This window comes from Zeus faber (genome assembly GCF_960531495.2).
Source record: "Zeus faber genome assembly, chromosome: 19".
Lineage (NCBI taxonomy): Eukaryota > Metazoa > Chordata > Actinopteri > Zeiformes > Zeidae > Zeus > Zeus faber.
The window spans coordinates 5,006,816-5,150,994 of NC_137206.1; the positions used below are offsets into that span (position 1 = coordinate 5,006,816).

At 44.6% G+C, this 144,179-nt stretch overlaps 3 protein-coding genes across 4 annotated transcripts; 1 reads left to right on the plus strand and 2 right to left on the minus strand.

Moving 5' to 3' along the window:
• The first annotated feature begins 8,324 nt into the window (after positions 1 to 8,324).
• zbtb14 (zinc finger and BTB domain containing 14) lies at positions 8,325 to 20,673 on the plus strand. Of its 2 annotated transcripts, none has more exons than XM_080020104.1 (10): positions 8,325 to 8,452; positions 10,743 to 10,931; positions 11,415 to 11,585; positions 13,047 to 13,142; positions 13,621 to 13,773; positions 14,315 to 14,559; positions 14,949 to 15,034; positions 15,140 to 15,279; positions 15,950 to 16,045; positions 19,946 to 20,673. In XM_080020104.1, the coding sequence occupies exons 2-10, from the start codon at positions 10,743 to 10,745 to the stop codon at positions 20,081 to 20,083; spliced, it is 1,314 nt and encodes a 437-aa protein (XP_079876230.1). In that variant the 5' UTR covers positions 8,325 to 8,452; the 3' UTR covers positions 20,084 to 20,673. The 2 variants fall into 2 exon arrangements, with proteins under 2 accessions (XP_079876230.1, XP_079876231.1); XM_080020105.1 differs by lacking the exon at positions 8,325 to 8,452 and adding an exon at positions 8,715 to 8,767.
• A 10,626-nt stretch (positions 20,674 to 31,299) lies between these two features.
• Positions 31,300 to 91,383, minus strand: LOC307244768 (piezo-type mechanosensitive ion channel component 2-like). Its single transcript, XM_080020072.1, has 57 exons — positions 91,262 to 91,383; positions 90,087 to 90,253; positions 89,506 to 89,601; positions 86,748 to 86,855; positions 86,619 to 86,661; positions 86,035 to 86,143; positions 85,145 to 85,361; positions 80,008 to 80,221; positions 79,549 to 79,696; positions 79,219 to 79,338; positions 76,098 to 76,191; positions 75,518 to 75,611; positions 75,095 to 75,251; positions 71,479 to 71,581; positions 71,150 to 71,376; positions 69,895 to 70,043; positions 69,526 to 69,604; positions 68,792 to 68,886; positions 68,289 to 68,470; positions 66,859 to 67,019; positions 61,319 to 61,489; positions 60,830 to 60,943; positions 60,396 to 60,596; positions 60,110 to 60,314; positions 59,849 to 59,944; positions 59,245 to 59,395; positions 59,051 to 59,137; positions 58,767 to 58,923; positions 57,972 to 58,068; positions 57,136 to 57,298; positions 55,733 to 55,822; positions 54,203 to 54,270; positions 53,890 to 53,955; positions 53,615 to 53,745; positions 52,609 to 52,720; positions 51,716 to 51,775; positions 51,193 to 51,359; positions 48,136 to 48,830; positions 46,401 to 46,592; positions 45,914 to 46,015; positions 42,796 to 42,952; positions 41,809 to 41,997; positions 41,518 to 41,680; positions 40,763 to 40,856; positions 40,423 to 40,570; positions 39,696 to 39,783; positions 39,489 to 39,615; positions 38,696 to 38,854; positions 37,754 to 37,901; positions 37,476 to 37,664; positions 36,886 to 36,978; positions 36,634 to 36,803; positions 36,422 to 36,538; positions 35,570 to 35,649; positions 34,512 to 34,821; positions 34,278 to 34,419; positions 31,300 to 31,920 (listed from the first exon to the last, which is right to left on the minus strand). The coding sequence occupies exons 2-57, from the start codon at positions 90,148 to 90,150 to the stop codon at positions 31,816 to 31,818; spliced, it is 8,064 nt and encodes a 2,687-aa protein (XP_079876198.1). The 5' UTR covers positions 90,151 to 90,253; positions 91,262 to 91,383; the 3' UTR covers positions 31,300 to 31,815.
• A 25,030-nt stretch (positions 91,384 to 116,413) lies between these two features.
• On the minus strand, positions 116,414 to 126,114 carry gcm2 (glial cells missing transcription factor 2; the record flags this gene model as incomplete). Its single annotated transcript, XM_080020107.1, has 8 exons — positions 116,414 to 116,992; positions 117,784 to 117,988; positions 118,082 to 118,359; positions 119,896 to 120,003; positions 120,281 to 120,393; positions 120,595 to 120,783; positions 122,195 to 122,258; positions 126,028 to 126,114. The coding sequence occupies 8 exons, from the start codon at positions 126,112 to 126,114 to the stop codon at positions 116,696 to 116,698; spliced, it is 1,341 nt and encodes a 446-aa protein (XP_079876233.1). The 3' UTR covers positions 116,414 to 116,695.
• Between the last annotated feature and the right edge of the window lie 18,065 nt (positions 126,115 to 144,179).

The following is a 144,179-nucleotide window of genomic DNA, read 5'->3' on the forward strand; positions in this document are numbered from 1 at the left end:
ACTTCCACACTGAGTGATTTCCTTCCAAAGAGACACTGTGAGGCAGGAGTCTGTGGACTACAGGAAGTAGACAGGGACCTGACAGGAAGTAGACAGGGACCTGACAGGAAGTAGACAGGGACATGACCGGAAGTAGACAGGGACATGACCGGAAGTAGACAGGGACATGACCGGAAGTAGACAGGGACATGACCGGAAGTAGACAGGGACCTGACAGGAAGTAGACAGGGACATGACCGGAAGTAGACAGGGACCTGACAGGAAGTAGACAGGGACCTTCTCATTTTTAGGATAAAGTCACAACACAAGTGGATCCATGTATTAGTAATTCTACGTGTCACCAGGACTCACCGTGTCACTACGTCAGCCGATGCTGCGTTCAATGGAAACTCGGAAAATGTGTGATGGTGAATTGGTGATGATAATGGGCCCCTGTGTTGCTGCCTGCAGTTATATTTTTAGGGTGTCAAGCACCGATGGTGCAAACAGCCCATTGTTTTTCTACATTTTCTTATTATTATTCCACCACTTTTTGGTCTCAACCATCGAAATCTAAAATTGCGGCCCAATCAGACCATCCGTCACCAGCAGGTCAATGTTGCACTTTTCAAATGGCCATATGTCCCACTCTGTCCATCCCACCATCACAGTCTTGCTGTCATATCATGATCTACAACTTTTACGCTTACACCACTGACTTCCACCAAATACGATTTTCCGCCACTTCCAATTTTGTCCAATCCGCCATTTGTCCAATTTCTTCCAAACCAGCTTTGATTGATTCTTCTCATAGACTCATGAGAGGTTTTGGCGCCGCAGGAACATTTTCATAGTTCTGGGAACTTTTGGAGGAACCATCCCGTTTTTTGTGTACGCGCTGCAAGAACTAGGAGCCATTGTAGTTCTTTTAACTCCGTTTTGGGGAACTTTTTTAGCTCCTACTCCACGGCAGGGACTAGCTTGTCATGACTAACCTTCAGTGCTGTAAGTGCACTGTGATTGTTCTTGATGTAAGTGCACTGTGATTCAAGATTCAAGATTCAAGATGTTTATTTATCACATACTTATACATACGATCATAAATATATGTAGAGAAATGTCATTCCAACGCACCCGGAGATCATGCAAAATAAGTCCTAAGTGACACAATAGAGAACTTATTAACTAACTACCTAAACTAACTGATTCCTAAAATGCATTCCAGTTGGTAAATAGAATAAAATAAGAGTAAAAAGTAAATATACTGAATAGGATTACAAAATAGAAATAAGAGGAAGAGGCTGTTATGTATTAACAGATATGTGCAGTAAAGTAACATGTGAATAAAGAGAGGTAGTGTGTATTGAGATATACAGTGCAGTATACAACAGTATGGCACAGCAAGAAAGTAACAGTATGCAATACAGTATGCTATAACTCTACAGTGATACAGTTGACAATACAGTATACAGCGTACAGTTCAGTAAGGCAGTGGGACCTGTGTGTGTGTCTCAGTGAGGACCCCTGGTGAGGTCAGCGTTGACAGTCCTTATGTCTTGTGGGAAGAAACTCCGTCTCAGTCTCTCTCTTGTCGCCGTGGCTGCGGAGGCTGTTGCCTGTCAGGATGCTCTGCACCGCTCCACCGTAGAAGGACGTGAGGATCCTCACCGAGACCCTGAATTTCTTCAGCTGCCTGAGGTGGTAAAGACGCTGCCTCGCCTTCCTCACCAGAGAGTCAGTTTGTAGAGTCCATGTGAAATGCTCCGTGACGTGGACTCCCAGGTACTTGAAGCCGCTCACCCTGTCGACAGAAGTCCCATTAATCACCAATGTTGCGTGCGTCCTGGGTTGTAATCCCCTCCTAAAAGTCCACAATCAGCTCCTTAGTTTTGCTGACGTTCAGGAGGAGTCGTTGATCAGACCCACCACCACCACCACCACCACCACCACCACGGTGCCGTCAGCAAGCTCGATGATGGTGTCGGAGCTGGAGCTGAATACACAGTCGTGTGCGTACAAGGAGCACAGTAGGGGGCTGAGGACGCAGCCCTGGGGGGATCCTGTGTTCAGGGTGAGGGAGCTGGACGTGTGCCCCCCCCCAGCCTGACCACCTGGGGCCGGGCTGTGAGGAAGTCCGGGATCCAGGCACACAGGTGTACTGCACACACCTGAGCGTGGTGTGCAGTACCTGGAAGACCGCGTCATCCGTGGATCTGTTCTGCCGGTATGAAGTAAAGTCTAGAAGAAGAAGAAGAAGAATCTTTTGATTGACATTTTAATAACATTTATTGATTATTTGACATGTGATCTTTATAAATACTGCGATATTCCTTTAAAAAAAATTTCCAGCTGTTTTGGACAACTGTTTAATAAAACAATTATCTGACTTGTTTGGTCATTTATTGTGCTAATTTACTAATTAATCTACTTTGAACTTACAAACAATATCAAAACTATAAACTCAGCTATTTGGAACAATTATTTATAACTGACCTTTATCGTACACTTTTGTCAAATTCATAAATTAAAATCAATGTTTGAGGTCTGGTTGAAATGGAACTTGTTTCATACGTTACATTTAGATTGATGAATTTAAATGGATGTAACTATATTATGTTTACATGTCCGGGTCAGACTGAAGGTCAGTTACAATATTCCAATACAATATTCCACGTGTGTAACTACACGACGTAAATCCACAATGTTTGATGTTTGTACGTTAAGTAAATTGTGATGTATTTCACATAAAACAAAGAAAACTGATCCTGTGTATTGCTGCCTGCAGCTAAATGTATTATTACTATTATTATTATTATTATTATTATTATTACTGTTATTATTATTATATTTATTATTATTATTATTACTATTATTATTATTATTATTATTGTAATTAATATTATCATTACTGTTATTATTATTATTACTGTTATTATTAGTAGTATTATTATTGTTACTGTTATTATTATTATTATTGCTGTTATTATTATTATTATTTTATAATTATGACTATTATTACTATGAAAGTAATTTCCCCCTGGGATTTTTAAAGTATTTCTGATTCTGATTCTGATTATTATTACTATTATCTTAACTAGAACTAACTATTCTACTTGTTGATATTGACTCAATTGTCTCAGTTGTTACAGTATTGAATATATCAGTATTGATCATATTGTACTAACAACGTATCAGTATTGATCATATTGTACTACCAACATATCAGTATTGATCATATTGTACTAACATCGCATCAGTATTGATCATATTGTACTAACATCACATCAGTATTGATCATATTGTACTAACAACATATCAGTATTGATCATATTGTACTACCAACATATCAGTATTGATCATATTGTACTAACAACATATCAGTACTGATCATATTGTACCAACAACATATCAGTACTGATCATATTGTACTACCAACATATCAGTATTGATCATATTGTACTAACAACATATCAGTACTGATCATATTGTACTAACATCGCATCAGTATTGATCATATTGTACTAACATCGCATCAGTATTGATCATATTGTACTAACATCGCATCAGTATTGATCATATTGTACTAACATCGCATCAGTACTGATCATATTGTACTACCATCGCATCAGTATTGATCATATTGTACTAACATCGCATCAGTATTGATCATATTGTACTACCATCACATCAGTACTGATCATATTGTACTAACATCGCATCAGTATTGATCATATTGTACTAACATCGCATCAGTATTGATCATATTGTACTAACATCGCATCAGTACTGATCATATTGTACTACCATCGCATCAGTATTGATCATGTTGTACTAACATCGCATCAGTATTGATCATATTGTACTACCATCACATCAGTACTGATCATATTGTACTAACATCACATCAGTATTGATCATATTGTACTAACAACACATCAGTATTGATCATATTGTACTAACATCACATCAGTACTGATCATATTGTACTAACATCACATCAGTATTGATCATATTGTACTAACATCACATCAGTATTGATCATATTGTACTAACATCACATCAGTATTGATCATATTGTACTAACATCACATCAGTACTGATCATATTGTACTAACAACATATCAGTACTGATCATATTGTACTAACATCACATCAGTATTGATCATATTGTACTAACAACATATCAGTACTGATCATATTGTACTAACATCACATCAGTATTGATCATATTGTACTAACAACATATCAGTACTGATCATATTGTACTAACAACATATCAGTATTGATCATATTGTACTAACATCACATCAGTACTGATCATATTGTACTAACATCACATCAGTATTGATCATATTGTACTAACATCACATCAGTATTGATCATATTGTACTAACATCACATCAGTACTGATCATATTGTACTAACATCACATCAGTATTGATCATATTGTACTAACATCACATCAGTACTGATCATATTGTACTACCATCACATCAGTATTGATCATATTGTACTAACATCACATCAGTACTGATCATATTGTACTAACAACATATCAGTATTGATCATATTGTACTAACATCGCATCAGTATTGATCATATTGTACTAACATCACATCAGTACTGATCATATTGTACTACCATCACATCAGTATTGATCATATTGTACTAACATCACATCAGTACTGATCATATTGTACTAACATCACATCAGTACTGATCATATTGTACTAACAACACATCAGTATTGATCATATTGTACTAACATCACATCAGTACTGATCATATTGTACTAACATCACATCAGTATTGATCATATTGTACTAACATCACATCAGTACTGATCATATTGTACTACCATCACATCAGTATTGATCATATTGTACTAACATCACATCAGTACTGATCATATTGTACTAACAACATATCAGTATTGATCATATTGTACTAACATCGCATCAGTATTGATCATATTGTACTAACATCACATCAGTACTGATCATATTGTACTACCATCACATCAGTATTGATCATATTGTACTAACATCACATCAGTACTGATCATATTGTACTAACAACATATCAGTATTGATCATATTGTACTAACATCGCATCAGTATTGATCATATTGTACTAACATCACATCAGTATTGATCATATTGTACTAACATCACATCAGTACTGATCATATTGTACTACCATCACATCAGTATTGATCATATTGTACTAACATCACATCAGTACTGATCATATTGTACTAACATCACATCAGTATTGATCATATTGTACTAACATCACATCAGTATTGATCATATTGTACTAACATCACATCAGTACTGATCATATTGTACTAACATCACATCAGTATTGATCATATTGTACTAACATCACATCAGTACTGATCATATTGTACTACCATCACATCAGTATTGATCATATTGTACTAACATCACATCAGTACTGATCATATTGTACTAACAACATATCAGTATTGATCATATTGTACTAACATCGCATCAGTATTGATCATATTGTACTAACATCACATCAGTACTGATCATATTGTACTACCATCACATCAGTATTGATCATATTGTACTAACATCACATCAGTACTGATCATATTGTACTAACATCACATCAGTACTGATCATATTGTACTAACAACACATCAGTATTGATCATATTGTACTAACATCACATCAGTACTGATCATATTGTACTAACAACACATCAGTATTGATCATATTGTACTAACATCACATCAGTATTGATCATATTGTACTAACATCACATCAGTACTGATCATATTGTACTAACATCACATCAGTATTGATCATATTGTACTAACATCACATCAGTACTGATCATATTGTACTACCATCACATCAGTATTGATCATATTGTACTAACATCACATCAGTACTGATCATATTGTACTAACAACACATCAGTATTGATCATATTGTACTAACATCACATCAGTATTGATCATATTGTACTAACATCACATCAGTACTGATCATATTGTACTAACATCACATCAGTATTGATCATATTGTACTAACATCACATCAGTACTGATCATATTGTACTACCATCACATCAGTATTGATCATATTGTACTAACATCACATCAGTACTGATCATATTGTACTAACAACATATCAGTATTGATCATATTGTACTAACATCGCATCAGTATTGATCATATTGTACTAACATCACATCAGTACTGATCATATTGTACTACCATCACATCAGTATTGATCATATTGTACTAACATCACATCAGTACTGATCATATTGTACTAACATCACATCAGTACTGATCATATTGTACTAACAACACATCAGTATTGATCATATTGTACTAACATCACATCAGTACTGATCATATTGTACTAACAACACATCAGTATTGATCATATTGTACTAACATCACATCAGTATTGATCATATTGTACTAACATCACATCAGTACTGATCATATTGTACTAACATCACATCAGTATTGATCATATTGTACTAACATCACATCAGTACTGATCATATTGTACTACCATCACATCAGTATTGATCATATTGTACTAACATCACATCAGTACTGATCATATTGTACTAACAACATATCAGTATTGATCATATTGTACTAACATCGCATCAGTATTGATCATATTGTACTAACATCACATCAGTACTGATCATATTGTACTAACATCACATCAGTATTGATCATATTGTACTAACAACATATCAGTATTGATCATATTGTACTAACATCGCATCAGTATTGATCATATTGTACTAACATCACATCAGTACTGATCATATTGTACTAACAACACATCAGTATTGATCATATTGTACTAACATCACATCAGTACTGATCATATTGTACTAACAACACATCAGTATTGATCATATTGTACTAACATCACATCAGTATTGATCATATTGTACTAACATCACATCAGTACTGATCATATTGTACTAACATCACATCAGTATTGATCATATTGTACTAACATCACATCAGTACTGATCATATTGTACTACCATCACATCAGTATTGATCATATTGTACTAACATCACATCAGTACTGATCATATTGTACTAACAACATATCAGTATTGATCATATTGTACTAACATCACATCAGTATTGATCTTAATACACGGTGCGCGTGAGTGTATGTATGCGCGTGCAGCTGAGGACCTGCTTTGCGCGCACTCGTCTGTGCTCGTGCCAGTCAGGTGCGCGCTGTGCACGTGCTGTCGCTGAGCTCCGTGACCTGCTGCCGCTACGTAAACAGCGTAGCGGGATCTGCTACGTAAAGAGCGTAACGTCCCCGTTACGTCGGGCGACGTACGCGCATGGCTGCTCTGCGCCCCTATGAGAGAGACGTACACACCGCCGCCATCTTGGAACGGTGTTTATTTTATGTTAAGATAGTGTTATTGTTTATCGCAGATCCTACCTTTTCTTCAACGGAGTTTTTGTTTGTTTGTATGTTTGTTTTTAATTTACTGTTTTACTGAAAGAACTGAAGCAAAGTCCCCGTTTGTGTAAAACCCGGTGGTGGTTCTGGTACTTGCTGCACCATAGGCAGCGGCAGAAGGAACTGAATAATATTCGGATATTTCTGAGAAATAATAATGGAATATTTATAGGAAGTGACACAGTTTTGAGGTTGGCTAAAGTGGAATAGAAAACGGCGAATGAAAAATGCACCAGTAAAAAGCAGTCATTTAAGATGTGTATGCGACTCCAAAACAAACGAAATAAGCCGCTGAGAGGCGATGATAAGGGACCTATTGTCCGACGCGCTTCTAAACAAACAAATGTTGATGCGCTGAATCCAACGAATGCGTTTAAGGGTGTTTATTAAATCAACATAAGGAAACTTAAATAAACGGTGCCTCTAAGTCATAATACAGCGATCAAAACAAATAAACGAAATCAAACTAAAGCGGTCAACGAAAGTGTGGGTTCCCCAAACACCCCCCCCCACTCTGATTCTCAGCAGGAGATCAGCTGGTGCCTTTTAAGGTGACGCCCATATGCCTGTCAATCATTCATCCCACACCCGCGATAGTAAATTCATTCGTTGACCAAATATAACCCAAAACATAATCATAATAAATTCATATACAACAAACCTGATAATAATAAATCAATGAATAGCAAACCAACTCCTGGCTCCTACAAGATTGTGACCTATGATTCCTAAGTTGTGTAACAGCGACGTGGACCCTCGAGACCGCGCCAAGATGGCGGCCGGGCCGACGCACCGCGCCAGGCGGGTTCTCAGAGCGCGTGCGTGCCGTGCGGGATACTGGCTTCCGCTCAGCGCTCGTCCCCGCGTCACAACAACACTCGGTGTATTTATCTTTTTCCCGCCGCGGACCCCGAGCTGAGCCCCGCACGGCCCCGCACGGCCCGCCCGCCCCGCACGGCCCCGGTCTGACGGTAAGAGGCTCCGCTCCCGCACCGCGCGCCGCTCCGCGCGCGGTGCGGGGATGCTGCGCGCGCTCGAGCCCTGGTCGTTCATGGGGCTCGAGCCGAGGCCGCGGCGCGAGCCGCCCGCGTGGCCGAGAGCCGGGCTCGAGGCTCGGAACGCCGAGCGCGAGCCGCTAGCTGCTAGCATGTAGCACTGGCACGCTAGCAGCTGGACATGCTAGCAGCTGGACACGCTAGCAGCTGGACACGCTAGCAGCTGGACATGCTAGCAGCTGGTTAGTAGGCCGCTCGCTGGGAGCAGCGGCCTCGGGTTGGTTAGTGCGGGTGAGTGATGGTTAGTGAGGTCAACCCGCTGACGGGTTACAACACTAACTGACTGTAACCCCCCTGAGGAGCCGCCATGTTGGAGCCGGCAGAAGCGGCGGAGGCGGCGGCGGCGGCGGTGGCAGCGGCGGCGCCGCCATCTTAGAGGCAGCGCGGAGCTCCGATCTTTGCACCCAACACACAGTTTACTGATGATAACAACAGTACAATTACCAGAGTATTCATCTCAATATTACCGTCAGAGTAGTCATATCAGGATCAACACCAGCGTGTTCATATCCGAGTATTGATATCAGTGCTAATTTAATGCCAGAGTATTCGTATCATTTTAATACCAGAGTATTTACATCAGAGTATTTTTTATCAGTATTAACATCAGAGTATTGACATCAGGGTATTGGTATCAGTAATAACACCAGAGTATTAATATCAGTATTGACATGTATTAATGTCCGACTATTAATGTCAGAGCATATGAGTATTAATACCATAATATCAATGTTGATATTAATTCGAGAGTATAAATGTCGGTTCTAATACCAGAGTATTAAGAACAGCACTAATACCATATTATTAGTATCAGAGTACTAATATCAGAGGATTAGGCCCTGGCCTGTCAGGTAGCTGCTGCTTGATGTGTTGATAATAATATGAATAATAATACTATTATTAATAATAACCTATTGTTATCATTGGGGTTTTTATTATTTTATTTTATATATTTATTATTATTATAATAATGGGACGACTTGTCATAACTAGTTGTGACTCCACTGGTTGGAACCCCAATCAACCTAAAGCCAGTGCAGAGAGCGAGGCTGACTGTTAACCCAGTCTGTCTAGTAGCACCCACGCCCTCTAGTAACAGACTTGACCACTGACCTGAGCCCCAGAGCAAGGCACCATATCCCCTCAGACTGGCTCGTGTTGTGAAGCAAATGATCAGAATCGGTTTATTTACATGAACCAGGAATTTATTCTTGTGAGGTTTGGTGCAAAAGAACAAAAATGAAACAACTATTTGTTTGGTGAAAACATATTTTCGAAGTGACTGAATGCGAATGCATCCTGCAGCTAATCAAGTCAGGGCAACGTTCTTCTACTTCTGGTAAAATGACCGTTTTTCACTGATTTCTGCACCAAATGTAGATCGATATTGATCAAACTTGAACTACAAGACGTCTGAAAAGTCCTGGTTCTCACGAGACCCTAACCATCATCTGTGCGTACTGCCGTTGTCGTGTTTCAGATACTTTTAGCCCGAAAAACACGGAGAAGATACAAAATAAAAATCTGAGCAATGACAATAGGCAGGGATCGGGGGTTTTAAGAGTGGAGCGAAGCGAAGTAAAACCAACTACGAGTTCTGTTCAGATTTCAAAGTAATTTGTACTTTTCAATGGGTTTATAACAGCCTCAGTAGCAGCCTCCATCTTGTCGGTCGCCGTTGTTGTTGTTGTTACTCCTCCCTGGCTCCGGGCTGCACACAGCCTAACAACGGCATTAGTCGCGCCCCCGCCACTGGTTGGCTAATTGTTTTCCAACCGAGAAATATGCCAGACCAGAAGAATCAGTCGACTCGGTGGAGTGGGCGGAGTCAAAGGTAAAAATAAATCATTTAGACAGAATGAAAGGATTCCTGGGAGCCGTTCCTGAGCCATGGCACTGAATGAAACAGACTCGCTCGTCTCCGAAAAACAGGCCAACTTTTCTGCCACTAATGAGCAGCAGCTTCCTTAACGTGGGAGACGAAGCAGCGCGGCATTCTGGGAAACCCCGAACGCCGCGGTGAGCTCATGGTTTAGCATCGCTGAACACCCAGAGAAATCACATTCTCAACACTGAAATATGGATTTTATGTTTGTGTAGGATCGTCGTCGCCAAGCAATTGCCGATGCGTGGTTGCCATGGTCACCAGTTCTACAAGTCGCGCGTCAGGCACTCACTGCGTGTGTACTGTGTGTGTACCGTGTAGATGTGTGAGGTGGTGAAGTACGTGGACGAGCAGCACCACAGCGTCTTCCTGAAGCTGCTGAACGAGCAGCGCCTGCAGGGGGAGCACTGCGACATCGCCGTGGTGGTGGAGGACGTCAAGTTCAGGGCGCACCGCTGCGTCCTGGCCGCCTGCTCGCTGTACTTCAAGAAGCTGTTCAAGAAGCACGAGGTAACCACGGCGACACTGCGACAACAACACCATGACAACACCATGGCAACAAAACACAGCACCATGACATCATTACGTCCCGCTCGCTGTGCTTCAACAAGCTGTTCAAGAAGCGGATGGTAACAATGACAACACCGCTGTGACATCACCATGACCACACCTGCTCGCTGTACTTCCAAGAAGCTGCTCGAGCAGCACAGGGTGGTGGTGATCTCACAATGTTGTTGTGATGATGATGAGACGTCATCACAAAGTTATCACATCATCGTGACATCAGCACCACTGATCATCATTTTAGACGGTCATGACAGTGCTAGTGATGACATCATCATGACATAATCAGTGGAATGGAGAAGAACTGTGTGTGTGTGTGTGTGTGTGTGTGTGTGTGTGTGTGTGTGTGTGTGTGTGTGTGTGTGTGTGTGTGTGTGTGTGTGTGTGTGTGTGTGTGTGTGTGTGTGTGTGTGTGTGTGTGTGTGTCAGGTGGACAGCTCGTCGGTGATAGAGATTGACTTCATCCGCTCGGACATCTTCGAGGAGGTGCTGAACTACATGTACACGTCCAGGATCAGCATCAGGACCAGGGACGTCAACCTGATGATGTCATCAGGACAGATCCTGGGCGTCCGCTTCCTAGACACGCTGTGCACGCAGGTACGTGCACTTGCACACACCAGATCCTGGGGGTCTGCTTCCTTGGCACGCCGTGCGCTCCTCTGGAAGGTCCTGGGGGTCCGCTCCCTGGGGGTCCCAGTAGTTGGAACCAGAAACAGAAAGTTGCTTCTGTACAGTGGTTGCTGCCTTGAGGCACAAGGTCCTGGACCAGTGACGGGCTGAAGAGGTGGGTGATGACATCTGCCAGCTGCACCGCCCACGTCCTGAGCGCATGGGGGGGGTGCCCCCGATGCCGTAGATCTGCGAGCATCCACCCTCCTAGTGGGGCGCGTGGAGCCAAGCATGGAAAGCAAATTCCTTGCTCTGCCGGACGCAGCGACAAACAAGTCGCTCAGCTCGTCAGGGAGCGTGCGTGGCCCGGGGGCTGGGGCCCTGCCACAAAGCACTCCTCCATCTGCAGCTTGGGCCCCTGTTTGGTCCTGTTGGTGTAGGCCACGTGATGATGTATTGTTTTCTGTTAATCCCTCCAGGGGAAACTAGTCCATCCCAGTGTATCAGTTATGAGGAGCAAGACACCTTGCTGAGGAGCATTGCCAGGAACTTGGACATGCATGTGTTAAAGGTGGGGGAAACCAGAGCACCTGGAGGACACCATCCTGAACATGGGGAGAATATGCACTCCACACAGAAAGGCTCCAGTCAGAGTCAATGTTCGGTGTGGTCTCTAGGAGGTGGATGTGTTCACTAGATAGTGGATGTGGTCTCAAGGAGGTGGATGTAGTGTCTAGATAGTGGATGTGGTCTCTAGGAGGTGGATGTTGTCTCTAGGAGGTGGATGTGGTCTCTAGCCAATGGACCACACCATCACCAGGTTTAGTCCAGACTGGCAGTCTGTCTCTGTGGTGGTGTTGAACTTTGTTTCAGTAAAGGTTCATGAGACACAGCTTGTTGTTGGTCACCAGCAAAGAAGACGCTAGCTAATGTTAGCCTGTTAGTAGGACAGTAGCGTGTCAGCAGTACAGTAGCGTGTCATGAGGACTTGTCAGTAGTACAGTAGTGTGTCAGTAGTACAGTAGCACTTCAATAGTACTGGAGTGTGTGAGTAGTACAGTAGCATGTCAGTAGTACAGTAGTGTGTCAATAGTACAGTAGCATGTCAGTATTACTGCAGTGTGTGAGTAGTACAGTCGCGTGTCAGTAGTTCAGTAGCACTTCAATAGTACTGGAGTGTGTCAGTACTACAGTAGCATGTCAGTAGTACAGTAGTGTGTCAATAGTACAGTAGCATGTCAGTATTACTGCAGTGTGTGAGTAGTACAGTCACGTGTCAGTAGTTCAGTAGCATGTCAGTAGTACAGAAGCGTGTCAGTAGTACAGAAGCGTGTCAGAAGTGTGTGTGTGTGTGTCAGTAGTACAGTAATGTGTCAGTAGTACAGAAGCATGTCAGTAGTACAGTACGGTGTCAGTACGGTGTCAGTAGTTGTCCTGTGTGTCCCTCAGAAACGAGATGTGTCCTCAGAAGAGAAGGAGAAGTTTCCCTACGACATTGTCAAGATGGCGCTGCCTCCTGAAGCCCAGCTGGCGGCAGCTGCAGAGGTACCACTACTACACTACTACTACACACACTATATACACAGCACTACACACGATCTATGCACACTATGCTGGGCGATATGGCCAAACTGTTGGATCCCGATATAGCGCTCTATTCTATATCTCCATAACGATATGTATATCACATGACAGCACGTTTTCTGTACATTGGGTGAACATATGGTTGATATGAAAGCACACATTCACAGGAGGCTAAATAAGCTAAAACAATGAGCCGTCATGGTTAAAATGCTTGTAACAGGTCATCCTCACCTTGTCTAACAATCCATGAGCGGCTGGATAAACTCAGACACAAGTTGGACGCGCTTGTTTTTCGTCACCTCACTTTTAAAAGTTGTACTGTGTGTAGTACTGTGACCTTGTTACTTGGTTCATGCGCAGGTTTATTTGATGCAAAACGTGTGTGTGTGTGTGTGTGTGTGTGTGTGTGTGTGTGTGTGTGTGTGTGTGTGTGCACTAGGTGCACGTGCTGGGTGAGCAGGACGACCCCTCCCCTGAGGACCTGGTGGAGGCCTCGTCCAATCAGGAGGCTCTGGAGAAGTCACCTGACTCTGCCCTGAGGGTGCAGGAGGCACTGCTCCTCAAGGAGCTGAGCAGCGAGGAGGTGCACAAGGTGCACACACACACACACACACACACACACACACACACACACTGTATACACACACACACACACAGTACACAACATGTGAAGTCCAAAGTATACATATGGATACATTGATCGGGGTGAGCCTACCAGTCTAAGAGGAAGTGCTACGTCTACCTCACCCGAACCCCAACCCGTCCCCTGTTACCACAGGAAGTCCCGCCCCCAAACACCTCTTTAATCCTTGACATATTCTTCATGGCTCAATGAGAAGATTGTTCCTCTTCCACTCAGCAGAACCAGCCCTTAGTGGCCGACAGTGAAACTGTGGCTGAAAGCTGTGATCACAGGATCTATTTCTGATCAAACTGAGCAGCTTCAAGTCAAGCATCAACCAGATGTAATGTTGTCATGACGACAGAACTTTATATGACAATAAGTTATTATATTATAATTACAATATGTATATATTACAGATAGTAGTATAACTCAGTTATGCAACTATAATGCCGATCCATCTGTGACTGAATCTGTAAACAACATGGCCGCCTCCCGTCGCCCCCTGCAGGTTAGCTGCTACGACCAGGACGTGGTGTCGGAGATGGAGGCGGAGCCTAAAGACCTGGGGGCGGGGCATCACACCACCCAGACGCTGTCATTCGCCGACAACATGGGGGAGGTGAAGGACGAGCAGCCGCCCGGGTGGTCCACAGCCACGCCCGACATCAAGTTTGAATACCTGCTGTACGGCCACCGGGAGGCGCTGTCCTGCCAGGTGTGCGGGAAGAACTTCCTGGACGAAAATAGGCTCAGGTACCACGACTAGTACTCCAAAAAAGTACTAGTACTAGGAAAAGGGTCTAACGAAAACAAAGTCAAACACTGGTTAGTCGCTGAACTACTCTGCTGGTTAGTTTAACTAGTCTCTGCTTGGTAGTTTAACTAGTGTGTTTGGTGGTTTAACTAGTCTTGGCTGGTTAGTTAAACAAGTCGATGTGTGTTAGATTAACTAATCTCTGTTGGTTTAACTAGTCTCTGCTTGGTAGCTTAACTAGTCTTGGCTGGTTAGTTAAACAAGTCCATGTGTGACACTTTACCTAGTCTCCGCTGGGTGGCGTAACTAGTCTGCTGGTTAGTTTAACGAGTCTCCGCTGGGTAGTTAAACTAGTCTGGCAGTTAGTGTAACTAGTCTCTCTCCACAGGAAACATGAAAAGCTTCATTCTGCTGATCGACCATTTGCCTGTGAAATCTGCAGCAAAGCTTTTACTACACATGCACATCTAAAAGGTACGTGCACACACAAGTAGTACTACTTGTTAGTACTATGGGTACTATGGTAGCATAGTAGTAGTACTGCAGCAGTACTGTAGTAGTGCTGTGTGTACTCCACAGAGCACCTGAAGATCCACACGGGCTTCAAGCCGTATCGCTGTGAGATGTGCGGGAAGTCGTTCATTCGAGCTCCAGATCTGAAGAAACACGAGAGAGTTCACAGCAACGAGAGGCCGTTCAGCTGCCAGATGTGCGACAAGGTACCTGTCTGACTGACTGACTGACTGCCTGCCTGACTGACTGACCGTCTGTTTGTCTGTCTGACTGACTGCCTGTCTGACCATCTGTCTGACTGACTGACTGTCTGTCTGACTGTCGGACTGCCTACCTGTCTGTCTGTCTGACTGACTGTCTGTCTGACTGACTGCCAGTCTGATCGTCTGTCTGTCTGACTGACTGCCTGTCTGACATCTTTCTGTCTCTCCAACTGACTGCCTGTCTGACCATCTGTCTTACTGACCGCCTCTCTGACTGCCTGTCTGACCATCTGTCTGTCTGACTGACTGCCAGTCTAACCATCTGTCTGTCTGACTGACTGACTGTCTGTCCGACTGCCTGTCTGTCTAACTGACTGACTGCCTGTCTGTCTGACCATCTGTCTGTCTGACTGACTGCCAGTCTGACCATCTGTCTGTCTGACTGCTTGTCTGACTGACTACCTGTCTGCTTATCAACCTGCGAGAAAATCACTGATGTATTAAAATTCCTCACTTTCTCTCTCCACCTCCCCTCCTCATCCACTCCCCTCCTCTACCTCCACCCCTCCTCCTCCACTTCCTTCTCTTCCTCCCCTCCTCTACTTCCTCCACCTCCACACCTCCTCTATCTCCTCTCTCCTCCACCTTCCCTCCACCTCCTCTCCCTTCTCAGGCCTTTAAACACAAGTCTCACCTGAAGGATCACGAGCGTCGCCATCGAGGAGAAAAACCTTTCGTTTGCTCCTCCTGCACCAAGGCCTTCGCCAAGGTACTAGTGCTACTCCAGTGCTACTCCAGTGATACTCCAGTGCTACTACAGTGATACTACAGTACTACTATGGTACTACTACAGTACTACTACAGTGTTACTACAGTGATACTACAGTGATGCTATGATACTACAGTACTACTACAGTACTACGCCAGTGCTACTACAGTACTACTACAGTGATACTACAGTGATACTACAGTGCTAATACAGTGATACTACAGTGCTAATACAGTGATACTACAGTACTACTACAGTGACACTACAGTGCTACTACAGTACTACTACTACAGTGCTACTACAGTGATGCCACAGTGATACTAGAGTGCTACTACTAGAGTGCTACTACAGTACTACTACAGTAAAGGTTACATTGTAAGGTTACTGAGCCTTACTCACGTCCTTAACTGTGTTTCTCTGTCCTCCCTGGGAGGAGCCTGGAGCGTCCCCCTAAACCAATGGCAGAGGGCCTCTCTTGTGCACATACGCATGATGAAGCAGTGCATTCATGATGCCTGGTCCCTTTTTGCCCCCAGGGCCTGGTCATAACCCAAGCATGAAATACTCCTCCTCCTCCTCCTCCTCCTCCTCAACATCTTGCATTGGTAACTTAATACCACGGCCCTGAGCACTTGCCATGCCAGCTGGCAGCATGCACAGGTATGGTGGAGCTCTTGTTAGAAGCAGGACGTTTCAAGATTCAAGATGTTTATTTATCACATACATATATGCAGTGAAATGTCATTGCAACGCACCCGGAGATTATGCAAAATAAGTACTAACTGACACAATAGATAACAAGTTACTTATTAAATAACTGAACTAACTGAAACCTCAAACGTCATTCAGTAAGTAAATAGAATAAAATAAGAGTAAAAAGGTAATATACTGAGTGGGATTACAAATATAAATAAGAGGAATAGACTTATGTATATACAGGTATGTGCAGTAAAGTGGCATGTGAATAAAGAGAGGTAGTGTGTGTTGAGATATACAGTACAGTATACAACAGCATGGCACAGCAATGCAGTAACAGTATAGTATGCATTATAAGAATCAGCTTTATTCGTCAAGTACTGTATTGTACTGTAGTAAGTAGGATTTTCTCTCCGGTCCGTATAGTCCGTTGTAGTCTGTTCCTGTCCTGATCGGTGGCCGAACCAAACCAGACAGTGATGGAGGTGCGGAGGACAGTGTTGGAGGTGCAGAGGACAGTGATGGAGGTGCAGAGGACAGTGATGGAGGTGCAGAGGACAGACTGGATGATTGCAGAGTAGATATGCCATGTGGGCCCCGCAGCTTTCCTGGTGTTCACACGCATCAGAGATCAGAGCCCTCCTGACGTCATGCTCAGACACTGAGCGTGCGCGCTCATCCCCAGCGGTGTAACCCCAGTTAGCTGGCCAGCTAGCGGTGTTGTTGCTAGCCTCAAACCGTGCATAAAAGAAGCTCAGTTCGTTGGCTAGGGAGGCGTCCACACTCGTGCCTAGGGAGGGTCTGCTCATGTAGTTAGAAATGGTCTCCAGCCCCTGCTACAAGAGTCTGGCGTCCCGTTGCCCCACCTGTAGCTCCACTGTCTCTCTGTATATCAGTTTAGCATCCTTCACCGCCCTCCGCAGTTTGTATGGCGCCGCTTTGTAGTTGTCCATGTTGGCCTTCGTCGCGCATTCGTTCGCTGTGTCCGTGCGAGCGTTCAGGGCGCCGCGGATGGATTTATCGACCCACGGGTTTCTGGTTCAGGAATATCCGAACTTTCCCGGTGGGAATGATGCCGTCCGCTAACGTAGCTATGAAGCCCGTAGCTTCTTCTGTAAAGTCACTTGAACATGTCCCAGTTTGACGTCAGTCAGAGCCACCTGAAGCACGGCCTCTGATTTACGTCCCTTGTAAACGAGCAGCAACGAGATGGTGACGTGGTCCGATTTCCTGGACGCAGGGAACGAGACGGTCCTGCATCTGTTCTTTCTCCCCTGGCGGAACACGTGATGTGTTGGTGGAAATGGGGCATCACTTTTTTGAGGTTCACCCTGTTTTAAAGCCACCAAGTCCGCACAACACGTCATACAGGTCTGATAGTGCTGTGTCAGCGTCGGCTTGCGGTGGAACATAAACAGCTGTGGTGATGACTGTGCTAAATTCCCGGGGGGAGGTGGAAAGGACGGCATGAGATGGTCAGCTGTTCCAGGTTGAGCGAGCGGGAGCGGGCGAGCCCTCCAACGTGGCGGCGCCGGGCACAGAGAAGGCCTCGGCTGGACCAATGTCTTGATCCGGCGCCAGCGGGTTCAGCCGTGTCTCCGTCAGGCAGAGGGCGCGACAGTTCCTCGTAGCCCTTTGGAGTGCAATCCTTGCCCGGAGGTCATCCATCTTGTTCTCCAGGTGCTGGACATTGGCGAGGAGGATGCTGGGCGGAGGTGGACGGTAAGGTTGCGTCCTCGTTCTGATCCGAACGCCGCCTCGCTTACCGCCGTCTGTCCTCCATCGGCCCCCCCGTGGAACGGCGGCTGCATTGTTGTTGTTGTCGTCCTTGTTGATGGTGTTGGAGCGTAGAATCTCCGCCAGCGCTCTGGATCAGCGGATAAAATGTCCCAAAGTATTTCTTTAAGGGAATTCTTTATATGCACGAGTGCATCGCGGCCGTGGGAGATCACTGCCGATGAGTTTTTGACGGACATAGTGATGATGAAAAAAAAAACAACTTAAATGTGCGTAATCACACGGAGCGTTCGCGCAGGCAGCTGCAAGGGGCGGGGCCAAGCAGCATTATGGCGTCTTGTTAGACGTCTTGTCGATGGAGTTTGTTCGATATCGATCTACATTTGGAGCAGAATTTAGTGAAAAACGGTTGTTTTCATTCGTTTGAGGAGCTCCAGTCGTCCCCGCATATAATCACAGAGCTCTGATTCAGGAAACCTGTAATACATGACTAAACTAAGCTGTGTATTTCTGCCTGCAGCTATATTTATTCTTATCATTATAATTATGAACAGCTCTCCGAAATCCTTGTCTCTTCGGAAGCTTTTGGCAGTTAATACCCGTTCCAGCCACCAAGGGCTGCACGTGCTACTGTGCGTTTACGCTTGTAGGCGGCGAGCTGCTAACGCTTAGCACCTGCTCGCACTGCTCTGCACAGCCTGCCATCGTGGGTCTGTGTTTGGACTTCCAGGTGATAACAGGCTGCCTGTCCACCTGCCAGCAGCGCTCCTCAGGTGAATTGCAGGACAGTTTTCCCTTCGGTGGATCCTGAATCCGTGATCAGCATTGATGCTTTATTGTTGACATCTGCTCGGTGCTTGTTGTTGTCATCGTTGTGCTTCGTACATTCACAGGTGTTGTCTGCTTCACTCTCAGGTGTGTGAATTGACCTGGACATGAAGCGTCCATCGCGCTAAATAACATAACGTTAGTTTCTTAAGAGATAAGACGGAGCCCTTCCTTCCCTCCTCGTCCCTCTCCCCCCCTTGACTCCTCTGCTCCTCCCCTCGTCCTCCCGTCCAATCTCTCTCTCTCTCTCTCTCTCTCTCTCTCTCTCTCTCTCTCGCCCTCATGTGACGCCATCAGCTCAGCGTGTTGCAAACAGTCTCCAGGTGGAGATTTGTCTCCTCATGATGTTCATCAGTCTTTGCACGTGGGATACAGCGTGTTCTCCGTACGACTGCCTGCTGCATTAGCATTCGTTTCGAATAAAACTATTTACTTTATAAAAATACGATTTGGTCTTCAAGTCTCTTTCCAGAAATGAGTCTCTTAAAAAGGGGTAAAAGTCATATAATCAGGGTCATTTCTGTGTGTGTGTGTGTGTGTGTGTGTGTGTGTGTGTGTGTGTGTGTGTGTGTGTGTGTGTGTGTGTGTGTGTGTGTGTGTGTGTGTGTGTGTGTGTGTGTGTGTGTGTGTGTGTGTCAGGCGTCGGATCTGAAGCGCCATGAGAACAACATGCACGGAGACAGGAAGTCGCTGCCGTCGCTGCAGAGCGAGACGGAGACACTGCAGGCGGCCGCCATGGCTGCTGAGGAGACCCAGCTGGACCTGGGCTGCTCCTAGACCTGGACGACTCCTGGAGCTGGGCTGCTCCTGGACCTGGACGTGGACCTGGGCTACTGCTAGAGCTGGAGCTGGGCTGCTCCTGGACCTGGGCTACTCCTAGACCTGGACCTGGAGCTGGGCTGCTCCTGGACCTGGACCTGCGCTACTCCTAGACCTGGGCCTGGACCTGGACCGCTCCTGGACCTGGACATGGGCTGCTCCTGGACCCGGACCCGGACCCGGGCTGCTCCTGGACCTGGACGGGCCGGGACGTGGGGGACTAGGATCTGGACTTCTGTTGTTGCTAGGAGACCTCTGACCGGCCCCAATCAGGCGCAGCAGAGAACTGTCACAATGTGTTACCATGGCCACCCAGCTGAAGCAGAGGATTGTGGGTGTCGGAGAACAGGAAGTGGTCCACGCAGTCCAGACTGAAGCTTCCTCTCTGCGGCGGGTGGCGGCCATGTTGGCCTCAGAGCGGCGTGCACGTCAGACTCGCTTTGTTTTACTTTAAAAACAGTTTATTGAAAACTACAAATGTTTTTTATTACCGCTGCTGCACGGCGCCCCCAGTGGCTGAGTGTGGAACCTCAGCTCGATCACAAGAAAGGACGATCAATAAAACACTGTTCCAATCAATATGATCAATAAAGATTGAAATCAGTTTTATTATGGTTTAAAAAGCTGATCAGACCAGTAGAAACAATCTGACAAACAGATTGTACAGATGTATGTACAGTAGAACATAACACAGTACATACTACAGTAGAACATAAAAGTACATACTACAGTAGAACATAAGACTGTACATACTACAGTCAAACATAACACAGTACATACTACAGTAGAACACAGTACAGACTACAGTAGAACAAAGTATGTACTACAGTAAAACATAAAGTACAGACTACAGTAGAACATAAAAGTACATACTACACTAGAACATAAGACTGTACATACTACAGTCAAACATAACACAGTACATACTACAGTGGAACACAGTACAGACTACAGTAGAACAAAGTACGTACTACAGTAGAACATAAAGTACAGACTACAGTAGAACATAAAGTACACACTACAGCAGAACATAAGACTACATACTATAGTCGAACATAACACAGTACATACTACAGTAGAACAAAGTACAGACTACAGTAGAACAAAGTACGTAACTACAGTAGAACATAAAGTACAGACTACAGTAGAACATAAAGTACATACTACAGTAGAACATTACAGTACATAGTACGGTAGAATAAAGTACAGACTACAGTAGAACATAACAGTACAAACTACAGTAGAAAGTAAAGTACAGAATAACAAAGTACATACTATAGTAGACCATAAAGTACATACTACAGTAGAACATTACAATACATAGTACGGTAGAACATAAAGTATACTACAGTAGAACATAACACAGTACATAGTACAGTAGAACATAACACAGTACATACTACAGTAGAAAATAAAGTACAGACTACAGAATAACAAAGTACATACTATAGTAGACCATAAAGTACATACTATAGTAGAACATAAGGTACAGACTACAGTAGAACATAAAAAAGTACATACTACAGTAGAACATCACACAATACATACTATAGTAGAACATAAAGTACATACTACAGTAGAACATAACACAGTACATACTACAGACGAACATAACAAAGTACATACTACAGTAGAACATAACACAGTACATACTATAGTAGAACATAAAGTACATACTACAGTAGAACATAACACAGTACATACTACAGAAGAACATAACAAAGTACATACTACAGAAGAACATAACAAAGAACATACTACAGTAGAACAGAACACAGTACATACAGTACTACAGAAGAACATAAAGTACAGACTATAGTCGAACAAAGTACAGACTATAGAACAACACAGTACATACTACAGTAGAACATAAAGTACAGACTATATTTTAACATAACACAGTACATACTACAGTAGAACATAACACAGTACATACTACAGTAGAACATAAAGTACAGACTAGTCAGAACACAACACAGTACATACTACAGTAGAACATAACACAGTACATACTGCAGTATAACAAAGTGCATACTACAGTAGAACATAAGGTACAGACTATAGTAGAACATAACACAGTACATACTACAGTAGAACATAAAGTACATACTACAGTAGAACATAACAAAGTACAGACTATTGTAGAACATAACAAAGTACATACTACAGAAGAACATAACAAAGTACATACTACAGTAGAACAGAACACAGTACATACAGTACTACAGAAGAACATAAAGTACAGACTATAGGAGAACAAAGTACAGACTATAGAACATAACACAGTACATACTACAGTAGAACATAAAGTACAGACTATATTAGAACATAACACAGTAAATACTACAGTAGAAAATAACACAGTACATACTACAGTAGAACATAAAGTACAGACTATATTAGAACATAACACAGTAAATACTACAGTAGAAAATAACACAGTACATACTACAGTAGAACATAAAGTACAGACTACAGTAGAACATAACACAGTACATACTACTGCTGCTACCTGCTACCCCTTCTGGGGCATAGGCCGTCACAAGCGATCTCCAGGCATCTCTATCTTGGGCTGTCTTCTCCAGTTGGGTCCAGGTCATCTTCATGTTCATGGTCTTGGTGTCTGCCTCCAGGTCTCTGCGCCAGGTGTTTCTTGGGCGACCCCTTTTCCGCTTTCCCTGTGGGTTCCATTTAAGGGCTTGTCTTATGATGGAATTTGTGGGCTTTCGCAGGGTGTGGCCTATCCAGCGCCATCGGCGCTTCTTTATTTCTTCTTCCGCGGGCAGCTGGTTTGTTCTTCCCCAGAGTTCAGTGTTACTGATGGTGTCTGGCCATCGAATGTGGAGGATCTTCCGTGGGCAGTACATACTACAGTAGAACATAAAGTACAGACTATAGTAGAACATAACACAGTACATACTACAGTAGAACATAAAGAACAGACTATAGTAGAACATAACACAGTACATACTACAGTAGAACATAAAGTACAGACTATAGTAGAACATAACACAGTACATACTACAGTAGAACATAAAGTACAGACTATATTAGAACATAAAGTAAATACTACAGTAGAACATAAAGTACAGAGTATAGTCGAACATAAGACAGTACATACTACAGTAGAACCTAAAGTACATAGTACAGCAGAACATAACACAGTACATACTACTGTAGAACATAACACAGTACATAGTACAGTAGAACATAAAAAGTAGATACTACAGTAGAACATAGCAAAGTGTATACTACAGTAGAATATAACAGTACATACTACAGTAGAAGATAAAAAGTACATACTTCAGTAGAACATAACCCAGTACAGACTATAGTAGAACATAACAAAGTATATACTACAGTAGAACATAACACAGTACATACTACAGTAGAACATAACCCAGTACAGACTATAGTAGAACATAACAAAGTATATACTACAGTAGAACATAACACAATACATACTACAGTAGAACATACATATCAATACAGATCCAGACAGATCAATACTGATCAATACATATATATATATATATATATATATATGTAATACAGATCCAGACAGATCAATAAAGGTCCATACATATTAATATTGATCAATACAGATAAATGCAGATCAATACAGATCATTACGGCTCAATACAGATCTAGATAGATCGATACCAATCAACACAGATCAATACAGATCCTGACATATCAAAACAGATCAATACAGATCAATACAGATGAATACAGATCCAGACAGATCAATAGAGATCATATAAAATAAATAAATCCATAACATCAATTAATACATAAAGTAAATAAATCCATAAAGTAAATAAATACATTACATAAACCCATACAATAAATAAATCCATAAAGTAAATACATCCATAAAAAAAATAAATCCATAAATAGACAAATCCATAAAGTAAGTAAATACATAACATAAATAAAGTCAAAAAAACTAAAACAGATAAATCCATAAAATAAACAAATCCATGACATAAATAAATCCCTTAAGTAAATAAATCCATAAAGTAAATAAATCCATAAAGTAAATAAATCCACAAAGTAAATAAATCCATAAAATAGAAACATGGGCTAGGGTCAGGTAAACCCTTCTGTTTAATGTTTCATATCTGATGTTTAAAGTTGAATTGTTTTTACTTCTCATCGACACCAAACATTTGTGGTGACGGCCATTTTGTTTTCTCCTTTTCTACCTTTTTGCCCGATGAAAGGGACACGTCCCCATTTCCCTCATTGGACCATTTCATGTTATAGTCTCATATATTTAAATGAATTTGGACATAAATCTAACATGTTATATCATCTCTATTAACTCGCTGTTTTTTCTTCCTCCCTCAAACTGCAAATGAACGGAAGAGAAGAAGGGACGACTTCCTCTGCTTTTTCTCTCCTTTCTATCGCTCTGGTTTCTTTGCGTCGCCACCGTGGATAACGTGCAGTTCCCCTCCGGAGCCGAGGGGGCGATCATACAAAAACATTTATCAACCGAGTCTGATCAGCGACACTCACCCGATTCTACTTCCTGTTTCCCTGGGAGGAGGAGGAGGAGCTGATCATTAAAAACACCCAAATTGTATCAATGACAATAATAATACAGCATCCATCACATGAATGTAACAGTGATTTTTATTGATTGATATTGATCGGTTCTCTCGTTGGTGCTTCATGCATCAAACTTTTGGTCCAAATCAAATGTTCAACCCTGGAATTCAAGGCAAAGCAGGTATTTATTCATGAACTATTCAATAATTATGTAAATGACGTCCATGTGACGATCTACAGTGTTGTGCTTCTCATGTTCTGATCGGTCGGTCTGAACAGCCAATCACTGAGCCGCTTCTGACGCTGGGCTGGTCATGTGACTGAGGACATCACATTTCCTCTTCCTGTCCACGTGCCGCCTGGGAAGTCATCCTCAGCTTCCCCTTGCTGGAATGTTGTCTCGGTGATGTCACTTCCTGTCCGCTAACCGACCTCTGACCCCGCAGGTCTACAGTGACCTGGCAGGAAGTGTTCCTCATGGCCACCGCCTCCAACAGTCCAGATGACTCCGCCTCCCCGTGGGTCAGGGCGCCGAAGTCCACCGCGTGAGACGGCGGGAAGCTCCGCCTCCGGGAACCTCGTGCCGAATGACATGCCAGGAAGCTCCGCCTCCTGCTGCGTGGGGGCGAAGCGTCCCGCTCTTCACTTTTAGAGCTTTGAGAAATTGGCACCTTCACCCCAGCAGAGTCTGTCCCACAATGCACCTGGCTAGGAGCCGCAGGGAGGAGCTTGGTTGCACCTTCCTCCTCTCCTCTCTCACTCCCTGTGTTCCCTCCTCCTCCTCCTCCTCCTCCTCCTCCTCCTCCTCTCTTGGAGCCCCGCCCCTCTGGGCCGTGCAGCTCGATGGCCGTGCAGTACAGGTCCCGCAGGTTGATCACCTTGGTCTTCCTGTCGCGGCTCTCGTGGAGGACGGCGTTCGCACAGATAAACAGGAAGAGGCCGACGCCCATAATGAGAGGACCAATCACCTTCAGCCTGTCTGAGTAGAGGTACCTGGATGAAGGAGGGAGGGGGAGGGGAGGGATTTGATTGCAGTTCCTTTATTTACAGTGTGTGTGTGTGTCTGTTAATGTGTGTGTGTGTGTGTGTGTGTGTGTGTGTGTGTGTGTGTGTGTGTGTGTGTGTGTGTGTGTGTGTGTGTGTGTGTGTGTGTGTGTGTGTACCTGTTGAGGAAATCCTCCAGGAATCCAGTTGTTTTGTTTTCTGTTCTGTTTCCCAGGAAACTGCTTCCTTGTCCTTTTCCCCCTCGTTCTTCTCTTCTTCCGTGCTGGATGGAAACACAACTTTACTGTTTCTGTTCATGAGCAATTATTTCCTTTTATTTATTTATTACATCTGATATTAATTTATCAAAGAAAGTTTCCAGTAGAGATACAACAGAAAGTTTTTGAAACATCCGTCCATCTTCTAACCTGATAAATCTCATCTGATCGGATCCCTCTCTATAGTAACAAAAGCTAATTCACCTCGATGGCAGCAGAGGATGGAGGTCCTGCAGAAGGAGAAGGTCCTGCAAAGGGAGGAGGTCCTGCAGAGGATGTAGGTCCTACAGAAGGAGGAGGTCCTGCAATGGATGGAGGCCCCGCAGAGGATGGAGGTCCTGCAAAGGGAGAAGGTCCTGTAGAAGATGGAGATCCTGCAGAGGATGGATGTCCTGCATAGGGAGGAGGTCCTGCAGAAGGAAGAGTTCCTGCAGAACATGGAGGTCCTACAGAGGGAGGAGGTCCTGCAGAAGGAGGAGGTCCTGCAATGGATGGAGGCCCGGCAGAGGATGGAGGTCCTGCAGAAGGAGGAGGTCCTGCAAAGGGAGGAGGTCCTGCAGAGGATGGATGTCCTGCATAGGGAGGAGGTCCTGCAGAAGGAAGAGTTCCTGCAGAACATGGAGGTCCTACAGAGGGAGGAGGTCCGGCAGAAGGAAGAGGTCCTGCAATGGATGGAGGCCCCGCAGAGGATGGAGGTCCTGCAGAAGGAGGAGGTCCTGCAAAGGGAGGAGGTCCTGCAGAGGATGGAGGTCCAGCAGAAGATGGAGGTCCTGCAGAAGGAAGAGGTCCTGCAGAGGATGGAGGTCCTACAGAGGGAGGACTTCCTGCAAACGGAGGAGGTCCTGCAGAGGATGGAGGTCCTGCATAGGGAGGAGGTCCTGCAGAAGGAAGAGTTCCTGCAGAACATGGAGGTCCTACAGAGGGAGGTGGTCCTGCAGAAGGAGGAGGTCCTGCAGAACATGGAGGCCCTGCAGAAAGGGAAGTTGCTGGAGAAGGAGGAGGTCCTGCAGAGATTGGAGGTCCTGCAGAGGATGGAGGTCCTGCAGAGGATGGAGGTCCTGCAGAGGATGGAGGTCCTGCAGAGGATGGAGGTCCTGCAGAGGAGTCCAGTCCAGTGCCCTCAGCACCCAGTGGCTGGGAGCGGAACAGCAGGGCACCTCGTGGCCAGTAGCCCAGGACGGCCATGATGGCTCCGAGCAGCAGGACCAGGATGCCGAGCACCGCCACCAGGCCAGAGGCGGAGCAGATGTGGAGCTTCCCTTTAACCACGACCACCTCATCCAACCTGCACAGAAAGAGTGAAACTACACCAGTACTACACCGGCACTACACCAGAACTACACCGGCACTACACCAGAACTACACCAGTACTACACCAACACTACACCAGAACTACACCAGTACTGCACCAGAACTACACCAGTGCTACACCAAACGAAACTCTATATATCTGTTCAGTTAAACACTTTACTACATACAATAATACAGCATAACTACGACCAGTACCGTAAAAGCCTCCCAAAAACTACACACAAACTACCACAAACGACCACTAACTACCACTAACTGCCACAAACTAACACCAACTAACACTAACTTACACTAACTACTATCAACAAACACTAACTAACACTGATTACCACTTTCTACCACTAACTAACACTAATTACCACAAAATTACACTAACTACCACTAACTACCTCATCTTATCTTACTGAACTACATCTGATGCTTCAGTGTCATGGAGGTCTCCATGATCCGTGTGTGTGTGTGTGTGTGTGCGCACACACACCTCTTCTTCTTCTTCTCCTTCTTCTTCCTCTGTGGTTTCTTGTGCAGTGAGTCCTGGCGGAGTGCGTTGATCCTCAGTAAACCTCCTGTAGCGATCATCACAGCGACCAATCAGAGAGCAGCACAGGCTAAGCCCCACCCCATGGCAGAGAGAGAGGAGGAAGGGGGAGATCACAGTTACAGTCTGAATCTTTATCAGTTACAGTCTGAATCGTTATCACAGTTACAGTCTGAATCTTTATCAGTTACAGTCTGAATCGTTATCACAGTTACAGTCTGAATCTTTATCAGTTACAGTCTGAATCGTTATCACAGTTACAGTCTGAATCTTTATCACAGATAGAGTCTGAATCGTTATCACAGTTACAGTCTGAATCTTTATCACAGATACAGTCTGAATCTTTATCACAGTTACAGTCTGAATCTTTATCACAGATACAGTCTGAATCGTTATCACAGTTACAGTCGGAATCTTTATCAGTTACAGTCTGAATCGTTAACACTTACAGTCTGAATCTTTATCACAGTTACAGTCTGCATCTTTATCACAGATACAGTCTGAATCTTTATCACAGTTACAGTCTGAATCTTTATCACAGATACAGTCTGAATCGTTATCACAGTTACAGTCTGAATCTTTATCAGTTACAGTCTGAATCGTTAACACTTACAGTCTGAATCTTTATCAGTTACAGTCTGAATCTTTATCACAGTTACAGTCTGAATCTTTATCACAGTTACAGTCTGAATCTTTATCAGTTACAGGCTGAATCTATATCACAGTTACAGTCTGAATCTATATCACAGTTAGTCTGAATCTATATCACAGTTGCTGAATCTTTATCACAGTTACAGTCTGAATCTTTATCACAGTTACAGTCTGAATCTTTATCAGTTACAGTCTGAATCTTTATCACAGTTACAGTCTGAATCTTTATCACAGTTACAGTCTGAATCTTTATCACAGATACAGTCTGAATCTTTATCACAGTTACAGTCTGAATCTTTATCACAGTTACAGTCTGAATCTATATCACAGTTACAGTCTGAATCTATATCACAGTTACAGTCTGAATCTTTATCAGTTACAGTCTGAATCTTTATCACAGTTACAGTCTGAATCTATATCACAGTTAGTCTGAATCTATATCACAGTCGCTGAATCTTTATCACAGTGACAGTCTGAATCTTTATCACAGTTACTGTCTGAATCTTTATCACAGTTACAGTCTGAATCGTTATCACAGTTACAGTCTGAATCTATAACACAGTCGCTGAATCTTTATGAGTTACAGTATGAATCTATATCACAGTTAGTCTGAATCTTTATCAGTTACAGTCTGAATTGTTATCACAGTTACAGTCTGAATCTATATCACAGTTACAGTCTGAATCTATATCACAGTTAGTCTGAATCTATATCACAGTCGCTGAATCTTTATCACAGTGACAGTCTGAATCGTTATCACAGTTACAGTCTGAATCTATAACACAGTCGCTGAATCTTTATCACAGTTACAATCTGAATCTTTATCACAGTGACAGTCTAAATCTTTATTGCAGTTACTTTGATACACAGATACTGTAAGGATAGTAAATACTGTGATAGTACTGTGATCGATAGTAAATACTGTTATAGTACTGTGATCGGTAGTAAATACTGTGATAGTACTGTGATCGGTAATACATACTGTGATGGTCCTGTGATTGGTAGTAAATACTGTGATGGTACTGTGATCGGTAGTAAATACTGTGATTGTACTGTGATCGGTAGTAAATACTGTGATGGTACTGTGCTACGAAGCGCTCGGTACTCACCTCACTTAACAACAGGATCCTCCATCACAGTCTGCCGCTCACAAGCTACTCCTCCTCCTCCGCCACCTCTTCCCCGCTCCTCCTTTTCCTCTCCTCCTCCTCTCCTTCGCTCCTCCTCCTCCACCTCCTCTCGCCTCCTCTTCCTCGCTCCTCCTATCTCCTCCTCCTCCTCTTCTCTGAGCTGCTTCAGCCTCTGCCACTCACAGCATGCTGTCTGACTGACTGTCTGTCTTTATGTCTGCCAACTCAGCTGTCTCTCTGCCAGCCTGTCTCTGCAGGGGGACTGTGAGCTGATGCTGATTCCAGATTCTGGGATGTTGTTGCTAAGATACAGAGCTCTGCTGCAGGATTTGAATAATTTCTCTCTTAAAACTGATTTAGAGAGGTAGAGGGAGAGAAAGAGGGGTGCAAGAGAGGGAGGGCGAGAGAGAGAGAGAGACAGAACGAGAGAGAGACAGAGAGAGAAAGAGAGCGACAGAGAGAAAGAAAGAGAGCGACAGAGAGAAAGAAAGAGAGACAGAGAGAAAGAGAGACAGAGAGAAAGAAAGAGAGACAGAGAGAAAGAGAGACAGAGAGAAAGAAAGAGAGACAGAGAGAAAGAGCGACAGAGTGACAGAAAGAGACAGAGAAAGAGAGCGAGAGAGCGACAGAAAGAGAGTGACAGAGAGACAGAGAGAGACAGACAGAGAGACAGAGAGAAAGACAGCGAGACAGAGCGACAGAGAGAAAGACACTCCACTCGGTTCCAGATATGCTAACCCTATCCCTCCTTACTACTATTACTACTACTATTACTCCTTACTATTATTACTACTACTACTATTACTCCTTACAATTACTACTACTACTACTCCTTAAAATTACTCCTTACTATTACACATTACTACTATTACTCATTACAATTGCTAATACTCCTTACTATTACTCCTAGTAATGCTTACTACTATTACCAATGTCACTCCTTACTAGTACTATTACTCCTCACTACCATTACTCCTCCCTACTACTACTATTACACCTTATAACTACTACTATGATTACTCCTTACTACTACTACTACTTACTGTTGCAATGACTCCTTACTACTACTATTGCTCATTACAACTACTACCATGATAACTATTACTCCTTACGACTTCTACTGTTACTCTTTACTACTACTATTACTCATTATTGCTATAACTATTACTCCCTCCTACAACTTTTACTATTACTCCTTATTACTACTATTATTACTACTTACTATTACTCCTTACTACGACTACTACTACTATTATTATACTAGTCACAGGGCATCCATATTTGATACTCGGGTGTTGACACCTATTTCTTCTTCAGTCATGTGACCTCCATCCAGAAAGGTAGAAGCTAGAAAGGTGTTATTAATAAATGCATTTTACATCATATGATCTCACTGTTCAGTACAACAATGGAAATGTAGTATTTTAGCTTTAATGTCAATCAGCATTTTACATTCGGATGTTCTGGGATACTTGGGTAAGGGTTAGAATGGATGGATGTAGTAATCAGTGATACACAGATAAAGGTTTTTGCAAAGCTTCTCTGCTCCATGTTGGAGGAAATGAACCTGAAACACGCAGCCAATCACAGCGCAGGACTCTGCGCCTAACCGTGACTTTAGGGGAACTTGAGTCAGCAAATGTGCGGTGTGCTCCCACCTGCTGGACGATCCAGTTCATTGGCTGTAAAAGGAAACATCACAGCACACTTTCTATTTCGGTCGCTTATTAAGGGTCAATGCCTCAATATTTTAACACTGACATTTTTTTTTCTAAACTCAAACAGAAACAACTTCCAGTTTCACATTTTATTCCAGTTTTAACACAAGAAGCTTCACAGTGAAGTGATGGAGACGAAGCATCGCTGTGACGACGCAGAGTCAATGTCTGTGTCATCATGGCGACAGCTACATCGTTTACAGTAGAATAACATCAGAGTTCCACCTTGACGTAGTTAATCCAACATAGTGGCAGCAGCTCCTCTGGTGAGGGGAGGGTGACTGGTTAGATTCCCGGCTCCTCCATCCTTGAGCAAGGCACTGAACCCCAAACTCCTCCAAACAAATTGAATTACACCTCATCCTACTGTCTCATACAACGGTCTAGAACCACATGTTTCTCTTTCCGTTTACAGGTGGCGCGCTAGCTAGCATGCTAACAGCTAGCGTTCTGATTTACTGTTCTAAAATCCAAAATGTCTGATGAGTTTGCAAACAATCAGAGGTCAGATCAATCAGATGATCTAGCGCCGTCGGGTCCATTTGATGAGCGTTTCAGGGGAACGATAGAGGAAGATGAGTTTAGCGTACAGCTCTTCCTCCAACTCCAGCTCCCCTGTCTCCCTCACCTGCAACACAACAACCACATTAAACACAATCGGATTAAACACTGTGGCAGTTTCGCCTGCCACACGGCATCCAGGAGCAGATAGAACATGTCATGACAGGGCTCCTCTCCTGAGTGAGTGTGGGGTTGGGGGTTTTACCTGCTGCTCGTTAGACCAACCAACGAGCAACAGGAATGCAGCCACCCTAACCCCATCACCTTTATCCAGGTCAGATGTGGCTGCTCAAACCATCCTATCAGCCCATCACACACCCCCAACACCAAACTGAGACCAGGAAGAATTCCTGGCCGAAGCCTACTCCCGACCCCACCAAGCAGAAAACAAAAATGAAAAGAAACGTTTAAAGCAGACTCTGACACAGGGTTCCAATACCTTAAATGATAAAAAATACCGGACTCTGAAACAGGGTTTCCGTACCTTACACAAACAAATGTCCAAAAAAATTAACAGGTCCCCTTCCAGAGGACCCGGTTCCCCGGAGCGGCATGGTCGACCGGCCTCCTTCCCCCAGGGTGACGACAGACTGTCCCCTCCTCCTTTCCTGAGCGTGGGGCCTCGGGCTGCTGCGCTGGCTGGTGAAGGCGTGACCTGACATGGCTGTTGCAGGAGCTGCTTGGAGGGATGGCTCGGCTGCTGGGCTGCGGGATGGTCCCGGCGGTGGCTGCTGGGCAGAGGAGCTAGCCGCAGACGGTTACCCGTCGTGGTTGCTGCAGCTGCTTCTCCCCCGGTCCTCCGCCGGACCCCTAGGTGCTGCTGCTGCCAGTTGGGAGAGGGTTGGTGCTGGGGCCGCCCCTTGATCCGGACGGCACCTCTGTGTCCCTTACCTGTGCCGGAGAGTCCCTGTTCAGGTGCCACTGTGGCAGTTCCACCTACCACACACCACCCAAGTGGCGTTTCCAGGGCCCTCGGGCACAGAGACACAGACGATGATGGGTTGTAGACATCAGTTTATTGTAGAGAGGAGGCCAGGTGGAATGAGCCAGGAGCAGATAGAAAATGTCATGACAGGGCTCCTATATCCTTGAATGTGTGTGAGCCCAACCAACGAGCAATGGGTATGCAGCCACTCTGAACCAATCACCTAGATCCAGGTCAGGTGTGGCTGCTCAAACCATCCCATCCCCACATCTCAAACACAATCGGATTAAACACAATCAGATTAACCAGAAGGTGGAGCGCCTGCCTGGGAGATGTCAGTGCAGATCTTGATTATGCGGTTAGGGAAGTGGTATGGGGTGGTGCAGGGTGGAATATACATATAGAGGGGGGTGATATGGGTGCGGAGTCAGGGTGGTGTTGGGTTGAGTAAGGGGTGGTATAGCGTGGTGTCAGGGTGGTGAAGGGTGATGTCATTGTGGTGTAAGGTGGTGTTGGGTGGTGTAGCGTGGTGTAGCACAGTGTAGGTTGGTGTAGCATCGTATAGCGTGGTGTAGGGTGGTGTAGGACGGTATAGCATAGTGCAGCAGACCTGCCAACCTTGGGGAGATATTTTGAGTACCACAGTAGCGTAACAGGGAGTTTGAGTTACTGCAGCTAAATGACTCCATCAGTTATTCACACCGTAGCATCTCACAACGAGGCCAATCACATCGTATGCGAGCTACTAGTACTAACTATATGCAGTATACACATTCATGTAGTAACACTATATACAGTATACACATTCATGTAGTTACACTATATACAGTATACACATTAATGTAGTAACACTACATACAGTATACAAATGCATGTAGTAACACTATATACAGTATAAAAATGCATGTAGTAATACTATATACAGTATACTAATTAATCTCATTAGGATAAAGCCCTTGAAATACATCATCTTGTAAAGTTACATGTTCACCAACTAGAGATGCATCGGTTGCAACCTCCTCGGCCAATTCAGATTCCTGATCTCTTGAGCTGCAGATTCCCATTTCTGATCTGCTGTACGTTAACGACAAATACATCCCATGATAGGATCACACTCACGTGATTGGACCGATGTACACGCTGCAACTCTCAGTTACCTCAATGAGTGAGATTGTTGATTTTGACACTGTTTATTATTGTTCATCATTCGCTGTGGAACAATAACAGAACATGAAACTGTCCCCGAGTTCCAATAAAATAGAACATGGGACGTCACCAAGTTCCAGTGGAATTCAACCTGTAACTCTCACTGGCTTTTAGTAGCATTCCTTTCTTTCTCTCTTTCAACTACACGACTACGTCACATTACGTTGCTATCGGGTTTGTAGTGTAGTGTTTGTTGACTGGGACTACAGCACATAAGCACGGTATAGGGCGTGTACATTTGACATTTGGGTAGTGTATGGTGATGTAGGGTGGTGTTTGGGTGGTGCTCTTACCAGGAAGATGTCGGTGCACAGCTTGAGGATGCGCTCCACGCAGGGCAGCTCCTCGAACATGATGGAGCGACTGATTCCGCTGAAGAATTCTCGGACAAACTTCCCGATGACGAGGACGACGGAAGCATAAAGTCCCATGATGCTTCAGGAGAGAGAGGGATGTTAGAGGGACGGACGGACAGACGGACGGACAGACAGACAGACAGACAGACAGACGGACAGACAGACATTTACCCGTATCCTGCCAGGAAGCCCAGACTGGGAGGACTGACTTTGTCACTGAACACATACAGCTCCAGTCCAGCGGCTCTCGACCAATCAGACACTGTGACCGGAGCCGGACCACCCGGAGCCGAAGTGACCGGAGCCGAAGAGACCAGAGCTGGACCACCCGGAGCCGAAGAGACCGGAGCCGGACCGCCCGGAGATGGGGCTGGACTGGCTGGAGCAGGACCGACCGGCTGGTCCACGATCCACCACTCCTGGGACCCAGAGCCAGGACCGGAGCGCTGCAGGGCCAGAAGGATGTCCCCGAAGCTGCCGTCTGAGATAGGACACTAGATTACTACCTTGTGTCCTACCTCGTGTCTTCAAGGTTACTACCTAGTGGTCGTACTCCCTCCTGCACTTGATTGTGTTAAGTACACTAGGTAGTACACTATGTAGGATTAGTACACTAGGTAGGGTCAGTACACTAGGTAGTACACAGGGTAATCCACTAGGTAGGGTTAGTACATGAGGTAGTAGACTAGGTAGGATCAATACACTAGGTGGTACACTAGGCAGTGTCAGTACACTAGGTAGGCTTAATGCACTAGGTAGTAAACTAGGTAGGGTCAGTACAATAGGTACTACACTAGATAGAGTTAGTACACTCGGTAAAGTAAGTACACTAGGTAGGGTTAGTGCACTAGGTAGGTTCAGTACACAAGGTAGGGTTAGTACACAAGGTAATAAACACGGTAGGGTCAGCAGACTAGGTAGTACACTATGTAGGTTCAGTACACTAGGTAGGGTCAGTACACCAGGTGGTACACTAGGCAGGTTCAGTACACTAGGGAGTACACTAGGCAGGGGTTACTACCCTAGGTAGGGTCAGTACACCAGGCAGTACACTAAGCAGGGGTAGTACACTAGGTAGGGTCAATAAACTAGGTAGTAAACTAGTCAGGGGTAGTACACTAGGTAGGGGTAGTACAATAGGTAATACACTAGGTAGGGTCAGTACACTACGTAATACACTAGCTAGGACTAGAACTGTGGCTGTAGTACTGGGTGTAGTGCTTTAGTACCTGTGTACAGTTGTAGTATTGGTTTGGCATTGGAGTCACTTGGAGCCCGAAGGAAACATGGAAATACTTTCGGGATCACCCTGCAACACACACAGTACATACTTTATACACAGTACACACAGCACTGATCTCTGGAGTCCCCCCGTTCATCCCCAATGACGCGCTGCAGCGAGAGCTTCAGTGATTCGGCAAAATAATCTGTCCGTTTAAGACGATCTCGCTGAGGTGTAAAAAGGAGGAGCTGAAGCATATGCAGTGCCAGTGGAGGCCGGTCCTCATGCTGCAGAACCAAATCCAGGAGCAGGGCTCCCAGGACCATGTTCTCATGCTGACCCGCCTGCTGGCGGAACGCTTTCGGGTGAAGTTTTCCTTCTATACCCTCACCAGCAGGCTGGAGGCCTTCAAGTCCACCTGGGGGATTGGACAGGTCCTATGTTCTGTACTATGTCTGACTGTTGCACTTTTGATTATGATCACTAAATAATAATACATCTATCTATTTATTTGTTTTTCTTTATTTTTCAGTTGTTTATCTTTTTTATACATTTGATTTTTCCTATCTATTTATTTATGTATTCATAGTTATTCATACATCTTATTTTTCTTATCAAATTTTTTTTTATTGGTATCACCGTTATTATTACTATTAATGTATTTGTTTACTTCTTTCATTTATTATCAACAATATAATAATCTTATTTACTTACTGGTTTTATTTTTTGGCTAGGTTTTAATTTTCTCTAATTGCTTTGTATTCAAAGCGCACGCTGTTCTTCTGCCGCTAAGCAGCATGTTTTGGTTCTTTGTTCAATGTTCCATAAAACGTCCTCTCTTTCTCTCTCTTTCTCTTACACTGCTTGTTCTGTCGTTCCGTTCAGCAGCTCCATCAGGTTCTTTCTGGTTTCGTCGTCCAGATATGTCACATGTTTCCCCGAGGCAAGCTCCGCCTTTGCGCCCAAACTCAGGTTCCTGTGGACAAACCCACTTCCTGTTTACAACATCTATTCATCAGGGTAATCCTATTATTATCAACAGTATTCTGAGTAGTACTACTGCAGTATTACCTCTGGATGGTCCAGGACAGTGTTAGGGGGAAGTACTCGTCCTGGTGCAGTATTTGTCTCAGGTACTCCCGGCTCGGGGGACTGATGGTCCACAGAGAGTTGCTGCTTCCGTCCAACCTGGCAATCGTCACGTCCTCCCGGGAATACGCCTCCAGGAATTGCAAGGCACTCTGGGAAGTACACAATAGGTACACACAGTACACCTCCAGGAACTGCCAAGTACCCTTCAGTACACAGAGTATTAGTACTCACAGGCGTGTAGCTGTAGGTACCGATGAAGGCCTGGTATTCTTCCTCACTCAGATCCTTCAGCTGGTTCTGCTGAGCGCTCATCGTGAAGATCGGCTGAAAATACAGGTATACTCAATACTAGGGTAAAACAAACTGTAGTACTATCGTAGTATTCATATCTGTTCAATGTGTTACTCAAATGGAATAAATTCAATGTTGATCAAAATAACAGAAATTGTACTGTGGGATTATACTGGATTATATTGTAGGATTATGATTGATTATGCTGTTAAACTATACTATGGGTTTATACTGGATTATACTGTGAGATTCTACTGTGGGATTCTACTGTGGGTTTTTACTGGATTATACTGCGGGATTATACTGTGTGATTAAACTGTGGGTTTAGACTGAAATATACTGTGAGATTATACTGTGGGATTATACTGTGGGATAATACTGAGGGATTATACCTTTGGATTATACTAAGGGATTGTAGTAGATTACACTGTGGGTTTATACTGATTATACTGTGGAATTGTAATTTGGGATTATACTGGATTATACCGGAATACACTGGATTTTACTGTGGGATTATACTACAGTAGTACCTGGAAGCCCCCCAGGGTGATGGTTAGTGACACGTCCAGCGGCTTGTTGACGACTCCGGCCACCGAGCGGACGAGCGACATGAAGAGCAGCGGGAACCAGACGATGCAGATCAGCAGCAGCACGATGAGGCCGCCCAGCCCCCACTTTACCACGCGCTTCCTCTGCTGACCACTAGGGTGCGGGTAGCGCTGTACACACACACACACACACACGTTAGTAGTGTACAAGTTTAGTAGTATGACAGTAGTGTAGTAGTACTTTAGTAGTACATAACTACCTTCTCTGACTCCCTCCAGCAGCGCAGCACAAAGCTGTGGCAGTAAATGTCCTCCACACATATCCAGGACGACAGGGACAGACTGGTGTCCGTCCACACCCAGTCCATCACAGCCCGCAACTCTGTCAGGAAGGGCACCATCCGGAACCTGGAAGGACAGACAGGTGGAGGGGGAGACAGGTATTACATGGATTATTACATTGATTCCATGGCTCCCACAGAGTAACAGGGGCGCTAGAGCGTCTGGTAGAAGCTGATGGAGGTCAGAGATCTAGAGGCGGTAGTTAGTCACTGGGAGGCCTGTCTGGTACTGGTGGTGGTAGTCTGTTACTGGGAGGTCTGTACTGGACTGGTGGTGGTACGTAGTCACTGGGAGGTCTGTACTGTACTGGTGGTGGTAGTAGTTACTCACTGGGAGGCCTGTACTATACTGGTGGTGGTAGATAGTCACTGGGAGGCCTGCACTTTACTGGTGGGGGTAGTTAGTCACTCGGGGGTCGGTACTGTACTGGCAGTGGTAGTTAGTCACTGGAAGGCCTATATGGTACTGGTGGTGGTAGTAGTTAGTCACTGGAAGGCCTGTATGGTACTGGTGGTGGTGGTAGTTAGTCACTGGGAGGCCAGTATGGTACTGTTGGTGGTAGTTAGTCACTGGGAGGCCTGTACCGTACTGGTGGTGGTAGTTAGTCACTGGGAGGCCTGTCTGGTACTGGTGGTGGTAGTAGTTAGTCACTGGGAGGCCTGTATGGTACTGGTGGTGGTAGTAGTTAGTCACTGGGAGGCCAGTATGGTACTGGTGGTGGTAGTAGTTAGTCACTGGGAGGCCAGTATGGTACTGTTGGTGGTAGTTAGTCACTGGGAGGCCTGTACCGTACTGGTGGTGGTAGTTAGTCACTGGGAGGCGTGTAGGGTAGTGGTGGTGGTAGTTAGAATGCTCCTCACCCCTGGAACAGGAAGAGGTTGAGGTAATTGTAGCTCTTGGTCAGGAAGTTCCCCAAGACCCGGGTCGGGTACCCAGAGCGGATCTGGGACGCAGACAGGCCGAAGTACACACACTTCACACAGTACCAGAGCTGGGCCACCGCGTTGTGGTTGAAACGCCTGCAGAGAGAAGAGGGGACAGGTGAGAACTACCTCTCTTGCTGCTGCTCTTCTTGGTGTGAAGGAGGATGGAGACTCTCCTTGTTGTGATGGAGGCTCTTCTTGGTGTGAAGGAGGATGGAGGCTCTCCTTGTTGTGATGGAGGCTCTCCTTGTTGTGATGGAGGCTCTTCTTGTTGTGATGGAGGCTCTCCATCCTGTCAAGGCGTCATCCCTCTCCTCTGTACTTATCCTAGATCTGTCTGCTGCCTTCCACACAGTTAAACACCAAATACTTCCCTCCCTCCTCTCCCCCTCCCTCTACTCGTTCCCTTCCTCCTCTCCTCCCTCCCATTCTCGCTTCCTCCCTCCATCATCTCCTCTCCTTTCTTTCCTCCCTCCCTCATCTCCTCCCGCCCTCCCTCCTGGTACCAGGTTTCATGGGAGGATCTAGATCCTGGTGTCCGTCAGGTGACCCGTCCTGGTTCCCACTGCTCTAACTCTCCTTTCCCCTCAGAAAAAAACACCAGTCTGCCTTCACAGTCTGCCTGTCTGTGTGTGTGTGTGTGTGTGTGTGTGTGTGTGTGTGTGTGTGTGTGTGTGTGTGTGTGTGTGTGTGTGTGTGTGTGTGTGTGTGTGTGTGTGTGTGTACATACCTGTCCGTCACCGTGGGCAAAATGAAGAACATCCAGAAGTGAATTCCAAAAACCAGAATCACCTGAAAAATCAACTTCCCCAGAACGGTCTTTCTGAGATACAAAGCCCTGTCTATCACCATGGTGCCTGCAGACGGACAGACAGGTAGACAGACAATCAGGCAGTCAGACAGACAGTCAGACAGTCAGACAGAGAGGTAGACATACCAAACTGGATGAGGACCATGACCAGGAACGCCTCAGGAACTTGGTCCTCCGACAGAGAGGAAGTGATGTCAGCAGCAGCAGAGTATTTCTGGAAAGGGGACAGGAAGTGAGGTCAGTGATAAACCGACTGGAACTGGAGTTACATACATTGGCTGCAAGTAGACACATTGTAGTCACATTGTAGTTACATTATTGTAGTTACATTATAGTTACACTGTAGTTACTATGTTGCAGTGCTATGACTGTTCCCTTCTAAATATAACGTAACAGTAGAAAAAAACAGCGGAGTGAAACAGTATGGTAGAAAAGAACAACAGTTAAGTACAGAAGAACAGTGGGAAAGAACAGAACAGTATAATGGAAAAACAAAAACAAAACAGTAGAGTAGAAAAGAACAGTACGGAACATAAACAGTACGGTAGAAAAGAACAGCAAGCAGAACAGTACGGTAGAAAAGAACAGTGAACAGAACAGAACAGGACATAACAGTACGGAAGAAAAGAATAGTATGGAACAGAATAGTACAGTAGAAAAGAAAAAGGAACATAACAGTACGGTAGAAAAGAACAGCGAACAAAACAGTATGGGACACAACAGTATGGTAGAAAAGAACAGTGGACACAACAGTACAGAATAAAAGAACATTGGAACAGAACAGTACTGTAGGAAACAACAGGGGAACAGAACAGTAGGGTAGAAAAGAACAAAGGAACAGTAGGTGTTTTACTCCGAAAGCCCAGAATCCGAAAACGATGATGATGAAGGCCACGGTGTCGGCCAGGAACATCAGGACGTAGACGTCAGAGACGGCGCTGTACTCTGGCTGTACCAGGGCCAGGAAGAAGTGCTGCACTGGTGCAGACCACGCCACACACCTGCAGTGAAAAAGGCAGTCTGTAGTGATGGAGGTTCAGTCTGTAGTGATATAGGTTCAGACTGTAGTGAGACAGGTTCAGACTGTAGTGAGACAGGTTCAGTCTGTAATGAGACAGGTTCAGTCTGTAGTGATACCGGTTCAGTCTGTGGTGATACAGGTTCAGACTGTAGTGCTGTACCTTGTGACTCACCTCATCACACTGTAGTTCTTGGTTCTGATGAAAACTTCCCTCAACTTTTCCATGAAAAGAAGCGTTTTACTGATCTGCTGCAAACACACACCTTCTACACACACACACACACACACACACACACACACACACACACACACACACACACACACACACAGAGACACCCACACACACAGACACACACACACACACACACACACACACACATACACACACACACAGAGACACCCACACACACAGACACACACACACACACACACACACACACACATACACACACACACAGACACACACACACACACACACACACACATACACACACACACAGACACCCACACACACAGACACACACACACACACACACACACACACACACACACACACACACACACACAGAGACACCCACACACAGAGACACCCACACACACAGACACACACACACACACACACACACATACACACACACACAGACACCCACACACACAGACACACACACACACACACACACACACACACACATACACACAGACACAGACACACACACACACACACACACACACACACACACACACACACACACACACACACACACACACACACACACACACACACACACACACATTACACACTGAAACAGAAGTTACTGTACTAAAATAGTCAGTGTGTAATAGTCAACTGGCAGTGTGTGTGGGTGTGTGTGTGTGTGTGTGTGTGTGTGTGTGTGTGTGTGTGTGTGTGTGTGTGTGTGTGTGTACCTCTAGAATGCACGTGGGAGGACTCTGACTGACTGTAGCGCTGTCGCAGATGATCGTTGGAGGCGTAGTCCTGACTGTCGGAGTGGGCAGAGTCTGACTGTTTTTCACAGTGATGGGAGGTTTTGGTTTCAATGGAAACGTTCTGATCCCAGAGACCATGACACTGCAGAATAAAGAATCCCAATTAGCATCCTGGTAGCCTGTTATCAGTGTGTAAGCAGCCTGTTAGCATCCTGTAAGCAGTGTGTTAGACTGCTAGCCTGTTAGCCTGTTAGCATGGTGAGCGTGCACCTTGAGGATGGAGCGGTGGAAGAATAACACCAGCAGCTGGAGGAGGTCATACAGGACATAGCCATCCTTCTTCTCCACCCCGAGGATGTTGGGAGGGTGGAAGGGCTTGGAGCGCTCCAGCTCCAGCTCCACCTTCTGGTTGAAGGGGAAGAAGCCAAACTGGAAGAAGTACTTGATCACTATGGTAACCTGAAGAGACAGACAGACAAACAGAGGTGTTACTGTGGACTTCAGTAAGGGGACCTGTCCAACATGAACATCTGAGCAGGTCCTGGAGGACGTAGAGGACCTGTGGTTGTGAGCCAACTACCGGAGGCGCTGCAGGCTTGGTTTCTCTGGGAATTAGTTAGCGAGTGGACATCAACCTCCACCAATGATGTCAGCACAGGTTAAAAAGAAACAAAAAACAAAAAACCGTATCAAACCAGCATGGTTCTCCTGCTTGCTCAGGAAGAGGCTCTTTCAGAATAAGGAGCTGAGCCTCATCCTCTCCAGCTGTGAGACGTGGACCCTGGACAGCGCCCCCTCAGCGCCCCTTGAAGCCTTTCACATTAGATGTCTCTAATGCATCCTGGGAAAACCTGGCGTGACCCAGTGGCCCAAACTGAATGACTCAGTGTGAAGGCTCCATCACCAAGCACCAAATCTGCCGGCTTGGTCCGTCAACAGGATGCCCAAGGTAAGTGTTGTATGACCACCGCCCTATATGGGGCACCGCTGGTGAGGAACCTGCCGCTGAGCCTCCACCAGGGGAAGCTCTGCCAGAGGAGAAGAGCTTGAGGACTGAAAGATCAACGGAGCCAGAACCTTCATAAGAGACATAAAGTGGTTCCACGTCCGCACCAGGAGGTGCTGTCAGACTGACCGTGTGGATCCACAGTCACAGGAAGGATCTTCATGGTGGGACATGATGGAAGACCCTAACCTCAGTGTGTGTGTGTGTGTGTGTGTGTGTGTGTGTGTGTGTTTGTTTGTGTGTGTGCGCACCTCGGTGTAAATGATGGCTGTCATCCAGAAGGTCTTGCTGGGACGGGGGACGGACAACATGGCCCACAGGAAGACGCACAGCGGCAGAACCAGAGTTAGACAACTGGCCGACACCATGTGGTTCAACACTATCACCAGGTAGCAGACCATCTCAGACCTGGACACGGGACAGAGGACGAGGACAGGGGGTCAGAGGTCAGGAGTAGAGGAGGTCAGAAGGTCAGGGGGATAGTAAGTTATGGGTTATTTAGGAGTTGGTTAGTACCTGTTTCGTAGTTAGGGGTTAGTTAGGAGTTAGATAGTAGTTAGTTAGGAGTTAGTTAGTCGCTGTTTAGGTGTTCGTAAGGCGTTAGTACCTGCTTAGTAGTAAGTTTGGGGTTAAAGTTAGGATTAGGCTAACTAGGAGTTAGTTAGGATTTAGTTAAGGGTTAGTTAGCTGTTAGCTGGGAGTAAGATAGAAGTTTCTTAGGGGTAAGTTAAGAGTTAGTTAGGGGTTAGTTAGGGGTAAGCTAGGAGTTAGGTACAAGTTAGTTTGTTATTAGTACCTGTTTAGCAGTTAGGAGTTAGTGGTGTGGCGGACAAAGGGGTGGGGTCAAGCACCGGCTGCTGATGACAGCACGGTTCCCTTTCCCTAGGTCGCCAAGCTGCCTCAAATAGGCCCAATCAGCACCCGCGCGGCGCTAATTGGTCCAACTCCAGAAAGGGAGTTTTCTTAATGTTTGTCTGTCTTACAGAGGGGATCGGCGAACGGGCTTGTGAGCAGCCCAGCAGCGGAACGGCATTTCTTCTGAGCCCGAGAGGATCATTATTATCGGCATTATTATAATCATAATCCTCAGTTGTTATATAAAATTGTGGCCAGCGTGCTGTGCGGTCTGTCCCCAGGACCCACTAGGGATTTGCCAGGGGCCCCAGCCCGTCGCGGTGCCCCGGAGGACAATATCAGTGGGGGGGGGGGCGCTACATCCGTCCTCAGGACCCATGTGGGATTTGCTGGGTTCTGTGGTGCCCCGAGAAAGCTCTCTCCCCTTCCCCTGCTGTCCCCTCTCTGTCCATCCTCAGCTCCCTGGGCGGTGCTGCCGGAAATCAGGGAGCTGGGAAAAAAAGTATAGGGTGCAGTTCTCAGGCTGCGGTTAGTTCTCGCCTGTTGCACTCTCCTATTTAGGGCACGGATTGGCCAGGGTTTGTCGCGCAGATGACAGAGGCTGGGGGAGTGTATTCACAGCCGGCAGCCAGTGTTGTGTGGCGAACGGTGACGCGGAGGGGTCGTTGGCAGGCGCGACGGGTGCAGGGGCTGCGTGATCCCACATAGGGTCTCCCCCGGTCCCTTTAACCTTCCCTATCGACGATTTTCTGCTGGAGCAGTCGCGAGATGACACCCTACGCGGGGCCTTTGAGGGGGTAGTTAAAATCCATGGTGTATTGATGCGCCCACTCACCCGTATTTTTCGGTGATTAGTGACAGGTTATATCGAGTGAGCCGTGACACTCAGACAGGAGAGCAGATAACCCAGTTGTTGGTGCCAAAGAGCCGCTGGGAAATGTTCTTCCAGGCGGCTCACCATAACCCGATGGCCGGTCACCTCGGTCACGGGAAAACATGACAGGGGGTAATGGCCCGCTTCTATTGGCCTTTGGGCAGATGTGCGTAAATGGTGAGCTGCGTGTCCTGAGTGCCAGTTAGTCAACACTCCGGCTACGCCAAGAGCGCCATTGAGGCCCCTCCCCCTAGTCGGGGTCCCGTTCAAAAGACTCGGTATGGACCTCATCGTTAGACCACAGTGTCCGCGGGTATCGTTTTGTGTTTGTCCTAGTGGATTATGCAAGTCGGTACCCAAAAGCATTGCCCCTGCGCAGTATTACGGCCAGTGTGGCGCAGGCGCTGTTTCAGGTCATCCCCCGACTCGGGATTCCGAAGAAAATCCTGACCGACCAGGGCACTACCTTTATGTCACGTACACTTCGGGAACTTGAAAACGCTGAAAAACATGATTCGAAAGTTCGTTCACGACGATAGCCGTAATTGGGACAAGTGGTTGGACCCCTGGTTGTTTGCGGTGCGGGAGGTTCCCCAGGCCTCCATGGGATTTTCTCCCTTTGTACTCCTCTTTGGCAGGAGACCCCGGGGGATGGTAGAAGGTCCTAGCACCAGTAAGAATGAAATACAGTATGTTATGGACCTGAGAGCAAAGTTACACAATAAGACTGGCGGGTTCGACTTAGACAATTTGCACCAGGGGACAAGGCTTAAGTGTTGCTCCCTACGTCCAGCTCTAAATTGCTTGCGAAGTGGAAAGGACCTTTTGTAGTCACACGGTGGGTTAGCGAGGTCAGGCAGGAGGCGACACAGATTTATCACCTTAACCTCTTACAAGAATTGAGAAAGGGGGCGTCCGTGGCTCTGGTCACGCCGGTCATTGAGTTGGGGCCAGAGGTTCAAAAAGCGGCCCATCGTACCGCGGCCCTGTTAAGTGACCATCTCTCTCCGTCCTAGAGGGCGGATGTAGCTGCACTTCAGTGTTGCTTCTCTGATGTTTTCTCCTACCTGCCAGGCCTCACGTCCCTCAGACACCACTATGTGGAGAAGACCCCCGGGGTGAAGGTGCGCTCTCGGTCGTATTGCCTGCCCGAAGACAAACGCAAGATCCTGCAGCCGGAATTAAAGGCCATGCTGGACATGGGCGTAATAGAAGAGTCCACGAGTGACTGGTCTAGTCCCATCGTGCTGGTGGGTAAGCACGATGGGTCAGTCCGGTTATGCGTGGACTACCTAAGGAGAGTACTGAAGGGAGTTTTCTTAATGTTTGTCTGTCTTACAGAGGCGATCGGGGCACGGGCTCGTGAGCAGCCCAGCAGCGGAACGCTATTCCTCCTGCGCCCAAGAGGATCATTATTATGTGCATTATATAATCATAATCCTCAGTTGTTATATATAATTGTGGCCAGCGTGCCGTATTGTGAAATGGACAATAAAACTCTTACCTGTGGACAGAGACGCCCACATGTGGTTAGTTAGTAGGTGCTTAGTAGTAAGTTATGGGTAAGTTAGGGGTTCGTTAGGAGTTAGACAGGAGTTAGTAGTTCGTTAAGAGTCCTGATGTGTTGTTGTTCCTATAACCTTGCAACCAGGATGTTGTACAGCGCGTAGCAGAGCTGGATCAGCTGCGGCTGGTTGCCATAGAAACGATCTGAAGCTTCCAGGACATGGTCGAAAAACATCCTGCAACACACAAACAACACCAAGTGTGTGTTTCTCTGTGTGTTTCTGTGTGTATTTTGCGTGTATGATTCTGTGTGTGCGTGTTTGTTTCTGTGTGTGTGTGTTTCTGTGTTTGTGTGGATATCTTGTGTGTCTGTTTCTATTTGTGTGTGTGTGTTTCTGTTTGTGTGTGTGTTTCTGCATGTGTGTCTATTTCTGTGTATATCTTGTGTGTTTCTGTTTGTCTGTGTTTCTGTCTATTGTGGGTATGTGTTTCTGTGTGCGTGTCTGTGTTTCTGTGTGTGTTTTTGTGTGTATGTTTCTGTCTGTATTATGTGGGTGTGTGTTTCTGTTTGAGTGTGTGTTTGTGTGTTTTTGTGTGTATCGTGTGTGGTTATGTGTCTACCTGTTTCTCAGCAGGTCATTGGCTGTCAGCTCCTGGGAGCGGGGGGGCGGGGCACCGGAAGTGGGAGGGGCCTCAGACAGGAAGTGGTGTCTCTGCGACTTCCTGTGGAGCTGCAGCGCCAGACGATAGGATGGGGGGGAGGAGTCCCCACTGCGCGGGGTCTTCACACCCACATTACCCACAATGCACTGGCTGTGTGGGGGGAGGGAGGGGGTCTGACTGACATACGGAAATCACCCAGAACCTTGGAACCAGTACCCAGGGCCCAGGACCTTGGAACTAGTACACAGGACCCAGAACCTAAGACCTAGAACCCAGGAACGTGTCCCAAAGACCAAGGAACCAGTACCCAGGATCCAGAACCGAGGAACCAGTACCCAGGTCCCAGGACCGAGGTACCAGTACCCAGGACCAACAACCCGGGAAACAGGACCTAAAACCAGGACCCAGGACCCAATACCCTGGGCCCAGAACCTAAGACCCAGATCCTAGGAACCTGTACCCAAGCCCTAGGAACCAGTACCCACGATCCAGAATCAAGGAACCAGTACTCAGGACGAAGAACCTAGGAACCAGTACCAGGAACCAGTACCAGGAACCAGTACCCAGGACCAAGAACCTAGGAACCAGTACCAGGATCCAGAACCCAGAACCAACAAACCAGTACCATGGGCCTAGGAACCCGTACCCAGGGCCCAGTTACTTAGTAACCAGGATCCAGGAATCTGGATCAATGACTCAGGACCTAGGAACCAATACCCAGAACCCAGTAACTAGGAGCCAGGGCCTATGACCTAGGAACCAGTACCCAGGACCGAGGTACCAGTACCCAGGACCCAGAACCTGGGAACCAGGACCTAGGAACCAATACCCAGGAACCAGTACCGTGAACATAGGAACCAGTACCCAGGAACCTGAAACGATGACCTCGGAACCAGTACCCAGGGCCCAGGACCTAGGAACCAATACCCAGGACACAGAATGAAGGAACCAGGACCAAGGGACATGAACCCAGGACCTAGGAACCAGTACCCAGGAACCAGGACCCAGAACCCAGGAACCAGTACAGAGGAACTGGTACCCAGGACTCAGAACCTAGGAACTTGTACCTATGACCTACGAACCAGAACCCAGGACCCAGAACCTAGGAATCAGTGTCCAGGACACAGGACCTTGTAACCAATACCCGGGAACCAGTACCCAGAACATAGGAACCAGTACCCAGGACCTCAGAACCAGTGCCCAGGGTCCAGGACCTAGGAACCAATACCCAGGATGCAAAACAAAGGAACCAGTACCATGGAACCCATGACCTAGGGACCAGGACCTAGGAACCAGTACCCAGGGCCCAGGACCAAGGAAGCAGTACCTAGGAACCAGGGCCCAGAACCTAGAAACCAGTACAGAGGAACTGGTGCCCAGGACTCAGAACCTACGAACGAGTACCCATGACCTAAGAACCCGAACCCAGGACCCAGAACATAGGAACCAGTGCCCAGGACCCAGAACCTAGGAACCAGTTCCCAGGACTGAGGAACCAGTACCCAGGACCCAGTACCCAGGGACCAGGACGTAGGAACCAGTACCCAGAACCCAAAACATAGGAACCAATACCCAGGACCTAGGAACCAGTACCCAGGAACCAGTTCCCAGGGGCCAGGGCCCAGGACCTAGGAACCAGTACCCAAGACCAAGACATTGTGCCAACTAAGCTCTTAAAGGGGTTTGTCCTCACCTCTCTGTTCCACTCATCCCTCCTTCTGAAGAGGAGGATGAAGATGTGGAGAAGTGGATTCTGTCCCATCTGGAAAGTTTAGGACGAGGACGTTGGCTAGTTTTAGCCACTGAGCATTCTGGGAAATGTGCAGTTTGAAACTGTCCTGCTAGTTCAGATGATCCTGGTTCAGATGGTCCTGGTTCAGATGGTCCTGGTCCAGCTGGTCCTGGTCCAACTGCTTCTGGTTCAGATGGTCCCGGTTCAACTGGTCCCAGTCTGGCTAGTCCCGGTCCAGATAGTCCCGATTCAGATGGTCCCAGTTCAGCTGGTCCCAGTCCAGCTGGTCCTTGTTCTGTGACAGTCAAAATATCTTGAATACAATCAGCATCTAGATCAGCTGCAGCACAAGACATAAACTCTGAGCTCCGTGCCTTGGCCGCAAGGGTAAAGGAGTCCAGCCCCTCAGAACCTTGGTTAGTGTAGTCCAGCCCCTCAGAACCTTGGGTAGTGTAGTCCAGCCCCCCGGAACCATGATTAGTGTAGTCCAGCCCCTCGGAACCATGGGTAGTGTAGTCCAGCCCCTCGGACCCATGGGCAGTGGAGTCCAGCCCCTTGGCCTCATGGGTAGTGCAGTCTAGACCAGACTCCATGGAGCCCTTGAGCAGCTGCTGCTGGTAGTAAACATGGATCGTTTCCCTGGAAGGAATGTTTCCCTGGAATTACAGAATGTTACAGCGTCAATTTGGAAGAAATGAGGACTAGTACTAGGATAAGTAGTAACTAAGTAGATAAGTCGAAAGACTTAGAGTAACTACTTCAAAGGATAGAGTAGGTCAGTGGTGTAAGGATGGAGAAGGTCAGTGGTGTACGGATGGAGTAGATCGGCGGTGTCAGGATGGAATAGATCAGTGGTGTACAGATGGAGTAGATCAATGGTGTAAGGATTGAGTAGGTCAGCGGTATAAGGATGGAGTAGATCAGTGGTGTAAGGATGGAGAAGGTCTGTAGTGTAAGGATGGAGTAGATCAGCCGTGTAAGGATGGAGTAGGTGAGTGGTGTACTGATGGAGTAGATCAGTGGTAGAAGGATGGAGTAGGTCAGTGGTGTAAGGATGGAGAAGGTCAGTGGTGTACGGATGGAGTAGATCGGCGGTGTCAGGATGGAATAGATCAGTGGTGTACAGATGGAGTAGATCAATGGTGTAAGGATTGAGTAGGTCAGCGGTATAAGGATGGAGTAGATCAGTGGTGTAAGGATGGAGAAGGTCTGTAGTGTAAGGATGGAGTAGATCAGCCGTGTAAGGATGGAGTAGGTGAGTGGTGTACTGATGGAGTAGATCAGTGGTAGAAGGATGGAGTAGATCAGTGGTAGAAGGATGGAGTAGATCAGTGGTGTATGGATGGAGTAGATCAGTGGTGTAAGGTCGGAGCAGGTGAGTGGTATATAGATGGAGCGGATCAGTGGTGTACAGATGGAGTAGATCAGTGGTGCAAGGATGGAGTAGGTGAGTGTATAATGTGGGTGTGGCAGTTTTGCCACCACACGCCACCCATGGCGTTTTCAGGGCCCTCCGGCACAGAGACACAGAAGACGATGGGTTGTAAACACCAGTTTATTGTAGAGAGTGGGTCAGTTGGAACAAGCCAGGAGCAGATATAACTTCTATCCTAAGTGAGTGTGGGAATGGGGGCTTTTACCGGTATGGTATGCAGCCACCCTGACCCAATCACCACATACCCCCGACGCCAGGGAGACTACCTGGCCGAAGCCTACGCCCCCCCCCCCCCCCCAACTCATTCACCAAGCAGAAAAACAGGAAAACAATACAGACTCTGAGAAAGGGTTCCTATACCTAAAACCTACTGTAGACTCTGACATAGAGTTCCTATACATCGACTTTGACACAGGGTTCCTATACCTAAAACATAGACTCTGACAAAGGGTTTCTATACCTAAAATGCTAAAACCACTGGACTCTGAAACAGGGTTTCCATACCTGAAATAAACAAATGTCCAAAAAAAATGTAACTGGTCTGCTGGAACACCACAGTTGACCTGCTTCCTTCCCGCAGAGTGATGATGCAGACTCCCCTCCTTTCTTCTGGAGCGTGGGACCTCGAGCTGCTGTGTTGGCTGGTGAAGCCGTGGCCGGTCTTGGCCTTCCAGAGGACCTGGTGACCCGGAACACCGCAGTCGACCGGCTTCCTTCCCCCAGAGCGATGATGCAGAACCCTCTGGAGAGGGTTGATGCTGGGGCCGCCCGTTGAACCACTGGTGGCTCTAGGGCGTCTTTGGACGGCCCTTCTGTGTCTCTTCCCTGTGCTGGAGAGTCCCTGTTCAGGTGCCAGTGTGGCAGTTTCGCCACCACACGCCACTCAAGTGCCTTTTTCAGGGACCTCCGGCACAGAGACACAGACAACGGGGGTTGTTAACACCAGTTTGGCCATTTGGAATTATCCCAGGAGCAGATAGAACATGTCATGACAGGGCTCCTCTCCTGAGTGTGTGTGGAAATGGTGGCTTTAACCTGTTGCTCGTTAGACCAACCAACGAGCAACAGGTATGCAGCCACCCTAACCCAATCACCTAGATCCAAGTCAGGTGGAGCTGCTCACCACACCATTCCCACATCACAGTGGGATTGTACTGGATTAAACTGTGTGTGTGTGTGTTCACCTGGCGGCCTCCTACATGCACGGTGTGTGTAAGTGTGTGTGTGTGTGTGTGTGTGTGTGTGTGTGTGCATGTATCATTGTATGTAAGTGTGTGTGTGTGTGTGTGTGTGCATGTATCAGTGTGTGTAACAGAGTGTGTGTGACAATGTTTGTGTGACAGTGCGTGTGTTTGCCAGTTTGTGTGTGTGTGTGCATGTATCGGTGTGTGTATGTGTGCGTGTAACAGTGTGTGTGTGACAATGTGTGTGTAACAGTGTGTGTGACAGAGTCTGTGTGACAGTGTGTGTGACAGATTGTGTGTGTGTGTGTGTGTGTGTGTGTGTGAGACACAGTGTGTGTGTGTGTATGTGAGTGTGACAGAGTGTGTGTGTGTGTGTGTGTGTGTGAGTGGGGGGGGCACCTGGCGCGCCTGCTGCGTCAGCATGCAGCGCTCAATGCGCAGCACGGTGGAGATGTCGACATTTTCTCGACACAGGGAATTCAGGCAGGAAGTGAGAGAATCCAGGAGAGCGGCGAGGAGAACCTTCCAGAAGCTGAGGAGCCCGGAGAGCCGCCGCAGGACCGGCTCTAACACACACACACACACACAGAAAAACACACATTAAAACACACAGAAATACACAATAATCTCTTGAACTTTGAACATTAAAACACACAGAAATACACACATTAAAACACACACTCTGCAGGACTGGCTCTAACACACACACACACACACACACACTTTGTGTTCTTCCTGTGTTCATTCAGTCCTACCATGTGCCGTCCGAACTGTAGTCCTGTTGCTACTGTATTACTGGTGGTAGTGTAGTACTGGTAGTACTGGTGCTACTGTATTACTGGTAGTACTATAGTACTGATAGTTCTGTTGGTACTACTGGAGGGGACCAGCTGGCCTAGCCTAGCCGCACTAGAGTTCCTACCTGGACCTTCCTCTTCCTCTCGCTCCTCCTCTTGCTCCTCGTCAAGCTGCATCGCTCCAGCTGCGGAAACACAGGAAGGAGATTACATAACTACACAGTGATACATAGTACCAAGTAGTCCCAGATAGTACCAAGTAGTACCACATAGCACCAAGTAGTACAACATAGTTCCACATAGTACCAAATAGTAACAGGTAGTACCACATAGTACCAAGTAGTACCACATAGTACCGAGTAGTACTATGTAGTACCAAGTATTACCAAGTAGTACCACATAGTACCAAGTAGTACCACTTAGTAGTAAGAAGTACAGAGTAGTACCACAAAGGCACCCCCTCTAACCTCACCCCCTCTACTCTAAGCCCATAACCCTAAAACCCTAAAACCCTAATAATAATTAAAACAACTAGGCTACTACTACTACAACTACTACTACTACTACATACTACTAATAATAATTCTTGTATGTACATGTATCATGCATCCAAACTGTTTTTTAGCAGGGCTGGAAACGTGCTCACACCCCTCGCTCGTGCCTCAGACTGGAGAAGGTGAACACGCTCGTCTTCTTGGCACGGAATCTCAACAAAGTCAATGGGAATGGAAAAGGCCAAACATTTTATTTTATTGTTTGTTTGTTTTTGTTTTTCAACAGGAACAAATAGAATAAACGAGACTGTCCCAGAAAAGTGTATGATCTATTTGATTTTGTTGTATTTATTGAACAATACCATACTTAAATATAATGTGGTTTGATTTCTGAGAATGTTGACAAAGGCTTTTTAATTTTACTTGACCTCATTCGAGCGTTGCAAGTCGGAAAGATGCCTGACGCTCCTCCTCCCCTCCACCTCCTCTCTTCCTCCTCTCCTCTCCTCCTCTTCCCCTCTCACCTCCTCTCTCATCCTCCTCTCTTCTCCTCTTCTTGCTCCTGGTGTTTTTTCTTCTGTTGTTTCGAGCTCTGAGCGCCGTCCTGGAGTCTGTGACCCAGGCATGATAGACAAACTGAGGGTGGGAGGGAGAGGGTGGTGGCGGTGAGAGAGAGGGAGGGAGAGGGAGAGAGAGGGAGGGAGGAAGAGGTGGCAGAGAGAGAGAGAGAGAAAGGGGGAGGGAGGGAGGGAGAGATAATCATTCATATTCTGTTTTACACAGTAAACTGGTTTGTTTACAGAATCCAAAAGATGATTGATGGTCAAATCAGATCATGTCAGATCAGACCAGATTATATTAGATCAGATCAAATCAGATTAGATTTGATTAGATCAGACTAGATTAGATCAGATCAGATATCAGATTAGATAAGATCAAATCAGATTAGACCAGATATTATTAGACTAGGTCAGACTAGATCAAATCAGATCAGATTACATAAGATTAGATCAGACCAGATTAGATCCGATTAGATTTGATTAGATCAGACCAGATTAGATCAGATCAGATATCAGATTAGATAAGATCAAATCAGATTAGACCAGATATTAGATTTAGGTCTTAGACTTAGCTTATTAGACTAGGTCAAACTAGATCAAATCAGATCAGATTACATTAGATTAGATCAGACCAGATTACATTAGATCGGATTAGATTTGATTGGATCAGACCAGATTAGATCAGATAAAATCAGATCAGATTAGACCAGATATTATTAGACTAGGTCAGATTAGATCCAATCAGATCAGATTACATTAGATTAGATCAGATTAGATCAGAATAGATGAGATGAGATCAGATAGATCCATAGAATATGGCTCCACTGTTTTCGGAGAGAGAGCCCTGTTTTAAAAGGGCTTTAAAAGAGAGAGGGAAAGACAAGGAGGAGGAGAGGACAGGAGAGAAGGAGGAGAGAAGGAGAGGATGGGGAGTAGACACCTTTCTGTTTCCATGGAAACATGACATTACCTGGAAGGCCGTCTTGTCCGGAGCCGCCTCCTCCTTCTGCTCCTTTTTCTCCTTCGGCTCCTCCTCCTCCTCCTCCTCCTCCTCCTCCTCACTGTCTGTTTCAAACAGGTAGTAGTTCCCACTGCGCACCACTAGGGGCAGCGCGCGCGCGCACACACACACACACACACACACACACACACACACACACACACACACACACACACACACACACACTATGATATGATGTCATGGTGTTGTCATGGTGTTGTCATGGTGTTGTCATGCTGACATACTGGAGGCGTGGTCCACCCAGGGTTTCCACCACTCCTTTTGGCCCCTCCCCTTCTTGTCGTCATGACCTGCACACACACGCAGGGACACACACACACACACACACACACACACACACACACACGCACACACACACAGCCTTATAAATGTATAGATCTTAAAATAAAACTTCTCAAAACTTCTCAAACACATAAGAACACAAAATACTTTTTATGCAGTCTAATATTACAGACAGACAGCCAGGCAGACAGATGGGTAAACAGACAGACAGACAGACAGACAGACAGATGGGTAAACAGACAGACAGCTACTGACCTTCTTGACTCAGTAATCTTTCTTTTCCTCGTCGAAACTTCTGTTGTCGAGATTTGATTCTCTCCATCCTGTATACAACACAATGTCAGTGTGTGGGGGCGCTACGTCACAGTCTGTAGGGATCACTACGTCACAGCCTGTAGGAGTCACTACGTCACAGCCTGTAGGAGTCACTACGTCACAGCTTCGGGGGGGGGGGTATGTCATAACCGGTAGGGGTCACTACGTCACAGCCTGTAGGGATCACTACGTCACAGCCTGTAGGAGTCACTACGTCACAGCTTCGGGGGGGGGGGGGATGTCATAACCTGTAGGGGTCACTACGTCACAGCCTGTAGGGGCGCTATGTCATCACCTGTAGGGGGTTACTACGTCAAAGCCTCTAAGTGTCACTACATCAAAGCCTCTAAGTGTCACTACGTCGCAGCCTCTCGGGGTCACTACGTCACAGCCTCCTGGGGGCGCTAGGTCACAGCCTGTAGGAGTCACTACGTCACAGCCTCGGGGGGTTATTTCATAACCTGTAGGGGTCACTACGTCACAGCCTCTAGGGGTCACTACATCACAGCCTCTAGGGGTCACTACATCACAGCCTCTAGGGGTCCCTACGTCACAGCCTGTAGGGGTCACTACATCATAGCCTCTCGTGGGCGCTATGTCATCACCTGTAGGGGGTCACTACGTCACAGCCTCTAAGTGTCACTACGTCACAGTCTCTCGGGGTCACTACGTCACAGCCTCTCGGGGTCACTACGTCACAGCCTCTAAGTGTCACTACGTCACAGCCTCTAAGTGTCACTACGTTGCAGCCTCTCGGAGTCACTACGTCACAGCCTCTAAGTGTCACTACGTTGCAGCCTCTCGGAGTCACTACGTCACAGCCTCTCGGGGTCACTACGTCACAGCCGCTCGGGGGCGCTATGTCACAGCCTGTAGGGGTCACTACGTCACAGCCTCTCGGGGTCACTACGTCACAGCCTCTCGGGGTCACTACGTCACAGCCTCTCGGGGTCACTACGTCACAGCCTCTCGGGGTCACTACGTCACAGCCTCTCGGGGTCACTACGTCACAGCCTCTCGGGGGCGCTATGTCACAGCCTGTAGGAGTCACTACGTCACAGTTTCTAGGGGGCAGAACGTCACAGTGGTGTAGTAGAACTAGTGTATTAGTGTGTATTACTGTCTCTTCAGCAGCTCCATAGACGTGTATAGTAGTGTAGAAGTAGTGCAGTAGTGTAGCAGTATGTATTATTGTCTCTTCAGCAGCTCCATGGACGTGTGTAGCAGTGCAGTAGTGTAGTAGTAGTAGTAGTAGTAGTAGTAGTAGTGTAGTAGTGGTGCAGTAGTGTAGTAGTACTTGAGTAGTGTATATTACTGTCTCTTCAGCAGCTCCATGGGTGTGTGTAGTAGTGAAGTTGTAGTTTAGACATTGTGCAGTAGTTTAGTAGTAGTTTAGGAAAAAGTGTAGTAGTGTAGTATTAGTGTAGTAGTAGTGCAGTACTGTAGTAGTAGTTTAGTAGTGTGTATTACTGTCTCTTCAGCAGCTCCATGGATTTCCTCTCCAGTTCCAGTCGCTGACGAACGGATTTCACTGTGGCTGCTTCGATAAGCTCCGCCCCCCTGCACACACACACACACACACACACACACACACACACACACACACACACACACACACACACACACACACACACACACACACACACACACACACACACACACACACACACACACACACACACACACACACACAGTGTGCGTACTACTATTACCAGTTCTACTACCAGTCTGAGTACCAGCCGTACTACCAGATGACCCTCTGTCTTGCTCCACCCGCCATCACCATGATGACCAGTTTTTCTGCTGAGCTTTATACTGATCTATGCTGGACTACATCAGTCTATACTGGTCTATACGGGACTATACTACAGCCACCTTGCACTGGCTCCCGGTTTACCTCAGATGGGACTTAAAGGTTCTGTACTGTTCGGTACTCTGGATCACCCCATCACTCTGGAAGGCCCCGACACTCTGGAACACCCCTTTACTCTGGAACACCCCGTTACTCTGGAACGCCCAGTACCCTGGAACACCCCGTTACTCTGGAACGTCTTGGTACCCTGGAACGCCGAGTTACTCTGGAACACCCCGGTACCCTGAAACACCCTGTTAGTCTGGAACGCCCGGTACCCTGGAACACCCCGTCACTCTGGAAGGCCCCAGTACTCTGGAAGGCCCCAGTACCCTGGAACGTCCCGTTACCCTCGAACGCCCCGTTACCCTTGAAGGCCCCGTTACTCTGGAACGCCCCGGTACCCTGGAACACCTCGGTACCCTGGAACAACTCGGACTCTGGAACACCCCGGTACTCTGGAACACCCCGGTACTCTGGAAGGCCCCTATACCCTGGAACGCCCCATCACTCTGGAACGCCCCGATACTCTGGAAGGCCCCGTCACTCTGGAAGGCCCCGTCACTCTGGAAGGCCCCGATATTCTGGAACGCCCCGTTACTCTGGAACGCCCGGTACCATGGAACGCCCTGTTACTCTGGAAGGCCCCGATATTCTGGAACGCCCCGTTACTCTGGAACGCCCGGTACCATGGAACGCCCTGTTACTCTGGAACGTCCTGGTACCCTAGAACCCCGAGTTACTCTGGAACGCCCCGGTACCCTGGAACACCCTGGTACCCTGGAACGCCCGGTACCCCGGAACACCCCTTCACTCTGGAAGGCCCCAGTACTCTGGAAGGCCCCATTATTCTGGAATGCCCGGTACCCTGGAACACCAGGGTACTCTGGAACCCCTTGAAACTCTGCTGGTGCTGCTTCAGTGAAATACTTTGATTCTAAATGTTCTGATTGGACGTCGTTTTGGACAAAAGTGTAATGTGTTTGTTGCAGTGTATGCGTGTGTGTCTGTGTGTGTGTACCTGGAGGCCAGGGTGTGTGTGGTGCGCAGGTCCTGCACCACATGCAGGAAGTAGCAGCTGGTGAAGACCCGGCGCTGCAGCAACAGGAAGGTGAAGGTGATGCAGTCCCAGATGATGCCGGCCTCGCCGCTAGGCAGCTCGCACTGCTTAGCACTAGCATCCGCTACAAACAAACACACTACTTAACATTTGCTACATACACACACACACTGTTTAGCATTAGCATCCTCTATAGAACATACATGAACATGTTATTCACATGCCACTTCACTGTACATATCTGTATATACAAAATAGTCTATTCCATGTACATAAGTCTATTACCTTTATTTCTATCTTGTACCCCCACTCAGTATAATACCTCTTGACTCTTATTTTATTTTAATTATATTATATTATATTTTCTAACTGCATTACGTATTAGGAATCAGTTAGTTCAATTTGTATAGTTAGGAAGTATTTAGTTTAGCTATTGTGTTCAGTTTAGTACTTATTGTGCACAATCTCCAGGTTCGTTGCAATGACATTTCACTACATATATGTATGATCTATATGTATGTGACTAATAAACCTCTTGAATCTTGAATGAACACACACTGCTTAGCATTCGCTACTTACACACACACTGCTCAGCATTATCATCCTCCACATACACACACACACACTGCTTAGCATTAGCATCCTCTACATACACATGCACTGTTTAGCATTAGCATCAGCTACATACACACACACACACACTGCTTAGCATTAGCATCAGCTACATACACACACACTGCTTGCTCCTCTGTTGGAACAAATCAATAACCTGACAGACAGTAAGACAGGTTTCTTACGTTTGGAGTATCCCTTTATGGTACAGGCCAAACTGAAGAGTTGGATCAACCAGCAGTGATTCAGCACTAACACTTTGATATAACCACACGCCAGGATCTAGAGAGACAGACAGGCAGACAGACAAGTTCACAGAGACAGACAGACAGACAGGCAGGTTAACAAAGACAGACAGACAGACAGACAGACAGACAGACAGTCAGACGATAGCTGGTTTACACAGACATAAATTCATGTTCGTGTTCAAATGCATTCATGTCATGAGGAATCCTCCGGTTCTACCGGAAGGAATCCTCCCATTCGACAAGAGGAATCCTCAGATTCTGCTAGAAGGAATCTTGCGGTTCAACTTGAATGAATCCTCCCGTTCTAACGGAAGAAATCCTCCAGTTCGACGAGAGGAATTCCCCCGTTCTACAGGAAGGAATCCTCAGATTCTACTGGAAGGAATTGAATTCTCCTTGAAGTAGTTCTTCTCATTTTCCTTGTCCCTTCTACTGGACCTTGTGTCTCCACAAGATGGCTGCCACAAGATGGCTGCCACCATGACCATCACAGATCCCTCCAACCTTCCAGAGGACACTCTGACCCGTCCAGATGTAGGATCCAGGGAGAACCCTGACCAGAGTCCTCAGAGCCGGTCAAGTGTCTATCACATGTCATGACCTTTAACCCTGTTCCTCTTGGAACCATCCATTCCTCTGTCCCTCCCTCCACCCATCCCCCACCTCCTCCCTCAGTTTGGGTTAGTTAACCAGTGATTTAGGTCAGGGATAGCATTTTAACTCTTTCCTCACCGACAGGATATTCTTCATGGTGATGACGAACACGTTGTACCCGATCAGGAAGTCCCAGTGCAGCAGGATGGAACCCAGTGGCTTCAACAGGAAGTCGCCACCAACCAACAGAAAGTAGAAGCAGGCCACCAAGTACCCCATGCAGAAAATACTGATCCTAGAGTACACATTAGCGTATTAATAGATAAGATACTGATCCTAAAGTACAGATTATAGTATATGTACAGTATATATTTACATATATAGTATAAATTTACAGTATTATAAAGTATTCATACTCGTACCTGGTCGTCCCAGTGATGAAGATGATGGTGAGAACAAACCAGAACAAATAACTGAAGATGAAAACCTTCATCATGTCCAGGTATGACCTAAAAAAATACACACAGTAATACACAGTGATACACACAGTAATACACATGGTAATATACAAGTAATCCAAACAGTAATGGACAAGCAGACAGGCAGACAGACAGACCTGCAGAGTATGAAGTCGGGGGCGGGGCTTGTCCCCTCCGTCCGTCCATCTGTCTGTCTGTTGTCTCCAGCGAGGACCTGGACGGATGGCTTCACTTCCTCCTCAAACACCTGCAGCTGCAGCGACGCCCCCATCAGGAGCAGGAAGTCATCTGCACCCACAGGAAGGAACATCAAGGCACTTGACCCTCAGAAAGGCTACTTCCTGTTTCCCTAGCCAGTCTACTTCCTGTCTCTTAGCCAGTAGTAGTACCAGCAGTCGTACCACTAGTCGTACCAGTAGTAGTAACAGTAGTAGTACCAGTAGTAGTAACAGTAGCAGTACCACCAGTACTAACAGTAGTAGTAACAGTAGTAGTAACAGTAGCAGTACCAGTAGTACTAACAGAAGTAGTACCAGTAGTAGTACCAGTATTAGTAACAGTAGTGGTACCAGTAGTCATACCAGTAGTCATACCAGTAGTAGTACCAGTAGTCACAACAGTAGTAGTACCTGTAGTAGTACCAGTAGTAGTAACAGTAGCAGTACCAGTAGTACTAACAGTAGTAGTACCAGTAGTAGTAACAGTAGTAGTACTAGTAGTCGTACCAGTAGGAGTACTCACAGAGCAGGAAGAGGGGGTTGGGCGGGGTCAGGTGGTCTGGCAGGAAGAGCCATTTCACGACGTTGGAATCCAAGTTGTTAGATCTCCAGGGGTACTCTGAAAGTACACACAGTACACACTTTATACACACAGTACACACAAACTACACAATATATACACTCAGTACACACTTTATTATTTATATTTTGTGTGTGTTTTACAGTGTGTGTGTAACTGTGTGTGTGTGTGTGTGTGTGTGTGTGTGTGTGTGTGTGTGTGTACCCCTGCAGGCTGCGGGGGGGAACCCGATGCAGATCAGATACTGGAAGCAGAGCAACGCTGACAGGAAGTAGCAGTACGTCGGCCATATTGAGGCAATGCGCTTCCTGGTGCGACGTGATAGGACGGTAAGGAGGCCGAGGGCGTGGCCTGCGGCGAACAGGTCCATGCGCTGACCAATCACGTTGACCGCCAGCAGGAAGCAGGTCTGAGCAGGAAGCAGTGTTTGGAGTTATACTTGATACTGTACTTGACATTTCCGTGTATTCATGCTGTATTTATGTTTTACCTCCAGTCCAAACTTGTAGAAGAAGTAATTTGCAAAGTATTTCCCACAATTCACCAGGCCGTCGTCAAGGTGTTGCCGGGTGATGTCATCAAACAGCGTCCTGGTGGGGGGTGGGGCTACATTTCTACGGAGACGATAGAGCTCTTGGTGTCTGTAGACGGTGACCTCGAAGGCAAGCAACGCGAGCATCACCAGGTTGGACTGGAAAACAGGAAACAGGCGTCGCCATGGAGACAGGAAACAGGCGTTGCCATGGAGGCAGGATTCTCACCTCATCAATCTCTCCTTCCTTCCTCTCTTCTACCCTCTCACCTGGCTATCACTGTCACCTCTCTGAACACCACCCATCTGTCTAAGCACCATCTGTCTGTCTGCGCACCACCTGCACATATAATATAATGTCATGTCATGTGATATGATGTGACGTGTCTCACCCTCAGGTAATCCAGCATCTTTCCGTCTGTCTTGTTGAGTCCGAACCAGCAAGCAGGATCCACCGGAGCAGAGTATAGAACTGAAGCAGACAGGTGAACTGGAGCGTCAGCTGGCTGCAGAGAGACAGACAGGTAGAGAGACAGACAGGTGAGCTGGAGCGTCAGCTGGCAGCAGAGAGACAGACAGGTAGAGAGACAGACAGGTGAGCTGGAGCGTCAGCTGGCTGCAGAGAGACAGACAGGTAGAGAGACAGACAGGTGAGATAGAGCATCAGCTGGCTGCAGAGAGACAGACAGGTAGAGAGACAGACAGGTGAGATAGAGCGTCAGCTGGCAGCAGAGAGACAGACAGGTAGAGAGACAGACAGGTGGGCTGGAGCATCAGCTGGCTGCAGAGAGACAGACAGGTGGGCTGGAGCGTCAGCTGGCTGCAGACAGACAGACAGGTAGAGAGACAGACAGGTGAGCTGGAGCGTCAGTGCTACTAACCATCGTGCAGTTGGAGTACTGCGGCTGGATGGCCTCCAGCTGGTAGAGCATCTTGAGCACGGTGATGCAGCAGGTCCACACTGTGCACACACTGGACGCCAGCGGGCGCCAGGCCCGGCAGGGCAGCGCCACCGCCCAGCTGAGCACCAACAGCAGGTTGAACAGGCACACCTGAGACAAGACTTTATTAACATAAGACTTTATGAACAAAATACTATATTAACATAAGACTTTATGAACAAAGTATTTTATTAACATAAGACTTTATTAAAAAAATAATTGATCAAGATAAGACTTTATTAACAAAATACGTTATCAAAAAATACTTTATTCACATAAAACTTTATTGAAAAAACACTTTATTAACAATATACTCTATTAACAAAATACCTTATAAGACTTAATTCAAGCTTATGTTAAGAGAAAGGAGGGAGAGAGAGGGAGAGGGAGAGAGAGGGGGGAGAAAGGCAGAGAGAGAGACAGAGGGAGAGGGAGAGAGACAGAGGGAGAGAGGGAGAGAGAGGAGGAGAGAGAGAGAGAGGGAGAGAGAGAGAGAGAGAGAGAGAGACCTTTGACCTTTAACCAGTCCTTTATTGGTTCAAATGTCTTAAAACAGAGCATCAACACAATCCGATAAATAAATAAACACACAACGCAGCAGGTAGAAACCCCGCCCAGCGTCCACAACCCGTCTCCTCATCATACATGTTGCTGCGTCGTACATACAGCACCATTAACATTATTATACTTTATTGCACACACCATCAAACAGGCTAAATCAGTGATTCTCGTGCATTACACGCCTCCCAGTCCCCAAACTTCAACAAAACCATCCATGTTTGAGACCATTTTGCAATATGCAAACTCTACCCTGAGGCAAGCTGCAACAAGTCAAGCTCATTTTTGCCTGAGCTGTTAGTAAGTTAAGCAGGCTGACACGTCAACGTGGAGATGAACTGTATTTTGGACCGAAAAGTTGGTCTCGCCTCTCTCCAAGCCCACTAAGTTGTTGTAATAGAGAAGTAATTCCTCTATGTCAAGGACACCTCAACCAGAGGTGCCTCAGAGTTTCTTCCGTTTGGCGGAAAAGACAGCTGTTCCCTTCGCTGCAGGTCAAGGTGCCACGTCTCTAGGTGCCACATGTCTGTTCGTAGCCACGCCCCGTGCACCCCCCTCCACTGGAGACCCGCCGTGCGCTTCTCTGACGGAGGCTTGTACAGGGACCTCCAGCTGCCTCTGGGGGACGAGCCTGGGGCAAACGCCCCTGACCACTTTAACACTGATGTAGTACGGCCACTTTTTTGACGTGTCAGAGAAATGATTTAGTTGTGGTGAAGGAAATGAGAGAATCCTTCCATCCTCTTGTTCCTGCTCCTCCACTGCAGCACAGATGGTCAACGAAGGAAACGCTGATGGGTCCACGACAGCCTCCATCCCCTTTGCTTCCCTGAAGTGGCCAGGAACTGTGCATGTGACCTCTTCTGTTGGCAGCCTAATATCCCCATCATTGTAGTCAGGTTGCTGTTTTTGATCGTGACATGAACTGGTTGCTGCTCTCCAGGCTGCAAGCTCTGACCTGCAGCGCCACCTTCAGTCTGCTCTGCAGACCCGGCACTACCTGTCTGCTACCTCTGTGGTCAAAACAGCCGTTTATGCCCCACATCACCACACTGGAAACATTTGATACTACCTGCACTTGAATAAACTAAGAAGTAGCCACTGTCATGCTTCACTTTAAAGGAGACTTCTAATGTTTGCGCTGGGTGGTTCAGGTGCATGATCACCTGCACAGATTGAACATGTTGCAGCCTGGCATCTGAACAACCAAGAGCAACATCTTCAAAGCCACCTGCGAACTTCCCACATGATGATAGCTCCCGTTCTAACGTTTCATTGCGTATAAACGGGGCCACGCCTGACCCAGTCATCTGTGTACCCTCCCAATGAAGGACAACTGGGCTAGCAGCCATCTGGACATTCTGGCGCACACCTTCTCCACCACACCCTCCCAGTTCTGCATCTGATATTGCTCTGAGCCTAAAAACCTTCATTCCTCTCTTTTCCCACCTGAGGCCCCCTGGTAAACTGAGAATTACCTTCCCCTCCCAGTTCAAAGTCTTTAAGGTTAAAAATAAAAAGACATGGTCCACACGGTCGAAAGCTTTCTTTTGATCAAGGGATAAAACACCCACATCAATGTTATTAAAATTACACAGAGAGAGGGGACGGGAAAATGCTGGGATCTCGCAAGAAGACGGAAGTGAGTACACACACATATATATATATATATATATATATATATATATATAAAATATAAAAAATATATATAAAATATAAAAAATGATATAATATGAAATAAATAAATAAAACACTGCGCGAAACCAAAGTGGAGGACCTAGAGGATTATATCGATTATTCTTATAATGAGTACATGATGGAAGAGGACCAGGACGGGAACAAACCAGTGAAAAGGAAAAAGGCAGACTTAGCAACAGACACAGACGATCTAATCCCCAGCGCTGTAGAGATAAGTGTCTTGGATGAGATTAACTAGAAGCTGGAAATGCTTGGTCCGCTTCTCCGAGACATCACCAAGATCAGAGCCAGCCTTGATTTCCTGCACCGCACGCTCGGCGAGATGCAAAAAGACAACAAGGATCTAAAAACCTCCGCAAAGCATCTCACAACGGAGATGGAGGTTTTAAAAAATTTAAAAGAAAAGAATGAAAGAGACTAGATATCCTAGATATCCAATCTAGAAGTATGGCAGCCTCATCTTATTTTGGGATCCTAGAGAACACACAAAGTCCCCAGAAAACATGGTGAAAGACTTCCTCCACACTGCCCTGAAACTCCCCACGGACACTGTGAAGCAGATCACCTTCCACTGGGTTCACCGATTGGGACACCACATGGGGAACCGTTCCCGCTCCATCATTGCCACGTTTGAACACTTCAAGCACAAGGAGCTGGTTAAAAGCAAAGGACGGGAGCTGAAAGGAACCACGCTGGGTATGAACGATCAATTCCCCCGGGAGATCAGGACCGATGGAAGGTGCTGTACCCCATCCAAAAGGAGAACCGGCAGAAGGGTAAACGAGTATCGCTAGTTGTTGATAAATTATATATAGACGGTCTGTTATACCAATCCGCCACCACACCCTGGTTATTCCAATAATTATGTATGTATTTTGATAATTCTGGTAATTATATACTGCGAGATGTAGAAATTAGCATGCTATCTATGTCAGGACTTAAAATATTGCTTACTCTCATCATCTGGCCTTCCTAATCCCTCCTCCCTACTTCTCTCATCATCACACCTCCCTAATCCCTCCCTCCCTATACTTCTTACTATAGACTTATCTATGGGAAAACATGGGCACGATAGTATAGCTTTTGCCTTGGATGCACTGTGCCATCAACCCCTAACTAACTTCAATAACACCCACTAAGTTTGTTAGGCTTGGGCTCACCAGATAAATGTAGCAAAATCCTAAACCACCTCACCAGGATGAACCCCAGCTTCTGTCTACTGCAAGAAACTCACCTCACTGCCTCTGAGCACCTCAAACTCAAAGCTTAATGGGTTAATTCGATGTTTTCTGCATCCTACAACAAAAAAAAAATAGGTGTTTCTATATTAATCAATAAAAGTATCCCATGTCAGGATAAAACCACAATATCAGCCACAGAAGGGCGTTACATAAGGACTCACAGAATTTTAGGTAAAATCAAATTAACCACAGCTAATATTTATGGCCCCAATGAGGACGAATCACATTTCTTTCATAATATATTTTCAAGACTCTTAGAATTCTCTGTCTCAATTATTATATTGGGAGGAGACTTCAACACCGTACTGGAACCAAGTTTAGACGTTCACAAACCAATAATCAACAATATATGAGTGATCTTGCTCTTTGCGATTGTTGGCGATCAAATAATCCACATAATAGAGAATACACATATTATTCACCACCCCACCGCAGTTTCTTTAGAATCGAGATTTTCTTGACAAGTAACTCTGTAATGTCCAAAATCACTTATTCTAAAATCCACCCTGTTGTAATCCCTGATCACAGGCCGATTAGTTTCAACCTCATAAATGAAACCAACCGGAACCCTCCCGGCAGGTGAGGGTTTAATGCCTCACTTTTGACAGATAAAGAATTTAACCATTTATTTTCCAGGGAATGGAAATCCTTCCTTGAACTGAATGACTCGCCAGAAATGTCACCAATCTTTACTCTGGTAAACGACTAAGGCAGTTCTAAGAGGTAGTATTATTTCACTCTCCACTCATGGGAAAAAGAAAGGACAAGAATGCCAAAATAAACTCTAACAACGATTGAAAGACTTGCACTCCCAGCAAGCCCACTCACCCACTGAGCAAATCCGAAATGAGATCTGGACAATTACAGTACATGTCAACTTGATAATATCATCCATCAAAAGACACAATTCCTCAAGCAATGAACAAGAGCTAATTATTTTGAATTCAATGACAAATCAAGTAAATTTCTTGCCAATCAATTGAAATACGATAGAGAAAAAACACTTATTACAGCCATCAAAGATCCACAGGGTAGGATAACATACAATTCACAAGACATCAATAACATATTTAAGCTTTATCACTCAGATAATGAATCAAATACAGTATATCAAACATTAACTCATTCCTTGATGATATCCACCTCTCGGCTTACACATAAGATCAGTGTATCAGTAATATCAGTAATTTAAAAAATACCTTTTCCAGAATATACAAACTTTTATTAAAAACAGATGACAGTTTATCTTTACCTCACCAGGTTTTGTGGATAAAGATGTTCGCTCTCACTGTCCCCTTAATACCAGAGATGACTACTTTCATGACTTCTGGCTCTGCCCACCCATCCTAGCATTCTGGACCAACATCACTAAGAAGCTATCGGCCCTTCTGCGTCGCAGCATTCCTGTCTCCCTGATTGTATGTCTCCTCGGAGACCTCTCCTCAGTTGACCCACCACTTAAACACCACCAGCCCATTTTAAATGTTGTTTGGTTCTATGTTTAATTGTCTCACCCGTGGTGAATCTCCCCCTCTTGGAGTAGGGATTAGTTGTTTATAGATGCAAACATGGTAAAATAGGTCTCCAGAGAGAGGGGTTGGTGGTGGTTCAGAGTAACAAAAAGCTGTGCTCTTGTCATCCTACAGCTCGTCCACAGGACAGTTATTACCACAGATGTTGATGATTAAAGAATGAATAAAGAGTGTCGTTGCAGGTTGAGAAGTTGAACTCCACTTGCAGACTAACTCTGTCCTAGATGCAGTACCATACAAATACTCCAAGTTGTATGCGTAGCCCAACCCTGACAGCACAGGTAAAAAAAAAAAAAAAAAAAAATTCTTGATATATCCCTCAAGACAAATACACCGGGAGGAATAATGTGTTTACCTGTATGTCTGTCTGCCTGTCTGACCTACCTGTCTGTCTACATGTTGTCTACCAGCCTGTCTGTCTACCTGTCTACCTACCTGTCTGTCTGCCTACCTCTTTGACCGCCACACAGATGATGTAGCCAGAGACGATCTTGATGATGTGCATTTCCAGGAGCCACCAGAGGAGGCGCTGCAGCCTCTGCAGGGAGAGCAGGAAGTCGAGGAAGAGGACGGAGAGTCTGTCAACCACCAAGCGCCAGGAGGAGCGAAGGCCTGGGGGGGAAAAGGAGGAGGAGGAAGAAGAGGAGAGGAGGAGGAGGAAGAAGAGGAGAGGAGCAGAAGAGAGGAGGAGATGAGGAGGAAGAAGAGGAGAGGAGCAGAAGAGAGGAGGAGATGAGGAGGAAGAAGAGGAGAGGAGCAGAAGAGAGGAGGAGATGAGGAGGAGGAGGAGAGGAGAAGAGGAGACAAGGATGAGGAGGAGATACATCATCAAAAATGAAATCTAATCCATTTCAACGTTTCATCATGGAAACGTCAAAATGGAAAATAAACAAAGAAGTTTTCTGTTTATTTTGGTGGGGGTGTGGTGGTTTTGGTGCACTTGGTTTGGGTTGGGTGTAGGTGGTTTGGGTGGGGTGCATGTGGTTTGGGTGGGGTGCAGGTGGTTTGGGTGGGGTGCACATGGTTTGGGTGCGGTGCATGTGGTTTGGGTGGGGTGCAGGTGGTTTGGGTGGGGTGCAGGTGGATTGGGTGAGGTGCAGGTGGTTTGGGTGAGGCGCAGGTGGTATGGATGGGGGCGTGGTGGTTTGGGTGGGGTGCACATGGTTTTAGTGGGGTGCATGTGGTTTGGGTAGGGTGCAGGTAGTTTGGGTGAGGTGCAGGTAGTTTGGACGGGGGCGTGGTGGTTTGGGTGGGGTGAAGGTGGTTTGGGTGAGGTGCAGGTAGTTTGGGTGGGGGCATTGTGGTTTGGGTGGGGTGCAAGTAGTTAGGACGGGGGCGTGGTGGTTTGGGTGGGGTGAAGGTGGTTTGGGTGAGGCGCAGGTAGTTTGGATGGGGGCGTGGTGGTTTGGGTGGGGTGATAGTAGTTTGGGTGAGGTGCAGGTAGTTTGGACGGGGGTGTGGTGATTTGGGTGGGGTGCAGGTGGTTTGGATGGGGTGCACATGGTTTTGGTGGGGTGCAGGTGGTTTAGGTGGGGTGCAGGTGGTTTGGGTTGGGGTGCAGGTGGTTTGGATGGGGTGCACATGGTTTCGGTGGGGTGCAGGTGGTTTAGGTGGGGTGCAGGTGGTTTGGATGGGGTGCACATGGTTTTGGTGGGGTGCAGGTGGTTTAGGTGGGGTGCAGGTGGTTTGGATGGGGTGCACATGGTTTTGGTGGGGTGCAGGTGGTTTAGGTGGGGTGCAGGTGGTTTGGACGGGGGCGGGGTGTTTTGGGTAGGGTGGAGGTGGTTTGGTTGGGGTGCAGTTAGTTTGCACAGGGGCAGGGTGTTTTGGGTGGGTGCATGGTGACACTCCAACAGGAAGTGACCTCACACGCTGCTCTACCTGTCATCTCCTCAGATGGGGTTTCCCGTCCCGACGTGCAGAGGTACTCAGTCTCCTCCTCCTCCTCCTCCTCCTCCTCCTCCCTCCAGTTCTCGCTCTCCTTCTCATCCTTTCTTCTCCACTCGTCCTCTTCCGGCGAAAGGAGAGATAGATCCACCAGACTGCCCTCCGAATGGACGAGTCTGGAGAGAGATACAGGTAGTAGATAGAGTTACCAGAGAGACAGGTACCAGAGAGAGACAAGTAGCAGAGAAAGAGTTACCAGAGAGAGAGAGAGAGAGAGAGAGAGAGAGAGAGAGAGAGAGAGAGGTTGCAGAGTTAGCAGAGAGACAGGTAGCAGAGAGAGAGACAAGTAGCAGAGAGAGAGAGAGAGAGAGAGAGAGAGAGAGAGAGAGAGAGAGAGAGAGAGACAGGTAGCAGGGCACTAAACCAGAGAGAGCGGCAGACAGACAGAGACAGAAAGACAGAAAGAGGGAGAGACAGACGGAAAGACAGACAAGTACCTGGTTATGGTGCTGTTGTGTGTGTTCACCACCGTCTTCAGGTCGGTCAGTTGGAGGAATGGCTCGTGGAAGTAGTGGAGGTGCACAATACACATCTACACACACACACACGAACACACACACACACACACACACACACACACACACACACACACACACACACACACACACACACACACACACACACACACACACACACACACACACACACACAGTGTTAGTGTGTCATCCAAGTGCATCTTCTTGCCTCCCAGAAGGACCCCAGGGGCCTTTCTGTGTGGAGTTTGCTTGTTCTCCAGGTGCTCACATGGGGTTTCCTCCACCTAACATCAGTCAGGACCCCCACCCAAAACATGCACATCAGGGTCTGACCAGTGATGGACACTTGGTACCAGGTCCCCGGGCGTCGTTGAACGCTGCCCACTGCTCCTGGCTGCCCCCCCCCCGGAGGAAGGACAAGCCAGGATGGGTCAAATGCAGAGGAGCCATTTCACCAGCAAAGCATGTGGTGTGTGTGTGTGTGTGTGTGTGTGTGTGTGTGTGTGTGTGTGTGTGTGTGTGTGTGTGTGTAGTGGCCTGTCGTGTGACAATTAAAGGTTCTTCTTCTTCTTAGTAACAGACAGTGTGTCAGTAACAATGTGTTAGTAACAGGCAGTCTGTCAGTAACAGACAGTATGTCAGAAAATTGTGTCAGTCACAGACAGTCTGTCAGTAACAGTGTGTCAGATACTCACCAGTAGAAAAGCAGCAGGAATGAAGATTCTGGTAAAAAGAACTGGAAGAGAAAACTTCTGTAAACCCAGATCCTCCAACCTGTGAGAGAAGGGGAGAGGGAGGGAGGGGAGAGAGAGAGAAGGGGGGAGGGAGGGAGGGGAGAGAGAGAGAAGGGGGGAGGGAGGGAGCGATAGAAGGGGGAAGAGAGGAAGAGGGGTGAGTCACAGCCTTCCCTCCTTCTAGATCAGTGTTGTCCAACCAGCCCTAACCACCAGAGCCCAGCAGGTGGCAGCGTTTCCAAATTTTACTTTCAATAAACACGCTGAAAGACAGACAGACAGGCAGACAGGCAGACAGGCAGACAGGCAGACAGGCAGACAGGCAGGTACCTGTGTGTGCTCAGACCAGTGTAGTAGCTCCAGGTACTGGGTGAAGTGGGGAACTGGAAGGTGTAAACCAGGATGAGGACCAGCATGGAGTAGACCACCACCGCTACCCAGAAGCCCCTGAGCAAGGCACGCCAGCGCTCGTAGTTCAGCTGCACAGAGGCCACTCACTCACTATCAATCAAATCATTATTGACGTTTGTTTCAACAAAGTTTGGCGCGCTTCTTCTCCCAAAGCTTTCGAGCTACACAGACACAAAATACATGAGATGGAGCAGCTCCGTCAGGAGTCGCTGGCTCTTACTTTGTGGGACGATCGGACGTTTACATTTCAACGTCTCCGCATGAATCCAGTTTTTGTGACGACAATTCAACCAAGAGGTTTCTTATGGGAAATGGAGTGGAGGACAGAAAAATCCGCCATGGAGACCACCTTTTCTATCTTGCCACCGGTCCCACAGTTTTGCACGCGCATAATAAGCTATAGATGGAAAGTAGATATTATTGTCTTCCTACTCACAAAGAAAAGACTGCTGCATTTATAGGTTTTGGGTTATGAGCATTGGTTTGCAGGTTGGCGTCCCCCACACACACTCATTGTAAACGCTTAATCACTCCACTCTCACAATGGTGTTTCCTGTGGAACTGCTTCTTGGTGCAGTGGAGTGATGCATGTGAACTATCAAAGCCAAAGTTGGATTCGAAGACAGAACCTTCATGGCACGAGGCAACAGCTCTAACCACTATACGACCTGTTCTTCACCTTTATTTTATTTCATTTAATAATTCATTTACATGTCTTGTTATGGTTTGGCAGTGGAACAGTCAATAAAGCTAATTTGAATTGAATTGAATTGAATAGAAAGAGAAGTAGTAGTACTAGCAGTTATAGTACAAGTACCAGAAGTAGTACTAACCCTAACCCTGATAACTGTCGGCCATGCAGCACAGGGACAGCACCATGTAAACTAAATGAATAAACCAAACTAAACTAAAATGACCAGCAGAAGTAGTAGTACTATAGGTACTAGTAGTAGCACTAGTAGTACTAGCAGTACTATTAGTGGTAGCAGTAGTAGTACTCTTAGTACTAGTAGTAGTACTAATTACCTGGTAGAGGGCCACACAGCACAGGAACAGCACCTTCTAAATCCTTACTAGCAGCAGTAGTAGTACTAGCAGTACTTGGAGTTGTACTTGCAGTACCAGTAGTGGTAGTAGTAGTAATACTCTTAGTGCTAGTGGCAGTACTAGTTACCTGGTATAGGGCCACGCAGCACAGGAACAGCACCATGTAAATCACTTTGTAGACAACCGTTCTTCCCTCAAAGCTGACAAAGAAGAACATGGCTCCGCAGACGTAGATCCAGTACTTGACAAACATCCTGGTTACCACGGCAACCAGTGCCTCCATCTGCCCGGCTTCACCTCCGTCAAGGAGGAACACCTCATCCCTCGCTCCGTCATGCCCTTCACTCCGTGTCTCTGAGGCGAAAAGAACCAGTCTGCTATTAGGAACACTATCCCAGTACAACCAGTCTTGTACTGGTCCTACTGGGGCTGTGTGCAGACAGAGGGGTGTCTTACTGGTCTGGACGCTGATCTCCGCCAGTCGTCCATTGTTCTGTCGCTCCATCTTCTCCGTCAGATTCTGACGGAGCAGCAGCCAGAAGGTCGACAGACACAGGATCTGAAAAGCAGGAGAAACCTCAACAAACTGGAAACAGCCAGGACACCAGAACCTCAGTGGCTACCTCAGTGGAATATCACAGTGAACTACCTCAGAAGAAAACCTCAGTAGAATACCTCAGTGAACTACCATAGTGGACTACCTCTGTGGTCAACTAAATGAACTACCACAGTGGACTTCCACAGTGGACTACCACAGAAGAATACCTCAGTGGACTGCCACAGTGGGCTACCATAATGAACTACCTCAGTAGAATACCGCAGTGGACTACCTCAATGGAGTACCATAGTGGACTACCTCAGTAGAATACCTCGGTGGACTACCTCAGCATAATACCTGGGTGGACAACCTCAGTGGACTACCTCAGTAGAATACCTCGGTGGACTACCTCAGCATAATACCTCGGTGGACAACCTCAGTGGACTATGTCAGTGGACTACCTGAGTGGACCATCTGAGTGGACAACATGAGTCTCTCTCTACATTGTCGGACTACCTAAGTAGAGTATGAGAGTGGACTACCTGACCTCTACAAACCTTACTGGCCTCTACAGACCTCTACAGACGTCTACAGACCTCTACAGACACACAATGTTCCACCATGCCGCTCCCCTTCTTCTTCCATCACTTCACTGGTTCACATCTCTGCTCGGATAAGATCTAACTTCTTGGTTCTCTCCTACAGGCCGTCCATGGAACTGCACCTCTAGACCTACACCCACTGGTCAGGTTCCAGACTCCTCCATCCTCCTTCATCGCTACGTGGACTCAGAACCTTCCATTTGTCAGACTGAAGACCAATCTGAACCTGCACTGACCTGTCTGTCTGTCTCATCAGGATCTCTAACCCTTTACTTCCTGTTAGAAACTCGGCTGAGGCTGCTTCAGTGAAAAACTTTGATTTTAAATGTTTTGATACATTTGATACATGGACATTGCTTTGGACAAAAACCTCTGATCAATGATGTCATGTGTAGTTTAAGTAGTAGTGGTAGTAGAAGTAGTGGTAGTAATAGTATAAGTAGTAGTTGTGGTAGTAGTAGTAGTAGTAGTAGTAGTGGTGGTAGTGGTAGTGGACGTGGTAGTGGTAGTAGTAGTAGTTGTGGTAGTGGTAGTAGTGATAGTAAAAGTAGTAGTACCTTGGAGGCCAGCTCCCTGCAGGGTACCTGGTCCTTCAGAAGTAGTAGTAGTAGTAGTAGTAGTAGTAGTAGTAGTAGTAGTAGTAGTTTAGTAGTACATTGGAGGCCAGCTCCCTGCAACGTACTTGGTCCTTCAGTAGTAGTAGTAGTAGTAGTATAGTCATACTAGTACCTTGGATTCCAGCTCCCTGCAGGGTATTTGGTCCTTCAGTAGTAGTAGTAGTAGTATAGTTGTAGTAGCACCTTGGAGGCCAGCTCTCTGCAGGTACTTGGTCCTTCAGTAGTACTAGTAGTAGTATAGTCATAGTAGTACCATGGAGGCCAGCTCCCTGTAAGGTACTTGGTCCTTCAGTAGTAGTGGTAGTAGAAGTATAGTCGTAGTAGTACCTTGGAGGCCAGCTCCCAGCAGGGTTCTTGGTCCTTCAATATTAGTAGTAGTATAGTCGTAGTAGTACCTTGGACACCAGCTCCCCGCCAGGTACTTGGTCCTCCAGTAGTAGTAGTAGTAGTATAGTTGTAGTAGTATCTTGGAGGCCAGCTCCCTGCAGGGTACTTGGTCCTTCAGTAGTAGAAGTAGTAGTATAGTAGAAGTACCTTAGAGGCCAGCTCCCTGCGGGGTACTTGGTTATTCAGTAGTAGTAGCAGTAGTAGTAGTATAGTCATAGTAGTACCTTGGAGGCGAGCTCCCTGCAGGGTACTTGGTCCGTCAGTAGTGGAAGTAGTAGTGTAGTAGAAGTACCTTGGAGGCCAGCTCCCTGCAGGGTACTTGGTCCTTCAGTAGTAGTAGTAGTAGTAGTAGTAGTATAGTAGTAGTACCTTAGAGGCCAGCACCCTGCAGGGTACTTGTTCCTTCAGTAGTAGTAGTAGTAATAGTAGAATAGTCGTAGTAGTACCTTGGAGGCCAGCTCCCTGCATGGTACTTGGTCCTTCAGTAGTAGTAGTAGTAGTAGTATAGTTGTAGTAGTACCTTGGAGGCTAGCTCCCTGCAGCGTACTTGGTCCTTCAGTAGTAATAGTCCTAGTAGTAGTAGTAGTAGTATAGTCGTAGTAGTACCTTGGGGGCCAACTCCCTGCAGGGTACTCTGTCCTTCAGTAGTAGTAGTAGTAGTAGTAGTAGTAGTAGTAGTAGTAGTAGTATAGTAGTAGTACCCTAGAGGCCAGCACCCTGCAGGGTACTTGTTCCTTCAGTAGTAGTAGTAGTAGTAATAGTAGAATAGTCGTAGTAGTACCTTGGAGCCCAGCTCCCTGCAGAGTACTTGGTCCTTTAGTAGTAGTAGTATAGTTGTAGTAGTACCTTGGAGGCTAGCTCCCTGCAGCGTACTTGGTCCTTCAGTAGTAATAGTCATAGTAGTAGTAGTAGTAGTATAGTCCTAGTAGTACCTTGGAGGCCAACTCCCTGCAGGGTACTCTGTCCTTCAGTAGTAGTAGTAGTAGTAGTAGTAGTAGTAGTAGTATAGTAGTAGTACCTTAGAGGCCAGCACCCTGCAGGGTACTTGTTCCTTCAGTAGTAGAAGTAGTAGTAGTAATAGTAGAATAGTCGTAGTAGTACCTTGGAGCCCAGCTCCCTGCAGGGTACTTAGTCCTTTAGTTGTAGTAGTACCTTGGAGGCTAGCTCCCTGCAGCGTACTTGGTCCTTCAGTAGTAATAGTCATAGTCGTAGTAGTAGTAGTAGTACTAGTAGTAGTAGTAGTAGTATAGTCGCAGTAGTACCTTGGAGGCCAACTCCCTGCAAGGTACTTGGTCCTTCAATAGTAGTAGTAGTAGTAGTAGTATAGTCGTAGTAGTACCTTGGAGGCCAGCTCCCTGCCAGGTATTTGGTCCTTCAGTCGTAGAAGTAGTAGTATAGTAGAAGTACCTTGGAGGCCAGCTCCCTGCGGGGTACTTGGTCCTTCAGTAGTAGAAGTAGTAGTATAGTAGAAGTACCTTGGAGGCCAGCTCCCTGTGGGGTACTTGGTTATTCAGTAGTAGTAGGAGTAGTAGTAGTATAGTCATAGTAGTACCTTGGAGGCCAGCTCCCTGCAGGGTACTTGGTCCTTCAGTAGTAATAGTAGCAGTAGTATAGTCGTAGTCGTACCTTGGAGGCCAACTCCCTGCAGGGTACTTGGTCCTTCATTAGTAGTAGTAGTAGTAGTAGTAGTAGTAGTGGTATAGTCGTAGTAGTACCTTGGAGGCCAGCTCCCTGCAGGGTACTTGGTCCTTCAGTAGTAGTAGTAGTAGTATAGTAGTAGTAGTACCTTGGAGGCCAGCTCCCTGCAGGGTACCTGGTCCTTCAGTAGTTGTAGTAGTATAGTAGTAGTAGTACCTTGGAGGCCAGCTCCCTGCAGGGTACTTGGTACTTCAGTAGTAGTAGTAATAGTAGAATAGTGGTAGTAGTACCTTAGAGGCCAGCTCCCTGCAGGGCACTTGGTCCTTCAGTAGTACTCCAGGTACTTCCTCCACTACAGGGAAGTTGCCGATGTACTGCAGCAGCAGCAGCAGGTTGCCGTAGGCGACCAGCCACGGTGATGAGGTCATGGTGTAGCGCCGCCGCTCCCTGAGCATCCAGAGCGCACAGGACCAGAGCAGCAGAGCACAGGAGAGCCAGGACACGTAGGTGATGGACCAGGCCTGCACACACACACACACACACACACACACACACACACACACACACACACACACACACACACACACACAGTCATGACTATGTGTGTGTGTGTGTGTGTGTGTGTGTGTGTGTGCGTGCGTGCGCGTGTGTGGTGCGTGTGCGTGTGTGTATGTGTCACCATCATAGCGATCAGTGCGCAGATGTAACTCTGCTTGAGCAGGAAGTGGAACGCTGTGGCCGCGGCGCCGGCCTCCTGTTCAGCACCATTCATCCCATCATGCTCTGGGGCAAAGACCTCCTCCATGTCTGCCAACACAACACACAACACCCTGAAATGCACAGAGAAACCCTGAAATACACATTTAAATACACACTACACCCTGAAATACACACAACACCCGGAAATGCACACAGAAACCCTGAAATACACATTTAAATACACACTACACCCTGAAATACACATTTCAATACACACTGCTACATGGTTAAATAAAAATGAACCTGGGTTGGTGGTGGTTGTGTGTAACAAAAAGCTGTGTTCCTGTCGTCCCACAGCTCGTCCACAGGACAGAGTTATTGCAGCAGTTGTTGATGATTAAAGAATGAATAAAGAGTGTCATTGCAGGCTGAGAAGTTCAACTCCACCTGCAGACTAACTCTGTCCTAGATGCAATGGAACAAATACTGTGTGTTGTGTGGCCAGCATGATGACAACACAGGTTAAAAAAAATAAAATAAAATAAAACAAACAAACAAACAAACAAATAAACAAACAAACACATAAAAATGAACCTGATTGGCTTAGTGAGTGGGGCTCAGTGGAGGCGGGGTCACTGGAGGGGGGCGGAGTCATGGATTCATAAGGGAGAGTGGACGACGTTGGAACCTGTAAAGCATTAAAAATATCACATAAAAGTCATTATATAAAAACTAGATTCAAGTGAGGACATCAAAGTTATGTCACGCGGCGCCGCTGCGGTGCTGGACCAGAGTGTGTGTGTGTGACGGGCTTGGGCGATCGTGAAAAACCCGTAAATCGATTCACGATTCTATCGGGAAGAGAGGGGTAGGGCCCGCAGGCAAAGAACGTAATGTAATGAGGAAAATGTGGTCCCCTTGTTCCAGAAGTGCAGGATTTATCATTTACTAGTAAAGTATTTACACAAAAACATCCAGTTTTAACTAAATGAAGTCCATTAGCAATGGAAAGCAAGGGGGAGACGTCGTGACGCGGCAGAGGACAGCGGAGACACGCAGGGTTTTTTTTGGAACGGGACCGTCCCTTAACTCAGATGCGTTGAAAAAAATAAAAATAAATCCATACATGTTGTAACCAAACGAAAATAGATCTAAAATAGAAACACAGGAAAACCCGCACTGGACACGTAAATGGACGGGAATACATGTGTATCATTCCATCATTTCATATCCCATTTAGAATCCAAAATCGAAATCAGAAGTTATTGACTTTTTTCCCCCACTTGCGGTACCACGTAATGTTTTCACTCCACCAGCGGAGAACCCTCACACCCCGCCGGGCTCCGAGCCACCCCAGCACCGCCCCAAGCTGGTCTCTGGGCGGAGGGGAGAGAGCGTCCCGCCCCCCGCTCTGGAGAGGGACCTGGGCGCAGAACAAACATGGCCGACATCCACCGTAGACACCCGCGGCCGACGGGAAACACGTTGCATCAGCAGCGGAAGTTGGCGCGAACGTCTGCATTGGGCATGTGCGTGGTCCACACGTGGAAAAAAGAAGAGGACGACCTTGCAGCGCTAAGATAGAGTGTTTTAAAAAGTTTGTTCGCCTTTCTAAGGTTTTATTCAATGTCACCTATCAAACTGATATGGAAGAATCCAGCGAGCGGAGCCAACGCTCTGTTCCAACGGGTCTGACCACGACTACACCACAACCGCAGCTCATAGTGTAGACTGTGCGTGTCACGTCACTTTAAAATAACCATAAAAATGACCTGAAATAATAACAATATCTAAACAAAACAAAACTGTTTTCCAGAGACTCCTTTGAGAAATCCCATTATGAACCCCAATCCGACGAGCAGCTATCCGCTCATCTTGGAAACCCAGCTGTATTATAATAACGTCAATAACTGTTAGCTCTTCTTTTGGGGAATTCAGCCGCCCATCTTCTTGGCGTGGAAAAAAAAAAAATCCCTCACTCAGCTCTACAATTAAATGGGGAATAAAAAACATCACAGGAGGACTGGGACTCTGCCAGCTTCGGTATCTACTCTTGGAATGTGTAAAACCTGAGGACCTGAGAGACCTGACCGGCTCATCGCTGTGAGAGCTCTGGAAGCCATCACAGACGTTATGAGTCGATAGGTTATGGTGTTATTGATGGTGAACTGCCTTTTCAATCATTTTACTGAGCGATGGGAGCTTATTACAGGGTTAGTGTGCTCAGGAGTTTACCCCTCTGGACAAAAGTGCACCATCCTGAACAGCGCATGGGAAAATTGGATCATTTTCGAACTGTTTTTCGGATCATCATCAAAATCCCGGAGGCCCAAGGACAAACCCGGTACCAAGCAGAGGTCACCACGGTCAGAGGGATAGAGTTTGAACCCGAGAAGAAAACAATACGGTTGTTGCACTGCAGGTCAGGAGTTGTAGTGATGTGTGATGACTCTCCTGTCAGAGTCCTTTCTCCATGTGTAGGGAATAAAGACCTCTACACACATCTGAATCAACACATCCGTCCAGGTGGCTGATCATCTTTTTGGCCCTTCTTCTTGACCTGGAAGTATAGAGGTCCTGAAGGGTGGACAGGTCGCAGCTCTCTGCTCTGACCTGTTGAGGGTGGCCTTACCCTGGATGTTGGCAGGCCCACACCGGACACACACACCTTTATTGAGTTTCTATAAACGTTGAATGGTTGTTTGTCCATGATTGACCAACTGCTATGCGTTCCTTGCTGAGGTTCTCTTGTGTAAACTTGGTTAACACTTTGAATTACAGTTATTATTTGTTTGAATTGCTGGTTTCAAGTTGATCCCAAACATAAAAGATGTCTGTTTATTTTAAGATCATAATAGGTTCATTTTGATTTTGGCAACAGAGGATGCAATAAAAGTGCTGAGAGTCACAGTGTTTCATCAGTAGCTTACAGGGTCTTCCAGTGCCTTTTCACATTGTTTCATTGACTGTTTATAAGAAATTGTTTCATAAATAAAATTGATTTAAACATGTTCAGATTCAATTGACTATTAAAATATATTTCAAATTAATATATTTTGTATTTTTTTTTTTTTTAATCCGATAATCTTATTTTATCTAAGATAAGATAAACCTTTTTAATCCCCTGAGGGACATCCAGGTGTCATAGCAGCAACAGCGATGAGAATGAAAACACAGTAGATGTACAGGTAAGACTAAATAAAAATAATAAATAAGATGAAACACTGGCTGCAGTTAGCCCAATGTCCAATCTTATTTATCTAGTGATTTTAGTTAGTGATGTTTTTCATTGATTGAGTCCCTGTAGGATTCAGTAGTTAATGGGGACCTCCACGGGAGAAAAAATTAACAAGAAGAAGAAGAAGACAAACTTCTGCTGCTGACGTGACTCGTTTCCCGTCGCCCGTGGACCTCTTTGGCCGCTCTGAGGGATCAGTTTCAGAAGCCGGTGAACTGCACTTACACTGTTTCAATGCCCTGATTCAATGACAATGCTGTCATCAATGTCAGTCACGAAGGACTCCATCGACTGGCGATTTAATCGTCAATCTGCCCAAGCCTAGTGTGCGTGCGCATGCTTGTGTGTGTGTGTGTAAGTGTCTGTGTGTGCATGCAGGTGTGTGTTTGTGTGTGTGTGTGTGCATGCAGGTGTGTGTTTGTGTGTGTTTGTGTGCATACGTGCGTGTGTGTGTGTGTGTGTGTCGTGCGTGCTCACGTAGCGTCTTCTCCTCCACATCTCTCTCCGCCTCTCAGGTGTGATGTCATCAGTGGAAATTATGTCATCAGTCCCGTTTGGCTCCTCCTCCTTTTGTTCTCCTTCATTTCCATTGGTCAACTTCAGGAGAGGAAGTAGAAGAGGAAATAGAGGAGGAAGTACAAGAGGAAGTAGAGTAGGAAGTGGAGCAGGAAGTAAGAGAGGAAGTGGAAAAGTTGTGTGAGAAATATAGTGTGTGTACCTACCTCCTGCTCAGTGTATTTACAGTGTAGTGCTGTAGTATTACAGTGTGTGTACTATGTACAGATATGTACTATGTAGTGTGTGTACCTGCTTCCTGCTCAGTGTAGCCACAGCGTAGTACTGCAGTAATACCACCAGAGGGTTGATGAAGTGAAACCATTGCAGTGCAGGATTCAGCGTCAGCCAGCAGGGGACAGAACAGTCCCACGACACCACTGACACCATGCCAAACAGACTGGAAAACACAAGTTTAGTAGTAATATTGCCTGGCATAGTACTCTCCTGGCTCTGTGTACTCCTGTACTACAGGAAACTGGTTGCAGCAGTAGTATAGTGTAGTAGTAGTGTAGTAGTAGTAGTACTCTTCTGGCTCTGCGTACTCCTGTACTACAGAAAGCTGGTAGCAGCAGTAGTGTAGTATAGTAGAAGTGTAGTAGTAGTGTAGTACCTTGTGAAGTACCCTCCTGGCCCTGCGTATTCCTGTACTATAGGAAATTGGAAGCAGCAGTAGTATAGTGTAGTAGTAGCATAGTAGTAGTCTAGTACCTGGTGTAGTACTCTCCTGGCTCTGCGTACTCCTGTACTACAGGAAGCTGGTAGCAGTACATGAGTAGCACGTGCCCGGCCGAGTAGAGCAGCGTGCACACACACACACAACTGAAGAGAAGAGGAGGCAGGCGGCCGCGCACAGCCCAGAGCGTGCACGTGAACTGGAAACACACCAGGTAGAGCAAGGACGAGAGAGAGGGCATCACTACACCTGGAGAGAGAGAGCGAGGGGGGGGGGGGGGGGGGGAGAGCGAGAGGGAGAGCGAGAGGGAGAGAGAGAGAGAGCAGAAAATGAGCTCCTACAACATTCATTAAAACTCATTATTTTGACATTGAGAACCATGACAAGTTTAGTTTTAAATTAACCCAGAAGAATTCCTGCAAAGCTAAGAAAGTTTGCAGAAACATTGGAACGACTGCTGGACTGTAACAGCACATTTAAAAAGTGATGCTAAGTGAGCACTCGCCACAGCCACACCACCAGAGAACAACTTGGAGAAGAAGAACAAAGAAAAGGGGATAAAAGGACATCATATGGACAGAAAAACAGAGGACAAAAATACCAAGACCTACAGGATTGAATAAACAAGACCTGAAGGTGAGATTATAAAAATCTCATAGCAAAAGCATAGCTTTCAAGCTAGCTTACAAGCTGACAGCTACAGGGGAGGCGTTTTCCAAAACTTAACTGTTAAAAAATGGAAACAACACAGCAGCAGCTTAGTGGGGGGAGCCTGGGTCACCTAGCAATATGCTGTCCTGATGACATCACAAGTGAAGCAGGAAGAGAGAAGCACAGACAGCGGTTACTGAGAGAAGTCCCAGAGACCCTGAGAGCTGACCACCAGCAGCTGGACAACAGAGAGGTCAGAGGTCAGAGCAGACCCTGAGAGCTGACCACCAGCAGCTGGACAACAGAGAGGTCAGAGTAGACTTACTGTTCTACACACCGCACCCAGAGGCATGGCACACTGCTGTCCATGCAGAGTGCACCACCCTCCACCCTACACCAACATATTAACTTGTACAACAATGGGACTGTCATAATTCAAGGATCTCAGGTAAAATTAGAAGAGCTTGAAAGAGACTTTGTCAAACTTAAATCTCTTGCCGGAAAAATAAAGACCAATTTACGTCCTAAAACCATATCTGACCAGTCCCACAGTGGTACTGAACCCAGTACCACTGTGGGACCCCCTCCAACCTCCAAGACCCCTGGCAGAACCCCCACACCCATGACATCAGTGTCTCTTCAACGCATCCAGGATTGTTTGTCCTTCCTAAAAATGGAAATGATAGAGTTTAAACAGAACAGACGACCAGCGAAGGATGCTCCACCAGCTGAGAGCTGAAATGGAGGCGCTGAAGGGGGAGAGCAGGGCGACCATGGAGCAGCTCGGAGAAACCGTGAGGGAGCTTCGACGAGACAATGAGACCCTCAGAGAGGAGACACATACCTCCTCAACCCCAGAGAGACAGCAACAGAACAGCCCCCACCCCACCCCCCACCAGACCACTGACGCTGGCTCCCAGACTGAGACCAGCAACCAGGCAGAGACCCAGATCAGCGGCGTCTCTGCCTGGTTAACCCTGACCCGAACAACTACCAGGCCCAGGGTAGCATTCTGCTGATGGAGACCTGAACGCCAGACCAGGATGTGAGCCTGATATAGTGGATGCTTCCGGCAAGAGTCACATCTTCAGACACGCCTTCACTGTACCTCAACCCCACCCCTTCACTGTACCTCAACCCCAGCGCTTCACTGTACCTTAACCCCACCCCTTCACTGTACCTCAACCTCACGCCTTCCCTGTACCTCAACCCCACCCTTTCACTGTACCTCAACCCCAACGCTATACTGTACCTCGACCCCACCCCTTCACTGTACCTCAACCCCAACGCTTCACTGTACCTCAACCCCAACGCTACCCAAAGAAACAACCCAACTACACAGGAAAAGAGTCAGTGCTTCCCTGTGTCTCCTTAGGCCTGGACATGTTAAATGGTGGGATCAGAGGGGACTCTCTAGGGAGCTTCACATACTGTTCAGCTCTTGGAACTATTCTAGTTGACTATGCGATCACTGACATGGACCCCGCCCTCCTCTGTCAGCGCGTTTACTGTCAGACCGCAGACACCACAGACAGACCACTGCCAAATAAATGTCTATCTGAAAACAACTGAACAATAAACAAAGAAAAAGATCTGAGGCCTGCAAAATGTTCAAACTACACCCAACAGACAGATGGACTCTTGACAGTGACGCCACCTTTAAAAGTATCATCACTTCTCCTGAAATGACCAACATGATGAACAACTTCCTCTCAGCCATATTTCAAACAAATCAAAAAAAAGAAACCCGTCCAACTAAAAACAGCATCAACCACAAAACACAGACCTAAGTCAGAATTCTGCTGAAACCCTGAGAGAATAAAAACAGACCCTCAAGCAGGAAAGAAGAAAACATTACAATCAAAAAATAAAATAAATTGAAGACTACATCGACCAAAACCAATTCTGGGAAAGATGGAACAACCAACACAACAAAGAAAGTAAACATTTTAGAACAAAATGGTTATGTTTGGAAAAAACATTTTGAAAAGCTGTATGAAGAAATATCACCGAACAGTCTGACCTCCAATCAGAAACAAATACAAGAAAAAGGAAGAATACTTGAAACAACTATCAAGAACAATCAGAAGCCACTTGATTACCAAATGACAATAAAATAATTAGAAGTCAACATTAAAAAGCTAAAATCAGGAAAACCACTCCGACAGTATCAGGGCGGAGCCTCCTGAGCTGCGGCGCACCCTGCTTCAACGGTTCAACCTGCTCCTTCAAGCTGCTTCCCTGGGATCTGGCATCTGGGACTTATTTCCCCAAAACACAAGAGTGGAGACCAACTGGAGCCGAACAACCAGCGAGGCATCTGTGTGAGCAGTGATGTGGGGAAGGTTTTCTGCAGCTTCATCAACGCCCCAACGCTGCTCTTCCTTATGGAACACAATGTCGAGGGCGAAACTGACTTCCTACCAAATCACCGCACGACGGATCATGTTGACACCCTACACACCCTCATTGATCAACACATACACCAAAAAAAATAAAAAATAAGAAGGATGCTTTATTTTGCATGCTTTATCGATTTTAAGAAAGCGTTTGATTCAATCTGTCAAGAGGGATTTCACTATAACATTCTCCAAAGCGATATAGGAGGTAAAGTTTACCACATAATCAAATCAATCTATGTCAAAAATAAGTGAGGGATAAAAATTGTCTTTAAAAGAATATCCCTTCATAATAAATATTTAGAAAAGAACAATCAAATTTTGGATGCACCTTAAATCAAGTCCCCAAGATACACTGCAGTTTGAACCACTGAAAACCCAAGAACTGAAGCCAAAAAAGAGTCCCCTCAGTCAGCTGGTCATGAGACTTACTGAGCAACCAACATGGTTCCATCTCAGACCAGCACTGCTTTACCATCACCAATCACAGTCAACCATCAAACCAAAACACAAAACAAATGTCATTGCTAGCTGACCCTAAAAAGAGAATATAAATTGTCAGAATATCTCTTTAGTGTCTTTTATATGAAGCACAGACAGATCCTGACCAAGTACAGGCTCAGTGAGCACAGTCCAGACATTGAGAAAGAAGAAACAAGACATCACAAGACTAAAGAGCAAAGAAGGTGTGGTCAGTCTAGGACAGGTATGGTCAGTGTAAGACAGAAGTGGTCAGTGTAAGACAGGTGTGGTCAGTGTAAGACAGGTGTGGTCAGTGTAGAAGATCTGTGGTCACTGTAAGACAGGTGTGGTCAGTAAGACAGGTGTGGTCACTGTAAGACAGGTGTGGTCAGTGTAGGACAGGTGAGGTAGAGACAGAGATGCACTTTCTACTACACTATCAAAAATACAAACACATCAGACAACATTTTTATTCTAAACACCGCACTGTCTGATGAATAAAGATGGCCGTGCTCCTCAGGGAGCTGGACGCTTGAATTGAATGGAAATTGAGAGAGAGAGAGAGAGAGAGAGAGAGAGAGGGAGAGCGTCACTACACCTGGAGCGAGAGAGATTTTAGATTTTTAAAATAGCTTTACACTGACTCCAGAAACATGACTACGGCGCAGCTCATCCAAGCGGAGGATCTCACGCTGTCGTAGCCCACCACAGCCCCCACTGCCAGGTCGCAGCAGAGACCTTCCCTGCATGCCGCCTTCCCGCGGAACAGCCCCTCCCCGATCTCAATCTATTTACACCCCGACACCAAAAAAAAAGAGCCCAAGCAAACTACATGCAACTGCTCAACAAACGATAGAAACCATAGAAGAATGTTTGTAAACTTACTGCGTAGAGATGCAAACACGCTCTCAACCATTCACTCTGCAACACTCTCTCCCAGCGTGCACTCCAAGAGAGAGCGAGAGATAGAATTACAGAAACAACAAAAAGTATCTTCAGTGGCATCAGCAAGGCGCATTTTGAATAAGAACTAAGTATTTCATTCATCTCTTTTCCTTTAGATAATTGTAAGAACTTAAAAATAAATAAATGAAAACAATAAATCCATGATGCAACAGCACGAGGCTGGTCCAGAGAGCCCTGCTCCCGCTCGTTTGAGGGGGAGGGGGAGTCCATTTAAAATACAGAGGATTTATTTTGTGTGTGTCCCATTATTGTAAATTATTTCTAGGACTGTACCCGGCTCAGAATACTGTCAGTCAATTAGATTCAGCTGTTCAATGCGAATATTTGACTATTCGGGGGGGACGTCCCCGTTCCTACAAATAAAACAACTAAACACACACTGTTGGTAAAATGCAGCACCGTGGTAATCCATTGCTTTTTGCCGCAGTAGGAAAAATTCATACCATCACAGCCCTACTATTGACTGTAGCAGTACTGTAGTATTGTCTGTAGTAGAACTGTAGTATTGACTGGAGCAGTACTGTAGTATCACCGGTAGCAGTACTGTAGTATCAACTGTAGCACTACTGTGGTATCGACTGTAGCAGTACTGTAGTATTGACTGTAGTAGTACTGTAGTATCACCCGTAGCAGTACGGTAGTATTGGCTGTAGTAGTACTGTAGTATGGACTGTAGTAGAACTGTAGTATTTACCTGATAGCCCCAGTAAACATGTGACCACTAACTGGCCTCCAGTCGCGGTGAACCGTCCAACCAGCTTCCTGCTCCTGCTCAGCAGAAACTCCAGATTTCCCATGATCCTCTCTGTTCTCCCAGGCTCTTTAGCCCTCTCCTCCTCCTCCTCCTCCTCCTCCTCCTCCATTACTCCATCACTCTCCTCCTTCCTGCCCTCAACCATTCCTTCTGTCTGCTGGAAAACACAGAGGCATTCAGAGAATTAACATTCATATTTACACAAAAATTTACAGTGTACTACAATCTACATCTACTCCATAGTACTGTAATATACTGGATATTCTACTGCATTCTACCGTGTTAAACTGTATATTTAGTATATTTGCTGCATTCTACCCTGTTATACTGTACTACACTGTGTTACTGTGTGTACATGTGTGTGAGTGTGTGTGTGTGTGACTGTGTGTGTGACTGTGTGTGTGACTGTGTGAGTGAGTGAGTGAGTGAGTGAGTGAGTGTGTCAGCTAAGTGTGTTAGCGCTAATAGATAGCTTACTGTGTTCCAGATAAACAGGTTAAAGAGAGAAATGAAGACGACGTAATAAAGTTACTGCTGTTTATTAGTCTAGGGGTAGGGGGGGCAAAGAGGTGGAGGGGGGGTGGAGAGAGGGGAGAGGGAGGGGGGGAGAGGGGAGTGCAGCTCAACATAGAGAAGGCCACGGCAGACAGCCCCCCCCCACACGCCCCTAGCTCCGCCCCCTTCACACTCACACGCAAACTGCATCATAACAATGACACTGGAATGTCTATTATCAGGCAATTAACAAATTATACACACACACACACACAGTGTGTGTGTGTGTGAGTGTGTGTGAGTGTGTGTGTGTGTGTGTGTGTGTGTGTGTGTACCTGCGTGTGTGGTTTCCTGAACAAGCAGCAGCTTGTTAGAGTGACGATGAAAATCCAAACGTCTGGAAGAAGAATTCGGAAAACTGAACCTGGATCAGAACCCACCATGCTGACAGACAGGCAGGTAGAGAGAGAGAGACAGGACAGAGAGACAGGCGGGACAGACAGGCAGAGAGAGAGACAGACAGGGAGTGAGACAGGCACAATCCCCATGGGTTATTTAGAGATCACGACCGTCTGGACGGACGTTATCCGGTTCACAACGCAGGATTCATGTGATGACGTCGTTGTTCAGAGATGACTGATGAGAACAGGCACAGACCTGCACACACACACACACACACACACACAGAGACGTGTGTGTGTGTGTGTGTGTGTGTGTGTGTGTGTGTGTGTGTGTGTGTGTGTGTGTGTGTGTGTCTCAGGTAAATTCCAGGTGTAATCAAACTGCAGCTGTTGACAACGTAATGCACACACACACAAACACAGACACAGACACTCAGACTCTAACTTTATGTGTGTTTTACAATAAAACAATATGGTGACTGGAATCATCAGTGACATCATCAGTCATGTCATCGTACCTCTCCAGTCCAAGCTGACGAAGACTTTTCTCCCAGGATGAACCTGAAACAATACGAAGAACACTGTGAAGACAGACAGACAGACAGACAGACAGACAGGTAGGCAGGCAGACAGACAGGCAGTCTTACAGTTGAATCCAGGTTCCAGGGTTAGAACAGTCAGCTGGAAGCAGATTTGCAGCAGAGTGAACAACGAGCTGCAAACGCACACTGTTCTGATACAGCGCCACCCGTTACCTAGGAAACACACATACTACATTACCATGGAACACACACACTAGATCACCATCGCAACATATACACTATGTTGTCATTGAAACATACAATGCGTCACCATGGAAAAGCAGTGCATTAGCATGGGAACACACATGTAATGACTCTCATTACACATTTACACCACTTTTTTACATTCGCCTGTTTTACGAATTATCAGTCTTAAATAAATATAAAACTTAAAAAGATTGTCAGACAGTTGTTATTTTGATTTAAAGTATTTAAAATGTCAAATTGTAAGAAAATACTTGGAGGGGCTGCACGAGCGCTATGCCAAATCCCGAGGGGGGGTTCTGGAAATTGTCCGGCGTAGGAGCCGGGGGTTCCGCTCCCCGTTCACACAGGGAGACCCCGTTACGCAAAGAGGCGCTACGGGGCCCAGCGTGCGGACAAAAAACATTCCAATTAAAGGCAGCAGTGTCTCGATCTGCTCTGCTGTTTGATCGGGAAGCAAACCTGTAGGGATTTGAAAACAATGGAAATGGTCTGGCGCCCATTTGCCGCGCTCATTTGCGTAGAAATGAGCCAATTTTGCACCAAATGTTTGCGTAAAACCTAATTTAAATACGCGCCTGTTGTAATTGTACATGTTTGCGTGGCAGGCAGTTAGCGCTGCATTTCACTGTTTGCGGTGCTTTGAGAATTAGACGTGCGCTTTGTTTTTTTTGCAACGGTTTAGCAGCTGCAAAAGCGGTGCAATCCTTTTGTGAATTCACCCCACAGCGCGTCGCCATCGAAACGCGCAGCGCGTCGCCATGTGCACTGGTAACCTCATAGGGCCATGGACAGCTCTGCAGTGGCCCGGAGTCGGGCCACTTCACCCAAAAGGTCGCGTGGTTCGGCCTGCACTGAAAAAACTTTGTGGTAGACAAAAATATTTTTAATTGACTGTCATCATTTCTCCATTGTAATATTAAGATAAGATAAACCTTTATTAGTACCACAACGGTGAAATTTACAGCAGGATTCAGTGAGAACTAGAATTTAAGTAATAATGTAAATATATACGTATTTTATTAATGCAATTAATTAACTGTTTACAAAGTTAAACCCCGATCGGGGCACCGCTGCCTTTTTATTTTTTTGTCTGGCATAGGGAGACACCTCCCCCGTCGGACAATTTCCATCATTTTCAGTTCCCTCCGTCAGGATTTGGCACAACCCTGGCGCAGCACCTCCAAGGATTTCCTTACAATTGTACATGTTCATTACAAATTCTCAAATAACTACTGTCCGACAATTATTACATTTTTTTTAAATCAATAAGTAATTTATAGTGCTATTAGTGACTGAAATACATTCTTTGTGAATTCACCCCACAGTGTGTTACAGAGAAGACAGAAGTGGTGCTACAATAAGGCTTCACACCATGACCTTCTGCGGCGTCTCCATTGAAACAACAGATCAGGGTCACACCGCATGGAATTCTGTTGGAAACAAATGAAGGAAACTAGGAAGCATCCTACTGTGAGGAGTCTTATGGCCATGTCTCTTTCCTAGGAAGTATTGGTGCACATGTGGCATGCGTGTGTGTGTGTGTGATTGTGTGTATGTGTGTGTGTGTGTGTGTTTGTGCGCGTCTGTGTGTCACAGGAAGTCCAAATGTAGACCAGATGTTCTGCTGAAACTAAGTGGATTAGAAAGTCTGTCTGGTCTCTCTTTCTCTCTGTGTTTTTCTCCTGGAAACTCTAGGTGGGTCCATGAAGCTGCTGGAACCTCTTGGAGGGTCCTGGAATCTCCTGGAACCTCTTGGAGGGTCCTGGAAACTGCTGGAACCTCTTGGAGTGTCCTGGAACCTCCTGGTAGTTGTGGTTTGGTTTTGCTCATCCTCATCTTCATCCTAATTTCATCATAATTATTCGTTCTCCGTTTTTGTTCTGCTGCCTCTGACCTCCAGACAGGAAGTGATATCACTGCTCACAGGAAATGATGTCAGTGAATGGCTCTTCTGCTTCCTGAGCAGCAAGCAGGCTCCTTTGCGATGACCTTCTCTATTCACTTCCATTTCCTCAGGAAGGATCCTGTGTGAGTGTGTGTTACTGTGTGTTACTGTGTGAGTGTGTGTTACTGTGTGTGTGTGTGAGTGTGTGTTACCGTGTGTTACTGTGTGAGTGTGTGTTATTGTGTGTTACTGTGTGTTACTGTGGGAGTGTGTGTTACTGTGTGTTACTGTGTGTGTTACTGTGTGTTACTGTGTGAGTTACTGTGTGTGTTACTGTGTGTGTGTGTGTTACTGTGTGAGTTACTGTGTGTTACTGTGTGTTACTGTGTGAGTGTGTGTTACTGTGTGTGTGTGAGTGTGTGTTACTGTGTGTGTGTTACTGTGTGTGTGTCTTAAAACTATCTGAGAAGCGTTGTTTTGAAAGGATTTTCTGATGACTGTCATGCAGTCAGAATGAATGGATGAATGGATGAATGGACTGATGCATTGATGAATGGATGGATTGATGGTCGGATGGATGCATTGATGAATGAATAATGACTGAATGAATAAGAGAATGGATGGATGAACAGATAAATGAATGTATGGATGAATGAATGAATGAATGAATGAACAGATGAATGGATGGATGACTGGGTGACAAAATGACTGGGTAAGGGGCAAGTGCAGTACCTGTCAGTGGCCAGCAGGGTGGCTCCTGCAGCAGGGGCAGCAGCAGTAGAACCAGCAGGTAGAACAGGGTGAAGCCGCTGAACCGCAGCATGCATGCTGCAGAGACACCAGTACACCGATCAATCACCAGTACACCGATCAATCACCAGTTCACCGATCAATCACCAGTACACCGATCAATCACCAGTACACCGATCAATAACCAATATAGTTGGCGGCGTTGTGGTGGTTCCAGCCAGCAGGTGGCGCTGAGCCAGACTCAACCCTCTAGAATGATGATTTAATCACTTTATAAAGAAACATGAATATTATTACAGCCACATACATCTGTTTACTGTCCATCCATCACTCCACCCCTCATCCATCCATCCATCACTCCATCCATCCTTCCATCCATCCTTCCATCCATCCATCCATCCATCACTCCACCCCTCATCCATCCATCCATCACTCCATCCATCCTTCCATCCATCCATCCATCCATCCATCATCCATCAAATAAAGCGTCTTCTAGTCGCTTTGGATAAAAGCGTCTGCTAAATGACTAAATGTAAATTTAGAGATGAAGACGTTCCTCCTACCTGCAGTCAGACTGAGGGGCAGCAGCAACCTGAAGACCAGGCTCAGTGCCATCTGGGAAGCCATTCTCCTCTTCACCTCCTCCACCTCCTCCACCTCCTCCGCTTCACCTCCTGGGGTCCAGCACTGAGCAGGACTCCATTCCTCCTCAAACCAAGTCCCTTTAAAGCTTCAGATCCAGGATCAGTTTCAATCCAAACGCAACATCAGGTTCAGTCCAAGTTTACCCCACATCAAACCAGATTAACCCAGGTTAAACCATATTCAACCAGAATAATCCAGGTTAAACTAGATGAAACCAGATTAACCCAGGTAAACCGGTTTAAACCAGTTTAAACCTGGTTAAGCCAGATTCAACCAGGTTAAACCAGGTTAGAACGGGTTAAACCAGGTTGGACCAGGTTAGACCAGGTTGAACCAGGTTAGACCAGGTTGGACCAGGTTGGACCAGGTTAGACCAGGTTGGACCAGGTTGGACCAGGTTGAACCAGGTTAGACCAGGTTGAACCAGGTTAGACCAGGTTGGACCAGGTTGGACCAGGTTGAACCAGGTTAGACCAGGTTGAACCAGGTTAGACCAGGTTGGACCAGGTTGGACCAGGCTAGACCAGGTTGAACTAGGTTAGACCAGGTTGAACCAGGTTAGACCAGGTTAGACCAGGTTGGACTAGGTTAGACCAGGTTGGACCAGGTTGGACCAGGTTAGACCAGGTTAGACCAGGTTGAACCAGGTTGGACTAGGTTGGACTAGGTTAGACCAGGTTGAACCAGGTTGAACCAGGTTGGACCAGGTTGGACCAGGTTGGACCAGGTTAGACCAGGTTGAACCAGCTTGAACCAGGTTGAACCAGGTTAGACCAGGTTGGACCAGGTTAGACCAGGTTGGACCAGGTTGGACCAGGTTAGACCAGGTTGAACCAGGTTGAACCAGGTTAGACCAGGTTAGACCAGGTTGGACCAGGTTGGACCAGGTTAGACCAGGTTGGACCAGGTTGGACCAGGTTAGACCAGGTTGGACCAGGTTGGACCAGGTTGGACCAGGTTGAACCAGGTTGGACCAGGTTAGACCAGATGAAACCAGTTGAAATAAAAACAGTTTTTAACGCAACATGAAAAACACAAAAGTTCGTTGTTTTTTTTTCCAAAGTTGAAACGTTTCCCATGCGAAGCAACAAACCTCAGTTGGAAGAAAGAATCTTCTCCTCCTTCCTCCTCCTTTCTCCCCTTTTCTCCTTTCTCCTCCTTTCTCCTCCTTCCTCCTCCTTTCTCCCCTTTTCTCCTTTCTCCTCCTTCCTCCTCCTTTCTCCCCTTTTCTCCTTTCTCCTCCTTTCTCCTCCTCCTCTTCTTCTTCTTCTTCTTCTTCTTCTTCTTCTTCTTCTTCTTCTTCTTCTTCTTCTTCTTCTTCTTCTCACTTTTCCTCACTTTTCTTCACTTTTCTTCCCTTTCCTCCTCCTCCTCCTCCCGTTTCTTTCCCTTAACTTCTTCTCCACCTCCACCTCCTCCTCCTCCTCCCGTTTCTTTCCCTTGACTTTCCCTCCTCCTCCTGCTCCACCTCCTCCACCTTCTCCTCCTTTTCACACGAAGACGCTCCACCGCTCCGCCGTGCGCGCGCTCCCGCTGTGGCTCGCGCTCCGGCGGGAGCGCGCGCGCCGCGCCCCGCCCCTCCCCGTGGTGACGTGGAGGCGCCTCGCGCTCACTTCGCTGGAGCGACGTCGAAACGTGAGACACGAGAAGCAGCTGGAGACGAAAGACACGTCACGTTCCACCTGGAGGCTGATCGTCATCATTAAAAGAAGACAATACCAAAAAAAAAGAAATAATAATTATAATAATAATAAAACTTTATTTGTGTAGCACATTTCATACAAGGATTGCAGCGCAAAGTGCTTCACATCAGTAGTTTAAAAACAATAGGCAACTGGGAAGTGCAGTTATTATGGAAGACAGTTAGAAATTTAAAAAGTATAAAAACAATAAGAACAATAAGGGCAATAATCAACATCGTATCCAATCCTGGTGTTCTGATAGGTGACCTTGAGTCATCATAATCTAGTTGCACAACAGACATGAACATACTCATTGATCGTATTAGATCCTAGTGTTCTAATAGGTTACTTTTGGTTATCATGATCTGGTTTCATACATACACAAACATATTCATTTGCATCATATCAGAGCCTAGTGCTTTGATAGGTTACTTCATTTACCATGATTTTCATTACACGACATACAGGAGGAGTCAGGGGAGAAAGAATAATGATTAAGAAAATACATTTAAAGTTTAGTAGTATTAAAAGTATTAAAAGTGCACATCGGAGTGTCAGATCCTAGCGCAAGGATGGGGTAGTTAGTGAAATGCTTTGGTTTGATAAGAATAATAATAATAATAATAATCATCATCATAGCTGCAGGCAGCAATACACAGGGTCCAGTGTATTCGTGTTAGGTAAGTATTACTGTTTTCAGTGCATCACAATTTACTTAACGTACAAACATCGAACATCGTGGGTTTACGTCGTGTAGTTACACACGTGGAATGTTGTATTGGAATATTGTAACTGACCTTCAGACTGACTCGGACATGTAAACATAATATAGTTACATCCATTTAAATTCATCAATCTAAATGTAATGGTATTACCTATGAAACAAGTTCCATTTCAACCAGACCTCAAACATTGATTTTAATTTATGAATTTGACAAAAGTGTACGATAAAGGTCAGTTATAAATAATTGTTCCAAATAGCTGAGTTTACAGTTTCGATATTGTTTGTAAGTTCAAAGTACATTAATTAGTAAATAACCACAATAAATGACCAAACAAGTCAGATAATTGTTTTATTAAACAGTTGTCCAAAAAAATATCACAGTAATTATAAAGTAATTATGAATTTTTTACAACGATAGCTTGATATTTTTCTTGTATTTGGTACATAATCAAAGCCGTCCTAAGAAAGCTAATTAAAGTAATGATTCACCTTCATTGGGAGATTAGTGCTTTATCAATCGGCCTAGCGTTATAATACAACGCAGAGCCATGGTGACCTCCACCAATGCAGCCAGTAAACGGATCTGCATACGTTAGTTGGAATGTTGTATGAATGTGATTTGTCTGGTTGGCAATTCTGTTATTGCGACATAATCTCTTCCTGCAACATTACAGACTTTTTCAGCTCCTGATAAAGATCATTTATTTGAATCAAAACATCATCTAGGTCATTCTGTGTCCATGTGCAAACATTCTGAATCTTGTTTTTAAGAACTGCTGACCAAAATGTCTCCAAAGGGTAAATCACCCTGGTGAAGTGAGCCTCTAATACCCAGACGTATGGCGAATCAACACTTACATTGAAAGTTTTTCCATTTAGGTTTTTCATCAGAATTTCTTCAGCACTTTTTTTTTTAATATTGTGACTGACCTTGACGATTTTTGGAAAATGGCTTCTTTATTGTCTTAGTTTTCCGCTATTTACTACTTTATTGTACTTTTTATATAAGTAATGTACAATTGTAAAATTCAGTTTAATAGATTACTCATCTATATTGTAATGCAGATAACACTTATGTAACCTTAACATTAATTTGCAGTTTGAATTATTATAGAATTAGTTGTCAAGATCACAAACAATTTCTGCCTTTTCATAACAGTTTGTTGAGTTTAGGTGTAGAACATTTTTTATATGTGATGTTTATGACAAAAAACGTATTTTATTTTTTGATTTTAGACTATTTGTTGTCATTGTTATGACTCACCGTGTTGCATTGAAGTACATCCAGAGTTTCTTTGATGGTAGATGGTGTTGTGTCTCGTAAACGTCAATTATGATGTATTCATTTAGATTTACAATAGTATGTTCACCTTTGCGTAATTTTTTTTGTAAAGTTGAGTTTAGTTTTTTACTTGCATTACATTTTCAGAAAAGTTACGTTTCCATGATATTCAAGAGCTTTATTTGTCACATACATACACAGTACATACTTTCAAACTGTCACGACCAGAACTAGGAGGGACCCAAACGCACGACACAGGGAGACGGGAGGCAGGCAAGGGATGTTTATTAACCGGGACGGTGGACCTGGCCGGGGGGACCCGGTCGGGTGGGGATGGAGCAGGGCAGGGATGGTGATGACCAGGAGATGGGGTCCAGGATCCGGGTGGAGAGACGGGGAACCAGGCTGGATGGAGATGGACGGAGAGCCTTGGTCGACGAGCGGAGACAGGCAGGTAAACCGGGCTGGCTGGACTTGAAGAGACAGGCTGGGTCGACGAGAGGAGACAAGCAGGTAAGGGGAAGGGGAAGGGGAAGGGGAAGGGGAAGACGAGACAACGAGACATAAACGAGGAACTAGGAAGGGAGCCAATAGCGCTACAACTCGGGGAAAGCTAGTTGACGGTCTGGCAAGGAATGGCTGGGAAGCTGGGGGTAAAAACTGTGGGGGTAATTCATCCCAGGTGTGTGCAATTGGGCCTGAGTAGGGAGCTGCAGATGTGGCAAGGGCGGCCTCTAGTGGCGCTGGGAGGCCGTGGGCCTAACACATACATACTGTATATGCAGTGAAAGAGCTTTATTTGTCACATACATATACAGTACATACTTTCATACATACTGTATATGCAGTGAAAGAGCTTTATTTGTCACATACATATACAGTACATACTTTCATGCATACTGTATATGCAGTGAAAGAGCTTTATTTGTCACATACATATACAGTACATACTTTCATACATACTGTATATGCAGTGAAAGAGCTTTATTTGTCACATACATATACAGTACATACTTTCATACATACTGTATATGCAGTGAAAGAGCTTTATTTGTCACATACATATACAGTACATACTTTCATGCATACTGTATATGCAGTGAAAGAGCTTTATTTGTCACATACATATACAGTACATACTTTCATGCATACTGTATATGCAGTGAAAGAGCTTTATTTGTCACATACATATACAGTACATACTTTCATACATACTGTATATGCAGTGAAAGAGCTTTATTTGTCACATACATATACAGTACATACTTTCATACATACTGTATATGCAGTGAAAGAGCTTTATTTGTCACATACATATACAGTACATACTTTCATACATACTGTATATGCAGTGAAAGAGCTTTATTTGTCACATACATATACAGTACATACTTTCATGCATACTGTATATGCAGTGAAAGAGCTTTATTTGTCACATACATATACAGTACATACTTTCATACATACTGTATATGCAGTGAAAGAGCTTTATTTGTCACATACATATACAGTACATACTTTCATACATACTGTATATGCAGTGAAAGAGCTTTATTTGTCACATACATATACAGTACATACTTTCATGCATACTGTATATGCAGTGAAAGAGCTTTATTTGTCACATACATATACAGTACATACTTTCATGCATACTGTATATGCAGTGAAAGAGCTTTATTTGTCACATACATATACAGTACATACTTTCATACATACTGTATATGCAGTGAAAGAGCTTTATTTGTCACATACATATACAGTACATACTTTCATACATACTGTATATGCAGTGAAAGAGCTTTATTTGTCACATACATATACAGTACATACTTTCATACATACTGTATATGCAGTGAAAGAGCTTTATTTGTCACATACATATACAGTACATACTTTCATGCATACTGTATATGCAGTGAAAGAGCTTTATTTGTCACATACATATACAGTACATACTTTCATACATACTGTATATGCAGTGAAAGAGCTTTATTTGTCACATACATATACAGTACATACTTTCATACATACTGTATATGCAGTGAAAGAGCTTTATTTGTCACATACATATACAGTACATACTTTCATGCATACTGTATATGCAGTGAAAGAGCTTTATTTGTCACATACATATACAGTACATACTTTCATGCATACTGTATATGCAGTGAAAGAGCTTTATTTGTCACATACATATACAGTACATACTTTCATACATACTGTATATGCAGTGAAAGAGCTTTATTTGTCACATACATATACAGTACATACTTTCATACATACTGTATATGCAGTGAAAGAGCTTTATTTGTCACATACATATACAGTACATACTTTCATACATACTGTATATGCAGTGAAAGAGCTTTATTTGTCACATACATATACAGTACATACTTTCATGCATACTGTATATGCAGTGAAAGAGCTTTATTTGTCACATACATATACAGTACATACTTTCATACATACTGTATATGCAGTGAAAGAGCTTTATTTGTCACATACATATACAGTACATACTTTCATACATACTGTATATGCAGTGAAAGAGCTTTATTTGTCACATACATATACAGTACATACTTTCATACATACTGTATATGCAGTGAAAGAGCTTTATTTGTCACATACATATACAGTACATACTTTCATGCATACTGTATATGCAGTGAAAGAGCTTTATTTGTCACATACATATACAGTACATACTTTCATGCATACTGTATATGCAGTGAAAGAGCTTTATTTGTCACATACATATACAGTACATACTTTCATACATACTGTATATGCAGTGAAAGAGCTTTATTTGTCACATACATATACAGTACATACTTTCATACATACTGTATATGCAGTGAAAGAGCTTTATTTGTCACATACATATACAGTACATACTTTCATACATACTGTATATGCAGTGAAAGAGCTTTATTTGTCACATACATATACAGTACATACTTTCATGCATACTGTATATGCAGTGAAAGAGCTTTATTTGTCACATACATATACAGTACATACTTTCATGCATACTGTATATGCAGTGAAAGAGCTTTATTTGTCACATACATATACAGTACATACTTTCATGCATACTGTATATGCAGTGAAAGAGCTTTATTTGTCACATACATATACAGTACATACTTTCATGCATACTGTATATGCAGTGAAAGGGCTTTATTTGTCACATACATATACAGTACATACTTTCATGCATACTGTATATGCAGTGAAAGAGCTTTATTTGTCACATACATATACAGTACATACTTTCATACATACTGTATATGCAGTGAAAGAGCTTTATTTGTCACATACATATACAGTACATACTTTCATACATACTGTATATGCAGTGAAAGAGCTTTATTTGTCACATACATATACAGTACATACTTTCATACATACTGTATATGCAGTGAAAGAGCTTTATTTGTCACATACATATACAGTACATACTTTCATACATACTGTATATGCAGTGAAAGAGCTTTATTTGTCACATACATATACAGTACATACTTTCATGCATACTGTATATGCAGTGAAAGAGCTTTATTTGTCACATACATATACAGTACATACTTTCATGCATACTGTATATGCAGTGAAAGAGCTTTATTTGTCACATACATATACAGTACATACTTTCATACATACTGTATATGCAGTGAAAGAGCTTTATTTGTCACATACATATACAGTACATACTTTCATACATACTGTATATGCAGTGAAAGAGCTTTATTTGTCACATACATATACAGTACATACTTTCATACATACTGTATATGCAGTGAAAGAGCTTTATTTGTCACATACATATACAGTACATACTTTCATGCATACTGTATATGCAGTGAAAGAGCTTTATTTGTCACATACATATACAGTACATACTTTCATACATACTGTATATGCAGTGAAAGAGCTTTATTTGTCACATACATATACAGTACATACTTTCATACATACTGTATATGCAGTGAAAGAGCTTTATTTGTCACATACATATACAGTACATACTTTCATACATACTGTATATGCAGTGAAAGAGCTTTATTTGTCACATACATATACAGTACATACTTTCATACATACTGTATATGCAGTGAAAGAGCTTTATTTGTCACATACATATACAGTACATACTTTCATACATACTGTATATGCAGTGAAAGAGCTTTATTTGTCACATACATATACAGTACATACTTTCATGCATACTGTATATGCAGTGAAAGAGCTTTATTTGTCACATACATATACAGTACATACTTTCATGCATACTGTATATGCAGTGAAAGAGCTTTATTTGTCACATACATATACAGTACATACTTTCATACATACTGTATATGCAGTGAAAGAGCTTTATTTGTCACATACATATACAGTACATACTTTCATACATACTGTATATGCAGTGAAAGAGCTTTATTTGTCACATACATATACAGTACATACTTTCATGCATACTGTATATGCAGTGAAAGAGCTTTATTTGTCACATACATATACAGTACATACTTTCATGCATACTGTATATGCAGTGAAAGAGCTTTATTTGTCACATACATATACAGTACATACTTTCATACATACTGTATATGCAGTGAAAGAGCTTTATTTGTCACATACATATACAGTACATACTTTCATGCATACTGTATATGCAGTGAAAGAGCTTTATTTGTCATATACAGTACATACTTTCATACATACTGTATATGCAGTGAAAGAGCTTTATTTGTCACATACATATACAGTACATACTTTCATACATACTGTATATGCAGTGAAAGAGCTTTATTTGTCACATACATATACAGTACATACTTTCATACATACTGTATATGCAGTGAAAGAGCTTTATTTGTCACATACATATACAGTACATACTTTCATACATACTGTATATGCAGTGAAAGAGCTTTATTTGTCACATACATATACAGTACATACTTTCATACATACTGTATATGCAGTGAAAGAGCTTTATTTGTCACATACATATACAGTACATACTTTCATGCATACTGTATATGCAGTGAAAGAGCTTTATTTGTCACATACATATACAGTACATACTTTCATGCATACTGTATATGCAGTGAAAGAGCTTTATTTGTCACATACATATACAGTACATACTTTCATACATACTGTATATGCAGTGAAAGAGCTTTATTTGTCACATACATATACAGTACATACTTTCATACATACTGTATATGCAGTGAAAGAGCTTTATTTGTCACATACATATACAGTACATACTTTCATACATACTGTATATGCAGTGAAAGAGCTTTATTTGTCACATACATATACAGTACATACTTTCATGCATACTGTATATGCAGTGAAAGAGCTTTATTTGTCACATACATATACAGTACATACTTTCATACATACTGTATATGCAGTGAAAGAGCTTTATTTGTCACATACATATACAGTACATACTTTCATACATACTGTATATGCAGTGAAAGAGCTTTATTTGTCACATACATATACAGTACATACTTTCATACATACTGTATATGCAGTGAAAGAGCTTTATTTGTCACATACATATACAGTACATACTTTCATACATACTGTATATGCAGTGAAAGAGCTTTATTTGTCACATACATATACAGTACATACTTTCATACATACTGTATATGCAGTGAAAGAGCTTTATTTGTCACATACATATACAGTACATACTTTCATGCATACTGTATATGCAGTGAAAGAGCTTTATTTGTCACATACATATACAGTACATACTTTCATGCATACTGTATATGCAGTGAAAGAGCTTTATTTGTCACATACATATACAGTACATACTTTCATACATACTGTATATGCAGTGAAAGAGCTTTATTTGTCACATACATATACAGTACATACTTTCATACATACTGTATATGCAGTGAAAGAGCTTTATTTGTCACATACATATACAGTACATACTTTCATGCATACTGTATATGCAGTGAAAGAGCTTTATTTGTCACATACATATACAGTACATACTTTCATGCATACTGTATATGCAGTGAAAGAGCTTTATTTGTCACATACATATACAGTACATACTTTCATACATACTGTATATGCAGTGAAAGAGCTTTATTTGTCACATACATATACAGTACATACTTTCATGCATACTGTATATGCAGTGAAAGAGCTTTATTTGTCATATACAGTACATACTTTCATACATACTGTATATGCAGTGAAAGAGCTTTATTTGTCACATACATATACAGTACATACTTTCATACATACTGTATATGCAGTGAAAGAGCTTTATTTGTCACATACATATACAGTACATACTTTCATACATACTGTATATGCAGTGAAAGAGCTTTATTTGTCACATACATATACAGTACATACTTTCATACATACTGTATATGCAGTGAAAGAGCTTTATTTGTCACATACATATACAGTACATACTTTCATACATACTGTATATGCAGTGAAAGAGCTTTATTTGTCACATACATATACAGTACATACTTTCATGCATACTGTATATGCAGTGAAAGAGCTTTATTTGTCACATACATATACAGTACATACTTTCATGCATACTGTATATGCAGTGAAAGAGCTTTATTTGTCACATACATATACAGTACATACTTTCATACATACTGTATATGCAGTGAAAGAGCTTTATTTGTCACATACATATACAGTACATACTTTCATACATACTGTATATGCAGTGAAAGAGCTTTATTTGTCACATACATATACAGTACATACTTTCATGCATACTGTATATGCAGTGAAAGAGCTTTATTTGTCACATACATATACAGTACATACTTTCATGCATACTGTATATGCAGTGAAAGAGCTTTATTTGTCACATACATATACAGTACATACTTTCATACATACTGTATATGCAGTGAAAGAGCTTTATTTGTCACATACATATACAGTACATACTTTCATACATACTGTATATGCAGTGAAAGAGCTTTATTTGTCACATACATATACAGTACATACTTTCATGCATACTGTATATGCAGTGAAAGAGCTTTATTTGTCACATACATATACAGTACATACTTTCATACATACTGTATATGCAGTGAAAGAGCTTTATTTGTCACATACATATACAGTACATACTTTCATACATACTGTATATGCAGTGAAATGTCTTCGCAACGCACCCGGAGATTATGCACAATGGTTACTAAACCAAACATAATATCTAACCTAATTCTTACCTAGCTAACTAACTGAAACTGATTCCTAAAACGTAATGCAGTTAGTGAATAGAATAATATGAAAAAAATAATAATAATACAATTAAAATTAAAAAATTCGAAATAAAAATAACAATAAAAACAATACCAAATTACGAAAAACATTATGGTATTTCTGTGGGTAATTACCATTGCACAGCTTCTATTTTTCCGATGCCTCGCTGAATCTTGAACGCATCACTCAGTCGCACATTTGAGTGTTTTCGACAGATGCGCTGACAAATTTTTAAGTATTTATTATTTTATTCTATTAAAATAATAATATGATAATATTATTTTTATTTATTTATCTTTTTTTTTTTTCATTAATCCGGCAGAGTAATGTGGAGCACAGATTAAAATATTATAACATTAAAATATCCATCTACTGACATCTACCAGGTAAGAAGTTATATAAATATACACGTAAATCCAAAGTTAGGTAACGTCTAAACACTAAACAGTGAGGTGGTGGCTTCATCTGGAGTCTGGGAAATAACTGGATTCCATCTGGTGTGGGTTAAAAGTATCTTATTGCACTGGTAAGTTATGAATGAAATTTTTTTTTTTAAATGGGTGTGTTTACGACTTTTCTCTCTGTTTTTATAGTTGACCTGCTCTTTTTTATTTCAAACTCCTCAATTCCCATATTTTCACAGTACAATCATGAACACTTCACCGTTTTCCTATTTTCTATCTAGTTAGGACGAGGGTTTGTCTACACCAGTGGTTCCCCGCCTTTTTCTGACTCGCGGCCCACTTGAAAATCTCAAAAGTGTCGGCGGCCACGTCCGAGCAGAAGTAACACAGGCGCCAAACAGCGCGTTCTCACAGGACGTATATTCTCACAATCACTGTATGCATTCTCATACATACAGGGCGGTCGTGGTAAAACAAAAAAAGAGCTGGGTTAAAACTCACCACTCACGCCAGCGCTGATAAAACCAACAATAACTGGAGCACATGAATATGAAGTCACCTCATGAGAAGGCTGATGCTGCATGGCAGACACCACATGCTTGATGTCTGGCTTCAGGGACGACAGTCTCAGGAGAAGATCTGGATCAACATGCAGTTTATTCCTGTATTTCATCTTCAATGCCACAAACGCCGAGAAGTCAGTCTCACAGAGATACGTCGTCGGGAAAGGCGTCAGAAATCTTACAGCACCGTCGGACAGATGGGGATGCTTGGAAGCAACATGAAGCCAAAAGTTTGTCAGGTACTTCTGTGAGAAAGTGTCTGTGTCGTCACTGTGACTGGCGAAGGTGTTTTCCATCCAGTTGCACTGCACATCTGGGATGGGGAAGTCGTCGCGCAGCTTGATCCTCAAACCACGCAGGTGCTCTTTGACATGACGGGAAGCCGCATTTTCTCCTTGTCAAAAAATCAGACGGATCCTCAAACGAGTCAAAGTTTGACCGGTCAACTGGTCTGGCCCACATCTCCATTTTCCATAAAAATGACTCTCTCGTACGCTCGTTATCAGCTGTTCTGACACATTCTGCGTCTGACTGAGTCATCAGACAATGAGATGAGGGTGATTGTCTTGCACGCCTTGTCTCCCAACATCACCCCGACCATCTCTTTTGTGGCAGGAAGGATTAAATTCTCCCTGATCGTATGCAGCTTACCAGGCTTGGCTATGAGTCGGGCGACCTGATAGGATGCTTCCGCTGCCTTCCCGTTCTCGGTGCCCATACATGACGTTTTGATGACTCTGTTCTTGCCCTGATATCCTTGAGTTTATGATCGAAAAATTCAAGCGGCTTGGACGTGTCCTGTTGGTGTTTTGTGCCGAGGTGACGGCACAGCTTCAGAGCTTCGTTTGATTAAATCTCGGAACACACCACGCACAGCGGTAACGGTTCGTCTTCCGTGCCTGTCCAAAAAAATCCCAATGATAAAAATTCAGCGTTCTTCTTTATTGTTTGACAGGGACTGTCCCGCCTGTCTGATCAATTTTCAAAAATGTACCAATGCACGTCGATCATGGTCCAGCTTGGACGTAGTACGCCCTAACATAAGTTCCTAACTGTCAGTGATGGGGCATTTTTTAAGGTTTTAAATACCTTGAAATGATAATTATATATTTTTTTAACATTTAAAAAAGTTTTTGGAATTAATACATTTGAATTTATTGCCCATGTGCCCATGAATTTATTGCCCACATTTTGCCCATGATTTGGCAGCCCACTTGCAATACCCTGGGCCGCAGCCCACAGGTTGGGAATCACTGGTCGAAAAGAAACTGATAGTTGGAGCTGTGATACCACATTGAGCAACCAGGGGGCAGCAGTGCTTTGCAATGCTCTGTAATAATGGCTCCACCTCCACACAAGTCTGCAGTAGCTTTATTGCTCCTTTTATTCTTGAAAGCTCTTCACTTCCATCTTTGAGAGCTCCCAGTGCATCGTGCTCCATTTCCCACCATTTAAACCTTTTATCTGTTCTGTTTGAAATCACTTCTGAATCATATGCAATCCAACGTAACATCTTACTAGGTGCAGTCTTCAGTCTGTTTTTAGTTATTATTGTGAACCAGGTATATTGTGATTTTCCAAACCAGGGGTCCCTCTCCTCTCCAGGTGTTCTCCACCATCTCTATTTTAGCCTGTAGTGGTGTCTACACCATTTGATGTATTACATTTGATTTCTTTCCATCTTGCTGAGTAGGATGGCTTACATATACTAAACAATGTTTTTATTTGTGCAGCTTGATAAGAGCTCTTTAACAAGGGACACTAACCGCAACTGCAAACCTCGAAGCCTGATCCTCAGTCTCTTTCCCTGCCAAATAAATCTTGAAATCAACACAAACTCCTTGTCGGACACGGTGACGCCTCTACTGCAGGTAGAGTCTGAAACAAATACAGTATCAGTATCCTGGAGTAGATTCCCTTTCTCTGAAGGTCTGGTCTTGGCTGTAGTTAAAAGTAAGGACTTGGGTTTTTAGTATATTTAATTTACATTATTTATTTGGTCAGACTTGTCATAAGTGCAGTCAAGGATGTATTAGGTCTGGCCCAATATACCAGGACACCATCTGCGAATAGCACCAGCTATCCGGCAGCCAGATGCCCCTATCCAGCAGCCAAAGTCCCAAGAGCATCTTCTATTCTCCCCGCTCCATGTCCAGTCTTCAATATTTTCATTTTGCTTTATCCATCGGCTTAAAGGTTCCAAAAAAACAACAACAGTGAAAGAGGAGCAAGTTAGAAAAATAACCCTGTTCTCGTATTATGGAATTGAGAGGCTTCCTTCCTTTTTTTTTTTTTTTTTGTCTGTGCTGTCAGTGTACTGGGTATACAACAGACAGTATTTGTTCCATTGCACCAGTACAGAGATAGTCTGCAAGTGGAGTTCAACTTCTCAAAGTGCAATGCAACTCTTTATTAATTCTTAGAACCAAACAACAACATGTACGTGGAAAAACATAAACACAGAACCAAACAACCACATGTACACGGAAAAACACAAATATAGAACCAAACAACAACATGTGCATGGAAAAATATAAACACAGAACCAAACAACAACATATACATGGAAAAACACAAACATAGACATAGACTGGCTGACCCCCCCCCCCCCCCAAAGCGCAGCCAGATCAACATGGGGGTGCAGCAGGCCGGGCAGGGGCCATGCGGACCCCCTCCCGGACCCGACCACGCCATTGCACACCCGCCTCCCGTGCACGGAGGCACCCGACCCAGAGCGACCAGCCCCACGGGCGCAGAGCGGGCCGCCATGTGCCTCCGCCATGCTGGGCAGCTCCGCGCCCCCATCAGGCCCCTGGCCAGGCCCCCGCCGCGCATGCAGACCACAGAACAGAGAGCGGCAGACGGCCCCCCCCGCCACAGCCCGGTCTATATGACAAAATCTTTCTGTTCTTCATAAATACATATGGATATATAGAATAAATGTGTTATCTATATATTGCTTTATAATTTTAATTTACAAAACAGAGCCTCTATATTTATAACATATTATGATGAATTTGGTCAAAATGCAAAAAGACGGCTGTTGTGTCTGAAGAGGGGGATGATGAGAGAGGAGGAGACGAAGAGAAGAGGGGGAGTGGAGAGGAGGAGGGGAGATGGGTTTTGAGAGAATGAAGAAGAGAGGAGGTGAAGAGGTTTGATCTTTGAGTGTTTTAATGGAAATAAGGGAAGAGAAGCAGCTGGTGTTCAAAACTCTTCACCTCCTTCATCTTTCTTTTAACAGCCTACTCCTCCTTCTCTCATCACCTGTTCCTCGTCCTCCTCCATATGGCACAATAGTTAGCGTAGTGCTCCTACCTGCTCTGTTCTACACTGCATATCTTTGGTTTGATCTCTTTTTGGACATAGCACCTGAGTTGCCCCCAGGGATCAAGACAAAGCCTTATCTTATCTTCTCTTATTCACCAAGCGTTTCCAAATATATTGTTTGTTTCTCTAATTGTTAATACCAGAGTTCATCTGGCCTTGAGTTTGAATAGAGCTCTTTCCTCCCCGGTTTCAGTCCAACTCAACTCGTTCCCCTTTTGGTGTGTGTTGCAGAAGCTGACAGTGCACGGCTGCCATGTTCATGTGACTAGAGACAACAGAAGTGCACGTGACTGACCAGGTGTGTGAGCATGTGAGTGTGCGTGTGCACGCTCCATCTCAGATTACTGTTGTGTGTTGCTTGACATGAAGTGTGTGGATGAAACGGTTCGTTGTTGCTGTTTCACCCTCCATTAAGCAGAGGGGGGAGGGGCAGGGGCGACTTTAGGGTTTGGGTTTAAACTATAATTTTATTAATTTGTTAAATATCAAACTTCGTATGGTTCAAGGTTTTGTGTTTCCTGAAAGCAGAAGATTCATTACATGAAAAGGAGAAGTTCTGCTGTGAAGCTATCCAGCAGCCAGAAGTCCCTATCCAGCAGCCAGAAGTCCCTATCCAGCAGCCAGAAGTCCCTATCCAGCAGCCAGAAGTCCCTATCCAGCAGCCAGAAGTCCCTATCCAGCAGCCAGACGTCCCTATCCAGTAGCCAGAAGTCCCTATCCAGTAGCCAGAAGTCCCTATCCAGCAGCCAGACATCCCTATCCAGTAGCCAGAAGTCCCTATCCAGTAGCCAGAAGTCCCTATCCAGTAGCCAGAAGTCCCTATCCAGTAGCCAGAAGTCCCTATCCAGCAGCCAGACATCCCTATCCAGTAGCCAGAAGTCCCTATCCAGTAGCCAGAAGTCCCTATCCAGCAGCCAGAAGTCCCTATCCAGTAGCCAGAAGCCCCTATCCAGTAGCCAGAAGTCCCTATCCAGTAGCCAGAAGTCCCTATCCAGTAGCCAGAAGTCCCTATCCAGCAGCCAGAAGCCCCTATCCAGTAGCCAGAATTCCCTATCCAGTAGCCAGAAGTCCCTATCCAGCAGCCAGAAGTCCCTATCCAGTAGCCAGAAGTCCCTATCCAGTAGCCAGAAGTCCCTATCCAGTAGCCAGAAGTCCCTATCCAGTAGCCAGAAGTCCCTATCCAGCAGCCAGAAGCCCCTATCCAGTAGCCAGAATTCCCTATCCAGTAGCCAGAAGTCCCTATCCAGCAGCCAGAAGTCCCTATCCAGTAGCCAGAAGTCCCTATCCAGTAGCCAGAAGTCCCTATCCATCAGCATTATCACTGCACACTGACTGGATCTTCACAGGAAGATCAGAGAACATCAAAGACACATTCTGCTTCAACCAGAATCTCAACAGGTCTCATCTCAAAGATAAGACTTTATCACCTGAAGAACAACATCTGGATATACCATCTCTATGATTAGGCCATTGATTAGACACTTACTCCAATCAGAACATTTCAAATCAAACTGTTTATCACAGTTATTGAACTTTCTAGAAGAGGTTCACACTGCACAGAGGGTTGGAGCGCTTTGTGCAGTTCCTCACCTGGCCTGCAGGCGTCCTCAGCGCTGCGCCTGCGTCGCTGCCTTCTGTCCATCCTGTTGCTACTTCTTCCTGTTTGTCTGTGTCCGCTAAGTTTCCTTGTCTACTTGTCTGTTGACTCTTCAGTAAAGAAACTTCACTTTAGTTTCAAGCTCAATAACATAGTATTCATTTGTAGCAGATAACAATGTAAATCCTTTTTTAATTTGTATCAGTGTATATTTTATATGAACTGTTCAGCCCACATTGTCACACAGTTGACAAGAACCACTTCAATTTGCTTTTATTAAAAGAAAATTGTTTTTCCTGCTTTTATTTTCCTTCCAAAAAAATTTAAACTCAGAATTTCAACAATGAAACAGATATAAATTGTAAAGGTGCCACAGACAGTGAACACAGCAGATGGTTGCAGTTAAAATGTTTAACACAGATAGTGAGATGAGATAAGATCAAATACAATAAGATTAAATCTTATTTATCCCAAGGGGGAAATTCAGGATCAGCGAGTGGAGTCAACACTAAACATTGTGGCTTCAACATGTTTGGACCCAAAACAGCAACAGCAATGACACTATTCCAGACAGAAAGGCAGAAGGACAGACAGAATGACAGGCAGGTAGACACACACGGACAGACAGGCAGTCGACCACCAATCAGGGGCTGCAAAGCGGCTCAACCTGATCAGACCCTGATCAGACCCTGATGTTGTCTCCAAGTTCAGCTCTGTCAGTTTCTGCAGTATCATATGATTCATTACATGTGGAAAGATGATTTACCTTCCGAAATGTCCGTGTGAGTCCATCGTAACTCTCCTGGTGCATGTTATTTCCATACATACTCTGTCCTACGGGACGTATTATGGTCCAAGAGCGGAGGACTTCTTGTGGAAAAATATCCGAGATATGTTGAAGCCCAGGGTTTTCGAGGATAAGATACAGATAAGATGAAGTCAGGCAGAAAGAACGTATCTACATCCACTGTATGTGTAGGCCAGCGCTTTGCGTTGGAGCTCCCTGTTATTTTCCGCCTTTTCTAGATCTTCTGATGGTCCGCTCATAAGGCCTTTATTTATTTATCTATTTATCTATTTATTTATTTATTTATTTGTTTGTTTATTTGTTTGCTTATTTATTTATTTATGTATTGATTTATTTATTTATTTATTGATTTATTTATTTATTTATTTTTAGAATAAATTTAGAACATAACTGGCGTGCCAAAGCATCCACTGAAGAAACCTTCCACCTAACACGGAAGAAACCTTGAGAAGGGCCGTGACTCCACCTACCAGGATGTGGAGCAGGGGGCGCAGAAAGGGCAGACGCAAGGAAGAACGAGGAGAAGAAGGGTGAAACCAGCAGCGATCAAAAGGAACATCTGCATGTCTGTGACCTGTCAGTAACCCAACCCAAAGCCACGTCTGTCAGTCCATCCTCACACCTTCCTTAGGAGGAAGAGGTACATAGATGCCTGCCGCCCTGCCCAGAACTGCAGGAAGTGAGTGCTCACTAAGAAGTCCTACTGGTGAGCTGTGGGTGGGGACACTGGTCACAAATGGTCCCAGTAAGAATATTCCACAGAGGAGCTTCTCCATCCAGGGAAGCTCCGTGAAAGGCATGGAACGTCCCAGCAGGGCGGCGGCGGCGGCGGCTTCGGGGTTGTGCCGTTTGAACGCTTCATTACTGGGCAGACACATTCTAAGATGATGAATGCTGTTTAGGTGTCCTGCTTGCTGAACCACAGCAGGAATGTAAGCTACGCCACCGTCACCGTGGCAACGCATGACTGGTTTTACTGCATGACCACAGCAGATATACACTCAACATGAGGAAACAACTGAGAACTGATCCTGGAGCAGGTCGACTGGAACAGTGTGAAAACAGCAGGAAACGCTGTTAGTAGGGTCAAACCTCACGGGAAACACTAGTACATAGTAAGATGCAGAAAAAATATGATAATAATACACAGTATAAATACATAGAATGACACAAATTATACATACATTTACTGATACACAATATAAACACATGGGTTTGTGTGTGTGTGTGTGTGTGCGTGCGGGCGTGTGTGTGTGTGTGTGTAAGTTTATAATCTTCGATGTTTCACTTCTGTTGACACTGTCAGGATTAAAACTTTTAATCTGGTTTTACTTCAGACCTTTGAAACATTTAATCTGTTTGGATATAAAACTTGATAACACCATATGATATCAGTTCTGGCCAATGGCATTGGCACCCTTGCATTTTCGGGATATGGTGTGCAATATCTTCTGAAAAAACATTGCACAATCAATCAACTTTGGTCTTCACGGGTGAATTTGCTTGATACACAAACAGTGCAGGGTCAAACAATCAGCATGAAACATCCATCACAGGTGTGATGGCATCAAAACGGAAAAGTTGCTGTGACACAACCATCGGCGCCGTTTAGCACAGTTTAAATGAGTTGTATTAGAGGAACTCGATTCTCATTTGCAGTGTATTAAGACTCATGTGCAGATGCTCACATGATATGAATTAACCAATGATCCATTTAAATAAAAAGATGGAAAGCAGTCCATTTACAGATCCCCCCCAAAAGATCTCTCTGGGGAGGTGACCAAACGTCTGGAATTCAAAAGGCTCCAGGGCCAGAGGGAGCTGGTCCACCTGGACACTCGTCCAATCACAGTGCAGCTCACTGGCACTTCCACAGTCTGCCAAGCACCTTCCTCCCCCCATCCCTCCCCCTCTCCCCATCCCTCCCCCTCTCCCTCCTCCCGCTCTCTGCCCCCCCTCAGGTCCAGACATGTCTCTTGTTCTTGTCTCTACCCAGATAAACTTTACACTTCCTGTCTGTCGGTGCAAGCAGATTCCTCCTCCGACTATCGGTCCCTGAATGTAACTTTAAAGCGACTTTAGAAAGACTTTGAAAATGTGACCTTAAAATGACCTTAAAATGACCTGATCGTGACCTTATGACCAGAATAGAGCGGACCTCTGTCTGCTCTATTATATGGGCAGTAGAGCTGTCTGACTGCTGTAGTCTGTGGACAGTTGGGTTGTCGGTTGCTGTCTGTCTGCTCTAGTCCATGGGCAGCAGAGCTGACTGTCTACATGAAAGGTGTCTCACTGAAACATCAAAGGGACCAGCATGGTCCAGGATCTGGACGCCATGACGGTCTTATTGCCTACGTGACGTTTGTCCTCCTGACACTGTGATGAACCACGCTGATTAAAGAGAGATGGCTGAGGGTGGATGGAGAGAAGGGGTGGAGGAAGAAGCAGAGAGATAGAACAGTGAATAGGCGATGAACAGATAAAAAGGAAACAGGTCTGACTAGTCAGGATAACATAAACAACTTGCAAAGAAAGACATGACGTTAAGAAGCAGAGCAGGTTAGCGTCTTCAGGCTTTCCTAGGTTGAATGGTTCCAGAGGGGCGGAGCCTCCACCACTGGTCAACACCGAGCGCAACTACAAATCTCCACCGGCTGCCGGACTAACCCTACTAATAAATAACATACTATTAAATACTAGCGGCGCTCCTCAGTGACACGTTAGGGCTGATTGGCTGCTCTGATTGGCTGCCCTGATCGGCTGCTCCGATTGGCTGCTCTGCGTTCCTTCAGAAGCCTTATCTCCAGGATCAGTCTCTTCTTAAAGAAGCATGACAGCGCCGCTCCCGCCTTCCTCCGATTGCAATCTCTGATCTTCTGATGGCATCTCTGCTCGGGGGAAGATTTGGGAATATCTACGCTAACCCAACCCAGGGGAGAAGAGCTTCTATTTATCTCTCCCTTTTCTTTTAACATCTCCTATTTGTTTTTGCCTCCCTTGCTTTCATTTGTTCATTTTATTTTGTTTTTCTGTTTCGACATCTGTGTGTCACTCTGCCTCATTCCCCGCCTCTCCCTCTTGTTCCTGTCTATCCTTCTACCCTTCCCTGTCCGGCTGTCTCCCTTCTTCCTGTCTCTTTACCTTTCCCTTTGTCTGTCCCTTTTTCCCTGTCTGACTCGCTCTCTCTCTTGTTCCTGTCTATCTACCGACCTCATCTCCCTCTCTCTCTTGTTGTGTATGGTTGAGTTAGGGGGGTCTGAGCTGTCCCATACCTGTAGGGGGGGTCAGGGACAGACTAACAGGGATCTCACCACCTGGACTTGCACGGAGCCAGGCTGTGGTGGGCTTAGGGTACTACTAGGGTCCAAACTCAGGGTCCTACTACGGTCCAATCTTAGGGTCCAAACATAGGGTCCTACTAGGGTCCAAACTTAGGGTCCTACTAGGGTCCAAACTTAGGGTCTTACTAGGGTCCAATATTTGGGTCCTACTGGGGTCCAAACTTAGGGTCCTACTAGGGTCCAAACTTAGGGTCCTGCCTGTTCCTTCTCCGGCAGTAAGAAATGGACATGACCAGCTTGACACCTTTTTACCACTGGCTTCCCCAGTGCAGGCAGGTGTTCGAGGCCCAGCACGAGGCCAGCCGTGCACTAGGAATGTAGATCTTGGAGTAGCCTCTGTTCTTCAACGCCGCCCTACGAACCAAGAGCCTTATCTCCCAGCCTGCGGGGGGGGGGGGGGGGGGGGGTCCGCCACAGTCAAACTGCACCATCTCCTAAAAATGCCAACAGCAAGGCTGGGAGAGCTGACTGTGTTACTGTGAGGTTGCTGCAGACACTGGTGGATGAGGTCCATTGGGTGAGAGCAGTGGCTGGGGACTGTTCCATGCCTGACCACCAGGATGGTGATGTGAGGGCATGTTGCTTCTGCGGGGGTGAAGGCTGATGATGATGTCAGGGGCGAGGGGAGATGTTTTCCAAACGAAGGACCTGGAGCGGATCCCGGGGCGGGGCTCTCATGCAGACTGGAGACTTCTATGTCGACCTGGGTATCGGACGGATCTAGATGTGCTGCTGCAGTTTTGATGACTAATGACCAATTATTTATTTGTTTTATTACATCATTGAAACAACGTTTTTATTTGAACTAAAGCAAATATTTCTTGTTTCTAACACAAAGTATGTTCGATAAAATGTTTTTTTTTTAATTAAAAGAAAAACAATTCTCAACAATTCTCTTGTCCCCCTGTCTTCTTCTCTACGATTCCTTTCTCTCTACATTTCTCTCTGTCTGTCTCTCTACCTTTCACTGTCTCTCTCTCTCTCTCTCTCTCTCTCTCTCTCTCTTGTTGTGGATCAAACCATGTAGCATCAAATGGAAAACATCCATTAGTGCCGAGCCACATCTGAGTCCAGACGGAGGAGTGGATGGGGGATGGAGGGATGGAGGGATGTTTGAAAAGGTATCTGATGACACCGGATAGTGAGATTTATTTAGCGAGGCAGGAAGACGACAGGAAGACATGATGTTCGTGTGAGAACGGAGAGATGATGTGACGGAGAAGTGAAGACCTTTCATCAGATCAGAAGATAAGAAGATGTTTGGAGAAAGGATCAGCCAGCTGCTCCCTCATCCCTCGCTCTGCACCTCAGTCACCTCCATCACACTCCTCCATCACCCCTTCTTCCCACCCACTAAACCTCCATCACCTCCATCACCCCGTCTTCCCTCCCTGTACGCCTCCATCACTTGCTCACCCATCACTGTATACCTCCATCACCTCCATAACAGCACCTTCACTCCTAAAGCCTCTACACCTCCATCACTGCCTCATGCCACCCTATGTCCTCCATCACCTCCTCATCCCTTGCTCTACACCTCTATCACTCACTCATCCCTCCCTCTACTCCTCCATCACTCCCTCATCCCACACCCAAAGCCTCTACATCTCCATCACCTCCATCACTCCCTCATCCCACCCCTAAGGCCTCTACACCTCCATCAGCTTCACCGCTTCCTCCGACTCCTCATCCCACCCCTGGGCCTCGACACCTCCATTAACATCATCACATCCTCATGACTGACCGGCTAACTGATTTATTGACTGACTGCAGCTACTGACCGACTGACTGCCTGATACAGACTGACTGCAGGTACTGACTGACTGACTTACACAGTCTGACTGCAGCTAATGACTGAATGACTGACTGACTGATACAGACTGACTGCAGCTTCTGATTGACTGATACGGACTGATACAGACTGACTGCAGGTACTGACTGACTGACTTACACAGTCTGACTGCAGCTAATGACTGACTGACTGACTGACTGATACAGACTGACTGCAGCTACTGACTGACTGACAGACTGACTGACTGATACACACTGACTGCAGCTTCTGATTGACTGATACGGACTGATACCAACTGACTGCAGCTACTGACTGACTAACTGACTGACCGACTGACTGCAGCTATAGACTGAGTGACTGATACAGACCATACAGTCTATAGCTAGTGATATACCGACTGATACAGACTGAATGCAGCTACTGACTGAAGTCTGCAGCTACTGACTAACTGATACAGACTGACTGACTGACTGACTGACTGACGCTGACTGATACTGACTGACTGATTAACTGACTGATACAGACTGACTGGCGGTGCATTTATTACCTGATTACTGTCTTATTCTATCTGATCATATCTTACATATCTTATAGTATCCTACAGGTTTCTTCAGCCTCTTTCCCAGCTGCACTGGAAGAAGTAAACCCAGCCTCACACTTCCTCCTTGCTGTGCTGTGGGAAGGGGAGCCCGTCTCCATGTTGCGTAAAAGTTGTTCCGTAAATTTACCAACTCTCGAAGTATTCCAATTTCCGGCAAATTTCCGGAACGGCCGTTGATTGAAGTGTGTGGGAATGGAAGCAGGAACATTTCCGTAAAGCGGGGATAGAGCCAAATCCAAATAATGCACAAATAGTGGGTTTTGATGAATATTTATATGATAAAAAGATTTGTTTTCAGAAAGAAAATGAGTGAAGTGAGTGGAGTGGATCCTTGGTCTAAAAAGTGATTCCGTTGTCTGGATATTAGACACCTCTTGAACACGTATTACGTAATGTATCCGTAACACTCATCCATGTGGGAAAAGACTTCATACGGAACTTTTCTGTAGAGGAGGCTACGAGGGAATGACTACTTACTGACTTTGGCGGCAGGTTTTATCCAGTAGTTTTACGGATTTCATGTTGGAAAGGGACTTTATTGTATTTTATCTTATTGTATCTTATCTTATTGTATCTTATTGTGTCTTATTGTATATTATAGTTTCTTATTGTATGTTATTGTGTCTTATGTTATTGTATCTTCTTGTGTCCTATTGTATCTTATTGTTTCTTATTGTATCTTATTGTGTCTTATTTAATATTATTGTGTCTTATGTTATTGTATATTATTGTGTCTTATTGTATCTTATTTTTTCTTATTGTATATTATTGTGTATTATTTTATATTATTGTGTCTTATGTTATTGTGTCTTATTGTGTCTTATTGTGTCTATTTGTATCTTATTGTTTCTTATTGTATCTTATTGTGTCTTATTGTATCTTATTGTTTCTTATTGTATATTATCCAATTGTATCATATTGTGTCTTATCTTATTGCACAGTATATTATCTTATTGTGTCTTATTGTATCTGTTTGTGTCTTATCTAATTGTACAGCATATTATCTTATTGGAGCTTATTTTATCTTACTGTATCTTAACATATTGTCTTATTGTATTTTATATTATTGTGTCTTATATTATAATATATATATATATATATTATTTATATATTGTGTGTTATTGTATCTTATTGTATGTTATCTTATTGTATATTATCTAATTGTATCTTATTGTATCTCATCTTATTGTGTCTTATTGTATCCCATTGTGTCTTATTGTATCTTATCTTATTGTGTCTTATCTAATTGTATCTTATTGTATCTCATCTTATTGTGTCTTATTGTATCCCATTGTGTCTTATTGTATCTTATCTTATTGTGTCTTATTGTAATTTATCTTATTGTGTCTTATGTTATTGTTTGTTATTGTATCTAATTGTGTCTTATGTTATTGTTTGTTATTGTATCTAATTGTGTCTTATCTCATTGTACAGTATATCATCTTATTGTATCTTATTGCATCTTAACTTATTGTGTCTTTTTGTATCATATTGTGTCTTATCAAATTGGGAAAAACAGCTGTGATATTAAATGATTGTGAAAATGACAGTAGTTGTTTGATGCCAAATATCAGAACAATTGATTCTAAGTGATACATTTAGGGTTAATTAGTTAGTTAGTTAGTTAGTTAGTAAGTTAGTGTGACTTTCTGATTTTGAACTTTACTTAACTTAGCACACTGAACTACACAAAACCACATAAAACTACACAAACTGAATGACAAACTGAACGACGCAAAGCAGTTGTTTCCACTTAATGATGCCACACACACTGTCTACAAGATGCTTTATTGATTTTAACAATTCAACAATAAAATGTAATAATTAAAATGAAATGACCTTGAATGGAAGCGTCCAACAGTCTTCCTGCAGTGGAGCTGCAGTCTTCCTGCAGTCTTCCTCCTGTCTCCCTACAGTCTTCCTGCGGTCTTCTCACAGTATCCTTGTAGTATAGCTACAGTCTTCCTACTGTCCTCCTACAGTCTTCCTACAGTCTTCCTTGACAGTCTCTCTGCAGTCTCTCTGCAGTCTCTCTGCAGTCCTCCTGTAGTCAGATGTTTAATTCATTTAAATAAGTGGTCTGCATCAATCCAGGCCCCAACTCATGAATGAACCATCTTTGTATTAAATGTCTAGTGTGTGTATTTGTTTATCATTGTGAATATTTATTCTAAAAATGTAGTGTGTTTAGGTGTTTCACAGATTCATGGACATTTATTTAGTTTGTTTTTTAGATCCATTTGCATCGACGTATGATGTCACAAAGTAACCACTGACACTAATATCTCCTAATGATGAGGATGAGCAATTGTAATGGGTGGTACTGACAGTACCGACTGAGAAAGGAGGTGATGTGAGGAGCGAGTAGGAAAAAGGAGATGAAGAAGGGAAGGGGGTGATGGGAGGAGAAGGGAGGTGAAGAAGGAGGTTCACTGGCAGTTCATTGTGGAGTTTCGTGTCCAGACGTGTTCTTGTCAAAACAACATTTATTTCTCAGCATCAACCTTTGATCATTTACACAAGGGCTTTTCAAACCGTGGACGGAGACCCAAAACGGGCCGCAACAAGAATGCAGTCATGTTTACATGAAGCTGCCGCCAAGGGGGGGGGGGGCAATGGGGGGACAATAATAGCAAAGAATTATACACAAATATAACATATTGACATTCTGATTCCAGTGAAATTGTTTTGTATCTGAACTTTACAATATGTTTGACGTTGTTATTGTTGTTCTTCTTTTCAGGGTCAGGGTTAACGCTAACCCTGGTATTAGTATTCACAGTCGTACTCATTTAATAGCAATGCTCTTCACACTAGATCAGGTAGTGGTGTTTATGAGTCAGTGGAAGTTCATGTCCTCTCCATGGTCTTTGCAGTGGTACTCAGTATTTATCCTTTCAGTATCAGTGGTACTCATTATCCATCTAGTAGTAGTAGCAGTACTCAGTATCGATCTAGTAGTAGTACTCAGTATCCATCTCGTAGTAGCAGTAGAAGCCAGTATCCATCCTTTGAGTAGTAGTCGTAATAGTACTCAGTATTCATCCTGTCTGAAGTAGCAGTAGTCATAATCCTTCTAGTAGTACTAGTACTCAGTACTCGTCGTATCTGAAGGTGTTGGTGTAGGGGCAGCGGTAGTCGTAGCTGTCTCGCTCTGTCTTGGTCTGGAGAGTGTCCGGGGGGAAGGACAAGGACTTGATGACTCCCCCTGACTCCTCGGTAACCTTCACCTCTGTGCAGTAGGAGTCCTCAGGTGGGGCGGAGCCGGGGAGGCCTTGGGGGGCTTTGGACGGGGGGCACTGGTAGGACGGCAGGACGGACGGAGGCTTGGGACAGGTCTGGTAGGACGGCAGGACGGATGGAGGCTTGGGACAGGGCTGGTAGGACACCTGGTAGGAAGGGTAAGGAGGAGAGGATGAAGGGATAGTAGAGAAGGAGGAAAGAAGAGTTAAAGGAAAAGATTGGAGAAGAAAAGTATTTCTTTTTATTTATATTTATATATAAATATATATATATATATTTATATTTTTATTTTTTCCCCCATGAGCAACTGAGACCCGCCCATCTATCCATCAACCCAAGCACCCTTCCATCCAGTGCAGGAACAAGGGATTTGAGACCTTTCCTCCAATCCAGAATCTCTCCAGATGTTTAAGAGTCTGAGGTCTTTCCTTGAGGGCTCTCCTCTGCAGTGATGCCGGACTCACGAACGACCCACTCAAATCGTTTGACTCGGGAGTCATGAGTCACTCCACCAAAAGTCTTGTTCGTTCTCTGTAACAGCAGCCAGTCACACAGACTAAACTCCAATCTCGAACAAAAAGACCTGAGAGCTGAGAAAGTCACACATGCGCCCCAAGCGAAGAACAGAACACACAAACCAATTCTCAAATGAGATTCGTGAGTCACGCTTGCGCCTCAAGCCGAGGCAGTGACTCCTGAGCTGAATTGTGAACGAGGATCCAGCAGGCGAACGATGATAAACCAATTGGATCACACGAATGAATGAAAACTTGGAGGAAAATTGAACAAATCTTTTGACTGATTGTTTTCTACCAACTGTCTTTTCTACAGAAGCTACTTTGCTAACAACTATTTTAGAAATGCTGGTTACTCCCTCTAGCTGCCCCCCATGTTGCACAGAGAGGACATAAGGATTTGATTTGAAGAACAGGACTACCTTTGTGGTAGTGGTGATGATGGTCTGTAGTGCTGCAGGCGAGCCTGGCGGGTTGCTAGGGTAACGGCAGGGGTATTCTGGGGTGTAATAGTGGGTGTTATCTCCATAAGGGGCAGCACTCTTCAACAGATCTCTCCATCCAGAGGAAGGTTTCCCTCCCTGCTGGTCAAAGGAGGATGATGAGGAGCCAAGGACTGGAGCAACTCTGCTAGGAGACATAATGCACATATTTATATGAGCATATTCCACACAAATCACATGAATACACCTTATTAAATATCAAATTTAAGACAATGACCTTGGGTCACAGAGGTCAGCACTGTGGGTCGCTTCCCTGTGGAGGGGAGGCGGAAAGGTGCCCGACGCAAGGTATCCTGGGAAATCATAGCCACACCCAGGCCTGGCCATGTACAGCCTGGGATTGCTTGATTTCTGCAGGGTGGGTGGGGCCTCACCCAAGGCATTGTGGGTGTTGTAGTAAGGCTCAGGACTCTGGAAGGAAGGATAATGCTGCGACTGGAGAGGAAAGTTTGTCTCTGCAATGAAGGACAAACGCTCTGGAACTTCAACCAGACCCTGAAAAGAAAATAGAATGATCATGAATACAAAACAACATGGACCCCAGACCCTGGCAAACAACAACAACCAAAGAAAAGATAAAGGGAATGTAGAGGGTCAACAGGTCTCCTGAGCTCCTCTCCTCCCTTCCTTTGGCGTCCTCACCCTTTACCTTTCTTTGAGATCTTCAACCTCTACCTTCCTTTGACGTCCTCACCCTCCACCTTCCATAGGCCCCCTCTCTCTCTCTCCTTCCTTTGGCGTCCTCACCCTCTACCTTCCTTTGGCATCCTCATCCTCTATCTTTCTTTGGCGTCCTCACCCTCTTGCTTCCTTTAATGTCCTCATCCTCTACCTTCCTTTGGCGTCCTCACCCTCTACCTTCCTTTAATGTCCTCACCCTCTACCTTCCTTTGGTGTCCTCACCCTCTACCTTCCTTTGGCGTCCTCACCCTCTACCGGCCTCTGGCATCCTCACCCTCTACTTTCCGTTGGCGTCCTCTCCCTCTGCCTTACTTTGCCGTTCTCATCCTCTACCTTCCTTTGGCATCCTCACCTGCTACCTTCCTTTCGCGTCCTCACCCTCTCCCTTCCTTGAATTGTCCTCACCCTCTACCTTCCTTTGGTGTCCTCACCCTCTACCTTCCTTTGGCGTCCTCACCCTCTACTGGCCTTTGGCATCCTCACCCTCTACTTTCCGTTGCCGTCCTCTCCCTCTGCCTTACTTTGCCGTTCTCATCCTCTACCTTCCTTTGGCATCCTCACCTGCTACCTTCCTTTCGCGTCCTCACCCTCTACCTTCCTTGAATTGTCCTCACCCTCTACCTTCCTTTGGCGTCCTCACCCTCTACCTTCCTTTGGCATCCTTATACTCTACCTTCCTTTGGCCTCCTCACCATCTACCTTCCTTTAATGTCCTCACCCTCTACCTGCCTTTGGTGTCCTCACCTGCTACCTTCCTTTTGTGTTCTCATCCTCTACCTGCCTTTGGCGTCCTCACCCACTACCTTCCTTTGGCGTCCTTTCCCTTTACGTTCCTTTGGCGTCCTCACCCTCTACCTTCCTTTGGCGTCCTTTCCCTCTACCTTCCTTTGGCGTCCTCATCCTCTACCTTCATTTGGCATCCTCGCCCTCTACCTTCCTTTAATGTCCTCACCCTCTACCTTCCTTTGGCGTCCTCACCTGCTACCTTCCTTTGGCGTCCTCACCCTCCACCTTCCTTTGCCGTTCTCGTCCTCTACTTTCCTTTGGTGTCCTCACCCTCTACCCTCTGTTGGCGTCCTCTCCCTCTACCTTCCTTTGGCGTTCTCATCCTCTACTTTCCTTTGGTGTCCTCACCCTCTACCCTCTGTTGGCGTCCTCTCCCTCTACCTTCCTTTGGCGTTCTCATCCTCTACTTTCCTCTGGTGTCCTCACCCTTTACCTTCTGTTGGCGTCCTCTCCCTCTACCTGCCCTTGGCGTCCTCATACTCTACTTTCCTTTGGTGTCCTCATCCTATACCTTCCTTTTGGCGTCCTAGGGTCATGAGACCACAGGAAGGTAAAAAATCTCACCTGTCGTTTCTGAGGGAACGGAGAGCTGACCCTCCTTTTCAGTGAGCTGCGTCGAGACTCCGTCTCAGACTTGGACTCTGGTCTTGGATGGTCATGGACACCTTTGGCCTGTTTGTAATTTGAATAATTATAATAATTCAATATATCATAATATATCATTGATATTAATAATTACCAGACATATTTAATCTGACAGTACAATCTCAGTCTTGTATAATTGATACTAATGATAATACTACTAATATTTAATTTTATATATATATATATATATTTTTTTTTTAATTTATTTATCAAAGAAGGTGTTTGGTCCTGGGAGAAGATAACCTGTATTAACTACTGAAATACAGTATATAATAATAATATTATATGTAATAATAATAACAACCTGAAAGAAGATGTTCTTCCCGTCTACTCTCCAGAAGTTGGTCACTGGGTAACCGCTGTGACCGCGGCAAGCGAGAAGCTCCAAGGACGCACTGCAGCTGGGACACAACTTTTCTGCAACACACACACACACCGTGCACATCATGCACACACACACACACACACACACACACACACACACACACATAAGCAAGCAGACACACACAAACAAACACACCAACAGAATGAGAGGAGAAAGGGCTCAGTTCTCCTGCTTTTCACAATAAGAGTCTCTGAGTCCATGGAGGGGTACTCTACACAATAACAGTCCCCTACTCTGCTGTTTCTGTCGGGCCTTGTCGCAGATGGCGGGTCTGAGCTGCAGCCTGGAGCCGTCGGGCAGCGAACAGCCTCTGGAACAAACCACGACGCCCAGACACGACTTCTTCAGGATCTGACAGTTGTGGTTGTTGGTGTTCCTCATGGCCCAGCCAGACAGGTGGCGCTGGGCGTTCTTATCCTCCCCTGAACAAAACCACAGCAAAACAGTTCAAGCCAGTTAAAATTTTTTTTAAACCAGATTGGAAAATTTCAAAGCATTTTAAACCAGTTTGGTTGAAGAGCACGTCAAACAAGTTTCGACCAGTTTAAATACAATTCAAACCAGTATAAACTAGTTTAATTTAAAACAATTTCAGAACAGTACAAACCAGTCAAAAGCACTGTATATCCTACTTCATATCAAACTGTATATCAGACTATATATCAGACTGTATACTATATATCAGACTTCATCACACTGTAAACTATATATCAGACTGTATATCAGACTGTATACTATATATCAGACTGTATACTATATATCAGACTTTATCACACTGTATACTATATATCAGACTGTATATCAGACTGTATACTATATATCAGACTTTATCACACTGTATACTATATATCAGACTGTATATCAGACTGTATACTATATATCAGACTTTATCAGACTGTATACTATATATCAGACTTTATCACACTGTATACTATATATCAGACTGTATATCAGACTGTATATCAGATTGTATACTATATATCAGACTGTATATCACACTGTATACTATATATCAGACTGTATATCAGACTGTATACTATATATCAGACTGTAAATCAGACTGTATATCAAACTGTATAGTATATGTCAGACTGTATACTTTAAATCAGACTGTATATCAGACTATATCAGACTGTATATCCTACTAGATATCAAACTGTATATCATACTGTATATCACACTGTATATTCTACTATATGCCAGACTGTATATCCCACTATACAGTATATCCCACTGTATATCACACTCTATATCCTACTATATAACCTACTGTATATCACTCTGTACATCCTACTATATATCCCACTGTATATCCTATTGTATATCAGACTATATATCCCACTCTATGTCCTAAAATATATCACACTCTATATTCTATTATATATCACTGTATATCAGACTGGATACCCTACTTCAAATCAGACTCTATATCTTACTGTATTTCCTACTCTATATTACACTATATATCAGACTGTATATCATACTGTATATATCCGACTGTATACCCTAGTGTATATCATATTGTATATCCTACTTCATATCACACAGTATATCCTACTATATATCAGACTGTATATCACACTGTGTATCATATTGTATATCCTACTTTATATCACGCTGTACTTCAGACTTTGCAGTACTCCATGCTATATGTAGTTTTAAAGCTACTTTGAGTCGTCTCACAGTATTTATATGATTCACTTCAGGCTAAATAATTCATAGCGTAACGTATAACATAACTAAAATATTAACAATGTTTTTTGGCCGAACAGAGGTTGATATCATTCAGAAACCTGTGAATAAATACATTTGAGGATTTTAATGAAGCATTACCATTATAGATGAAACGCACATAACCATCAGTCCATTCCTGGAAGGAATCAAACTGCTGGACATCCTGCAGACAGACCCACATGTTAGATGGACGGACAGACAGACAGACCGACAGACAGACAGACAGACAGACAGACAGGTAGACAGATAGGTGGATGGATGGAAAGGCAGACTGACAGATGGACTAGAGTTTATATCTACTAGAGTTTTACATCTACATAGGGAGCTGGTGCGGATTATTTCTGTGTTTTCATCCATATTTGATAAAATACTGATTCTAAATCTATGATAGCTGATCCATAACTCCAACTGAAGAATGATCGATATTATTGATTCCATGTGGAACACAAAGCTCCCGGTTGGTTCAAAGCCAGAAAGGAGCACAAGAAAAACTTCCATCCCAGTTGGAATCCACATCTATCTATTAAATCACACTAATTATTAGATCAGATTAAATCAATTTTAATAATAAAAAAACCAAGAAGAAGAAGAAGAGAAAGGAGAGAAAAAAATGTAAAAGAAAAGGAAAGAGAAGAAGGAGAAGAATTTATACGACGGAGGAGAAAGTGATCATTCATCATTTAACTAGTGTATATTAATTCCATACTTTTCTTCAAATAAGGTTATAAATACGTAATAAATAATGTCCGATACAATAAATAAGAATAATGTAGTTCAGATAAACGTGTAATTATTATTATTTTTATTATTATTATTATTATTATTATTATTATTATTAATAATAATAATAATAATAATAATAATAATAATAATAATAATAATAATAATAATAATAATAATAATAATAACAACAGCGATCCAATAAACGTAATGAAGACGTTGTCATTAATGTAAGAAAGATGTTGATTAGTTTGTTAATTACTTTTCCCGGTGGCACCGGGTCCGGTCCAGCGGACAGCGGGTCCCAGTGTCACCTCACAGCGGGTCCCGGTGTCAACGAGGCCGGTCCAGTTAAATGTGTAATAAATAATAATAAAAATAATAATAATAATAATAAGAATGATAATAATAATAATAATAAACGTAATGAAGACAGTGTCATTAATGTGATCAAGATGTGATTAGTTTGATGTTTAAAATATTTTTTTAACTTTTCACGATGCGGCCCGGGTGGCACCGCACAGCCGGTCCCGGTGTCACTGGAGCCGATCCAGCGGACAGGGTGTCCCGGTGTGACCGAGGCCGGTCCAGCGGACAGCGGGTCCCGGTGTCACCGTACAGCGGTTCCCGGTGCAACCGGGGACGGTCCAGCGGAGTGCGGATCCCGGTTTCACCGTACAGCGGGTCCCGGCATGACCGGGACCGGTCCAGCGGACAGCGGGTCCCGGTGTCACCGTAGAGCGGCTCCCGGTGTCACCGGAGCCGATCCAACGGACAGCGGGTCCCGGTGTCACTGGGGCCGGTCCAGCGGACAGAGGGTCCCGGTGTGACCGAGGCCGGTCCAGCGGACTGCTGGTCCCGGTGTCACCGTGCAGCGGGTCCCGGTGTCACCGGAGCCGATCCAGCGGCAGCGGGTCCCGGTGTCACCGTACAGCGGGTCCCGGTGTCATCGGAGCCGATCGAGCGGACAGTTGGTCCTGGTGTGACCAAGGCCGGTCCAGCGGACAGCGGGTACCGGTGTCACGGTACAGCGGGTCCCGGTGTGACCGGGGCCGGTCAAGAGGACAGCGGTTCCCGGTGTCACCGTACAGCGGCTCCCGGTGTCACCGGAGCCGATCAAGCGGACAGCGGGTCCGGTGTCACCGGGGCCGGTCCAGCGGACAGAGGGTCCCGGTATGACCGAGGCCGGTCCAGCGGAGAGCGGGTCCCGGTGGGACCCGTTAGGGTCCAGCGGACAGAGGGTCCCGGTTTCACCGGGGCCGGTGGATGTGGACACCGAGAGGTTCGGGTTGAAAACCCTGTTTAAAGCACTTTGAATAACTTTTAAAAGAAAAAGTGAAAAGAGCTTTTTCTCATCGTTGACTGGTAAATAATTAGTTTTGAAAGCTTTTAATTTTCTAAACAAACGAAGAGAAAGTGTCAAGATGGAAACTTTTCTTTTAACATCCAGTTGATTTATTTACTTGTGTGTTTTCTCGAATATTTTATATATATATATTTTTTTTCATAGATTATTATATTGTCGTAGATTATATTATTATAGAATATTATATTTTCAAATATTATATTATAAAAGAATATTATATTGTTTTATATTAATTTCTTGTAGAATATTATGTTGTCGTATATTATATCCTTATAGAATACTATATTGTCATAAATTATATTCTTATAAAATATTATATTGTTATATATTATATTCTTATCGAATATTATATCGTTATATATTATATTCGTATAAAGTATTATATTGTTATACTGTATTATTATATTCCATATTGAACTGTACCTGCGGATTATGCAGTTTGGGTTATAGATTGATATCAATATATATTGTTACAGAATATAGAATATATATATTATTTTCATATATATGATATTGTTATATATTATGTTGTTGTATATCATATTGTATTATAATATGTTATATATGATATTGTTATATTTGATATTGTTATATATTATATTATTATTTATGATATTGTCACATATTATATTGCTTTATATTATATTGTTAAATATTATGTTGTTATTTATGATATTGATTATATATTATGTTGTTATTTATTATGTTGTTATAGATGATAAGGTAATATTTGATATTGTTGCATATAATATTTTTATATATGATATTGTTGTATATGTTTTTGTTATATATAATATTGTTATATATGTTATTGTTATATATGATATTGTTATATATTATATTGTTATATATTATATTGTTATATCTGATATTGTTATATATTATATTGTTATATCTGATATTGTTATATATGATATTGTTATATATGTTATTGTTAAATATGTTATTGTTATATCTGATATTGTTACATATAATACTGTTATATATGTTATAGTTATATTTGATATTGTTATATCTGTTATTGTTATATATGTTATTGTTATATATGATATTGTTATATCTGTTATTGTTATATCTGATATTGTTATATCTGTTATTGTTATATATGTTATTGTTATATATGTTATTGTTATATATGTTATTGTTATATATGATATTGTTATATATGTTATTGTTATATATGTTATTGTTATATATGTTATTGTTATATATGATATTGTTATATATTTTATTGTTATATATGATATGTTATATATGTTATTGTTATATATGTTATTGTTATATATGATATTGTTGTATATGTTATTGTTATATATGATATTGTTATATATGTTATTGTTATATATGTTATTGTTATATATGATATTGTTGTATATGTTATTGTTATATATGATATTGTTATATATGTTATTGTTATATATGATATTGTTATATATGTTATTGTTATATATGTTTTGTTATATATGTTATTGTTGTATATGTTATTGTTATATATGATATTGTTATATATGTTATTGTTATATATGTTATTGTTTTATATGATATTGTTGTATATGTTATTGTTATATATGATATTGTTATATATGTTATTGTTATATATGATATTGTTATATATGTTATTGTTATATATGTTATTGTTATATATGATATTGTTGTATATGTTATTGTTATATATGATATTGTTATATATGTTATTGTTATATATGATATTGTTATATATGTTATTGTTATATATGATATTGTTATATATGTTATTGTTATATATGTTTTGTTATATATGTTATTGTTGTATATGTTATTGTTATATATGATATTGTTATATATGTTATTGTATATTGAACTGTACCTGCGGCAGTTTGGGGTCGTTGATGTCCCAGTTGAATTTCATTCCGACGGAACATGCGCAGTCCGGCTCCTCTTCTCTTCTGGACATTTCTTCAAACTTTACCTTCATCAAATTAAATCTTCACGACTTCGGTTCAAAAGCTCAAAATACATTAAAAACAAAGAAGGAAAAACAGAAAGAGGAAGAATTGTTCGTCTTTTAAAACGAAGAAACCTCTGTTTCTCGTTTTAAAGTTTTATGTTCATTTCGTTTTAAAGTAAAATCCGCTCTGAGCTCCGAGAGAAAAGAAAGTGTTTTTGCGGAGAAGCAGCAGGTAAAAGAACAGGTGAGAGGAGGAGGAGGAGGAGGAGGAGGAGGAGGAGGAGGAGAGAAAAGAGGACGGACTTTACCTCTGACAAGGAGGGTGAATTGTATTATTATTATTATTATTTTTATCATTATTATTATTATTATTATTATTATTATTATTATTATTATTATTATTATTATTATTATTATTATTATTATTATTATTATTATTGTTGTTATAATTAATGTGATTAGTATTGTTATTATTGTTGTTATTGTTGTTATTATTATTATTATTATTATTAATATTATATTTTATTATTATTATTATTATTATTTTTTTTTTGTTATTGTTATTGTTATTGTCATTATTATAATGGCTCCATCCCCTATATTATAATAAATTTCCTTGGCACTTTTCGGTCTAAAAGTGTCTGGAACAGAACAACCGCTGCAGCCACAGACATGGTCGAGGCATCGTTAGAACGTTCATGAACATAGGTTCATTCATATCATCGACATACCCTAACCCTAACCCTAACCCTTAGTGAAAAATGACAAGATTTGACTCGAAGTAGCTGAACGTTTGTGCATCGTCCATACACCAAGGTTGCAAAACTTGCGGTCGATGGTGGAGCGAGATGAGTTTGTGGAGAAAGATGCTTTGTGACATCATCATCCAATTCATTATAAATGTGCAGGTTGTGGCTTCAAACATCCATTCGCAGTGTGTGTGTGTGTGTGTGTGTGTGTGTGTGTGTGTGTGTGTGTGTGTGTGTGTGTGTGTGTGTGTGTGTGTGTGTGTGTGTGTGTGTGTGTGTGTGTGTGTGTGTGTGTGTGTGTGTGTGTGTGTGTGTGTGTGTGTGTGTGCGTGTATTGTCTTACCTCTTTGATGTCACACATGGAGTTCGCTTGCAGCTCCAGAGCGAGGGGTTTGAATCTTGTCCGTTTTATTTTAGTCCCAAAAGTTTGAAATGTTGATGAAATGACACTGGGAACCATTTGGATCTTGATGATAATGATAATGATAATGATAACAACAATAAAAATGATAATAATAATAATAATAATACAAATAAATAATAATAATAAAAATAAATAAAAATAAATAATAATAATCATGATAATAATCATAATAATAACAACAATTATGACGATAATAACCACAATAACAATAACAATCAAAACAATGATAACAACATTAAACAATGATAATAATACATAATACAAATAATAATAGATGCTGCTAATGTACAAATTAAAAGACAGAAACAATGACGGTTCTGAGTTTGAACTCGTGGCCTTTTGGTTTGCATGTTCCCCTCATGTTCCCGAGAGGGAGAGAGAGAGGGAGAGAAAAAGAGAGAGAGAGAGGGGAAAGTTGCTGAGTGTCGCTCTGTCAGCAGAACAAACTGAGACTGAACCTGGTTCTCACTGTGTGTGTGTGTGTGTGTGTGTGTGTGTGTGTGTGTGTGTGTGTGTGTGTGTTGTGTAAACACTCTGTGTGTTTTTCCCAAAACAAACATGAAGCACGTTCTTCGTTAGAGGACGAAGATTGTGCTGATGGAGAGAGAGAGTTATTGATCCTTTAAATAGAGAGAGAGGGAGATAGCGAGAGAGAAGAGAGAGAGAGAGAGTGAGGGGAGAGAGAGACAGAGATAGCGAGGGGGGAGATTTTGAGTTTTAAAAAACCTTTGATTGAACATATTTTCATGTTGACAGGAACAAACAAAAAATATTCCCATCACAAGTATTCCCATCACACCTTTTACTTATAGTAATTATTAAAAAATAAAATACATACAACACATAAAATAAATAAACAAAATGCAGCAACAGCGTTTCATTTAGCAGGAAGGTCCAGAGAGACCCTGGACCTACTGCTTCCCATCTGTCAGTGAGGAGGCTGCAGGGCCCCGGGGTCGCCAGGGACAGGGGGCCCGACGACACCAGGGCGGGCCATCCAGGAGCTCCTCCCCCAGACAGCTCCAGGAAAGCAGCAGGGAGCCCCTCCACACCGAGCACCTTGTCTGGTGGCAGGTGCCCCGCTGCAGCGGTGTCCTTCAGGGCGATGAGCTCCTCCTGGGTGACGGGGGGAGTCCGGGGCGACCCGTTCCTGCTCTCCCTGTTGACCCCCTGAAGAGGGCGACAGCCCCCCCCCACGCATCCTCCGGCCCATAGGGGGCGGTGGAGAAAGCCCCCCCCCCCCCATCAGGGGGACAGAGGCAGGCCTTCAGCCTCCTCTGGGCCGCCGGCCTCTCCAGGATGAAGAATAAACCTAAAGAGGTGGGTCTTAAAAAAAACAAAGCCCCCTCCTTTCCCTCCCTCCAACCGTCAACGTTTAAATACCCCACATGGTGGATTACGAAATCAAAAACAACGTCTAAAAAGTGATAAGTACAAGTCCAAGGAGGTACTTACAGGTGACTGAGTGACAGTTAATGACAATATTACTACTAGGTTTGAAGGCACTCACAATACACAAGAAGTGAAGGTATTAGGGAAGTCAAGTTGTGGAGCGGAACATTCAGGTGCAGGTGCTGGTGCAGGTGCAGGTGCAGGTGCTGGTGCAGGTGCAGGTGCTGGTGCAGGTGCAGGTGCAGGTGCAGGTGCAGGTGCTGGTGCAGGTGCAGGTGCAGGTGCAGGTGCAGGTGCTGGTGCAGGTGCAGGTGCTGGTGCAGGTGCAGGTGCAGGTGCAGGTGCTGGTGCAGGTGCAGGTGCAGGTGCAGGTGCTGGTGCAGGTGCAGGTGCAGGTGCTTCCATCATATCAATGCTATTTCAACATTGCTATTCTTATCAAGCTGACACGTGGGATTCTTCACTTTTAGGTTAAAGGATCTGAAATGTAATTGAGTTGAGTTTGGAGGGCTCCCTTCGCTCTTCTTCTGCTGCTGGGTTTGTTTTGCTGCAGCTCCGAGACGCTGCCTCACAGCGCAGTGAAAGCAGCATCACGTGTCAACATAATAATCAACAACAACAACAACAACAACAACAACAACAACAATAATAATAATAATAATAATAATAATAATAATAATAATAATAATAATAATAATAATAATAATAACAACAACAACAACAACAACAACAATAATAATAATAATAATAATAATAATAATAATAATAATAACAACAACAACAACAACAACAACAACAACAACAACAACAATACAACTACTACTACTAATAATAATAATTATAATAACAATAATAATAATAATAATAATAATACGAAGAAGAAGAAGAAGAAGAAGAAGAAGCTCCGCAGCTGATCCGAGTTACAGTGATTGAGGACCAGGACCAGGACCAACATGGTAAAAAACGCTTTTTTATTCTGTTTAAACTGCTTCACATTTATCTTCTGGATTCAACTTAAATCCCGCGACTCAAGTCCGGACTGTGCTGTGGTTTCCCTGGACCCAGATAGGAGTACAGCCCGGACTTGAGTCGCGGGATTTAACTCGTCTGTGGATCTGGTCCTGGTTCTAGTCCTGGTCCTGGTTCTAGTCCTGGTCCTGGTTCTAGTCTTGGTCCTGGTCAGCGTGGTGGTTCGGGGAGGGGGGAGGTTTTAATTGTGTTGAATTAGAGGATTTCTTTACAATAAAATGCTTTGAACTGTTTTTCACATTTTAACTATTTTATTTATTTACTAAAACGCATCTGAACAGAAGTAACTTGAATACTTGTACAACCGGAATACTAAAATAATTGATTTTAGTCAAGTACTTGTTAAAGAGAGGAGATATATATATTAGTAGTGAGGTGACTTGTTGTCGGGCAAAATGGCGCAACGTTCCCTTTGTATATAGTTCAATTTACAACCTTCTACTGTCCTTCCACTCATGCCGCTTTTTTTTATTTTTTATTTTAACCTGTGTTGTCATCATGCTGGACATACAACACAGAGTATTTGTTCCATTGCATCCAGGACAGAGTTCGTCTGCAGGTGGAGTTGAACTTCTCAGCCTGCAATGACACTCTTTATTCATTCTTTAATCATCAACAACTGCTGCAATAACTCTGTCCTGTGGACGAGTCAGCTTTGGTTATAGAGAGTCACCACCAACCCCCCTCTTTGGAGAACTATTTATCATGTTTTTGTCTATAAACAACTGATCACTACTCCAAGAGGTGGAGAATCACCACGGTGAGAGAAATAAACATAGGACCAAACAACATATACACAAAAACATAAACATTGGACGACAACATGTATTGAAAAACAGTGAATTACGTCCAGGAAAACTAGAACTACAACTGGTCACGTGGCCTCTTCCTGTCAGTTATGGCAGCAAATGAGGGAGGAAAGGAGAGGAATGCAACCAGGAGGTGCTGATGTGCACTCCAAGCAGGTGTGTGTGTGTGTGTGTGTGTGTGTGTCATCCCAGTTGGTTCTGGTGTAGAAGGTTGGTATTATGTCGTGGCGCCTCCAAGCAGTGGAAGGGGCCCTGAAGCCCCCATGAGCTCCGCAGCTGCATAGACACCCCACAGCTGCAAGAAAGCCCCGAGCACTCTGTCCTGCGGTGGCCACAGAATACCCCCGGGAAGCCGGAGGCCCGCGGAGCAAACACCACGCCTATCCCTGAGGAGCAAAACCCAGTTCCAGGGAGCAAGAGGAGACCCCACACCCCAGGGGCGCACACATTCAACCCACCCCAAAGTGCAGGTACAAGATGCAGGCATAGAACCCGGGCCGCGGGTGCCAGGCACAGACTGCAGGCCCCTGACCGACACCCGAGGGGTGCGAACAACACTGGTGGAGTGTTGTTCGGAGTAGAATTGGTGTGCGAGTGCATGTGTTCTTAGCTAATATGAGTGGGATTAAAATTTCGGGACAGACGAGAAGCACGCTGGGGCAGGAGTGTGACAGGCAAGATGGCAGCCGCCTGGCGCATCCCCACAGCCCGACGCCCTAGCGACGAGCACTCCGTGCCCCGAGAGTGCCAGAGGACAGATTCCCCAGCAGCCCGGTGTGACTAGAGGATTCCGGCCCCCACCGAGGGAGGCCAGATGGTGAGCCCCGCGCTGAGCACACCTGTCCAGCTTCAGGCCCACGGTTCACAGGACCAGACGGAATGCCTAACCAGGCCTGGCCCAACAGAAAAAGAGCGGGCACCACCACCGGTCCCCCTACCACCCCCATGGGGCTCCGAGACCCCCCACGACCACAGGCCTACGCGCCATGGATGTCCACAAAGCCGCCGGGCACCCACCCAACCGCAATGCCTCTGGGAGACCAGGAGAACCCCCAAATGTCCTAAAACACCACGACATCCCCCAACTTAGTTTAAGTTAGTTTTTCCATTGAGATGTATTCTATTACTAATTCTCTGTTTATCCAATTGAGTAATATTATTTTCTTGCCAATTGTTAAGGCGATCAATGGGTTGGTGGTGTTTAAGTGTTGGGTCAACTGAGGAGAGGTCACCGAGGAGACATACAGTCGGGAGACTGGAATACTGCGACGCAGAAGGGCCGATAGCTTCTTAGTGATGTTGGTCCAGAATGCTAGGATAGGTGGGCAGAGCCAGAAGTCATGAAAGTAGTCATCTCTGGTATTAAGGGAACAGTGAGAGCGAACGTCTTTATCCACAAAACCCATTTTGAACATTTTGTGTTCCGTGATATGAACTCTGTGCAGAAACTTATATTAGATGAGTTGCATTTTAGAATTGCTGGTCATAGAAAGGTGTTGTTACAAATAAGATTCCACAGGTTGATATGGGTGGGAACAGCGAGGTATCTTTCCCATTCCATGATAGGTAAAGATAAATCGTGTGATGATAAAAGATATTCTTCTTCTTAAATTGTCATCTGTTTTTGATAAAAGTTTGTTTATTCTGGAAAAGGGATTTCATGAATGACCAAATGAGTGAGATGTTCAATCATTGGAGGTGGTTGTAGAATGTTGTTCGTCAATTTGTTTTAACTTTTAGAGACTGCTGTAGTTGAAGGAATTGAAGGAAGCTGTAGCCACCGATATTATATCTTTTGGGTTAAGGTTGGAAAGGATATAAGCTAATTGTTTTCAAAAAGCAGATGAGTAATTCCTTGTCTTTTCCAAGACCTGGAGATTATTGGTCTGTTTTTAACCAGAATATCTGGGTTGTGCCAGATTGGCGTGAATTTGTTTGGAGGTAGAGTGGGACCACTGAGTTTGAGGGATCTCCACCAGGCTGACAGAGCCGTTGCGATGAATGGATTTTTAAAGTGATTATGTTTCCTTATTGATTCAGTAAGGAATGGAAAATCAGATATTGATTACTCCTGACATTCAGTTTGTTCAATGTCTTACCAACAATGGCCCAATTGTTGCTCTGGTTGTAACCATTTGATTATAAATTGAAGATGGTTCGTTAGATAGTAGTATCTGAAGTTTGGGGCTGCTAACAAGTCTTTGTTTTTCTGTAGTGTTGCTAGTTTAATTCTTGCACTGGGGTCATTAAAAATATATAGTTTATTTTTGGTAGTATATTCATTTTCACTGCTGCTATCCTACCAATTATTGAGGTGGGTAGGTTGTTCCATCGAATGAGGTCTTCAATGGATTTAAGCAATGGACAAAAGTTAAGGGTGAAAAAATCTGACAGATTGGAGATATCAATACTATCAAATGTTGCCCATTGTGATGGTTAAGGGAAGTTTCTGGGTTACGGCATTGCAGTCGCCAATACTGAATGGTTTTAGTCCAATTTATTGAATTGAATAGTCTGAGAAAGCTGATAATTTAGATATACACCTCCGGTAGGGTTGATTTTTGGGTTCCGTACATACAACAAGATATTGTCTGCATACAAACTAATTTTGTGAACAGTTTCCTGTTTGTTTGCCTACGCTATTACTGTTTTGACGGATGGCCGTTGCGAGGGGTTCAATAAAGATGGCGAATAGTAAAGGGGAGAGCGGACATCCTTGTGTTGTGCTGCGTTGTAGAGTTAAACGCTGTGAAGTGTAACCATTGGTGATGACAGAAGCAGATAGGGGGTTACAGAGGATTTTGATCCGCTGAATGAGGGACTCTCCAAAGTCAAATTTTTTTGAAGATTGAAAAGAGATATGTCCAATTAACTCTGTCAAATACCTTTTTGGCATCTAGAGAGGCAATATCAGTATTTAAGTTGTTCCTTTGAGATATGCTGATCAGAATTAATGAAGGGCACATATTGCTGGATGAATGTCTGCCTTTGACAAAGCCTGTTTGGTCTGGGTGAACTATAAATGCAATTACTTTTTCAAATCTGTTGGTCAGTATTATACTAATAATCTTTAGATTGCAATTAATAAGACTTATGGGTCTATAACCGGAGGTTGATCCGGTTTATTGTTGGGCATAGAGGAGAGAGCTTTCCTGAGTTCTTCTAGAGTAAGTGGCAACTCATGTAGTCTTAACGGAGACGACCGACTTGAATTACAGATTTCCGAGTTCCCATGAAACGCAGCATTGCTTCCCGCCGCGTTGTGTGGATTCTGCGGAGTGAACGTGCATGGTGTCGCTCAGAGATGTAGGCGTGGCTTTTTGTTGTCATACAGGTACTCCTAAATTAACAAGATATATATAAAAACCTACCTGTTTAACGACTGTTCGGACTAACGACCAGCTCTCTGACCAGTCTGTATTGTACGCAGTGAAGTGTCTCAGCGTCAAGGATCTCATCACCATTTATACACTGTATTTACTATATACACTATACACTCTATATAAAGTATATACAGTATACACTATATATATACTATAAACACTGTATACATCTCATCATCCGTCAGTCTCGTTCCCACAGTCTAGCGTTCACAATCTTAATACAAGACTTCTATTTCGTAATGCCACATTTCCGTTTCTTAGAGGCAAATTAATGGGGCGTGGTTATCTGACAGATTCAGAGCCGGCGGGGAAGAGCGTCGTCGTTCTCCCACACAACAGTAGTGGGTGATCGGTGCTGGTCCTCAGCTCCTGATACCTCCTTGTTTGGAGCCATGGGCCGGTAGGGAGCAAGCTAATGCCAGTACTCTATACGGTGAATGAATACTGACGTCCAAATCGAGTACTCGAGTACTCATGCCCATCCCTAAAAATGATACCAGTATTATACCGGTATTATCGTCAACGGATTAGTCAACGACTTGTTCTGTAATGCGTACGGAAGCGAACGGTTCGATATGTCTATCGTTACATCCATAATAACAGTGCAGAGTGCATTCATATAATGTGGAAATGTTGATGATTTAAAAAGTAGATCTGTGATATTTTGTCGTGCGGTTTAAAAAGTACTGCTGCAGTGTTTTGAAGTACTTCCTGCTTCTCTCTGAGCTGGAGCTCCGGTTGGAGGACGCTCTGCACCAGAGCAACGCCGCCACTCTGGTCTATGTCCTGAAGGAGGAGGGGCTGACCCCCACCACGCTGAGAAGGCTGGACAAGCTGGTAACGAAGGTAATGGAACCAAGCTTGTAACGGACAGGACTTATTGGCAATAGTATTTATGGTACAATAGTATTTAACTTGACTATATTTATTATAGTATAATGGCATTTAACTTGACTGTATTTAGTGAAGTATAATTGCATTCAACTTGACAATATTTAGTATAGTATAATGGCATTTTACTTGACTATATTTATGATGGAACATAGTATTTTATTTTGTAGTATTTATTTCCTGGGCAGGAACTGAGTGAAGCTGGCTTTGGAAACGTGAGTCTGGTGCTGAAAGCTGTGGGACGGATTTCAGAAGAGGATCTGGATTCACTGCTGGAGCTCGGACTGGGAACCAAGGTGTATAACATTCTTGGGGCTATGTACTATTACTTCTAGTACTATGTAGTTATACTAATTGTACTACATAATACTATGAGTACTACATGGAAGTATTCCTAGCCAGAGCTCAGACTGGGAACCAGGGTGTGTGTGGGGATAGTGATGTTATCATTAGTGATATAGTAGTAGTAGTACTAGCAGGGCTTAATTTGTACAGGAACAGGATCCTGGACGTTACACATCTGGACCAGCATCATAACCTGTCAGTACATTCGGTGTAAAACTGTAGTATATATTTATGAGTAATTATTAAAGTTATTCCTTCAGGGACGGGGTTACTTCCTGTTTACTCTTTCTATCGGACTCCTCTTTCCTTCCACTACGTCTCTGTTCTTCCAGCTCTTCATCCTCCTCCTCTGCTTCCTGTAGGAAGCAGGAAGAGATGGTGCATTCCGTGGAACTGGGAAATTTGTTTCCACTCTTCAGTCGTTGCGTCTCTAGAATGGAGGGCTTCGTTTCATGACTTTTATATGTTTATTTACTGTACAAAATGTAAATAATTCTAAAATGATCGGGGGCTAGTAGTAATACTTCTTCCTGCAGGTGCTGTTGTGGTTCGAAGCCATGCGACCCCTGTTGACCTCTGACCTCTACAGGCACTCTGCCGCTCTGCTGAACATGACTGAAGAGTTCTACGACTACTTTCTGGTAAGAGGCATTCTGGCTTGTGCTGGCTGACCTTTTCTGACTGGCTGACTGACTTGTGCTGACTGGTTCTCACTAGCTGGCTGACTTATTCTGACTGGCTTGATCTGACTGGCTGACTGACTGGGCTTGGCTGGGTGACTTGTTCTGACTGGCTGGCTGACTGACTGTGCTGACTGGTTCCGACTGGCTGGCTGACTGGTTCTGACTTGTTCTGACTGGCTGACCTTGTTATGACTGGCTTGATCTGACTGGCTGACCTGTTCTGGCTGACTGGTGCCGGCTGGCTGACTGGTTCTGACTGGCTGGCTGATCGTGACTGGCTGGCTAACCTTGTTATGAATGGCTTGATCTGGCTGGCTGATCCTGTTCTGACTGGCTTGATCTGACTGACACCAACATGTCAGGAAATACAGGAGTCGTTCACACAGAGCGGTGTCTCAGCCTTCGTTGACTGACTGACTGGTTAGTTTGACTGACTGGTTGGATAACTGACTAATTGACTGGTTGACTGGCTAGTTGGCTGGCTGGCTGACTGACCGACCCGCCGGTTAACTGGCTGAGTGACTGGTTAACTCACGGGCTGACTGGCTGAATAACGGTCTGACTGGTTAACTGAAGTGTGTCTGTCTCCTCAGCTTCTGGGCCAGGCTTCTCATCAAGGTAGGTTGTGTTGTTTCTAGCTCAGCGCTCTGTTCTGATTGGTCAGTAGCTGCGGCCGGAGCTGGTCGGCTGTGAAAGTAAAGCACCAGGTTCTGATGGTGTTTCCACTAAATCCATCGTTCATATGTAGAACAGTTCCATCTGATGTCACTGGCAGCTCTTCAACTACACAACTATTCACAACTATGCAACTATTCAGACTAGTAATAAAACTAGTCATACTTGTTATACAATAAGTTATACTTTTTATACAACTATTCATACTAGTAAAACAAATAGTCATACAAGTAAAAAAACTATGCATACTAGCTACACAACTAGTCATACAACTGTCAATACTAGTTATACAACTAGTCGTACTAGTTATACAACTAGTCGTACTAGTAATACAACTAGATATACTCGTAATAAAATGAGTCATACTAGTAATACAACTATTCACACTAGTCCCCATCAGACGTCCTTATCTCTTAATAACCTTCAGAGACAAACTTCTGAAAACACAGACGTCTGTTATTTACAGATAATGAGCGTCTAGACAGATGCCTACATAGCCACTAAATGCTTTTGTGTGTACTGTGTGTATCGTGTGTGTACTGTGTATTGTGTGTACTGCGTGTGTTGTGTGTATGCTGTGTATCCTGTGTACTGTGTAGTGCCGCTCCCCCTGCTGGCAGCAGTTCTCCTGCACTTGGCTCACCTGGCTTTGGAAACAGAAACCAGCTTCGGTATTCGACTGGAGGTAACCATGGAAACCAGGCACGGCTTCTTCCTAAAGCCTTTATAATAAACATATTATATAATGTTATACCTTTTATATTGTGTGTGTGTGTGTGTGTGTGTGTGTGTGTGTGTTTGTATTTTATCCTTTGGTTACATTCAAGTTTGATCTGAACTGAACGTGGCCCAGGCCCTGATCCTGGATCGTGATGTGGGTTGATGTGATGTGATGTGGGTTGGTGTGATGTGGGTTGATGTGATGTGATGTGGGTGTGATATGGGTTGGTGTCATGTGCGTTGGTGTCATGTGATGTGGGTTGGTCTTGGTTGGTGTGATGTGGGTTGGTGTGATGTGATGTGCGTTGGTGTCATGTGCGTTGGTGTCATGTGATGTGCGTTGGTGTCATGTGATGTGGGTTGGTCTGGATTGGTGTGATGTGGGTTGGTGTGATGTGATGTGGGTTGGTGTGATGTGGGTTGGTGTGATGTGGGTTGGTGTGATGTGGGTTGGTGTCATGTGCGTTGGTGTCATGTGATGTGCGTTGGTGTCATGTGATGTGCGTTGGTGTCTTGTGCGTTGGTGTCATGTGATGTGGGTTGGTCTGGGTTGGTGTGATGTGGGTTGGTGTGATGTGGGTTGGTGTCATGTGCGTTGGTGTCATGTGATGTGCGTTGGTGTCATGTGATGTGGGTTGGTCTGGGTTGGTGTGATGTGGGTTGGTGTGATGTGGGTTGGTGTGATGTGGGTTGGTGTGATGTGGGTTGGTGTGATGTGGGTTGGTGTGATGTGGGTTGGTGTGATGTGGGTTGGTCTGGGTTGGTGTGATGTGATGGTGGTTGGTCTGGGTTGGTGTGATGTGATGTGGGTTGGTCTGGGTTGGTGTGATGTGATGTGGGTTGGTGTGATGTGATGTGGGTTGGTGTGATGTGGGTTGGTGTGATGTGATGTGGGTTGGTCTGGGTTGGTGTGATGTGATGGTGGTTGGTCTGGGTTGGTGTGATGTGATGTGGGTTGGTGTGATGTGGGTTGGTGTCATGTGATGTGGGTTGGTCTGGGTTGGTGTGATGTGGATTAGGGTGATGTGATGTGGGTTGGTGTCATGTGCGTTGGTGTCATGTGATGTGGGTTGGTCTGGGTGGGTGTGATGTGATGTGGTGTAGGGTGGTGTGATGTGGAGCCAGTCACTGTGTGGACACATCAGTTGTGTTTCTCCTTCAGGCCGTGAGAACCTACAACAGCATCCTGGAAACTCTGAGCAGAGAAAGAAGAAGCAAACTGGGAGAGGACCACAAGCACACACACACTCTGTAAGACAGACACACACGCACACACACACACACACACACACACACACACACACACACACACTCTGTAAGACAGACACACACTCTGTAACACACACACACACACACACACTCTGTAAGACAGACACACTCTGTAACACACACACACACACACACACACACACACACTCTGAAAGACAGACACACACACACACACACACACACACACACACACACACACACACACTCTGTAAGACAGACACACACACACACACACACACACACACACACACACACACTCTGTAAGACAGACACACACACACACACACACACACACTCTGTAAGACACACTCTGTAATACACACAGTAGCATTGCCATCTAGTGGACCGTGTGGATATTGCAGCTGTTAAAATCCTCAGGACCAGTGACCTCACTTCCTTTGGCTGATTGATTAGTTAGTTTAGGTCAGATCAGCCAGCCGGATCGTCTTCTAATACATTTATCCAAAGTTACCATGGACGTCTCCGATTTTTAAAACGTTTATTCACAATGTGACATCATAAAAACACAAGTTAAAAATCCTCCATGTTGGTTCCTGGCTTGGATTAGGAAACAAACCGTTGCATTGTTTTAGGGATGTTTTCTTTGGTGCTGCGTTTGACTTTGAGCGGTGTCCATCGATATGGACATGGAGGGCGACTGACATCTTCAACTGTCACCGGCCCAAGCCACTGTCCCCATGAGCTTCAATTCCACCGCCATCGTGCCAAAAAAAAAAAACAGCTGAAAAACACCACGTAAAGTTTGATTGTACTTTTTGTTTTTTGTTTTTGTTTGCAGAGGTCGGCTGGCAGCATCAATTGTGACTGTGGGAGGTAAGTCCAGCACAAACTAGCGATGACGCTCATGATGATATAACTCATGGTTTGGATGTAATGGAACTAGACGTTGAGGTTTGACACGTGGCAGGCGTGGAGCGTTTCAGCTTGAAGCATGATCCTGTTTCTTAACCCAACCACGTACGAGAGCAAGACGGCTGTAAGGAATCACTGGAAAAGAGTCATTCGTCGCTTTTTGTTGTTGTATATGTTGGTGTACGTGATGTACGTGTAGTGTAAGTTCTTCGTGCATTATGTCAAAATAACAACTTAGAACTAGTCAACATCCACAAGAAAAGTAAGTCGTAGGTGGGATAGGATCAGGTGTTCCACAAAGAGCGGCGTCTAACTAGTAGTTTCCATATGATCTAACTAGTAGTTTCAAAATGATCAAACTAGTAGTTTCAAAATGATCCAACTAGTAGTTTCAAAATGATCAAACTAGTAGATCCTAGACTGCTAGTTTAAATCTGATTGCTAGTTTGTCATGGTTTGGTTGATCAGTTATGTTCTAGTTATCCAGCTCCTGCTGCTGTGGTTCTTGTTTGTGATATATTTTAGAACATTAAAACCATGCTGAGGTCAGTTAAATGTCCAGGACCACTGACATGTTTCCACCAATAGGGGATTAAGCCTGCAGTGCATTGTCTAACCTCCGTCTTGTTTGGTTCCACTTCCTCTCCGGCCTCCGTCTTGTTTGGTTCCACTTCCTCTCCGGCCTCCGTCTTGTTTGGTTCCACTTCCTGTCCGGCCTCCGTCTTGTTTGGTTCCGCTTCCTGTCCGGCCTCCGTCTTGTTTGGTTCCGCTTCCTGTCCGGCCTCCGTCTTGTTTGGTACGCTTCCTGTCCGGCCTCCGTCTTGTTTGGTTCCACTTCCTGTCCGGCCTCCGTCTTGTTTGGTTCCGCTTCCTGTCCGGCCTCCGTCTTGTTTGGTTCCATTTTCCTCTCCAGCCTCCGTCCTGTTTGGTTCCACTTCTGTCCGGCCTCCGTCTTGTTTAGTTCCGCTTCCTGTCCGGCCTCCGTCTTGTTCGGTTCCACTTCCTGTCCGGCCTCCGTCTTGTTTAGTTCCACTTCCTGTCTAGCCTCTGTCCTGTTTGGTTCCACTTCCTGTCTAGACTACGAGCTGCAGGTCAGCCTCCTGGAGGCCTTGTGCCGCATGACGCCCCGGAGGGACCGAGCCAAACGAGCCGGACTCTGGTTCTCCAGCCTGGACACCATTGACGCCTTCTGCAAGATCCGAAATGCAGACTTTGAGGTGGTAGGTGTCTGTCTGTCTGTCTGTCTGTCTGTTGTCCGGCTGCACAAAGACTAACTGTCTTCCCGCCTGTCCTCACAAGGACTGCCGGCGCTTCCTGAACTACGTCAACTGCTCCGAGTCAAACCGGCGGTAACTTGCAGCTGACTGTACTTTCCTAATGGATGAATGAGCTTCAGTGTGACTCCAGCCCGTCCCTCCCTTCCCAGGGTTTACACTTTCCCGTGTCTCAGGGTCTTTCTCCAAACAACTCAGGTACTTTCTCACGACTCTGCAAACTTTCCTTTTCATTTTTTAAATTTTTTTTCAGGGATCGCATCTAGCCGTCGCATCAGGGGGAAATAGGCGCTACCTTATGCAAAGCAGACCTGCCAACCTGCACGCAGCTGAAACTACACACCAAAAAAATAAAAATAAATGGTGTTGTAATTGAACGAGGGAAGTCCATCCATCACTGTAAAACAATACTGTACATTTACTGGGCGTCATAACTACATGGCTCATAAACCATTTTACGGCAACTCGTGGCAGTTCTGCCGACCTGCACGCATTTTGTTTACCAGCTACGCAATTCTTAGTCAGAATACGCAGGTACGAAATGCCAGCTGAAGCTACACACCAAAAAAAAAAAGTGTGTGTGTGTGTGTGTGTGTGTGTGTGTGTGTGTGTGTGTGTGTGTGTGTGTGTGTGTGTGTGTGTGTGTGTGTGTGTGTGTGTGTGTGTGTGTGTGTGTGTGTGTAATTATTGTAATTGAATGAGGGAATTCCCTCCATCACTGTAAAACAATACTGTACATTTACTGGGCGTCATAACTACATCCCTGGGATTGGAGCAGATGCTAGGACCTGTGGTTCTGTAAGCCCCCCCCCCCCGCTCAACATCCACTGCTACGCAGCACTGAGCTGCTTCATTGTCCGCCGAGGTGTAACGCTGCCTTGTCCGGTCAAATGGGAAGTGGAAGAGTCGGAATGAAGCACGAAAAATGTAAATATGTCACGTTGACAAATAAAACACGAGACGCACCGATCCATCGGCCGCTGCCCGCGGTCGGGCCGATCAGTGTCGGGTATATTTTCCGATTCTGTGCCGGTCAAATGTACACGCCCTATACCGTGCTTATGTGCTGTAGTCCCAGTCAACAAACACTACAAACCCGAAACCAACGTAATGTGACGTAGTCGTGTAGTTGAAAGAGAGAAAGAAAGGAATGCTACTAAAAGCCAGTGAGAGTTACAGGTTGAATTCCACTGAAACTTGGTGACGTCCCATGTTCTATTTTATTGGAACTCAGGGACAGTTTCATGTTCTGTTATTGTTCCACAGCGAATGATGAACAATAATAAACAGTGTCAAAATCAGCAATCTCACTCATTTAGGTAACTGAGAGTTGCATATAGTATTACTATATGAATGTGTATACTGTATAGTGTTACTCCATGAATGTGTATACAGCATATAGTATTACTACATGAATGTGTATACTGTCTGTAGTATTACTACATGAATGTGTGTACTGTATGAAGTATTACTACATGAATGTGTATACTGTATGTAGTGTTACTACATGAATGTGTATGCTGTATATAGTGTTACTACATGAATGTGTATACTGCATATAGTTAGTACTAGTAGCTCGCATACGATGTGATTGGCCTCGTTGTGAGATGGAGTCATTTAGCTGCAGTAACTCAAACCCCACGGAAACTCCCTGTTACGCTACTGTGGTACTCAAAATATCTCCCCAAGGTTGGCAGGTCTGCTGCAGGTTCCATCGTGGATGCATAACTTCCTCCACGGAGGATATTTATATTCATTTCAAATATCAAATCTCTGTCAGAGTTTCACCCGCGGTCCCCCTGCTTGCATCATGGCGCCAAGCGCCGCCGCTGCTTTTACGAGCAGGAAGCAGCTTGTGATCTGTCGCCATGGTTTCTACAGCTGTTCAGTCCCAAGGATGAGAAATTGGACGCCTTCTGGATCGATTTCAACCTCGGTTCTGAAAGTATCAGCTTCTTCATTGACGACCCACAGGTGCTCTTTAGAAATTCAACCCAAGTTCTTCCACACTTTGACAAGTTTTAAGGTTCTCAGACCAACGTGGTGCTATTAAAAAAAAAAAAAAAAACAACGGATCCGCTCGTTTATGCGACGATTCACAGAGTTAACATATCTTCATAAAAATCCTATTTGATGGTTGGGTTTTCAACTTATTTTATAACTGTTTTTAGGGTTTTCTTTGGGGATCCATCCACCTCCTCAAGCAGGAGGTCGAGACCTTCAGCCTCGATTTTAAAGAAAATGGTGAGTGACGTGAAGCGCTGGCACTGGGTTGGGGTCAAGTAAAAGTGATTTAATCCACCAAGTGAGCATCAAAAGCATTGATGCCGGTTGATCTGCTGCCTCCCTCTCCCTGACACCAGCTCTTTACTAGAAACCCTTTTTATGACTAATAAGATTGAACCTTTGGCCTCTTTTTGCCTCATCCCTAACGGCCTGGCATGAGAAGACCCGATGCTTCCTGTGCCGGGGTTTCCCCTCAGCCGGGCTTTGTTGTTGGGTAGAATCCTCCGAGTAGCAGAGAGATGGAACGTCGACGCTTCATCTCGATGAGTTGAGCTCAGAGCTCCTCAGCTCCTCCCTAAAGTTCCCTGGAAGGAGTCTCCTACGGACGATACCTTCCATGTTTTTTTGTTTTTTTTCGCCGCCGTTGACTTCCGAGTTTGAACCCGGAACGATGGTGTCCTGATCAGAGCAGCCGAGTGGAGCTGCGGGCACCCTAACCCAACCTGAAGAAGGGTTCAGCCCTGTAGAGCGAGAGATGACCCGATGGCAAACGTTCATTTAAAATGACGGTGACTCAAGTCAAACGACTAAAGAATGAAAGGGGTCTTTTGTCGGCCAGCCAATCGGAATGAGGAAAGGGCCACAAGCACAACAGCAGAGAAGGAGAGGGAGGGTGTTTGCCCGTTGACAGGTCGGATGTGGTTTTTGAAGGAAAATACTGGCGTTGTGCGACTTGGCTCCTTCCTTTCCCCCTCGTCTCCAGAATGCGGCGGAGACGAGACCGTCCTGACCGTCCGGCTGCGCAGCCCCGTCGTCCACCAGGAGACCAAGGGAACGACCGTCCAAATGTCCTTCGGCTCCCAGCACTACAGTCTGCTAATGGAGGCCGTGGGCAAAGTGTTCCACCCAGCGCCGTCCGTGGTGCGTTTCCACTTTCTCCAGTGGGGGGGTGCGGTGAGGTTATGAAGGCCAGGTTTTTACACCCTGACCCTGGCTCATAAACCATTTTACGGCAACTCGTGGCAGTTCTGCCGACCTGCACGCATTTTGTTTACCAGCTACGCAATTCTTAGTCAGAATACGCAGGTACGAAATGCCAGCTGAAGCTACACACCAAAAAAAAAGTGTGTGTGTGTGTGTGTGTGTGTGTGTGTGTGTGTGTGTGTGTGTGTGTGTGTGTGTGTGTGTGTGTGTGTGTGTGTGTGTGTGTGTGTGTGTGTGTGTGTGTGTGTGTGTGTGTAATTATTGTAATTGAATGAGGGAATTCCATCCATCACTGTAAAACATTACTGTACATTTACTGGGTGTCATAACTACATCCCTGTGATT

Bases quoted from the DNA above. Each gene is read 5' to 3' on its own strand.
- zbtb14 (XM_080020104.1), top strand. From the start codon at position 10,743: ATGTGTGAGGTGGTGAAGTACGTGGACGAGCAGCACCACAGCGTCTTC. The intron at 13,774-14,314 runs GTGCACACACAC...CGCCCCCTGCAG, and splicing joins GCAGCGAGGAGGTGCACAAG to GTTAGCTGCTACGACCAGGA. The intron at 16,046-19,945 runs GTACTAGTGCTA...TGTGTGTGTCAG, and splicing joins GCACCAAGGCCTTCGCCAAG to GCGTCGGATCTGAAGCGCCA.
- LOC307244768 (XM_080020072.1), bottom strand. From the start codon at position 90,150: ATGGCTTCCCAGATGGCACTGAGCCTGGTCTTCAGGTTGCTGCTGCCC. The intron at 89,602-90,086 runs GTAGGAGGAACG...GTGTCTCTGCAG, and splicing joins GCCCCTCAGTCTGACTGCAG to CATGCATGCTGCGGTTCAGC. The intron at 36,979-37,475 runs GTACTACTGTAG...CTGTATTTTCAG, and splicing joins TCACCCTGGGGGGCTTCCAG to CCGATCTTCACGATGAGCGC.